The sequence below is a fragment of the Oncorhynchus keta genome, chromosome 27 (genome assembly GCF_023373465.1).
Source record: "Oncorhynchus keta strain PuntledgeMale-10-30-2019 chromosome 27, Oket_V2, whole genome shotgun sequence".
Lineage (NCBI taxonomy): Eukaryota > Metazoa > Chordata > Actinopteri > Salmoniformes > Salmonidae > Oncorhynchus > Oncorhynchus keta.
The window spans coordinates 16,618,562-16,762,740 of record NC_068447.1 but is presented as its reverse complement, the minus strand read 5'-3'; the positions used below and the strand labels follow the sequence as shown (position 1 = coordinate 16,762,740).

Below are 144,179 nucleotides of genomic sequence, written 5' to 3'. Positions count from 1 at the left end.
GTCGTTCCCGTGGGAAACGCTGGTGACTGACTGAGAACGTGTTGCACATTCCTTAAGCTCAGGATTTATGGGTATTGTAGTTTTGTGGATTTGGTGTCAGGTAGTCTTGTTCCCTAGAAGCCAGGAACATGAGGTTAGCTAGGTTATAAGGGAAAGGAAGTGCAGCCTAAATGTTCCCCTTGTAGAGTTTAACATAGGACAAGCCTGTCTAGGAGGGCCTCTTGGAAAATGGCCCACTATGCTCTGTGCTCAGACAAGATGTATGGATGACTTTATCATCTACACGATCAATCAGTCAACAGATCAATCATGGATGTGTCTCCCTCCTCTAGTTAGTCTGGGGGGTGGGTTAAAGTGCTGTTTAAAGAGTAACCTCAGAATAATAATACCTAACCATTCCCTTTACTTCACTCCTCCCTTTAGAAGCTAAAGCATGTTTGTATGGATATATCATGAGATATGTCTCATGTCTGTATGGGTATATCATGGGATATGTCTCATGTCTGTATGGATATATCATGGGATATGTCTCATGTCTGTATGGATATATCATGGGATATGTCTCATGTCTGTATGGATATATCATGGGATATGTCTCATGTCTGTATGGATATATCATGGGATATGTCTCATGTCTGTATGGGTATATCATGGGATATGTCTCATGTCTGTATGGATATATCATGGGATATGTCTCATGTCTGTATGGATATATCATGGGATATGTCTCATGTCTGTATGGATATATCATGGGATATGTCTCATGTCTGTATGGATATATCATGGGATATGTCTCATGTCTGTATGGATATATCATGGGATATGTCTCATGTCTGTATGGGTATATCATGGGATATGTCTCATGTCTGTATGGATATATCATGGGATATGTCTCATGTCTGTATGGATATATCATGGGATATGTCTCATGTCTGTATGGATATATCATGGGATATGTCTCATGTCTGTATGGATATATCATGGGATATGTCTCATGTCTGTATGGATATATCATGGGATATGTCTCATGTCTGTATGGGTATATCATGGGATATGTCTCATGTCTGTATGGGTATATCATGGGATATGTCTCATGTCTGTATGGATATATCATGGGATATGTCTCATGTCTGTATGGATATATCATGGGATATGTCTCATGTCTGTATGGATATATCATGGGATATGTCTCATGTCTGTATGGATATATCATGGGATATGTCTCATGTCTGTATGGATATATCATGGGATATTTCGATGTCTCATGTTTGTGAAATGGCTGCAGTTTGAGCAGACAGGAAAGGGCAGAGTCACATAGTATTTACTGATCAGTGATTGGGAGAACATAGGAAGTGACCTCATTGACTACCTTCTTGCAACCTATCAGCTACTTTTATCAGTTAGTTTTAACCCCAGTTTTAGAGCATTTACTCTCTGTTGTCTGCTTTGTTGTGAAGGCACCAGATGAACTAAGACCACTGGACCAAAACACACTGAGGCTGGAATTGAACTTAGATTGAATTCCCCCCCGAGGGTGCAAACACGACTGTTTCGTATGCAAGTGGTCAGGTTGTGTACCGGTCAGTGAGTTTGTGAGTGGGAGAGTGTGAGCAGGATGAAGTTGTTCCTATACTCTGATCTAGGATCAGTACTATGTTATGCCTTCCCCCCTAATGATTAAAGTCTGGATTTGGAGCTGATAAGCTGATCCTAGATCTGTACCTTAGTGGCAACTTCTACTCAGAGTGTGAGAGTATGTAGCATGTACATAGATGATCCGTCAGTCTGTATATAGGCAGTGTACAGGTTTGATACGGCAGCAGACTCAGTCAGGTAACCTTATTTTGAAAACCAGAGCAATATTTCTGTATTGATAATCGGGCCAATGCTGTATGATAATATAGTACATGTATCTATCAGGAGGGAATTAGAGGTCTGCTAAAAAAAAACACAGATCAATGAGTTCCGGAGAGATTCATCCCTTTTTCAGTGATATAAATAAAGTTAGGAGAGTAAATGTTTTCTGTTTCGATTTGAGAGGTTTGATGGAGTATAACGCCATAGCCTCCCTATCACTGTCTTACTGTGCTTTGGTGACACCTAGTGGTCACACAACATCGTCACAGTTTCCCCACACAGTTTAACGGGAGTGGAGTGCGTGTGATGTGACGGGAGTGTGTGAGCTTACGAAGAGGTTCGGTGTGTGTGCATCACAGAGCTCGTGCAATGATGGGTGAAATAATTGTGAACACTAAATAAAAATCCTTAGTTTGATGGAGTGTTTTTCTCATGAAATACTTTAAATATTTTGTCTTCCTTTGAAGCCTTCATGCAGTAAGTGTGTGTGGTTTATTACAACCTCCCAGCCTGTCTTTGTGGAGGAGTACAGGACAGGATCACACTCCTGTACCAATACTACTGACAGCATCACCGTGAAACACAAGGATTTCCAACATCACCCATGGAGTCCAGTGGAGGCTAATGAGGGGAGGACGGCTCATAGTAATGTCTGGAATGGAATCAATGGAATGACACCAAACACATCAAAGACATGGTTTCTATGTGTTTGTTACCATTCCATTGACTCCATTCCAGCCATATTTATGAGCTGTCCTCCCCTCAGCAGCCTCCACTGATGGAGTCCTTGTTTGATGTAATTCTGCCTGCCAATGTCGCTGAACAGAAGGACATGGGGAGGTCACCAAGCGCCTGCTTCAGACTTGAGGTAAAAAAAGACTTAACATGGACTTAAGTCAATATATTGTTTTACTTAAGTGCATGTTCATTTAACTTACATTATCTTATAGGGCATTGTAAATGAGCCAGGGATACTTTTTTCAAATACTATTTTCAAATACCCGGCTTAAATGCATGGGAGTATATTTGACTATTGTCAACTACTTTCCAAATGTATTTCCAAATACATTAAAATATTCAACTACATGTCAAATAAACAATATCTTAATACTTACTTCAAATGTATGTGAGAGTAACTGAGATATTTGAACTGGTATTTGTACCCAGGTCTGCAGGTATCCATAGTGATGCTGAACTGTACTATGTAATGCCTGTTGGACCAGTTACCCATTCGTGTTTGTTACCCCTTGACACTGATCTAAGGTCAGTTTTCCAGTTTCCCCCGATGGTTAACGTTTTGGGGCTCAGGAAGCTACGCTTGCTGATCCTAGATCTGTGCATAAGGGGATCTGCTAGTCAACGCAATGTGTTACTCTTGACCTTACAGTGAAAAATAAAACCTGTTCTCTGAAGGAGTCTGAGTATTGGGACACTTCCCTGGTCTTTTCTTCTGAGTCTGTATATAAGGCCACAGCACTGGTCTGCCTGGACAGAATACACATCCTCATTCATATCCCATCTATTTTCCTCCATTACTTTACTCATCAACGGTGTCTGGAGCTAGTCCTCTGGACATCAACACCTGGCCACTACACCCGCCTGCACGCTTTGGTCACTGTATGATAGGACTGAATACGCAATAGTGGCTTAGATCCTAGCAACAGGCTCAATGAAATCCATTCAGGTCGTCATAGGGTCACACACAGAAGGTTGCGGAGGGGAGAACGGCTCATACTAATGTCCAGAATGGTGTGGCCCAGGGTCAGAGACAAAACATTACATGTGATCCTCTTTTCAAATCAAAGTTTATTTGTCACGTGCGCCGAAAACAACAATGAAATGCTTACTTCCAGGCTCTAACCAACAGTGCAAAAAAGGTATTAGGTGAACAATAGGTAAGTAAAGAAGAAAAAACAACAGTAAAAAGACAGTGAAAAATAACAGTAGCGTGGCTATATACAGGCTATAACAGTAGTGAGGCTATATACAGGCTAAAACAGTAGTGAGGCTATATACAGGCTATAACAGTAGTGAGGCTATATACAGGCTATAACAGTAGTGAGGCTATATACAGGCTATAACAGTAGCGTGGCTATATACAGGCTATAACAGTAGTGAGGCTATATACAGGCTAAAACAGTAGTGAGGCTATATACAGGCTATAACAGTAGTGAGGCTATATACAGGCTATAACAGTAGTGAGGCTATATACAGGCTATAACAGTAGCGTGGCTATATACAGGCTATAACAGTAGTGAGGCTATATACAGGCTAAAACAGTAGTGAGGCTATATACAGGCTAAAACAGTAGTGAGGCTATATACAGGCTATAACAGTAGCGTGGCTATATACAGGCTATAACAGTAGTGAGGCTATATACAGGCTAAAACAGTAGTGAGGCTATATACAGGCTATAACAGTAGTGAGGCTATATACAGGCTATAACAGTAGTGAGGCTATATACAGGCTATAACAGTAGTGAGGCTATATACAGGCTATAACAGTAGTGAGGCTATATACAGGCTATAACAGTAGCGAGGCTATATACAGGCTAAAACAGTAGCGAGGCTATATACAGGCTAAAACAGTAGTGAGGCTATATACAGGCTAAAACAGTAGCGAGGCTATATACAGGCTAAAACAGTAGTGAGGCTATATACAGGCTAAAACAGTAGTGAGGCTATATACAGGCTAAAACAGTAGTGAGGCTATATACAGGCTAAAACAGTAGTGAGGCTATATACAGGCTAAAACAGTAGCGAGGCTATATACAGGCTAAAACAGTAGTGAGGCTATATACAGGCTAAAACAGTAGTGAGGCTATATACAGGCTAAAACAGTAGCGAGGCTATATACAGGCTAAAACAGTAGTGAGGCTATATACAGGCTAAAACAGTAGCGAGGCTATATACAGGCTAAAACAGTAGTGAGGCTATATACAGGCTATAACAGTAGTGAGGCTATATACAGGCTAAAACAGTAGTGAGGCTATATACAGGCTAAAACAGTAGTGAAGCTATATACAGGCTATAACAGTAGCGAGGCTATATACAGGCTATAACAGTAGCGAGGCTATATACAGGCTAAAACAGTAGTGAGGCTATATACAGGCTAAAACAGTAGCGAGGCTATATACAGGCTATAACAGTAGCGAGGCTATATACAGGCTAAAACAGTAGTGAGGCTATATACAGGCTAAAACAGTAGCGAGGCTATATACAGGCTATAACAGTAGCGAGGCTATATACAGGCTAAAACAGTAGCGAGGCTATATACAGGCTATAACAGTAGCGAGGCTATATACAGGCTAAAACAGTAGTGAGGCTATATACAGGCTAAAACAGTAGTGAGGCTATATACAGGCTAAAACAGTAGTGAAGCTATATACAGGCTAAAACAGTAGTGAGGCTATATACAGGCTAAAACAGTAGTGAGGCTATATACAGGCTAAAACAGTAGTGAGGCTATATACAGGCCATAACAGTAGTGAGGCTATATACAGGCTAAAACAGTAGCGAGGCTATATGCAGGCTAAAACAGTAGTGAGGCTATATACAGGCTAAAACAGTAGTGAGGCTATATACAGGCTATAACAGTAGTGAGGCTATATACAGGCTATAACAGTAGTGAGGCTATATACAGGCTATAACAGTAGTGAGGCTATATACAGGCTAAAACAGTAGTGAGGCTATATACAGGCTATAACAGTAGTGAGGCTATATACAGGCTAAAACAGTAGTGAGGCTATATACAGGCTATAACAGTAGTGAGGCTATATACAGGCTAAAACAGTAGTGAGGCTATATACAGGCTATAACAGTAGTGAGGCTATATACAGGCTATAACAGTAGTGAAGCTATATACAGGCTATAACAGTAGTGAAGCTATATACAGGCTATAACAGTAGTGAGGCTATATACAGGCTAAAACAGTAGTGAGGCTATATACAGGCTATAACAGTAGTGAGGCTATATACAGGCTATAACAGTAGTGAAGCTATATACAGGCTATAACAGTAGTGAAGCTATATACAGGCTAAAACAGTAGTGAGGCTATATACAGGCTATAACAGTAGTGAGGCTATATACAGGCTAAAACAGTAGTGAGGCTATATACAGGCTATAACAGTAGTGAAGCTATATACAGGCTATAACAGTAGTGAGGCTATATACAGGCTAAAACAGTAGTGAGGCTATATACAGGCTATAACAGTAGTGAGGCTATATACAGGCTATAACAGTAGTGAAGCTATATACAGGCTATAACAGTAGTGAGGCTATATACAGGCTATAACAGTAGCGTGGCTATATACAGGCTAAAACAGTAGTGAGGCTATATACAGGCTATAACAGTAGCGAGGCTATATACAGGCTAAAACAGTAGCGAGGCTATATACAGGCTAAAACAGTAGCGAGGCTATATACAGGCTAAAACAGTAGCGAGGCTATATACAGGCTAAAACAGTAGCGAGGCTATATACAGGCTAAAACAGTAGCGAGGCTATATACAGGCTAAAACAGTAGCGAGGCTATATACAGGCTATAACAGTAGCGAGGCTATATACAGGCTATAGCAGTAGTGAGGCTATATACAGGCTAAAACAGTAGTGAGGCTATATACAGGCTAAAACAGTAGTGAGGCTATATACAGGCTATAACAGTAGTGAGGCTATATACAGGCTATAACAGTAGTGAGGCTATATACAGGCTATAACAGTAGTGAGGCTATATACAGGCTAAAACAGTAGCGAGGCTATATACAGGCTAAAACAGTAGTGAGGCTATATACAGGCTATAACAGTAGTGAGGCTATATACAGGCTATAACAGTAGTGAGGCTATATACAGGCTATAACAGTAGTGAGGCTATATACAGGCTAAAACAGTAGCGAGGCTATATACAGGCTAAAACAGTAGTGAGGCTATATACAGGCTATAACAGTAGTGAGGCTATATACAGGCTATAACAGTAGTGAGGCTATATACAGGCTATAACAGTAGCGTGGCTATATACAGGCTAAAACAGTAGTGAGGCTATATACAGGCTATAACAGTAGTGAGGCTATATACAGGCTATAACAGTAGTGAGGCTATATACAGGCTATAACAGTAGTGAGGCTATATACAGGCTAAAACAGTAGCGAGGCTATATACAGGCTAAAACAGTAGTGAGGCTATATACAGGCTATAACAGTAGTGAGGCTATATACATGCTATAACAGTAGTGAGGCTATATACAGGCTATAACAGTAGCGTGGCTATATACAGGCTATAACAGTAGTGAGGCTATATACAGGCTAAAACTGTAGCGAGGCTATATACAGGCTATAACAATAGCGAGGCTATATACAGGCTATAACAGTAGTGAGGCTATATACAGGCTAAAACAGTAGCGAGGCTATATACAGGCTAAAACAGTAGTGAGGCTATATACAGGCTATAACAGTAGTGAGGCTATATACAGGCTATAACAGTAGTGAGGCTATATACAGGCTATAACAGTAGCGTGGCTATATACAGGCTATAACAGTAGTGAGGCTATATACAGGCTATAACAGTAGCGAGGCTATATACAGGCTAAAACAGTAGCGAGGCTATATACAGGCTAAAACAGTAGCGAGGCTATATACAGGCTAAAACAGTAGCGAGGCTATATACAGGCTATAACAGTAGCGAGGCTATATACAGGCTATAGCAGTAGTGAGGCTATATACAAGCTAAAACAGTAGCGAGGCTATATACAGACTATAACAGTAGTGAGGCTATATACAGGCTATAACAGTAGCGAGGCTATATACAGGCTATAACAGTAGCGAGGCTATATACAGGCTATAACAGTAGCGAGGCTATATTCAGGCTATAACATAAAACAGTAGCGAGGCTATATGCAGGCTAAAACAGTAGCGAGGCTACATACAGGCTATAACAGTAGCGAGGCTATATACAGGCTAAAACAGTAGCGGGGCTACATACAGGCTATAACAGTAGTGAAGCTATATGCAGGCTAAAACAGTAGCGAGGCTATATGCAGGCTAAAACAGTAGCGAGGCTATATACAGGCTATAACAGTAGTGAGGCTCTATACAGGCTATAACAGTAGCGAGGCTATATACAGGCTAAAACAGTAGCGAGGCTATATACAGGCTAAAACAGTAGTGAGGCTATATACAGGCTATAACAGTAGTGAGGCTATATACAGGCTATAACAGTAGTGAAGCTATATACAGGCTATAACAGTAGTGAGGCTATATACAGGCTATAACAGTAGCGTGGCTATATACAGGCTAAAACAGTAGTGAGGCTATATACAGGCTATAACAGTAGCGAGGCTATATACAGGCTAAAACAGTAGCGAGGCTATATACAGGCTAAAACAGTAGCGAGGCTATATACAGGCTAAAACAGTAGCGAGGCTATATACAGGCTAAAACAGTAGCGAGGCTATATACAGGCTAAAACAGTAGCGAGGCTATATACAGGCTAAAACAGTAGCGAGGCTATATACAGGCTATAACAGTAGCGAGGCTATATACAGGCTATAGCAGTAGTGAGGCTATATACAGGCTAAAACAGTATGAGGCTATATACAGGCTAAAACAGTAGTGAGGCTATATACAGGCTATAACAGTAGTGAGGCTATATACAGGCTATAACAGTAGTGAGGCTATATACAGGCTATAACAGTAGTGAGGCTATATACAGGCTAAAACAGTAGCGAGGCTATATACAGGCTAAAACAGTAGTGAGGCTATATACAGGCTATAACAGTAGTGAGGCTATATACAGGCTATAACAGTAGTGAGGCTATATACAGGCTATAACAGTAGTGAGGCTATATACAGGCTAAAACAGTAGCGAGGCTATATACAGGCTAAAACAGTAGTGAGGCTATATACAGGCTATAACAGTAGTGAGGCTATATACAGGCTATAACAGTAGTGAGGCTATATACAGGCTATAACAGTAGCGTGGCTATATACAGGCTAAAACAGTAGTGAGGCTATATACAGGCTATAACAGTAGTGAGGCTATATACAGGCTATAACAGTAGTGAGGCTATATACAGGCTATAACAGTAGTGAGGCTATATACAGGCTAAAACAGTAGTGAGGCTATATACAGGCTAAAACAGTAGTGAGGCTATATACAGGCTATAACAGTAGTGAGGCTATATACAGGCTATAACAGTAGTGAGGCTATATACAGGCTATAACAGTAGCGTGGCTATATACAGGCTATAACAGTAGTGAGGCTATATACAGGCTAAAACAGTAGCGAGGCTATATACAGGCTATAACAATAGCGAGGCTATATACAGGCTATAACAGTAGTGAGGCTATATACAGGCTAAAACAGTAGCGAGGCTATATACAGGCTAAAACAGTAGTGAGGCTATATACATATAACAGTAGTGAGGCTATATACAGGCTATAACAGTAGTGAGGCTATATACAGGCTATAACAGTAGCGTGGCTATATACAGGCTATAACAGTAGTGAGGCTATATACAGGCTATAACAGTAGCGAGGCTATATACAGGCTAAAACAGTAGCGAGGCTATATACAGGCTATAACAGTAGCTAAAACAGTATAGGCTATACAGGCTAAAACAGTAGTGAGGCTATATACAGGCTATAACAGTAGTGAGGCTATATACAGGCTATAACAGTAGTGAGGCTATATACAGTAGCTATAACAGTAGCGAGGCTATATACAGGCTATAACAGTAGTGAGGCTATATACAGGCTATAACAGTAGCGAGGCTATATACAGGCTAAAAAACAGTAGCGAGGCTATATACAGGCTAAAACAGTAGCGAGGCTATATACAGGCTAAAACAGTAGCGAGGCTATATACAGGCTATAACAGTAGCGAGGCTATATACAGGCTATAGCAGTAGTGAGGCTATATACAGGCTAAAACAGTAGCGAGGCTATATACAGACTATAACAGTAGTGAGGCTTATATACAGGCTATAACAGTAGCGAGGCTATATACAGGCTATAACAGTAACAGCGAGGCTATATACAGGCTATAACAGTAGCGAGGCTATATTCAGGCTATAACATAAAACAGTAGCGAGGCTATATGCAGGCTAAAACAGGAGGCTATAACAGTAGCGAGGCTACATACAGGCTATAACAGTAGCGAGGCTATAACAGGCTAAAACAGTAGCGGGCTACATACAGGCTATAACAGTAGTGAAGCTATATGCAGGCTAAAACAGTAGCGAGGCTATATGCAGGCTAAAACAGTAGCGAGGCTATATACAGGCTATATACAGTAGGAGGCTCTATATATAACAGTAGCTATATACAGGCTATATGCGAGGCTAAAACAGTAGTGAAGCTATATGCTGGCTAAAACAGTAGCGATACAGGCTATATGCAGGCTAAAACAGTAGCGAGGCTATATACAGGCTATAACAGTAGTGAGGCTCTATACAGGCTATAACAGTAGCGAGGCTATATGCAGGCTCAAACAGTAGTGAGGCTATATACAGGCTATAACAGTAGCGAGGCTATATACAGGCTATAACAGTCGCGAGGCTATATACAGGCTAAAACAGTAGTGAAGCTATATGCAGGCTAAAACAGTAGCGAGGCTACATACAGACTATAACAGTAGCGATGGCTATATACAGGCTATAACAGTAGCGAGGCTATATACAGGCTATAACAGTAGCGAGGCTATATGCAGGCTAAAACAGTAGCGGGGCTATATACAGGCTATAACAGTAGTGAAGCTATATGCAGGCTAAAACAGTAGCGAGGCTATATGCAGGCTAAAACAGTAGCGAGGCTATATACAGGCTATAACAGTAGCGAGGCTATATACAGGCTATAACAGTAGCGAGGCTATATACAGGCTAAAACAGTAGCGAGGCTATATACAGGCTATAACAGTAGTGAGGCTATATACAGGCTATAACAGTAGCGAGGCTATATGCAGGCTCAAACAGTAGTGAGGCTATATACAGGCTATAACAGTAGTGAGGCTATATACAGGCTAAAACAGTAGCTATAAAACAGTAGTGAGGCTATACATACAGGCTATAACAGTAGTGAGGCTATATACAGGCTATAACAGTAGTGAGGCTATATACAGGCTATAACAGTAAAACAGTAGTGGCTATAAAACAGCTATAACAGTAGTGAGCTATATACAGGCTATAACAGTAGCGAGGCTATATACAGGCTAAAACAGTAGCGAGGCTATATACAGGCTAAAACAGTAACAGTAGGCGAGGCTATATACAGGCTAAAACAGTAGCGAGGCTATATACAGGCTATAACAGTAGCGAGGCTATATACAGGCTATAGCAGTAGTGAGGCTATATACAGGCTAAAACAGTAGCGAGGCTATATACAGACTATAACAGTAGTGAGGCTATATACAGGCTATAACAGTAGCGAGGCTATATACAGGCTATAACAGTAGCGAGGCTATATACAGGCTATAACAGTAGCGAGGCTATATTCAGGCTATAACATAAAACAGTAGCGGGGCTACATACAGGCTATAACAGTAGTGAAGCTATATGCAGGCTAAAACAGTAGCGAGGCTATATACAGGCTAAAACAGTAGCGAGGCTACATACAGGCTATAACAGTAGTGAAGCCATATGCAGGCTAAAACAGTAGCGATATATATATGCAGGCTAAAACAGTAGCTAGAGGCCACTATACACAGGCCATAACAGTAGTGAGGCCTATACAGGCTATAACAGTAGCGAGGCTATATACAGGCTAAAACAGTAGCGAGGCTGTGAGGCTGTAACATTAACAGTAGTGCTATATACAGGCTATAACAGTAGTGAGGCTATATACAGGCTATAACAGTAGTGAGGCTATATACAGGCTAAAACAGTAGCGAGGCTATATACAGGCTAAAACAGTAGTGAGGCTATATACAGGCTATAACAGTAGTGAGGCTATATACAGGCTAAAACAGTAGCGAGGCTATATACAGGCTAAAACAGTAGCGAGGCTATATACAGGCTATAACAGTAGCGGGCTATATATACAGGCTATAACAGTAGCGGGCTATATACAGGCTAAAACAGTAGCGAGGCTATATACAGGCTATAACAGTAGCGAGGCTATATACAGTAGCGAGGCTATATAGCAGTAGTGAGGCTATATACGAGGCTAAACAGTAGTGAGGCTATATACAGGCTAAAACAGTAGTGAGGCTATAAGGCTACAGTAGTGAGGCTATATACAGGCTATAACAGTAGCGAGGCTATATACAGGCTATAACAGTAGTGAGGCTATATACAGGCTATAACAGTAGTGAGGCTGTATATACAGGCTAACAGTAATACAGTAGTAGTGAGGCTATATACTATATAACAGTAGTGAGGCTATATACAGGCTATAACAGTAGTGAGGCTATATACAGGCTAATAACAGTAGTGAGGCTATATACAGGCTAAAACAGTAGCGAGGGCTAAAACAGTAGTGACATATACAGGCTATAACAGTAGTGAGGCTATATACAGTAGCAGGCTATAACAGTAGTGAGGCTATATACAGGCTATAACAGTAGTGAGGCTATATAGTAGGAGGCTAAAACAGTAGTGAGGCTATATACAGGCTATAACAGTAGTGAGGCTATATACAGGCTATAACAGTAGTGAGGCTATAACAGTACGAGGCTATAACAGTAGTGAGGCTATATACAGGCTAAGCGAGCTACAGTAAAACAGTAGTGAGGCTATATACAGGCTAAAACAGTAGTGAGGCTATATACAGGCTATAACAGTAGTGAGGCTATATACAGGCTATAACAGTAGCGAGGCTATATACAGGCTATAACAGTAGTGAGGCTATATACAGGCTATAACAGTAGTGAGGCTATATAACAGTAGTGAGGCTATAACAGTAGTGAGGCTATATACAGGCTATAACAGTAGCGAGCTATAACAGTATACAGGCTATAACAGTAGCTATATACAGGCTATAACAGTAGCGAGGCTATATACAGGCTATAACAGTAGCGAGGCTAGGCTATATACAGGCTAAAACAGTAGCGAGGCTAGGCTATATACAGGCTATAACAGTAGTGAGGCTATATACAGGCTATAACAGTAGTGAGGCTATATACAGGCTAAAACAGTAGCTGGCTATATACAGGCTATAACAGTAGTGAGGCTATATACAGGCTATAACAGTAGTGAGGCTATATACAGGCTATAACAGTAGCGAGGCTATATACAGGCTATAACAGTAGTGAGGCTATATACAGGCTATAACAGGCTATAACAGTAGCGAGGCTATATACAGGCTAAAACAGTAGCGAGGCTATATACAGGCTATAACAGTAGTGAGGCTATATACAGGCTATAACAGTAGTGAGGCTATATACAGGCTAAAACAGTAGTGAGGCTGTATAGTGAGGCTATACAGGCTATAACAGTAGTGAGGCTATATACAGGCTATAACAGTAGCGAGGCTATATACAGGCTATAACAGTAGCGAGTAGCTATATACAGGCTAAAACAGTAGCGAGGCTATATACAGGCTAAAACAGTAGCGAGGCTATATACAGGCTAAAACAGTAGTGAGGCTATATACAGTAGCGAGCTATAACAGTAGTGAGGCTATATACAGGCTATAACAGTAGTGAGGCTATATACAGGCTATAACAGTAGCGAGGCTATATACAGGCTATAACAGTAGTGAGGCTATATACAGGCTATAACAGTAGTGAGGCTATATACAGGCTAAAACAGTAGCGAGGCTATATACAGGCTATAACAGTAGTGAGGCTATATACAGGCTATAACAGTAGCGAGGCTATAACAGTAGCGAGGCTATATACAGTAGCAATGTAGAGGCTATATACAGGCTAAAACAGTAGTGAGGCTATACATATAACAGTAGTGAGGCTATATACAGGCTATAACAGTAGCGAGGCTATATACAGGCTATAACAGTAGCGAGGCTATATACAGGCAGTAGCGAAGGCTATATACAGGCTATAACATAAAACAGTAGCGAGGCTATATGCAGGCTAAAACAGTAGCGAGGCTACATACAGGCTATAACAGTAGCGAGGCTATATACAGGCTAAAACAGTAGCGGGGCTACATACAGGCTATAACAGTACTGAAGCTATATGCAGGCTAAAACAGTAGCGAGGCTATATGCAGGCTAAAACAGTAGCGAGGCTATATACAGGCTATAACAGTAGTGAGGCTCTATACAGGCTATAACAGTAGCGAGGCTATATGTAGGCTAAAACAGTAGTGAAGCTATATGCTGGCTAAAACAGTAGCGAGGCTATATGCAGGCTAAAACAGTAGCGAGGCTATATACAGGCTATAACAGTAGTGAGGCTCTATACAGGCTATAACAGTAGCGAGGCTATATGCAGGCTCAAACAGTAGTGAGGCTATATACAGGCTATAACAGTAGCGAGGCTATATACAGGCTATAACAGTCGCGAGGCTATATACAGGCTAAAACAGTAGTGAAGCTATATGCAGGCTAAAACAGTAGCGAGGCTACATACAGACTATAACAGTAGCGAGGCTATATACAGGCTATAACAGTAGCGAGGCTATATACAGGCTATAACAGTAGCGAGGCTATATGCAGGCTAAAACAGTAGCGAGGCTACATACAGGCTATAACAGTAGTGAAGCTATATGCAGGCTAAAACAGTAGCGAGGCTATATGCAGGCTAAAACAGTAGCGAGGCTATATACAGGCTATAACAGTAGCGAGGCTATATACAGGCTATAACAGTAGCGAGGCTATATACAGGCTAAAACAGTAGCGAGGCTATATACAGGCTATAACAGTAGTGAGGCTCTATACAGGCTATAACAGTAGCGAGGCTATATGCAGGCTCAAACAGTAGTGAGGCTATATACAGGCTATAACAGTAGTGAGGCTATATACAGGCTAAAACAGTAGCGAGGCTATATACAGGCTAAAACAGTAGTGAGGCTATATACAGGCTATAACAGTAGTGAGGCTATATACAGGCTATAACAGTAGTGAGGCTATATACAGGCTATAACAGTAGCGTGGCTATATACAGGCTATAACAGTAGTGAGGCTATATACAGGCTATAACAGTAGCGAGGCTATATACAGGCTAAAACAGTAGCGAGGCTATATACAGGCTAAAACAGTAGCGAGGCTATATACAGGCTAAAACAGTAGCGAGGCTATATACAGGCTATAACAGTAGCGAGGCTATATACAGGCTATAGCAGTAGTGAGGCTATATACAAGCTAAAACAGTAGCGAGGCTATAACAGACTATAACAGTAGTGAGGCTATATACAGGCTATAACAGTAGCGAGGCTATAACAGGCTATAACAGTAGCGAGGCTATATACAGGCTATAACAGTAGCGAGGCTATATTCAGGCTATAACAGTAGCGAGGCTATATGCAGGCTAAAACAGTAGCGAGGCTACATACAGGCTATAACAGTAGCGAGGCTATATACAGGCTAAAACAGTAGCGGGGCTACATACAGGCTATAACAGTAGTGAAGCTATATACAGGCTATAACAGTAGCGAGGCTATATGCAGCTAAAACAGTAGCGAGGCTATATACAGGCTATAACAGTAGTGAGGCTCTATACAGGCTATAACAGTAGCGATATACAGGCTAAAACAGTAGCGAGGCTATAAGGCTAAAACAGTAGTGAGGCTATATACAGGCTATAACAGTAGTGAGGCTATATACAGGCTATAACAGTAAAACAGGCTATAACAGTAGTGAGGCTATATACAGGCTATAACAGTAGCGTGGCTATATACAGGCTAAAACAGTAGTGAGGCTATATACAGGCTATAACAGTAGCGAGGCTATATACAGGCTAAAACAGTAGCGAGCTATATACAGGCTAAAACAGTAGCGAGGCTATATACAGGCTAAAACAGTAGCGAGGCTATATACAGGCTAAAACAGTAGCGAGGCTATATACAGGCTAAAACAGTAGCGAGGCTATATACAGGCTAAAACAGTAGCGAGGCTATATACAGGCTATAACAGTAGCGAGGCTATATACAGGCTATAGCAGTAGTGAGGCTATATACAGGCTAAAACAGTAGTGAGGCTATATACAGGCTAAAACAGTAGTGAGGCTATAATAACAGTAGTGAGGCTATATACAGGCTATAAACAGTAGTGAGGCTATATACAGGCTATAACAGTAGTGAGGCTATATACAGGCTAAAACAGTAGCGAGGCTATATACAGGCTAAAACAGTAGTGAGGCTATATACAGGCTATAACAGTAGTGAGGCTATATACAGGCTATAACAGTAGTGAGGCTATATACAGGCTATAACAGTAGTGAGGCTATATACAGGCTAAAACAGTAGCGAGGCTATATACAGGCTAAAACAGTAGTGAGGCTATATACAGGCTATATGAGGCTATATACAGGCTATAACAGTAGTGAGGCTATATACAGGCTATAACAGTAGCGTGGCTATATACAGGCTAAAACAGTAGTGAGGCTATATACAGGCTATAACAGTAGTGAGGCTATATACAGGCTATAACAGTAGTGAGGCTATATACAGGCTATAACAGTAGTGAGGCTATATACAGGCTAAAACAGTAGCGAGGCTATATACAGGCTAAAACAGTAGTGAGGCTATATACAGGCTATAACAGTAGTGAGGCTATATACAGGCTATAACAGTAGTGAGGCTATATACAGGCTATAACAGTAGCGAGGCTATATACAGGCTATAACAGTAGTGAGGCTATATACAGGCTAAAACAGTAGCGAGGCTATATACAGGCTATAACAATAGCGAGGCTATATACAGGCTATAACAGTAGTGAGGCTATATACAGGCTAAAACAGTAGCGAGGCTATATACAGGCTAAAACAGTAGTGAGGCTATATACAGGCTATAACAGTAGTGAGGCTATATACAGGCTATAACAGTAGTGAGGCTATATACAGGCTATAACAGTAGCGTGGCTATATACAGGCTATAACAGTAGTGAGGCTATATACAGGCTATAACAGTAGCGAGGCTATATACAGGCTAAAACAGTAGCGAGGCTATATACAGGCTAAAACAGTAGCGAGGCTATATACAGGCTAAAACAGTAGTGAGGCTATATACAGGCTATAACAGTAGTGAGGCTATATACAGGCTATAACAGTAGTGAGGCTATATACAGGCTATAACAGTAGCGTGGCTATATACAGGCTATAACAGTAGTGAGGCTATATACAGGCTATAACAGTAGCGAGGCTATATACAGGCTAAAACAGTAGCGAGGCTATATACAGGCTAAAACAGTAGCGAGGCTATATACAGGCTAAAACAGTAGCGAGGCTATATACAGGCTATAACAGTAGCGAGGCTATATACAGGCTATAGCAGTAGTGAGGCTATATACAGGCTAAAACAGTAGCGAGGCTATATACAGACTATAACAGTAGTGAGGCTATATACAGGCTATAACAGTAGCGAGGCTATATACAGGCTATAACAGTAGCGAGGCTATATACAGGCTATAACAGTAGCGAGGCTATATTCAGGCTAGTAGCGAGGCTATAAGGCTAAAACAGTAGCGAGGCTACATACAGGCTATAACAGTAGCGAAGGCTATATACAGGCTAAAACAGGCTATAACAGTACTGAAGCTATATGCAGGCTAAAACAGTAGCGAGGCTATATGCAGGCTAAAACAGTAGCGAGGCTATATACAGGCTATAACAGTAGTGAGGCTCTATACAGGCTATAACAGTAGCGAGGCTATATGTAGGCTAAAACAGTAGTGAAGCTATATGCAGGCTAAAACAGTAGCGAGGCTATATGCAGGCTAAAACAGTAGCGATATACAGGCTATAACAGTAGTGAGGCTCTATACAGGCTATAACAGTAGCGAGGCTATATGCAGGCTCAAACAGTAGTGAGGCTATATACAGGCTATAACAGTAGCGAGGCTATATACAGGCTATAACAGTAGCGAGGCTATATACAGGCTAAAACAGTAGTGAAGCTATATGCAGGCTAAAACAGTAGCGAGGCTACATACAGACTATAACAGTAGCGAGGCTATACAGGCTATCTGTGGCTCAGTTGGTAGAGCAGGCTAGTGGGTTCGATTCCGGGACCACCCATACGTAACAGTAGCGAGGCTATATACAGGCTATAACAGTAGCGAGGCTATAACAGGCTATAAACAGTAGGCAGTAGTGAGGCTATATACAGGCTATAACAGTAGCGAGGCTATATACAGGCTATAACAGTAGCGAGGCTATATACAGGCTATAACAGTAGCGAGGCTATATACAGGCTATAACAGTAGCGAGGCTATATACAGGCTATAACAGTAGCGAGGCTATATACAGGCTATAACAGTAGCGAGGCTATATACAGGCTATAACAGTAGCGAGGCTATATACAGGCTAAAACAGTAGCGAGGCTATATACAGGCTAAAACAGTAGCGAGGCTATATACAGGCTATAACAGTAGTGAGGCTATATACAGGCTATAACAGTACGAGGCTATATACAGGCTAAAACAGTAGTGAGGCTATATACAGGCTAAAACAGTAGCGGGGCTACATACAGGCTATAACAGTAGTGAAGCTATATACAGGCTATAACAGTAGTGAAGCTATATGCAGGCTAAAACAGTAGCGAGGCTATATGCAGGCTAAAACAGTAGCGAGGCTATATACAGGCTATAACAGTAGCGAGGCTATATACAGGCTATAACAGTAGCGAGGCTATATACAGGCTAAAACAGTAGCGAGGCTATATGCAGGCTAAAACAGTAGCGAGGCTATATACAGGCTAAAACAGTAGCGGGGCTATATACAGGCTATAACAGTAGTGAAGCTATATGCAGGCTAAAACAGTAGCGAGGCTATATACAGGCTAAAACAGTAGTGAGGCTATATACAGGCTATAACAGTAGCGAGGCTATATGCAGGCTAAAACAGTAGCGAGGCTATATACAGGCTAAAACAGTAGCGAGGCTATATACAGGCTAAAACAGTAGCGAAGCTATATGCAGGCTAAAACAGTAGCGAGGCTATATACAGGCTATAACAGTAGTGAGGCTAAAACAGGCTAAAACAGTAGCGAGGCTATATACAGGCTAAAACAGTAGTGAGGCTACATACAGGCTATAACAGTAGCGAGGCTATATACAGGCTATAACAGTAGCGAGGCTATATACAGGCTATAACAGTAGCGAGGCTATATACAGGCTATAACAGTAGCGAGGCTCTATGCAGGCTAAAACAGTAGCGGGCTATATACAGGCTAAAACAGTAGTGAAGCTATAAAACAGTAGCGAGGCTATAAAACAGTAGCGAGGCTATAAGGCTATAACAGTAGTGAGGCTATATACAGGCTAAAACAGTAGCGAGGCTATATGCAGGCTAAACAGTAGCGAGGCTATATACAGGCTATAACAGTAGCGAGGCTATATACAGGCTAAAACAGTAGCGAGGCTATATACAGGCTAAAACAGTAGTGAAGGCTATATACAGGCTAAAACAGTAGCGAGGCTATATACAGGCTAAAACAGTAGCGAGGCTATATACAGGCTATAACAGTAGTGAGGCTATATACAGGCTATAACAGTAGCGAGGCTATATACAGGCTAAAACAGTAGTGAGGCTATATACAGGCTAAAACAGTAGCGAGGCTATATGCAGGCTAGTGAGGCTATATACAGGCTATAACAGTAGCGAGGCTATATACAGGCTATAACAGTAGTGAGGCTACATACAGGCTAAAACAGTAGCGAGGCTACATACAGGCTAAAACAGTAGTGGCTATATACAGCTATAACAGTAGTGAGGCTATATACAGGCTATAACAGTAGCGAGGCTATATACAGGCTAAAACAGTAGCGAGGCTATATACAGGCTATAACAGTAGCGAGGCTATATACAGGCTATAACAGTAGCGAGGCTATATACAGGCTAAAACAGTAGCGAGGCTATATACAGTCTATAACAGTAGCGAGGCTATATACAGGCTATAACAGTAGCGAGGCTATATACAGGCTATAACAGTAGCGAGGGCTAAAACAGTAGCGAGGCTATATACAGGCTATAACAGTAGTGAGGCTATATACAGGCTAAAACAGTAACAGTAGTGAGGCTATATACAGGCTATAACAGTAGTGAGGCTATATACAGGCTATAACAGTAGCGAGGCTATATACAGGCTAAAACAGTAGTGAGGCTATATACAGGCTATAACAGTAGTGAGGCTATATACAGGCTATAACAGTAGCGAGGCTATATACAGGCTATAACAGTAGCGAGGCTATAACAGTAGTGAGGCTATATACAGGCTATAACAGTAGCGAGGCTATATACAGGCTATAACAGTAGTGAGGCTATATACAGGCTATAACAGTAGCTCTATAACAGGCTATAACAGTAGCGAGGCTATATACAGGCTATAACAGTAGTGAGGCTATATACAGGCTATAACAGTAGTGAAGCTATATGCAGGCTAAAACAGTAGCGAGGCTATACAGGCTAAAACAGTAGCGAGGCTATATACAGGCTATAACAGTAGTGAGCTATATACAGGCTATAACAGTAGTGAGGCTATATACAGGCTATAACAGTAGCGAGGCTATATACAGGCTATAACAGTAGCGAGGCTATATACAGGCTATAACAGTAGCGAGGCTATATACAGGCTATAACAGTAGCGAGGCTATATACAGGCTATAAACAGTAGTGAGGCTATATACAGGCTAAAACAGTAGCGAGGCTATATACAGGCTATAACAGTAGTGAGCTATATACAGGCTATAACAGTAGTGAAGCTATATGCAGGCTAAAACAGTAGCGAGGCTATATGCAGGCTATAACAGTAGCGAGGCTATATACAGGCTATAACAGTAGCGAGGCTATATACAGGCTATAACAGTAGCGAGGCTATATGCAGGCTAAAACAGTAGCTATAACAGGCTAAAAAACAGTAGCGAGGCTATATACAGGCTATAACAGTAGTGAGGCTATATACAGGCTATAACAGTAGCGAGGCTATATACAGGCTAAAACAGTAGCGAGGCTATATACAGGCTAAAACAGTAGCAGGCTAGGCTATAACAGTAGCGAGGCTATATACAGGCTATAACAGTAGTGAGGCTCTAGGCTAAAACAGTAGCGAGGCTATATACAGGCTAAACAGTAGTGAGGCTCTATACAGGCTATAACAGTAGCGAGGCTATATACAGGCTAAAACAGTAGCGAGGCTATATACAGGCTAAAACAGTAGCGAGGCTATATACAGGCTAAAACAGTAGCGAGGCTATATACAGGCTAAAACAGTAGTGAGGCTATATACAGGCTAAAACAGTAGCGAGGCTATATACAGGCTAAAACAGTAGCGAGGCTATATACAGGCTATAACAGTAGCGAGGCTATATACAGGCTATAACAGTAGCGAGGCTATATGCAGGCTAAAACAGTAGCGAGGCTATATACAGGCTAAAACAGTAGTGAGGCTATATACAGGCTATAACAGTAGCGAGGCTATATACAGGCTAAAACAGTAGCGAGGCTATATACAGGCTAAAACAGTAGCGAAGCTAGGCTAGCGAGGCTATATGCAGGCTAAAACAGTAGCGAGGCTATATACAGGCTAAAACAGTAGCGAGGCTATATACAGGCTAAAACAGTAGCGAGGCTATATGCAGGCTAAAACAGTAGCGAGGCTATATACAGGCTAAAACATTAGCGGGGCTACATACAGGCTATAACAGTAGTGAAGCTATATGCAGGCTAAAACAGTAGCGAGGCTATATACAGGCTAAAACAGTAGTGAGGCTATATACAGGCTATAACAGTAGCGAGGCTATATGCAGGCTAAAACAGTAGCGAGGCTATATACAGGCTAAAACAGTAGCGAGGCTATATACAGGCTAAAACAGTAGCGAGGCTATATGCAGGCTAAAACAGTAGCGAGGCTACATACAGGCTATAACAGTAGCGAGGCTATATACAGGCTAAAACAGTAGCGAGGCTATATACAGGCTATAACAGTAGTGAAGCTATATACAGGCTATAACAGTAGCGAGGCTATATGCAGGCTAAAACAGTAGCGAGGCTATATACAGGCTATAACAGTAGCGAGGCTATATACAGGCTATAACAGTAGCGAGGCTATATACAGGCTATAACAGTAGTGAGGCTATATACAGGCTAAAACAGTAGCGAGGCTATATACAGGCTAAAACAGTAGCGAGGCTATATACAGGCTATAACAGTAGTGAGGCTCTATACAGGCTATAACAGTAGCGAGGCTATATACAGGCTATAACAGTAGCGAGGCTATATACAGGCTAAAACAGTAGCGAGGCTATATACAGGCTATAACAGTAGCGAGGCTATATACAGGCTATAACAGTAGCGAGGCTATATACAGGCTATAACAGTAGCGAGGCTATATACAGGCTATAACAGTAGCGAGGCTATATACAGGCTAAAACAGTAGTGAGGCTATATACAGGCTAAAACAGTAGCGAGGCTATATACAGGCTAAAACAGTAGCGAGGCTATATACAGGCTATAACAGTAGTGAGGCTACATACAGGCTAAAACAGTAGCGAGGCTACATACAGGCTATAACAGTAGCGAGGCTATATACAGGCTATAACAGTAGCGAGGCTATATACAGGCTATAACAGTAGTGAGGCTATATACAGACTATAACAGTAGCGAGGCTATATGCAGGCTAAAACAGTAGCGAGGCTATATACAGGCTATAACAGTAGCGAGGCTATATACAGGCTAAAACAGTAGTGAGGCTATATACAGACTATAACAGTAGCGAGGCTATATGCAGGCTAAAACAGTAGCGAGGCTATATACAGGCTATAACAGTAGTGAGGCTATATACAGGCTAAAACAGGCTAAAACAGTAGTGAGGCTGTATACAGGCTACATACGAGGCTATAACAGTAGCGAGGCTATATACAGGCTACATACAGGCTATAACAGGCTAAAACAGTAGCGAGGCTATATACAGGCTATAACAGTAGTGAGGCTATATACAGGCTAAAACAGTAGCGAGGCTGTATACAGGCTATAACAGTAGTGAGGCTATAACAGGCTAAAACAGTAGCGCTATATACAGGCTACATACAGGCTATAACAGTTGCATACAGGCTATATACATATATACATGCTACATACAGGCTATAACAGTAGCGAGGCTATATACAGGCTATAACAGTAGTGAGGCTACATGCAGGCACCGGTTCGTCGGGCTGATTGAGGTAGTATGTACATGTAGATATGGTTAAAGTGACTGTGCATATATGATAAACAGAGGGTAGCAGTCGAGTGAAAAGAGGGGTTTTCCTTTCATGTTCTCCTTACATTTGTACATTGCTGATACTAGATAACTGGATAATTGACAGAACTGTGATGAAATAGAAGTAATGGTTTGTGGTTGATGAAGCTGGAAATGGTGATCATGAGGGTGAGATGAAAAGGAGGATGAAGATGAGGGTGAGATGTAAAGGAGGATGAAGATGGTGCTGAGATGTAAAGGAGGATGAAGATGATGGTGAGATGTAAAGGAGGATGAAGATGGTGCTGAGATGTAAAGGAGGATGAAGATGATGGTGAGATGTAAAGGAGGATGAAGATGATGGTGAGATGTAAAGGAGGATGAAGATGGTGCTGAGATGTAAAGGAGGATGAAGATGATGGTGAGATGTAAAGGAGGATGAAGATGATGGTGAGATGTAAAGGAGGATGAAGATGATGGTGAGATGTAAAGGAGGATGAAGATGAGGGTGAGATGTAAAGGAGGATGAAGATGATGGTGAGATGTAAAGGAGGATGAAGATGAGGGTGAGATGTAAAGGAGGATGAAGATGGTGGTGAGATGTAAAGGAGGATGAAGATGATGGTGAGATGTAAAGGAGGATGAAGATGATGGTGAGATGTAAAGGAGGATGAAGATGAGATGTAAAGGAGGATGAAGATGAGGGTGAGATGTAAAGGAGGATGAAGATGATGGTGAGATGTAAAGGAGGATGAAGATGAGATGTAAAGGAGGATGAAGATGATGGTGAGATGTAAAGGAGGATGAAGATGAGATGTAAAGGAGGATGAAGATGATGGTGAGATGTAAAGGAGGATGAAGATGAGATGTAAAGGAGGATGAAGATGAGGGTGAGATGTAAAGGAGGATGAAGATGATGGTGAGATCTAAAGGAGGATGAAGATGAGGGTGAGATGTAAAGGAGGATGAAGATAGTGGTGAGATGTAAAGGAGGATGAAGATAGTGGTGAGATGTAAAGGAGGATGAAGATGAGGGTGAGATGTAAATGAGGATGAAGATGACGGTGAGATCTAAAGGAGGATGAAGATGAGGGTGAGATATAAAGAAGGATGAAGATGATGGTGAGATGTAAAGGAGGATGAAGATGAGGGTGAGATGTAAAGGAGGATGAAGATCATGGTGAGATGTAAAGGAGGATGAAGATGATGGTGAGATCTAAAGGAGGATGAAGATGATGGTGAGATGAAAAGGAGGATGAAGATGAGGGTGAGATGTAAAGGAGGATGAAGATGATGGTGAGATGTAAAGGAGGATGAAGATGATGGTGAGATCTAAAGGAGGATGAAGATGATGGTGAGATGTAAAGGAGGATGAAGATGATGGTGAGATGTAAAGGAGGATGAAGATGAGATGTAAAGGAGGATGAAGATGATGGTGAGATGTAAAGGAGGATGAAGATGAGATGTAAAGGAGGATGAAGATGAGGGTGAGATGTAAAGGAGGATGAAGATGAGATGTAAAGGAGGATGAAGATGAGGGTGAGATGTAAAGGAGGATGAAGATGATGGTGAGATCTAAAGGAGGATGAAGATGAGGGTGAGATGTAAAGGAGGATGAAGATGGTGGTGAGATGTAAAGGAGGATGAAGATGTGGTGAGATGTAAAGGAGGATGAAGATGAGGGTGAGATGTAAATGAGGATGAAGATGATGGTGAGATCTAAAGGAGGATGAAGATGAGGGTGAGATGTAAAGAAGGATGAAGATGATGGTGAGATGTAAAGGAGGATGAAGATGAGGGTGAGATGTAAAGGAGGATGAAGATCATGGTGAGATGTAAAGGAGGATGAAGATGATGGTGAGATCTAAAGGAGGATGAAGATGATGGTGAGATGAAAGGAGGATGAAGATGAGGAGATGAAGATGAAGATGATGGTGAGATGTAAAGGAGGATGAAGATGATGGTGAGATGTAAAGGAGGATGAAGATGAGGTGAGATGTAAAGGAGGATGAAGATGATGGTGAGATGTAAAGGAGGATGAAGATGATGGTGAGATGTAAAGGAGGATGAAGATGATGGTGAGATGTAAAGGAGGATGAAGATGATAAAGGAGGATGAAGATGATGGTGAGATGTAAAGGAGGATGAAGATGATGAGATGTAAAGGAGGATGAAGATGAAAGATGTAAAGGAGGATGAAGATGAGGGTGAGATGTAAAGGAGGATGAAGATGATGGTGAGATGTAAAGGAGGATGAAGATGATGGTGAGATGTAAAGGAGGATGAAGATGAAGATGAAAAGGAGGATGAAGATGTAAAGGAGGATGAAGATGATGGTGAGATGTAAAGGAGGATGAAGATGATGGTGAGATGTAAAGGAGGATGAAGATGATGGTGAGATGTAAAGGAGGATGAAGATGAGGGTGAGATGTAAAGGAGGAGGATGAGATGAAGATGATGGTGAGATGTAAAGGAGGATGAAGATGAGGGTGAGATGTAAAGGAGGATGAAGATGATGGTGAGATGTAAAGGAGGATGAAGATGAGATGTAAAGGAGGATGAAGATGAGGGTGAGATGTAAATGAGGATGAAGATGATGGTGAGATCTAAAGGAGGATGAAGATGAGGGTGAGATGTAAAGGGATGAAGATGAAGAAAGGAGGATGAAGATGGGGTGAGATGTAAAGGAGGATGAAGATGAAGATGTAAAGGAGGATGAAGATGATGGTGAGATGTAAAGGAGGATGAAGATGAGGGTGAGATGTAAAGGAGGATGAAGATGATGGTGAGATGTAAAGGAGGATGAAGATGGTGGTGAGATGTAAAGGAGGATGAAGATGATGGTGAGATGTAAAGGAGGATGAAGATGATGGTGAGATGTAAAGGAGGATGAAGATGATGGTGAGATGTAAAGGAGGATGAAGATGAGGGTGAGATGTAAAGGAGGATGAAGATGATGGTGAGATGTAAAGGAGGATGAAGATGAGGGTGAGATGTAAAGGAGGATGAAGATGGTGGTGAGATGATGAAGATGATGGTGAGATGTAAAGGAGGATGAAGATGATGGTGAGATGTAAGATGAGATGTAGGATGAAGATGAGGGTGAGATGTAAAGGATGAAGATGAAGATGAAAGGAGGATGAAGATGAGATGTAAAGGAGGATGAAGATGATGGTGAGATGTAAAGGAGGATGGATGAAGATGATGATGGTGAGATGTAAAGGAGATGTAAAGGAGGATGAAGATGATGGTGAGATGTAAAGGAGGATGAAGATGAGGGTGAGATGTAAAGGAGGATGAAGATGATGGTGAGATGTAAAGGAGGATGAAGATGAGGGTGAGATGATGTAAAGGAGGATGAAGATGGTGGGAGATGTAAAGGAGGATGAAGATGATGGTGAGATGTAAAGGAGGATGAAGATGAAATGTAAAGGAGGATGAAGATGATGGTGAGATGTAAAGGAGGATGAAGATGAGGGTGAGATGTAAAGGAGGATGAAGATGATGGTGAGATGTAAAGGAGGATGAAGATGAGGGTGAGATGTAAAGGAGGATGAAGATGGTGGTGAGATGTAAAGGAGGATGAAGATGATGGTGAGATGTAAAGGAGGATGAAGATGATGGTGAGATGTAAAAAGGAGGATGAAGATGAGGGTGAGATGTAAAGAGGATGAAGATGAAGATGTAAAGGAGGATGAAGATGATGGTGAGATGTAAAGGAGGATGAAGATGAGGTGAGATGGTGAGATGTAAAGGAGGATGAAGATGATGGTGAGATGTAAAGGAGGATGAAGATGGGGTGAGATGTAAAGGAGGATGAAGATGAGGGTGAGATGTAAAGGAGGATGAAGATGATGGTGAGATGTAAAGGAGGATGAAGATGAGAGATGTAAAGGAGGATGAAGATGAAAAGAGGATGAAGATGAGATGTAAAGGAGGATGAAGATGAGATGTAAAGGAGGATGAAGATGAGGGTGAGATGTAAAGGAGGATGAAGATGAGGTGAGATGTAAAGGAGGATGAGAGATGTAAAGGAGGATGAAGATGATGGTGAGATGTAAAGGAGGATGAAGATGATGGTGAGATGTAAAGGAGGATGAAGATGATGGTGAGATGTAAAGGAGGATGAAGATGAGATGTAAAGGAGGATGAAGATGAGGGTGAGATGTAAGGAGAGGATGATGGTGAGATGTGGAGGATGAAGATGAGATGTAAAGGAGGATGAAGATGATGGTGAGATGTAAAGGAGGATGAAGATGAGATGTAAAGGAGGATGAAGATGATGGTGAGATGTAAAGGAGGATGAAGAGGATGAGGATGATGAGGGTGAGATGTAAAGGAGGATGAAGATGATGAGATGTAAAGGAGGATGAAGATGGTGGTGAGATGTAAAGGAGGATGAAGATGAGGGTGAGATGTAAAGGAGGATGAAGATGATGGTGAGATGTAAAGGAGGATGAAGATGGTGCTGAGATGTAAAGAGGATGAAGATGATGGTGAGATGTAAAGGAGGATGAAGATGATGGTGAGATGTAAAGGAGGATGAAGATGATGGTGAGATGTAAAGGAGGATGAAGATGAGGGTGAGATGTAAAGGAGGATGAAGATGATGGTGAGATGTAAAGGAGGATGAAGATGAGGGTGAGATGTAAAGGAGGATGAAGATGGTGGTGAGATGTAAAGGAGGATGAAGATGATGGTGAGATGTAAAGGAGGATGAAGATGATGGTGAGATGTAAAGGAGGATGATGAGATGAAAGGAGGATGAAGATGAGGGTGAAAGGAGGATGAAGATGATGGTGAGATGTAAAGGAGGATGAAGATGAGATGTAAAGGAGGATGAAGATGATGGTGAGATGTAAAGAGGATGAAGATGAGATGTAAAGGAGGATGAAGATGATGGTGAGATGTAAAGGAGGTTGAAGATGAGATGAAGGAGGATGAAGATGAGGGTGAGATGTAAAGGAGGATGAAGATGATGGTGAGATCTAAAGAGGATGAAGATGAGGGTGAGATGAAGGAGGATGAAGATAGTGGTGAGATGTAAAGGAGGATGAAGATAGTGAGATGTGAGATGAAAAGGGTGAGATGAAATGAGGAAGATGATGGTGAGATCTAAAGGAGGATGAAGATGAGGGTGAGATGTAAAGAAGGATGAAGATGATGGTGAGATGTAAAGGAGGATGAAGATGAGGGTGAGATGTAAAGGAGGATGAAGATCATGGTGAGATGTAAAGGAGGATGAAGATGATGGTGAGATCTAAAGGAGGATGAAGATGATGGTGAGATGAAAAGGAGGATGAAGATGAGGGTGAGATGTAAAGGAGGATGAAGATGATGGTGAGATGTAAAGGAGGATGAAGATGATGGTGAGATCTAAAGGAGGATGAAGATGATGGTGAGATGTAAAGGAGGATGAAGATGAGGGTGAGATGTAAAGGAGGATGAAGATAGTGGTGAGATGTAAAGGAGGATGAAGATGAGGGTGAGATGTAAAGGAGGATGAAGATGATGGTGAGATGTAAAGGAGGATGAAGATGATGGTGAGATCTAAAGGAGGATGAAGATGATGGTGAGATGTAAAGGAGGATGAAGATGATGGTGAGATGTAAAGGAGGATGAAGATGGTGGTGACTTCTGCTATCTGTCTCACCACGAATCCATCCTGGTTACAGACACTTTCCTCAAGAGAGAGCACCATCCTAAGCTATAGTACATCTGTAATGTTCATATTCAAGCGTTATTTGCACAAGGAAGTGTAGGTGAATATTCATGACTAGGGTTGATTTCCAGCAACCTGTACTGTTCTCTTTGAAGTAGAAAGAAGAATCAATAAAAGTTTAAATATTATACATGTGTAAACTGAATGAAGGCTAAACCCATGTGGGTCCAAGCTAGATCAACATCAAATTGACCATTGGACATGTAAAAATCAGAACGTAAGCAGAATCTGTGTTGATGAGGCAAGACAAACCAACAAGACATGTTTGGTCTGGGCCACATCTGATCTTGTGAAGGCTACTGTACACACACATGGGTTAATCATACATAGACAACAATGCTCTAAACTTCAGAAGATCTTTGGACAGGAAAATGAGCTAATCAGTAGGCACCAGTGGGAGTATGCATGTCACGCTGCCAATAGAATCTATGCCCCAATGTCTGAGCCAATAAGAGAATGGAAACTAAGTAAGACAACATGATTCGTAAAGTGGGGTGATGACGTTATGGAAGGGTAAAACTGTATAAAATCCAAGCAGTAAGAATGAGGAGGCTGTTTCTTTCCACAGAAAGGCTCCACTTCTGTTACTTTTGTAATAAAGTCTAATTGAATTTACAAGCTCCGGTGTCAAAGAAGAATTTGATTTAATATTTTCTACAACAGAAGTAGCTTTTTATACAAATCCTCCATTCCAAGGAAAACCTCCTTAGATAAAGAAATATTTGACTTTATAGTAGGTTCATTCTCATCCAATGTTCTCACATTGTTTAACATTAACACCCTTATCATACTTACACACCATTGTAAATATTGGTACAAGCCTTAGTACTCTGACACATGGACATAGGTCCAGATAAACCGTTTTTTGAAGGAAATAAAATACAGACAACTAAATCAAATCAAATGTATTTGTCACATACACATGGTTAGCAGATGTTAATGCGAGTGTAGCGAAAAGCTTGTGCTTCTAGTTCCGACAATGAAGTAAAACCAACAAGTAATCTAACCTAACAATTCCAAAACTACAAGTGTAAAGGGATAAAGAATATGTACATAAAGATATATGAATGAGTGATGGTACAGAACGGCATAGGCAGATACAGTAGATGGTATCGAGTACAGTATATACATATGAGATGAGTAATGTAGGGTATGTAAACAAAGTGGCATAGTTTAAAGGGGCTAGTGATACATGTATTACATAAAGATGCAGTAGATGATATAGAATACAATATTTACGTATACATATGAGCTAAATAATGTAGGGTATGTTAACATTATATTAAGTAGCATTGTTTAAAGTGGCTAGTGATATATTTTCCATCAATTTCCATCAATTCCCATTATTAAAGTGGCTGGAGTTGAGTCAGTGTGTTGGCAGCAGCCACTCAATGTTAGTGGTGGCTGTTTAACAGTATGATGGCCTTGAGATAGAAGCTGTTTTTCAGTCTCTCGGTCCCTGCTTTGATGCACCTGTACTGACCTTGCCTTCTGGATGATAGTGGGGTGAACAGGCAGTAGCTCGGGTGGTTGTTGTCCTTGATGATCTTTATGGCCTTCCTGTGACATCGGGTGGTGTAGGTGTCCTGGAGGGCAGGTAGTTTGCCTCCGGTGATGCGTTGTGCAGACCTCACTACCCTCTGGAGAGCCTTACGGTTGTGGGCGGAGCAGTTGCCGTACCAGGCGGTGATACAGCCCGACAGGATGCTCTCGATTGTGCATCTGTAGAGGTTTGTGAGTGCTTTTGGTGACAAGCCGAATTTCTTCAGCCTCCTGAGGTTGAAGAGGCGCTGCTGCGCCTTCTTCACGACGCTGAGTGTGTGGGTGGACCAATTCAGTTTGTCCGTGATGTGTACGCCGAGGAACTTAAAACTTACTACCCTCTCCACTACTGTCCCATCGATGTGGAACGGGGGGTGCTCACTCTGCTGTTTCCTGAAGTCCACAATCATCTCCTTTGTTTTGTTGACGTTGAGTGTGAGGTTATTTTCCTGACAACACACTCCGAGGGCCCTCACCTCCTCCCTGTAGACCGTTTCGTCATTGTTGGTAATCAAGCCTACCACTGTAGTGTCGTCCGCAAACTTGATGATTGAGTTAGAGGCGTGCATGGCCATGCAGCCGTGGGTGAACAGGGAGTACAGGAGAGGGCTCAGAACGCACCCTTGTGGGGCCCCAGTGTTGAGGATCAGCGGGGTGGAGATGTTGTTACCTACCCTCACCACCTGGAGGCGGTCCAGTACCCAGTTGCACAGGGTGGGGTACGAGTTTGGAGGGTACTATGGTGTTAAATGCTGAGCTGTAGTCGATGAACAGCATTCTCACATAGGTATTCCTCTTGTCCAGATGGGTTAGGGCAGTGTGCAGTGTGGTTGCGATTGTGTCGTCTGTGGACCTATTTGGGCGGTAAGCAAATTGGAGTGGGTCTAGGGTGTCAGGTAGGGTGGAGGTGATATGGTCCTTGACTAGTCTCTCAAAGCACTTCATGATAACGAAAGTGAGTGCTACGGGGCGGGGCGGTAGTCGTTTAGCTCAGTTACCTTAGCTTTCTTGGGAACAGGGACAATGGTGGCCCTCTTGAAGCATGTGGGAACAGCAGACTGGGATAAGGATTGATTGAATATGTCTGTAAACACACCAGCCAAATGGTCTGCGCATGCTCTGAGGGCGCGGCTGGGGATGCCGTCTGGGCCTGGAGCCTTGCGAGGGTTAACACGTTTAAATGTTTTACTCACATCGGCTGCAGTGAAGGAGAGTCCGCAGGTTTGGTTGCGGGCCGTGTCAGTGGCACTGTATTGTCCTCAAAGCGGGTAAAAAAGCTATTTAGTCTGTCTGGGATCAAGACATCCTGGTCCGCGACGGGGCTGGTTTTCTTTTTGTAATCCGTGATTGACTGTAGACCCTGCCACATACCTCTTGTGTCTGAGTCGTTGAATTGCGACTCTACTTTGTCTCTATACTGACGCTTAGCTTGTTTGATTGCTTTACGGAGGGAATAGCTACACTGTCTGTATTCGGTCATGTTTCCGGTCACCTTACCCTGGTTAAAAGCAGTGGTTCACTTTCATTTTCACGCGAATGCTGCCATCAATCCACGGTTTCTGGTTTGGGAATGTTTTAATCGTTGCTATGGGTACGACATCGTCAATGCACTTTTTAATGAACTCGCTCACCGAATCAGTGTTGTTGTTGGAAGCAACGCGGAACATATCCCAATCCACGTGATCGAAGCAGTCTTGAAGCGTGAAATCAGATTGGTCGGACCAGCGTTGAACAGACCTGAGCGCGGGAGCTTCTTGTTTTAGCTTCTGTCTGTAGGCAGGGAGCAACAAAATGGAGTCGTGGTCAGCTTTTCCGAAAGGAGGGCCGGGGAGGGCCTTATATGCGTCGCGGAAGTTAGTATAGCAATGATCCAGGGTTTTACCAGCCCTGGTTGCACAATCGATATGCTGATACAATTTAGGGAGTCTTGTTTTCAGATTAGCCTTGTTAAAATCCCCAGCTAAAATGAATGCAGCCTCAGGATATGTGGTTTCCAGTTTGCATAGAGTCAAATAAAATTTGTTCAGGGCCATCGATGTGTCTGCTTGGGGGGGAATATATACGGCTGTGATTATAATCAAAGAGAATTCTCTTGGTAGACATTCGATTGTGAGGAATTCTAAGTCAGGTGAACAGAAGGACTTGAGTTCCTGTATGTTGTTATGATCACACCACATCTCGTTAATCATAAGGCATACACCCCCGCCCCTCTTCTTACCAGAAAGATGCTTGTTTCTGTCGGCGTGATGCGTGAAGAAACCAGCTGGCTGCACCGACTCCGTTAGCGTGTCTCGAGTGAGCCATGTTTCCGTGAAGCAAAGAACGTTACAGTCTCTGGAATGCTACCCTTTCTCGGATTTCATCAACCTTGTTGTCAAGAGACTGGACATTGGCGAGTAGTATGCTAGGGAGTGGTGCACGATGTGCCCGTCTCCGGAGCATGACCAGAAGACCGCTTCGTTTTCCTCTTTTACGACGTCATTGTTTTGGGTTGCCGGCTGAGATCCGACCTGTTGTCCTAGGTGGAAGGTAGAACACAGAATCCGCTTCGCGAAAGTCATATTCCTGGTCGTAAATGATGGTGAGTTGACGTTGCTCTTATATTCAGTAGTTCCTCCCGACTGTATGTAATGAAACCTAAGATTACCTGGGGTACCAATGTAAGAAATAACACGTAAAAAAACTAAATACTGCATAGTTTCCTAGGAACGCGAAGCGAGGCGGCCATCTCTGTCGGCGCCGGAAGATCTAAAAACCGATCTAAAAAGCTGGCTGATATCAGACCAAGTGGCACAACGGGAGCAGAGTGAGAGGGGTCAAAGATAAGATGTTGCTTCAGGATGCTCTAGACATACGGTATATTGTAAGCTGGGTGGTTCCAGCCCTGAATGCTGATTGGCTGACCGACGTGGTATATCAGACCTTATACCATGAGTATGACAAACATTTATGTTTACTGCTCAAATTACTTTGGTAATCAGTTTATAATAGCAATAAGGCCCGAGGGGGTGTGTTATCTGGCCAATATAAGGGCAGTTGTCTGGTACTCCGTATTGCATTATGCTAAGAACAGCACTTAGATGTGGTATATTGGCCATATACCACACCCCCTTGGGCCTTACTGATTAATTATACCCTGTAGTTCTCAGTATCAACTCTCTAATGCCTGACATACTGAGACGTGGTGAGACAAGAAGTAGCATGCATAGTCACAGGGTGTGTCCCAATAATATCTTCTTCCTCCTGAAATGTCCACTCGTTCACTTACTTTGGCCTTTGTATTCTTTGAGGTAAACAGGCCATCGATGAATCGCCTCCATCCCTTTTGGTCTTGTGCTTTCTGCTCCAGGCGTTGCCATGTCAGACCCTTTGCCTTCATCTCCTGCCCTGTGCTGTCTCCAGGTGGGTCTTCCTCTTTTGTGTTTGCCATGTGGGTTCCATGTTAGGGCTTTGTGACTGATATATTGTTTGTTCTGAGTGTGTGATCTGTATGTCCACTACTTCCAACAAAATGTAAAAGCTGTGGATTGGTGTAGGTACGGGATAGAGTTGTGTTTCCATGTTTCTTATAACAGTAATTTTCTGTTAAGTTGGTGAAGGGAAGCCCTACACCCAAACAAGGGCACTGCGTTCATCCACCTCTGGCCTGCTCGCCTCCCTACCACTGAGGAAGTACAGTTCCCGCTCAGCCCAGTCAAAACTGTTCGCTGCTCTGGCCCCCCAATGGTGGAACAAACTCCCTCACGACGCCAGGACAGCGGAGTCAATCACCACCTTCCGGAGACACCTGAAACCCCACCTCTTCAAGGAATACCTAGGATAGGGTAAGTAAGGGTAAGTAATCCTTCTCACCCCCCTTCTCCCCCCCCCCCCAACAAGATTTAGATGCAAGTGGCTGTTCCACTGGTTGTCATAAGGTGTATGCACCAATTTGTAAGTCGCTCTGGATAAGAGCGTCTGCTAAATGACTTAAATGTAAATGTAAATGTAGTGCACACTTTGGGAGGAAGGAGAGATAATTGGGATGTGGCCACGGTCTTGATACCTGAGAACTAGAGGCAGTTGTGTCACCTTCAGACTTGTAGCTAGATTCTCAGTCCAATGCAATGTGGTGGACTGACGAAAAGACTGAATATCATTGACTGCATGATACTATATTTACAAATCAATAGAAGATAAAAATGAAGCAATAATTGACAGAAGTTTTCCTGTATTTGAACAGTTGAAAAGATTTTCGGGAAATGAGGTTGAAGTTTGCTCTTGCAGATACTTATGTGTTATTTGGCCCAGGCCCAACAAATGTGTTTGTACAGAGGGCAGGAATAGTCCCAGTTAAAAAATATGTGTTCTAATTTCTACACTCAACATGTAATTCCTAAGTCCTTTACTATGGTCACATGACCTCACCCTTTATAAACAAGTCCTTGGAACTACCCAACTCCACAGACTCTTGCAGGTCCAGATGAAGACAATGATGAAGAAGACGATGCTTCCTCTCCAGCTGATTGTGATCGTTTGTCTGTCTTATGGACAGGCAGAAGATTCCACCAACAAGCAACCCATCTCTGATAACACCCGTGACCCTTTCATTACCCTTTTCTCTGGCCTGTCTGCCGAGGTGGGGAACCTGAGGAGGGAGGTTGAGGACTTGAGAAAGTCACGCAACTGTAAGTCTCTTGGATTTTTATATATTGTTTTCTTAATATAATAGTAACTAGATGCACCAGATATAAATTATATACATGCACAGAAAATGAACAATGACAGAACAATGGCCAATAATTCATTATCTGATATGACTGAATAAGTTGATTTGAATTTAAAGCGGAAGATAAGTATTTTAAAAAATCATGTAAAATGGTTATTCAACTTTAAAGTTGTCTATCAATGGGCCAAGATAAACCTTGATACGGTTAGGTTAGGGTTAGGGTTAGGTTTAGAATAAGGGTAAAGGTTAAGTTTAGGGTTAGGTTTAGAATAAGGGTAATGTAACGAAGTTCGTCTGTTGTTTGAAGAGAGTCAGACCGAAATGCAGCGTGTAGGTTACTCATGACTTTTAATGAAGATAATGCGGTACATGAAATAACTGAAAATACAAAAACAACAAACGAGTGAAACTAAGTACAGCCTATCTGGTGACTAACACAGAGACAGGTACAATCACCCACGAAATACAACGCGCACTCAGGCTACCTAAATACGGTTCCCAATCCGAGACAACGAGAATCAGCTGACTCCAATTAGGAATCGCCTCAGGCAGCCAAGCCTAACTAGACACACCCCTAATAATACACACTCCCAATTAATACAAACCCCAATACGAAATACAACATATAAACCCATGTCCCACCCTGGCCTACCCAAACATATAACAAAAACACAAGATACAATGACCAAGGCGTGACAGAACCCCCCTAAGGTGCGGACTCCGGGACGCACCTCAAGAGCATAGGGAGGGTCCGGGTGGGCGTCTGTCCATGGTGGCGGTTCTGGCTCGGGACGTGGACCCCACTCCATAAATGTCCTAGTTCCTCCCCTTCGCGTCCTAGGATAATCCACCTTCTCCGCCGACCATGGCCTAATAGTCCTCACCCTGATCCCCACATAACTGAGGGGCAGCTCCGGACCGAGGGGCAGCTCGGGACCGAGGGGCAGCTCGGGACCGAGTGGCAGCTCGGGACCGAGGGGCAGCTCGGGACAGAGGGGCAGCTCGGGACAGAGGGGCAGCTCGGGACAGAGGGGCAACTCAGGACAGAGGGGCAACTCAGGACAGAGGGGCAACTCAGGACAGAGGGGCAACTCAGGACAGAGGGGCAACTCAGGACAGAGGGGCAACTCAGGACAGAGGGGCAACTCAGGACAGAGGGGCAACTCAGGATAGAGGGGCATCTCAGGACAGAGGGGCATCTCAGGACAGAGGGGCAGCCCGGGACCGAAGCAGCCCGGTACTGAGGGGAAGCCCGGTACTGAGAGGGAGCCCAGTACAGAGAGGAAGCTCAGTACTGAGAGGAAGCTCAGGGAGGTAGTAGGCTCCGGTAAATCCTGGCTGGCTGGCGGAACTGGAAGATTCAGGTTGACGGGCAGATCTGGAAGATTCAGGTTGACGGGCAGATCTGGAAGAGACTGGTTGTCGGGCAGATCTGGAAGAGACTGGTTGTCGGGCAGATCTGGAAGAGACTGGTTGTCGGGCAGATCTGGAAGAGACTGGTTGTCTGGCAGATCTGGAAGAGACTGGTTGTCTGGCAGATCTGGAAGAGACTGGTTGTCTGGCAGATCTGGAAGAGACTGGTTGTCTGGCAGATCTGGAAGAGACTGGTTGTCTGGCAGATCTGGAAGAGACTGGTTGTCTGGCAGATCTGGAAGAGACTGGTTGTCTGGCAGATCTGGAAGAGACTGGTTGTCTGGCAGATCTGGAAGAGACTGGTTGTCTGGCAGATCTGGAAGAGACTGGTTGTCTGGCGGCGCTGGGCTGACTGGCGGCACTGGCGGCGCTGGGCAGACTGGCGGCGCTGGGCAGACTGGCGGTACTGGCGGCGCTGGGCAGACTGGCGGTACTGGCGGCGCTGGGCAGACTGGCGGTGCTGGGCAGACTGGCGGTACTGGCGGCGCTGGGCAGATTGGCGGTACTGGCGGCGCTGGGCAGACTGGCGGTACTGGCGGTGCTGGGCAGACTGGGAGCACTGGCGGCGCTGGGCAGACTGGGAGCACTAGCGGCGCTGGGCAGACTGGGAGCACTAGCGGCGCTGGGCAGACTGGGAGCACTAGCGGCGCTGGGCAGACTGGGAGCTCTGGCGGCGCTGGGCAGACTGGGAGCTCTGGCGGCGCTGGGCAGGCGAGGCGCACTGGAGGCCTGGTGCGTGGTGCTGGAACTGGTGGTACTGGCGCGAGGACACGCCCAGGAAGCCTGGTGCGGGGAGCTGATACCGGAGGACTGGTGTGTGGAGGTGGCACAGGATGGGCTAGACCGTGAAGACGTACTGGAGATCTTGAGAGCAGTGTAGGCACAGGACGTGCAAGGCTAGGGATGTGCACAGGAGGCCTGGTGCGTGAGGCTGGCACCAACTTCACCAGCTGACTAACACGCACCTCAGGTTGAGTATAGAGCGCTAACTCAGGTGCTATTAAATCCCCGACACGATCCGTCGGACGAATATTATATCTATAGCACCAAGCTAGCAACTCCCTCATTACTCTCCACTCCACTTTCCCCATTAACTCCTTCACAGTCTCTGCTTCGTTCACCTCTAACACTGGCTCTGGTTCAGGTCTCCTACTTGGCTCCTCACGATGAACAAGGAGAGTTGGCTCAGGTTTATCTCCTGACTCAGCCATACTCTCCCTAAGCCCCCCCCCAATAATTTTTTTGGGGTGACTTTCCGGTTTCCAACCGTGTCGTGCTGCCTCCTCATACATGTGCCTCTCCGCTTTAGCTGCTTCTATTTCCTCCTTGGGAAGGCGATATTCTCCCGGCTGCGCCCAGGGTCCTTTACCATCTAATATCATCTCCCAAGACCAGAAGTCCTCATATTGCTGCTCCTCACAATTAACAGGGAGAGTAGGCTCAGGTCTGACTCCTGACTCTGCCACTCTCTCTCTGCGCTTTCCCGTTACCTACGGTTCTCGCTCTGTAAAGCCGTGCTTTCCTTTTCGATTCCATACGTGTATAGCCCTCTTCGCATTGCTGTAGGGAAACCCAGGCGGGCTCCTGCACTCGCTCTGGGTCAGCCGCCCACCTGTCGATTTCTTCCCACATCATATAATCCCTGCTTCTGCCGTCCATAACGTCCTCCTTTAGATCCTGCCAGTTCACACGCTGCTCGGTCTGTGAATGGAGGTGGGTGATTCTGTAACGAAGTTCGTCTGTTGTTTGAAGAGAGTCAGACCGAAATGCAGCGTGTAGGTTACTCATGACTTTTAATGAAGATAATGCGGTACATGAAATAACTGAAAATACAAAAACAACAAACGAGTGAAACTAAGTACAGCCTATCTGGTGACTAACACAGAGACAGGTACAATCACCCACGAAATACAACGCGCACTCAGGCTACCTAAATACGGTTCCCAATCCGAGACAAGGAGAATCAGCTGACTCCAATTAGGAATCGCCTCAGGCAGCCAAGCCTAACTAGACACACCCCTAATAATACACACTCCCAATTAATACAAACCCCAATACGAAATACAACATATAAACCCATGTCCCACCCTGGCCTACCCAAACATATAACAAAAACACAAGATACAATGACCAAGGCGTGACAGGTAAAGGTTAAGTTTAGGGTTAGGGTTAGAATAGGGGTAAAGGTTAGGGTTAGGGTAGGGGTTAAGGTTAGAGCTAGGGTTAGGGTTACGGTTAGCAGATAGTTTGTTGAAATGCTACTGATAGTTCTGTAAAGCATGGACTATCCAAATAAAGTGTTACTCTTTAGCCACTGCTCGTTAAACATGTCTGTGGGGCGATGGGCGCAAAAACATGTAAATGTCAAATCTACTGAAATCAACTAATTTATTTGTTTTGTTATACTCAGCTGTAGGTGTGGCCTTCTCAGCTGCCCTGAGACCTCCTATCCAGGACAATGAGGGCTACGGCAACACCGGGCCCTTCCAGGGAGACACCAAACTGGTCCACAGTCACATCATCACCAACGTTGGCAACGCGTTCAGCCCTCAGACAGGTCAGTCATTGAAATATTATTACGATTTACATAGACAACTCCCACTGCATCCACATTTTCCCATATAATTATTGCTTTGTCTGGCTGAAACATTCCCAGATAACATATTGGCTTTATAAGAACTACATATCAATGGGTAACAAATCATGTATAACTGTATTTCATGCTCTATAAGGATTCATAAAGATACACTACTAATAAAGCAGGACCTTTAGAGTAGGATAACCTGCCGTTATAAATAGTTTAATAATGCTTTATAAATCAGAAATTCTCATGAATTTTTTCCTTGTCGACACATACAGGAGCATTCACAGCACCAGTACATGGAGTCTACTACTTCACTTTCACCTCCTATGCCTGGAAAAAGGAGGCCAACATCGGTGTGGCCCTTTACAAGAACCAAGAGCAGGTAGCTCTGGTCTATGAGTATCAGGACAAGGGGGACAATGAAGACTTTGCATCCAACGGGGCCACCCTGCAGCTGGCCAAAGGAGACATGGTTTCCCTGGTCCTACCGTCTGGTTTCCAGGTGACCAGTAATGCTTTCAAAAACCTCAGCACCTTCAGTGGCTTCCTTCTCTTCCAGGTTGAAGGAGAAAACGTCTGAGAGACTAAGGGGGTCAGGGTGTAGGTTGGGAGGGTTCTGCACTTAACTTCCACACATTATAATCTCTCTTGCTGTCATTTACATGTGTGTGAGGCAATAAAAGCAATGTTAAAAACAGCAATTGTTTCTTTCGTGAATTCATGGGTTGCAGCAATTACTTTTGTATTGCTCCCTTTGATCATGTTATCAATTTAGATGAATTTAATTTAGATTAGATTAAACCGGGATATGGCAGTAGGTGATTTAAATATATTTGTAGTAAATCAGATTAAGATTAGGAACCCGGATCCACCTAAAGCCCTTGTGACACTAATGATCTCCAATACACTTGGAGATGTCTCTGTCCATATATCATGGACTATACTTTTATTAGTATTCTTGAAACAGTTACAACCAAATATTGCACATCAAACTATATTTTATAACAGCAACTTTACATTGTACAAAAAAATAGAAAGTTGCTGTCATTGGGGTGATACTCGTGGGTTCTTGCTGACGGAGGACAGGGCGGTATCAGCTTCAGAGCCCACTGGTTCTGAGGCCCAGGGGTTCAGACCACACAGCAAGAAAGGAACAGCACAGTCCCGGAACTGGAGAGAGACAGATACACAACACACTCATGGACGCAGTGATGGAAAAAGTACCGTATTGTCATACTTGAGTAAAAGTAAAAAATACCTTAATAGAAAATGACTCAAGTAAAAGTGAAAGTCACCCAGTAAAAAAATATTTGGTTTTGAATATAGATAGTATCAAAAGTAAAGTATAAATAATTTTAAAATCCTTAAGCAAACCAGGCACCACTATTTACTTGTTTTTATAATTACTTTTTACAAATGAAGCATGTGTGTTTAGTAAATCCACCAGATCAGAGGCAGTAAGGATGACCAGGGATGTTTTCTTAATAAATGCATTAATTGGACCAATGTCCTGTCCTGCTAAGCATTCAAAATGTAACGAGTACTTTTGGGTGTCATGGAAAATGTATGGAGTAAAGAGTACCTTTTGTTCTTCAGGAATGTAGTGAAGTAAAAGTAAAAGTAGTAAAAAAAAAAATTTAATTGTAAAATAAAGTACAGATACCCCAAAAACCTACTTAAGTAGTACTTTAAAGTATTTTTTACTTAAGTACTTTACACCACTGAATGTACTACACTAGCTATATAATACTCTCAGAAAACACAGTAACAACATGGACTACACCAGCTAGATAACACTCTCAGAAAACACAGTAACAACATGGACTACACCAGCTAGATAACACTCTCAGAAAACACAGTAACAACATGGACTACACCAGCTAGATAACACTCTCAGAAAACACAGTAACAACATGGACTACACCAGCTAGATAACACTCTCAGAAAACACAGTAACAACATGGACTACACCAGCTAGATAACACTCTCAGAAAACACAGTAACAACATGGACTACACCAGCTAGATAACACTCTCAGAAAACACAGTAACAACATGGACTACACCAGCTAGATAACACTCTCAGAAAACACAGTAACAACATGTACTACACCAGCTAGATAACACTCTCAGAAAACACAGTAACAACATGTACTACACCAGCTAGATAACACTCTCAGAAAACACAGTAACAACATGGACTACACCAGCTAGATAACACTCTCAGAAAACACAGTAACAACATGTACTACCCTAGCTATATAATACTCTCAGAAAACACAGTAACAACATGTACTACACCAGCTAGATAACACTCAGAAAACACAGTAACAACATGTACTACACTAGCTATATAATACTCTCAGAAAACACAGTAACAACATGGACTCCACCAGCTAGATGTAACGGCGTTCTTCGTTTGTCGAAAGAGAGTCGGACCGAAATGCAGCGTGGTGGTTACTCATGTCTTTAATGAAACAAATGACGATACATGAAATAACTTAATAAATACAAAAACAACAAACGGAACGTGAAAACCCAATTACAGCCCATGTGGTGAACACAACACAGAGACAGGAACAATCACCCACGAAATACACAGTGAAACCCCGGCTACCTAAATACGGTTCCCAATCAGAGATAACGAGAATCACCTGACTCTGATTGAGAACCGCCTCAGGCAGCCAACCTAAGCTACACCCCTACTCAGCCGCAATCCCAATGCCTACAAAACCCCAATACGAAACACAACATATAAACCCATGTCACACCCTGGCCTGACCAACTATATAACGAAACACAAAACACTATGACCAAGGCGTGACAGAACCCCCCTAAGGTGCGGACTCCCGGATGCACCTCACAACCATGGGGAGGGTCCGGGTGGGCATCTGTCCATGGTGGCGGTTCCGGCTCAGGACGTGGACCCCACTCCATTAATGTCATAGTTCCTCCCCTTCGCGTCCTGGGATAATCCACCCTCGCCGCCGACCATGGCCTAATAGTCCTCACCCAGAACCCCACTGGACTGAGGGGCAGCTCGTGACTGAGGGGCAGCTCGGGACTGAGGCAGCTCGGGACTGAGGGGAAGCTCGGGACTGAGGGGAAGCTCGGGACTGAGGGGCAGCTCGGGACTGAGGGGAAGCCCAGTACTGAGAGGAAGCCCAGTACTGAGAGGAAGCCCAGTACTGAGAGGAAGCCCAGTACTGAGATGAAGCTCAGGCAGGTAGTAGGCTCCGGTAGATCCTGGCTGGCTGGCGGATCTGGAAGATTCTGGTTGACTGGCAGATCTGGAAGAGACTGGTTGACTGGCAGATCTGGAAGAATCTGGTTGACTGGCAGATCTAGAAGATCATGGCTGACTGGCGGATCTAGCTGCTCTATGCAGACTGACAGCTCTGGCTGCTCCATGCAGACTGGCAGCTCTGGCTGCATCATGCAGACTGACAGCTCTGGCTGCTCCATGCAGGCTGGCAGCACCTTGCAGACTGGCAGCTCCCTGCAGACTGGCAGCTCCTTGCAGACTGACAGCTCTCGCTGCTCCATGCAGGCTGACAGCTCCTTGCAGACTGACAGCTCCTTGCAGACTGGCAGCTCCTTGCAGACTGGCAGCTCCTTGCAGACTGACAGCTCTTTGCAGACTGGCAGCTCTGGCTGCTTCATGCAGACTGACATCTCTGGCTGCTTCATGCAGACTGACAGCTCTGGCTGCTTCATGCAGACTGACAGTTCTGGCTGCTTCATGCAGACTGACAGCTCTCGCTGCTCCATGCAGGCTGACAGCTCCTTGCAGACTGACAGCTCCTTGCAGACTGGCAGCTCCTTGCAGACTGGCAGCTCCTTGCAGACTGACAGCTCTTTGCAGACTGGCAGCTCTGGCTGCTTCATGCAGACTGACAGCTCTGGCTGCTTCATACAGACTGACAGCTCTGGCTGCTTCATGCAGACTGACAGTTCTGGCTGCTTCATGCAGACTGACAGCTCTGACTGCTTCATACAGACTGACAGCTCTGGCTGCTTCATGCAGACTGACAGCTCTGACTGCTCCATGCAGGCTGACAGCTCTGACTGCTCCATGCAGGCTGGCAGCACCTTGCAGACTGGCAGCTCCTTGCAGACTGACAGCTCTGGCTGCTTCAAGCAGACTGACATCTCTGGCTGCTTCATGCAGACTGACAGCTCCTTGCAGACTGGCAGCTCCTTGCAGACTGGCAGCTCCTTGCAGACTGGCAGCTCCTTGCAGACTGACAGCTCTGGCTGCTTCATGCAGACTGACAGCTCAGGCTGCTCCACACAAGCAGGAGGCTCCAGCAGCGCTGTAGAGGAGGAAGGCTCTAGAAGCGCTGAACAGGCGGGAGACTCCGGTAGCGCAGGAGAGGAGAAAGGCTTTGATAGCGCTGAACAGACAGGAGACTCCAGCAGCGCTGTAGAGGAGGAAGGCTCTGATAGCGCTGAACAGACAACAGACAGTGCTTGTTATACACAACTCTCAGCCTAGCGGTTACGAGTGTTGGGCCTGTAACCAAGAGGGTGCTGGTTCAAATCCCAGAGCCGGTAAGGTGGGCAACATTTTTTTTGCCCTTGAACAAGCCAATGAAACAACAACTGCTCTCTGGGCGCTGACGTGGATCTCCATAGGCAGCCTCCCTGATTCAGAGGGGTTAAATACGAAAGACACTTTTCGGTTGAATCCATTCAGTTGTGCAACTGACTAGGTCTCCTCTTTCCTTGTGTACTGTATGTGTTGGCCCTCACCTGTCTGTTCATGAACACGTATATGATGAGGTTGTAGACAGTGCTGCTCTTGGCCAGGTACATGGGCACCGTGGCAATGAGAGGGTTGATGTGGAGGCTGGGGTCAAGGATCACAGAGAGGGCGAAGGCCGCGTAGGGCAACCAGCTGAGCAGGAAGGCCATCACCATGACTACCACCATACGCACAACCTGTACCTCCACACGGGTGGTGCTGTTGCCCTCCAACACCTTCAGCTTGGACACCTGGGACAAACACACACATGAGTACACAAACACACACACACACACACACACACACACACACACACACACACACACACACACACACACACACACACACACACACACACACACACACACACACACACACACACACACACACACACACACACACACACACACACACACACACATCCCATGCCCACCTGGTGCAGTGTGAAGAGGATGCGAGCGTAGGAGACCATGATGATGGAGAAAGGAATGGCAAAGCAGAGCAGGAAGTAAAGGATGATGTAAGACATGTTTCCTGGTTCTCTGCTGTACCAGTTTGGGGAGCAGGAGGTCCTAACCCCCTCCAGTTCAAAGCTGCCCCAGCCAAACAGAGGCGGGGTGTTCCATAAAAACGACCACACCCAGGACAGGACCACCCCTCCGACTGCGTGCCTATGTTACAGTACGAATACATTACAATTAACTTCATCACACATGTATCCTTACTTCTACGCAACTGCTATCTTTCCCTCTGTATATGCACAGTTACCAGAGTTAAATGGAATACTTGACCTGGTCTGGAACATGACCGCCCCCATTGGTCGACACACCACCACATAACGGTCCACAGCTATCACGGCCACTGAACACAGACCTGCAATACCTGGGAAGGACAACATCAAACATGTACACTACATGTCAAATCAAATCAAATCAAATTGTATTTGTCACATACACATGGTTAGCAGATGTTAATGCGAGCGTAGCGAAATGCTTGTGCTTCTAGTTCCGACAATGCAGTAATAACCAACAAGTAATCTAGCTAACAATTCCAAAACTACTACCTTATAGACACAAGTGTAAGGGGATAAAGAATATGTACATAAAAATATATGAATGAGTAATGGTACAGAGCGGCATAGGCAAGATACAGTAGATGGTATTGAGTACAGTATATACATATGAGATGAGTATGTAAACAAAGTGGCATAGTTAAAGTGGCTAGTGATACATGTATTATATAAAGATGCAGTAGATGATATAGAGTACAGTATATACATATACATATGAGATGAATAATGTAGGGTATGTAAACATTATATTAGGTAGCATTTTTTAAAGTGGCTAGTGATATATTTTACATAATTTCCCATCAATTCCCATTATTAAAGTGGCTGGAGTTGAGTCAGTGTGTTGGCAGCAGCCACTCAATGTTAGTGGTGGCTGTTTAACAGTCTGATGGCCTTGAGATAGAAGCTGTTTTTCAGTCTCTCGGTCCCAGCTTTGATGCACCTGTACTGACCTTGCCTTCTGGATGATAGTGGGGTGAACAGGCAGTAGCTCGGGTGGTTGTTGTCCGTAATGATCTTTATGGCCTTCCTGTGACATCGGGTGGTGTAGGTGTCCTGGAGGGCAGGTAGTTTGCTCCCGGTGATGCGTTGTGCAGACCTCACTACCCTCTGGAGAGCCTTACGGTTGTGGGCGGAGCAGTTGCCGTACCAGGCGGTGATACAGCCCGACAGGATGCTCTCGATTGTGCATCTGTAGAAGTTTGTGAGTGCTTTTGGTGACAAGCCTAATTTCTTCAGCCTCCTGAGGTTGAAGAGGCGCTGCTGCGCCTTCTTCACGACACTGTCTGTGTGGGTGGACCAATTCAGTTTGTTTGTGATGTGTACACCGAGGAACTTAAAACTTGCTACCCTCTCCACTACTGTTCCATCGATGTGGATAGGGGGTGTTCCCTCTGCTGTTTCCTGAAGTCCACAATATATAGCGAGGCTATATACAGGCTATAACAGTAGCGAGGCTATATACAGGCTAAAACAGTAGCGAGGCTATATACAGGCTATAACAGTAGTGAAGCTATATACAGGCTAAAACAGTAGCGAGGCTATATACAGGCTATAACAGTAGCGAGGCTATATACCGGCTATAACAGTAGCGAGGCTATCTATAGGCTATAACAGTAGCAAGGCTTCATACAGGCTATAACAGTAGCGAGGCTATATACAGGCTATAACAGTAGCGAGGCTATATACAGGCTATAACAGTAGCGAGGCTACATACAGGCTAAAACAGTAGCGAGGCTATATACAGGCTAAAACAGCAGCGAGGCTATATACAGGCTATAACAGTAGCGAGGCTATATACAGGCTATAACAGTAGCGAGGCTATATACAGGCTATAACAGTATCAAATCAAATCAAATCCAATTTTATTTGTCACATACACATGGTTAGCAGATGTTAATGTGAGTGTAGCGAAATGCTTGTGCTTCTAGTTCCGACAATGCAGTGATAACCAACAAGTAATCTAACTAACAATTCCAAAACTACTGTCTTATACACAGTGTAAGGAGATAAAGAATATGTACATAAGGATATATGAATGAGTGATGGTACAGAGCAGCATACAGTAGATGGTATCTAGTACAGTATATACATATGAGATGAGTATGTAGACAAAGTAAACAAAGTGGCATAGTTAAAGTGGCTAGTGATACATGTATTACATAAGGATGCAGTCGATGATGTAGAGTACAGTATATACGTATGCATATGAGATGAATAATGTAGGGTAAGTAACATTATATAAGGTAGCATTGTTGAAAGTGGCTAGTGATATATTTACATAATTTCCCATCAATTCCCATTATTAAAGTGGCTGGAGTTGGGTCAGTGTCAATGACAGTGTGTTGGCAGCAGCCACTCAATGTTAGTGGTGGCTGTTTAACAGTCTGATGGCCTTGAGATAGAAGCTGTTTTTCAGTCTCTCGGTCCCAGCTTTGATGCACCTGTACTGACCTCGCCTTCTGGATGATAGCGGGGTGAACAGGCAGTGGTTCGAGTGGTTGATGTCCTTGATGAACTTTATGGCCTTCCTGTAACATCGGGTGGTGTAGGTGTCCTGGAGGGCAGGTAGTTTGCTCCCGGTGATGCGTTGTGCAGACCTCACAACCCTCTGGAGAGCCTTACGGTTGAGGGCGGAGCAGTTGCCGTACCAGGCGGTGATACAGCCCGCCAGGATGCTCTCGATTGTGCATCTGTAGAAGTTTGTGAGTGCTTTTGGTGACAAGCCGAATTTCTTCAGCCTCCTGAGGTTGAAGAGGCGCTGCTGCGCCTTCTTCACGACACTGTCAGTGTGAGTGGACCAATTCAGTTTGTCTGTGATGTGTATGCCGAGGAACTTAAAACTTGCTACCCTCTCCACTACTGTTCCATTGATGTGGATAGGGGTGTTCCCTCTGCTGTTTCCTGAAGTCCACAATATATAGCGAGGCTATATACAGGCTATAACAGTAGCGAGGCTATATACAGGCTAAAACAGTAGCGAGGCTATATACAGGCTATAACAGTAGTGAAGCTATATACAGGCTAAAACAGTAGCGAGGCTATATACAGGCTATAACAGTAGCGAGGCTATATACCGGCTATAACAGTAGCGAGGCTATCTACAGGCTATAACAGTAGCAAGGCTTCATACAGGCTATAACAGTAGCGAGGCTATATACAGGCTATAACAGTAGCGAGGCTATATACAGGCTATAACAGTAGCGAGGCTATATACAGGCTATAACAGTAGCGAGGCTCTATACAGGCTATAACAGTAGCGAGGCTATATGCAGGCTCAAACAGTAGCGAGGCTATATACAGGCTATAACAGTAGCGAGGCTATATACAGGCTATAACAGTAGCGAGGCTATATACAGGCTAAAACAGTAGTGAAGCTATATGCAGGCTAAAACAGTAGCGAGGCTACATACAGACTATAACAGTAGCGAGGCTATATTCAGGCTAAAACAGTAGCGAGGCTATATACACGCTATAACAGTAGCGAGGCTACATACAGGCTATAACAGTAGCGAGGCTACATACAGGCTATAACAGTAGCGAGGCTATATGCAGGCTAAAACAGTAGCGAGGCTACATACAGGCTATAACAGTAGCGAGGCTATATACAGGCTATAACAGTAGTGAGGCTACATACAGGCTAAAACAGTAGCGAGGCTACATACAGGCTACATACAGGCTATAACAGTAGCGAGGCTATATACAGGCTATAACAGTAGCGAGGCTATATACAGGCTATAACAGTAGTGAGGCTATATGCAGGCTAAAACAGTAGCGAGGCTATATACAGGCTATAACAGTAGCGAGGCTATATACAGGCGAAAACAGTAGTGAGGCTATATACAGACTATAACAGTAGCGAGGCTATATGCAGGCTAAAACAGTAGCGAGGCTATATACAGGCTATAACAGTAGTGAGGCTATATACAGGCTAAAACAGTAGCGAGGCTGTATACAGGCTACATACAGGCTATAACAGTAGCGAGGCTATATACAGGCTACATACAGGCTATAACAGTTGCGAGGCTATATACAGGCTATATACAGGCTATAACAGTAGTGAGGCTACATGCAGGCACCGGTTCGTCGGGCTGATTGAGGTAGTATGTACATGTAGATATGGTTAAAGTGACTGTGCATATTTGATAAACAGAGGGTAGCAGTCGAGTGAAAAGAGGGGTTTTCCTTTCATGTTCTCCTTACATTTGTACATTGCTGATACTAGATAACTGGATAATTGACAGAACTGTGATGAAATAGAAGTAATGTTTTGTGGTTGATGAAGCTGGAAATGGTGATCATGAGGGTGAGATGAAAAGGAGGATGAAGATGAGGGTGAGATGTAAAGGAGGATGAAGATGGTGGTGAGATGTAAAGGAGGATGAAGATGAGGGTGAGATGTAAAGGAGGATGAAGATGGTGGTGAGATGTAAAGGAGGATGAAGATGAGGGTGAGATGTAAAGGAGGATGAAGATGAGGGTGAGATGTAAAGGAGGATGAAGATGGTGGTGAGATGAAAAGGAGGATGAAGAAGGTGGTGAGATGTAAAGGAGGATGAAGGTGATGGTGAGATGTAAAGGAGGATGAAGATGATGGTGAGATGTAAAGGAGGATGAAGATGGTGGTGAGATGTAAAGGAGGATGAAGGTGATGGTGAGATGTAAAGGAGGATGAAGATGAGGGTGAGATGTAAAGGAGGATGAAGATGAGGGTGAGATGTAAAGGAGGATGAAGATGAGGGTGAGATGTAAAGGAGGATGAAGATGAGGGTGAGATGTAAAGGAATATGAAGATGGTGCTGAGATGTAAAGGAGGATGAAGATGATGGTGAGATGTAAAGGAGGATGAAGATGATGGTGAGATGTAAAGGAGGATGAAGATAGTGGTGAGATGTAAAGGAGGATGAAGATGAGGGTGAGATCTAAAGGAGGATGAAGATGAGGGTGAGATGTAAAGGAGGATGAAGATGAGGGTGAGATGTAAAGGAGGATGAAGATGATGGTGAGATGTAAAGGAGGATGAAGATGATGGTGAGATCTAAAGGAGGATGAAGATGATGGTGAGATGTAAAGGAGGATGAAGATGAGGGTGAGATCTAAAGGAGGATGAAGATAGTGGTGAGATGTAAAGGAGGATGAAGATGAGGGTGAGATGTAAAGGAGGATGAAGATGATGGTGAGATGTAAAGGAGGATGAAGATGATGGTGAGATCTAAAGGAGGATGAAGATGATGGTGAGATGTAAAGGAGGATGAAGATGATGGTGAGATGTAAAGGAGGATGAAGATGGTGGTGACTTCTGCTATCTGTCTCACCACGGATCCATCCTGGTTACAGACACTTTCCTCAAGAGAGAGCACCATCCTAAGCTATAGTACTTCTGTAATGTTCATATTCAAGCGTTATTTGCACAAGGAAGTGTAGGTGAATATTCATGACTAGGGTTGATTTCCAGCAACCTGTACTGTTCTCTTTGAAGTAGAAAGAAGAATCAATAAAAGTTTAAATATTATACATGTGTAAACTGAATGAAGGCTAAACCCATGTGGGTCCAAGCTAGATCAACATCAAATTGACCATTGGACATGTAAAAATCAGAACGTAAGCAGAATCTGTGTTGATGAGGCAAGACAAACCAACAAGACATGTTTGGTCTGGGCCACATCTGATCTTGTGAAGGCTACTGTACACACACATGGGTTAATCATACATAGACAACAATGCTCTAAACTTCAGAAGATCTTTGGACAGGAAAATGAGCTAATCAGTAGGCACCAGTGGGAGTATGCATGTCACGCTGCCAATAGAATCTATGCCCCAATGTCTGAGCCAATAAGAGAATGGAAACTAAATAAGACAACATGATTCGTAAAGTGGGGTGATGACGTTATGGAAGGGTAAAACTGTATAAAATCCAAGCAGTAAGAATGAGGAGGCTGTTTTTTTCCACAGAAAGGCTCCACTTCTGTTACTTTTGTAATAAAGTCTAATTGAATTTACAAGCTCCGGTGTCAAAGAAGAATTTGATTTAATATTTTCTACAACAGAAGTAGCTTTTTATACAAATCCTCCATTCCAAGGAAAACCTCCATAGATAAAGAAATATTTGACTTTATAGTAGGTTAATTCTCATCCAATGTTCTCGCATTGTTTAACATTAACACCCTTATCATACTTACACACCATTGTAAATATTGGTACAAGCCTTAGTACTCTGACACATGGACATAGGTCCAGATAAACCGTTTTTTGAAGGAAATAAAATACAGACAACTAAATCAAATCAAATGTATTTGTCACATACACATGGTTAGCAGATGTTAATGCGAGTGTAGCGAAAAGCATGTGCTTCTAGTTCCGACAATGAAGTAAAACCAACAAGTAATCTAACCTAACAATTCCAAAACTACTATCTTATACACACAAGTGTAAAGGGATAAAGAATATGTACATAAAGATATATGAATGAGTGATGGTACAGAACGGCATAGGCAGATACAGTAGATGGTATCGAGTACAGTATATACATATGAGATGAGTAATGTAGGGTATGTAAACAAAGTGGCATAGTTTAAAGGGGCTAGTGATACATGTATTACATAAAGATGCAGTAGATGATATAGAATACAATATTTACGTATACATATGAGCTAAATAATGTAGGGTATGTTAACATTATATTAAGTAGCATTGTTTAAAGTGGCTAGTGATATATTTTCCATCAATTTCCATCAATTCCCATTATTAAAGTGGCTGGAGTTGAGTCAGTGTGTTGGCAGCAGCCACTCAATGTTAGTGGTGGCTGTTTAACAGTATGATGGCCTTGAGATAGAAGCTGTTTTTCAGTCTCTCGGTCCCAGCTTTGATGCACCTGTACTGACCTTGCCTTCTGGATGATAGTGGGGTGAACAGGCAGTAGCTCGGGTGGTTGTTGTCCTTGATGATCTTTATGGCCTTCCTGTGACATCGGGTGGTGTAGGTGTCCTGGAGGGCAGGTAGTTTGCTCCCGGTGATGCGTTGTGCAGACCTCACAACCCTCTGGAGAGCCTTACGGTTGAGGGCGGAGCAGTTGCCGTACCAGGCGGTGATACAGCCCGCCAGGATGCTCTCGATTGTGCATCTGTAGAAGTTTGTGAGTGCTTTTGGTGACAAGCCGAATTTCTTCAGCCTCCTGAGGTTGAAGAGGCGCTGCTGCGCCTTCTTCACGACACTGTCAGTGTGAGTGGACCAATTCAGTTTGTCTGTGATGTGTATGCCGAGGAACTTAAAACTTGCTACCCTCTCCACTACTGTTCCATTGATGTGGATAGGGGGGTGTTCCCTCTGCTGTTTCCTGAAGTCCACAATATATAGCGAGGCTATATACAGGCTATAACAGTAGCGAGGCTATATACAGGCTAAAACAGTAGCGAGGCTATATACAGGCTATAACAGTAGTGAAGCTATATACAGGCTAAAACAGTAGCGAGGCTATATACAGGCTATAACAGTAGCGAGGCTATATACCGGCTATAACAGTAGCGAGGCTATCTACAGGCTATAACAGTAGCAAGGCTTCATACAGGCTATAACAGTAGCGAGGCTATATACAGGCTATAACAGTAGCGAGGCTATATACAGGCTATAACAGTAGCGAGGCTATATACAGGCTATAACAGTAGCGAGGCTCTATACAGGCTATAACAGTAGCGAGGCTATATGCAGGCTCAAACAGTAGCGAGGCTATATACAGGCTATAACAGTAGCGAGGCTATATACAGGCTATAACAGTAGCGAGGCTATATACAGGCTAAAACAGTAGTGAAGCTATATGCAGGCTAAAACAGTAGCGAGGCTACATACAGACTATAACAGTAGCGAGGCTATATTCAGGCTAAAACAGTAGCGAGGCTATATACACGCTATAACAGTAGCGAGGCTACATACAGGCTATAACAGTAGCGAGGCTACATACAGGCTATAACAGTAGCGAGGCTATATGCAGGCTAAAACAGTAGCGAGGCTACATACAGGCTATAACAGTAGCGAGGCTATATACAGGCTATAACAGTAGTGAGGCTACATACAGGCTAAAACAGTAGCGAGGCTACATACAGGCTACATACAGGCTATAACAGTAGCGAGGCTATATACAGGCTATAACAGTAGCGAGGCTATATACAGGCTATAACAGTAGTGAGGCTATATGCAGGCTAAAACAGTAGCGAGGCTATATACAGGCTATAACAGTAGCGAGGCTATATACAGGCGAAAACAGTAGTGAGGCTATATACAGACTATAACAGTAGCGAGGCTATATGCAGGCTAAAACAGTAGCGAGGCTATATACAGGCTATAACAGTAGTGAGGCTATATACAGGCTAAAACAGTAGCGAGGCTGTATACAGGCTACATACAGGCTATAACAGTAGCGAGGCTATATACAGGCTACATACAGGCTATAACAGTTGCGAGGCTATATACAGGCTACATACAGGCTATAACAGTAGCGAGGCTATATACAGGCTATAACAGTAGTGAGGCTACATGCAGGCACCGGTTCGTCGGGCTGATTGAGGTAGTATGTACATGTAGATATGGTTAAAGTGACTGTGCATATTTGATAAACAGAGGGTAGCAGTCGAGTGAAAAGAGGGGTTTTCCTTTCATGTTCTCCTTACATTTGTACATTGCTGATACTAGATAACTGGATAATTGACAGAACTGTGATGAAATAGAAGTAATGTTTTGTGGTTGATGAAGCTGGAAATGGTGATCATGAGGGTGAGATGAAAAGGAGGATGAAGATGAGGGTGAGATGTAAAGGAGGATGAAGATGGTGGTGAGATGTAAAGGAGGATGAAGATGAGGGTGAGATGTAAAGGAGGATGAAGATGGTGGTGAGATGTAAAGGAGGATGAAGATGAGGGTGAGATGTAAAGGAGGATGAAGATGAGGGTGAGATGTAAAGGAGGATGAAGATGGTGGTGAGATGAAAAGGAGGATGAAGAAGGTGGTGAGATGTAAAGGAGGATGAAGGTGATGGTGAGATGTAAAGGAGGATGAAGATGATGGTGAGATGTAAAGGAGGATGAAGATGGTGGTGAGATGTAAAGGAGGATGAAGGTGATGGTGAGATGTAAAGGAGGATGAAGATGAGGGTGAGATGTAAAGGAGGATGAAGATGAGGGTGAGATGTAAAGGAGGATGAAGATGAGGGTGAGATGTAAAGGAGGATGAAGATGAGGGTGAGATGTAAAGGAATATGAAGATGGTGCTGAGATGTAAAGGAGGATGAAGATGATGGTGAGATGTAAAGGAGGATGAAGATGATGGTGAGATGTAAAGGAGGATGAAGATAGTGGTGAGATGTAAAGGAGGATGAAGATGAGGGTGAGATCTAAAGGAGGATGAAGATGAGGGTGAGATGTAAAGGAGGATGAAGATGAGGGTGAGATGTAAAGGAGGATGAAGATGATGGTGAGATGTAAAGGAGGATGAAGATGATGGTGAGATCTAAAGGAGGATGAAGATGATGGTGAGATGTAAAGGAGGATGAAGATGATGGTGAGATGTAAAGGAGGATGAAGATGGTGGTGACTTCTGCTATCTGTCTCACCACGGATCCATCCTGGTTACAGACACTTTCCTCAAGAGAGAGCACCATCCTAAGCTATAGTACTTCTGTAATGTTCATATTCAAGCGTTATTTGCACAAGGAAGTGTAGGTGAATATTCATGACTAGGGTTGATTTCCAGCAACCTGTACTGTTCTCTTTGAAGTAGAAAGAAGAATCAATAAAAGTTTAAATATTATACATGTGTAAACTGAATGAAGGCTAAACCCATGTGGGTCCAAGCTAGATCAACATCAAATTGACCATTGGACATGTAAAAATCAGAACGTAAGCAGAATCTGTGTTGATGAGGCAAGACAAACCAACAAGACATGTTTGGTCTGGGCCACATCTGATCTTGTGAAGGCTACTGTACACACACATGGGTTAATCATACATAGACAACAATGCTCTAAACTTCAGAAGATCTTTGGACAGGAAAATGAGCTAATCAGTAGGCACCAGTGGGAGTATGTATGTCACGCTGCCAATAGAATCTATGCCCCAATGTCTGAGCCAATAAGAGAATGGAAACTAAATAAGACAACATGATTCGTAAAGTGGGGTGATGACGTTATGGAAGGGTAAAACTGTATAAAATCCAAGCAGTAAGAATGAGGAGGCTGTTTTTTTCCACAGAAAGGCTCCACTTCTGTTACTTTTGTAATAAAGTCTAATTGAATTTACAAGCTCCGGTGTCAAAGAAGAATTTGATTTAATATTTTCTACAACAGAAGTAGCTTTTTATACAAATCCTCCATTCCAAGGAAAACCTCCATAGATAAAGAAATATTTGACTTTATAGTAGGTTCATTCTCATCCAATGTTCTCGCATTGTTTAACATTAACACCCTTATCATACTTACACACCATTGTAAATATTGGTACAAGCCTTAGTACTCTGACACATGGACATAGGTCCAGATAAACCGTTTTTTGAAGGAAATAAAATACAGACAACTAAATCAAATCAAATGTATTTGTCACATACACATGGTTAGCAGATGTTAATGCGAGAGTAGCGAAAAGCATGTGCTTCTAGTTCCGACAATGAAGTAAAACCAACAAGTAATCTAACCTAACAATTCCAAAACTACTATCTTATACACACAAGTGTAAAGGGATAAAGAATATGTACATAAAGATATATGAATGAGTGATGGTACAGAACGGCATAGGCAGATACAGTAGATGGTATCGAGTACAGTATATACATATGAGATGAGTAATGTAGGGTATGTAAACAAAGTGGCATAGTTTAAAGGGGCTAGTGATACATGTATTACATAAAGATGCAGTAGATGATATAGAATACAATATTTACGTATACATATGAGCTAAATAATGTAGGGTATGTTAACATTATATTAAGTAGCATTGTTTAAAGTGGCTAGTGATATATTTTCCATCAATTTCCATCAATTCCCATTATTAAAGTGGCTGGAGTTGAGTCAGTGTGTTGGCAGCAGCCACTCAATGTTAGTGGTGGCTGTTTAACAGTATGATGGCCTTGAGATAGAAGCTGTTTTTCAGTCTCTCGGTCCCAGCTTTGATGCACCTGTACTGACCTTGCCTTCTGGATGATAGTGGGGTGAACAGGCAGTAGCTCGGGTGGTTGTTGTCCTTGATGATCTTTATGGCCTTCCTGTGACATCGGGTGGTGTAGGTGTCCTGGAGGGCAGGTAGTTTGCCTCCGGTGATGCGTTGTGCAGACCTCACTACCCTCTGGAGAGCCTTACGGTTGTGGGCGGAGCAGTTGCCGTACCAGGCGGTGATACAGCCCGACAGGATGCTCTCGATTGTGCATCTGTAGAGGTTTGTGAGTGCTTTTGGTGACAAGCCGAATTTCTTCAGCCTCCTGAGGTTGAAGAGGCGCTGCTGCGCCTTCTTCACGACGCTGAGTGTGTGGGTGGACCAATTCAGTTTGTCCGTGATGTGTACGCCGAGGAACTTAAAACTTACTACCCTCTCCACTACTGTCCCATCGATGTGGAACGGGGGTTGCTCACTCTGCTGTTTCCTGAAGTCCACAATCATCTCCTTTGTTTTGTTGACGTTGAGTGTGAGGTTATTTTCCTGACAACACACTCCGAGGGCCCTCACCTCCTCCCTGTAGACCGTTTTGTCATTGTTGGTAATCAAGCCTACCACTGTAGTGTCGTCCGCAAACTTGATGATTGAGTTAGAGGCGTGCATGGCCACGCAGCCGTGGGTGAACAGGGAGTACAGGAGAGGGCTCAGAACGCACCCTTGTGGGGCCCCAGTGTTGAGGATCAGCGGGGTGGAGATGTTGTTACCTACCCTCACCACCTGGAGGCGGTCCAGTACCCAGTTGCACAGGGTGGGGTCGAGACCCAGGGTCTCGAGCTTGATGACGAGTTTGGAGGGTACTATGGTGTTAAATGCTGAGCTGTAGTCGATGAACAGCATTCTCACATAGGTATTCCTCTTGTCCAGATGGGTTAGGGCAGTGTGCAGTGTGGTTGCGATTGTGTCGTCTGTGGACCTATTTGGGCGGTAAGCAAATTGGAGTGGGTCTAGGGTGTCAGGTAGGGTGGAGGTGATATGGTCCTTGACTAGTCTCTCAAAGCACTTCATGATAACGAAAGTGAGTGCTACGGGGCGGGGCGGTAGTCGTTTAGCTCAGTTACCTTAGCTTTCTTGGGAACAGGGACAATGGTGGCCCTCTTGAAGCATGTGGGAACAGCAGACTGGGATAAGGATTGATTGAATATGTCCGTAAACACACCAGCCAAATGGTCTGCGCATGCTCTGAGGGCGCGGCTGGGGATGCCGTCTGGGCCTGGAGCCTTGCGAGGGTTAACACGTTTAAATGTTTTACTCACATCGGCTTCAGTGAAGGAGAGTCCGCAGGTTTGGTTGCGGGCCGTGTCAGTGGCACTGTATTGTCCTCAAAGCGGGTAAAAAAGCTATTTAGTCTGTCTGGGATCAAGACATCCTGGTCCGCGACGGGGCTGGTTTTCTTTTTGTAATCCGTGATTGACTGTAGACCCTGCCACATACCTCTTGTGTCTGAGTCGTTGAATTGCGACTCTACTTTGTCTCTATACTGACGCTTAGCTTGTTTGATTGCTTTACGGAGGGAATAGCTACACTGTCTGTATTCGGTCATGTTTCCGGTCACCTTACCCTGGTTAAAAGCAGTGGTTCACTTTCATTTTCACGCGAATGCTGCCATCAATCCACGGTTTCTGGTTTGGGAATGTTTTAATCGTTGCTATGGGTACGACATCGTCAATGCACTTTTTAATGAACTCGCTCACCGAATCAGTGTTGTTGTTGGAAGCAACGCGGAACATATCCCAATCCACGTGATCGAAGCAGTCTTGAAGCGTGAAATCAGATTGGTCGGACCAGCGTTGAACAGACCTGAGCGCGGGAGCTTCTTGTTTTAGCTTCTGTCTGTAGGCAGGGAGCAACAAAATGGAGTCGTGGTCAGCTTTTCCGAAAGGAGGGCCGGGGAGGGCCTTATATGCGTCGCGGAAGTTAGTATAGCAATGATCCAGGGTTTTACCAGCCCTGGTTGCACAATCGATATGCTGATACAATTTAGGGAGTCTTGTTTTCAGATTAGCCTTGTTAAAATCCCCAGCTAAAATGAATGCAGCCTCAGGATATGTGGTTTCCAGTTTGCATAGAGTCAAATAAAATTTGTTCAGGGCCATCGATGTGTCTGCTTGGGGGGGAATATATACGGCTGTGATTATAATCAAAGAGAATTCTCTTGGTAGACATTCGATTGTGAGGAATTCTAAGTCAGGTGAACAGAAGGACTTGAGTTCCTGTATGTTGTTATGATCACACCACATCTCGTTAATCATAAGGCATACACCCCCGCCCCTCTTCTTACCAGAAAGATGCTTGTTTCTGTCGGCGCGATGCGTGAAGAAACCAGCTGGCTGCACCGACTCCGTTAGCGTGTCTCGAGTGAGCCATGTTTCCGTGAAGCAAAGAACGTTACAGTCTCTGGAATGCTACCCTTTCTCGGATTTCATCAACCTTGTTGTCAAGAGACTGGACATTGGCGAGTAGTATGCTAGGGAGTGGTGCACGATGTGCCCGTCTCCGGAGCATGACCAGAAGACCGCTTCGTTTTCCTCTTTTACGACGTCATTGTTTTGGGTTGCCGGCTGAGATCCGACCTGTTGTCCTAGGTGGAAGGTAGAACACAGAATCCGCTTCGCGAAAGTCATATTCCTGGTCGTAAATGATGGTGAGTTGACGTTGCTCTTATATTCAGTAGTTCCTCCCGACTGTATGTAATGAAACCTAAGATTACCTGGGGTACCAATGTAAGAAATAACACGTAAAAAAACAAAATACTGCATAGTTTCCTAGGAACGCGAAGCGAGGCGGCCATCTCTGTCGGCGCCGGAAGATGTAAAAACCGATCTAAAAAGCTGGCTGATATCAGACCAAGTGGCACAACGGGAGCAGAGTGAGAGGGGTCAAAGATAAGATGTTGCTTCAGGATGCTCTAGACATACGGTATATTGTAAGCTGGGTGGTTCCAGCCCTGAATGCTGATTGGCTGACCGACGTGGTATATCAGACCTTATACCATGAGTATGACAAACATTTATGTTTACTGCTCAAATTACTTTGGTAATCAGTTTATAATAGCAATAAGGCCCGAGGGGGTGTGTTATCTGACCAATATAAGGGCAGTTGTCTGGTACTCCGTATTGCATTATGCTAAGAACAGCACTTAGATGTGGTATATTGGCCATATACCACACCCCTTGGGCCTTACTGATTAATTATACCCTGTAGTTCTCAGTATCAACTCTCTAATGCCTGACATACTGAGACGTGGTGAGACAAGAAGTAGCATGCATAGTCACAGGGTGTGTCCCAATAATATCTTCTTCCTCCTGAAATGTCCACTCGTTCACTTACTTTGGCCTTTGTATTCTTTGAGGTAAACAGGCCATCGATGAATCGCCTCCATCCCTTTTGGTCTTGTGCTTTCTGCTCCAGGCGTTGCCATGTCAGACCCTTTGCCTTCATCTCCTGCCCTGTGCTGTCTCCAGGTGGGTCTTCCTCTTTTGTGTTTGCCATGTGGGTTCCATGTTAGGGCTTTGTGACTGATGTATTGTTTGTTCTGAGTGTGTGATCTGTATGTCCACTACTTCCAACAAAATGTAAACGCTGTGGATTGGTGTAGGTACGGGATAGAGTTGTGTTTCCATGTTTCTTATAACAGTCATTTTCTGTTAAGTTGGTGAAGGGAAGTGAACTAGTGCACACTTTGGGAGGAAGGAGAGATAATTGGGATGTGGCCACGGTCTTGATACCTGAGAACTAGAGGCAGTTGTGTCACCTTCAGACTTGTAGCTAGATTCTCAGTCCAATGCAATGTGGTGGACTGACGAAAAGACTGAATATCATTGACTGCATGATACTATATTTACAAATCAATAGAAGATAAAAATGAAGCAATAATTGACAGAAGTTTTCCTGTATTTGAACAGTTGAAAAGATTTTCGGGAAATGAGGTTGAAGTTTGCTCTTGCAGATACTTATGTGTTATTTGGCCCAGGCCCAACAAACGTGTTTGTACAGAGGGCAGGAATAGTCCCAGTTAAAATGTATGTGTTCTAATTTCTACACTCAACATGTAATTCCTAAGTCCTTTACTATGGTCACATGACCTCACCCTTTATAAACAAGTCCTTGGAACTACCCAACTCCACAGACTCTTGCAGGTCCAGATGAAGACAATGATGAAGAAGACGATGCTTCCTCTCCAGCTGATTGTGATCGTTTGTCTGTCTTATGGACAGGCAGAAGATTCCACCAACAAGCAACCCATCTCTGATAACACCCGTGACCCTTTCATTACCCTTTTCTCTGGCCTGTCTGCCGAGGTGGGGAACCTGAGGAGGGAGGTTGAGGACTTGAGAAAGTCACGCAACTGTAAGTCTCTTGGATTTTTATATATTGTTTTCTTAATATAATAGTAACTAGATGCACCAGATATAAATTATATACATGCACAGAAAATGAAAAATGACAGAACAATATACAAAAAATACGAAATACAACGCGCACTCAGGCTACCTAAATACGGTTCCCAATCCGAGACAACGAGAATCAGCTGACTCCAATTAGGAATCGCCTCAGGCAGCCAAGCCTAACTAGACACACCCCTAATAATACACACTCCCAATTAATACAAACCCCAATACGAAATACAACATATAAACCCATGTCCCACCCTGGCCTACCCAAACATATAACAAAAACACAAGATACAATGACCAAGGCGTGACAGGTAAAGGTTAAGTTTAGGGTTAGGGTTAGAATAGGGGTAAAGGTTAGGGTTAGGGTAGGGGTTAAGGTTAGAGCTAGGGTTAGGGTTACGGTTAGCAGATAGTTTGTTGAAATGCTACTGATAGTTCTGTAAAGCATGGACTATCCAAATAACTATCCAAATAAAGTGTTACTCTTTAGCCACTGCTCGTTAAACATGTCTGTGGGGTGGTGGGCGCAAAAACATGTAAATGTCAAATCTACTGAAATCAACTAATTTATTTGTTTTGTTATACTCAGCTGTAGGTGTGGCCTTCTCAGCTGCCCTGAGACCTCCTATCCAGGACAATGAGGGCTACGGCAACACCGGGCCCTTCCAGGGAGACACCAAACTGGTCCACAATCACATCATCACCAACGTTGGCAACGCGTTCAGCCCTCAGACAGGTCAGTCATTGAAATATTATTACGATTTACATAGACAACTCCCACTGCATCCACATTTTCCCATATAATTATTGCTTTGTCTGGCTGAAACATTCCCAGATAACATATTGGCTTTATAAGAACTACATATCAATGGGTAACACATCATGTATAACTGTATTTCATGCTCTATAAGGATTCATAAAGATACACTACTAATAAAGCAGGACCTTTAGAGTAGGATAACCTGCCGTTATAAATAGTTTAATAATGCTTTATAAATCAGAAATTCTCATGAATTTTTTCCTTGTCGACACATACAGGAGCATTCACAGCACCAGTACATGGAGTCTACTACTTCACTTTCACCTCCTATGCCTGGAAAAAGGAGGCCAACATCGGTGTGGCCCTTTACAAGAACCAAGAGCAGGTAGCTCTGGTCTATGAGTATCAGGACGAGGGGGACAATGAAGACTTTGCATCCAACGGGGCCACCCTGCAGCTGGCCAAAGGAGACATGGTTTCCCTGGTCCTACCGTCTGGTTTCCAGGTGACCAGTAATGCTTTCAAAAACCTCAGCACCTTCAGTGGCTTCCTTCTCTTCCAGGTTGAAGGAGAAAACGTCTGAGAGACTAAGGGGGTCAGGGTGTAGGTTGGGAGGGTTCTGCACTTAACTTCCACACATTATAATCTCTCTTGCTGTCATTTACATGTGTGTGAGGCAATAAAAGCAATGTTAAAAACAGCAATTGTTTCTTTCGTGAATTCATGGGTTGCAGCAATTACTTTTGTATTGCTCCCTTTGATCATGTTATCAATTTAGATGAATTTAATTTAGATTAGATTAAACCGGGATATGGCAGCAGGTGATTTAAATATATTTGTAGTAAATCAGATTAAGATTAGGAACCCGGATCCACCTAAAGCCCTTGTGACACTAATGATCTCCAATACACTTGGAGATGTCTCTGTCCATATATCATGGACTATACTTTTATTAGTATTCTTGAAACAGTTACAACCAAATATTGCACATCAAACTATATTTTATAACAGCAACTTTACATTGTACAAAAAAAAACAGAAAGTTGCTGTCATTGGGGTGAGACTCGTGGGTTCTTGCTGACGGAGGACAGGGCGGTATCAGCTTCAGAGCCCACTGGTTCTGAGGCCCAGGGGTTCAGACCACACAGCAAGAAAGGAACAGCACAGTCCCGGAACTGGAGAGAGACAGATACACAACACACTCATGGACGCAGTGATGGAAAAAGTACCGTATTGTCATACTTGAGTAAAAGTAAAAAATACCTTAATAGAAAATGACTCAAGTAAAAGTGAAAGTCACCCAGTAAAAAAATATTTGGTTTTGAATATACTTAAGTATCTAAAGTAAAGTATAAATAATTTTAAAATCCTTATATTAAGCAAACCAGGCGCCACTATTTACTTGTTTTTATAATTATTTTTTACAAATGAAGCATGTGTGTTTAGTAAATCCACCAGATCAGAGGCAGTAAGGATGACCAGGGATGTTTTCTTAATAAATGCATTAATTGGACCAATGTCCTGTCCTGCTAAGCATTCAAAATGTAACGAGTACTTTTGGGTGTCATGGAAAATGTATGGAGTAAAGAGTACCTTTTGTTCTTCAGGAATGTAGTGAAGTAAAAGTAAAAGTAGTCAAAAAAATAAATAATGTAAAATAAAGTACAGATACCCCAAAAACCTACTTAAGTAGTACTTTAAAGTATTTTTACTTAAGTACTTTACACCACTGAATGTACTACACTAGCTATATAATACTCTCAGAAAACACAGTAACAACATGTACTACACTAGCTAGATAATACTCTCAGAAAAAACATTAACAACATGGACTACACCAGCTAGATAACACTCTCAGACAACACAGTAACAACATGGACTCCACCAGCTAGATAACACTCTCAGACAACACAGTAACAACATGGACTCCACCAGCTAGATAATACTCATTATCAAACAGTACATAACAAAATGCATATTCCATCTTTCAAATTATGAATCTCAGATTTTTTATAGAGTACACAATCATACCTAAGCTCATGAATATGAAGACCACAGTGTTGTGTGTTTGTATGTACAATTGAAGTCGGAAGTTTACATACACCTTAGCCAAATACATTTAAACTCAGTTTTTCAGTTTTGACATTTAATCCTAGTAAAAATTCTCTGTCTTAGGTCAGTTAGTGTTACGCTCGTTGATGGAAGGATCGGACCAAGGTGCAGCGTGGTAGGTGTATATTTTAATTTATTAAATGAACACCGAAAAAACAACAAATATGAAACGTAACGTCTAGTAGGGCTAAACAGCACAGTACGAAAACAAGATCCCACAAACAACAGGTGGAAAAAGGCTGGAAAAAGGCTGCCTAAGTATGATCCCCAATCAGAGACAATGATAGACAGCTGCCTCAGATTGGGAACTTGCCCACCCTAGTCATACCCTGACCTAACCAAATAGATCATTAAAAGGATCTCTAAGGTCAGGGAACCGTCGCTGGAGGATCCGGACTGGGAACCGTCGCTGGAGGATCCGGACTGGGAACCGTCGCTGGAGGATCCGGACTGGGAACCATCGCTGGAGGATCCGGACTGGGAACCGTCGCTGGAGGATCCGGACTGGGAACCGTTGCTGGAGGCTCTGGACTGCAGACCGTCACTGGAGGCTCCGGGCCATGGATCATCACAGGAGGCTCGGGACCATGGATCATCACTGGAGGTTCTGGGCCATGGATCATCACAGGAGGCTCCGGGTCATGGATCATCACTGGATGCTTTGGGCCATGGATCATCACTGGAGGCTTCGTGCGTGGAGCAGGCACAGCACGTACCAGGCTGGAGACACGCACTGGAGGCCGGGTGCATGGAGCTGGCACAAGATATACTGGACTGTGGAGGCGCACTGGAGGTCTGGAGCGTAGAGCTGGCACAACGCGTCCTGGACAAAAGACCACCTTCGCACGGCATGTGCGGGAAGCTGGCACAGGACGCACTGGGCTGTGAAGGCGCACCGGATATACAGTGCGTAGAGCCGGCACAGGATATCCTGGACCAAGGAGGTGCACTGGAGACCAGGCACGCTGAGCCAGCACCACCCGTCCTGGACAGATGCCCACTTTTGCACGGCAAGTGCGGGGAGCTGGCACAGCACGCACCAGGCTGTGAATGCGCACTGGAGACAGTGCGTATCACCGTAAAACATGGTGCCTGCCCGGTCACACGCTCCCCACGGTGAGTACGGGGAGTTGGCTCTGGTTTAAACCCTGGCTCCGCCAACCACCCCATGTGCTACCCCCCATTTTTTGAGGCAGCCCCCAAAACCATACCCGGCCAACAAAGAAATAGAAAACATAGATTGCCCACCCGAGTCACACCCTAACCTAACCAAATAGAGAATTAAAAGGATCTCTAAGGTCATACACCTTAGCCAAATACATTTAAACTCAGTTTTTCACAATTCCTGACATTTAATCGTAGTAAAAATTCCCTGTCTTAGGTAAGTTAGGATCACCACTTTATTTCAAGTATGTGAAATGTCAGAATAATAGTACAGAGAATGATTTATTTCAGCTTTTATTTCTTTCATCGCATTCACAGTGGGTCAGAAGTTCAATTAGTATTTGGTAGCATTGTCTTTGAATTGTTTAACTTGGGTCAAACATTTCAGGTTGCCTTCCACAAGCTTCCCACAATAAGTTGGGTGAATTTTGACCCATTTCTCGTGACGGAGCTGGTGTAACTGAGTCAGGTTTGTAGGCCTCCTCGCTCGCATATGCTTTTTCAGTTCTTTCCACACATGTTCTATGGGATTGAGGTCAGGGCTTGATGATGATGGCCACTAAAATACCTTGACTTTGTTGTCCTTAAGCCCTTTTGCCACAACTTTAGAAGAATGCTTGGGGTCATTGTTCATTTGGAAGACCCATTTGCAACCAAGCTTTAACTTCCTGACTGATGTCTTGAGATGTTCAATATATCCACATCACTTTGTGAAGTGCACCAGTCCCTCCTTCAGCAATGCACCCCCGCAACATGATGCTGCCACCCCGGTGTCTCACGGTTGGGATGGTATTCTTCGACTTGCAAGCCTCCCCCTTTTTCCTCCAAACATAACGATGGTAATTGTGGCCAAACAGTTCTATTTTTGTTTAATCAGACCGGAGGACATTCCAAAAAGTACGATCTTTGTCCTCATGTGCAGTTGCAAACCGTAGTCTGGCATTTTTTATGGAGGTTTTGGAGCAGTGGCTTCCTCCTTGCTGAGCGGCCTTTCAGGTTATGTCAATATAGGACTCATTTAACTGTGGATATAGATACTTTTGTACCTGTTTCCTCCAGCATCTTCACAAGGTCTTTTGCTGTTGTGGGCTATACTCAGCCTTGTCTCAGGATGGTAAGTTGGTGGTTGAAGATATCCCTCTAGTGGTGTGGGGGCTGTGCTTTGGCAAAGTGGGTGGGGTTATATCCTTCCTGTTTGGCCCTGTCCGGGGGTGTCCTCGGATGGGGCCACAGTGTCTCCTGTCCCCCTCCTGTCTCAGCCTCCAGTATTTATGCTGCAGTAGTTTGTGTCGGGGGGCTAGGGTCAGTTTGTTATATCTGGAGTACTTCTCCTGTCCTATTCGGTGTCCTGTGTGAATCTAAGTGTGCGTTCTCTAATTCTCTCCTTCTTTCTTTCTCTCTCTCGGAGGACCTGAGCCCTAGGACCATGCCCCAGGACTACCTGACATGATGACTCCTTGCTGTCCCCAGTCCACCTGGCCATGCTGCTGCTCCAGTTTCAACTGACCTGAGCCCTAGGACCATGCCCTAGGACTTCCTGACATGATGACTCCTTGCTGTCCCCAGTCCACCTGGCCATGCTGCTGCTCCAGTTTCAACTGTTCTGCCTTACTATTATTCGACCATGCTGGTCATTTATGAACATTTGAACATCTTGGCCATGTTCTGTTATAATCTCCACCCGGCACAGCCAGAAGAGGACTGGCCACCCCACATATGCTCTCTCTAATTCTCTCTTTCTTTCTCTCTCTCTGAGGACCTGAGCCCTAGGACCGTGCCCCAGGACTACCTGACATGATGACTCCTTGCTGTCCCCGGTCCACCTGACTGTGCTGCTGCTCCAGTTTCAACTGTTCTGCCTGTTATTATTCGACCATGCTGGTCATTTATGAACATTTGAACATCTTGGCCATGTTCTGTTATAATCTCCACCCGGCACAGCCAGAAGAGGACTGGCCACCCCACATAGCCTGGTTCCTCTCTAGGTTTCTTCCTAGGTTTTGGCCTTTCTAGGGAGTTTTTCCTAGCCACCGTGCTTCTACACCTGCATTGCTTGCTGTTTGGGGTTTTAGGCTGGGTTTCTGTACAGCACTTTGAGATATCAGCTGATGTACGAAGGGCTATATAAATAAATTTGATTTGGTTTGATGTGATTTGATTTGTTCTGGGATTGATTTGCGCTTTTCGCACCAAAGTACGTTCATCTCGAGGAGACAGAACGCATCTCCTTCCTGAGCGGTATGATGGCTGCGTGTACACATGGTGTTTATACTTGCGTACTATTGTTTGTATAGATGAATGTGGTACCCTCAGGCGTTTTGAAATTACTCCCAAGGATGAACCAGACTTGTGGAGGTCTACAAAATATTTTCCGGGGTCTTGGCTGATTTATTTAGATTTTTCCATGATGTCAAGCAAAGAGGCACTGAGTTTGAAGGTAGACATTGAAATACATCCACAGATACACCTTCAATTGACTCAGATGATGTCAATTAGCCTATCAGAAGCTTCTAAAGCCATGACATCATTTTCTGGATTTTTCCAAGCTATTTAAAGGCACAGTCAACTTAGTGCATGTAAACTTCTGACCCACTGGAATTATGATACAGTGATAAGTGAAATAATATGTCTATAAACAATTGCTGGATAAATTACTTGTGTCATGCACAAAGTAGATGTCCTAACCGACTTGCTAAAACTATAGTTTTTTAACAAGAAATTTGTGGAGTGGTTGAAAAACGAGTTTTAATGACTCCAACCTAAGTGTATGCAAACTTCCGACTTCAACTGGATGTGTGTCTGTGCTTGTTATACACAACTCTCAGCCTAGCGGTTACTAGTGTTGGGCCTGTAACCAAGAGGTTGCTGGTTCAAATCCCAGAGCCGGGAAGGTGGGCAACATTCTTTTTTGCCCTTGAACAAGCCAATGAAACAACAACTGCTCTCTGGGCGCTGACGTAGATCTCTATAGGCAGCCTCCCTGATTCAAAGGGGTTAAATACGAAAGACACTTTTCGGTTGAATCCATTCAGTTGTGCAACTGACTAGGTCTCCTCTTTCCTTGTGTACTGTATGTGTTGGCCCTCACCTGTCTGTTCATGAACACGTATATGATGGGGTTGTAGACAGTGCTGCTCTTGGCCAGGTACATGGGCACCGTGGCAATGAGAGGGTTGATGTGGAGCCTGGGGTCAAGGATCACAGAGAGGGCGAAGGCCGCGTAGGGCAACCAGCTGAGCAGGAAGGCCATCACCATGACTACCACCATACGCACAACCTGTATCTCCACACGGGTGGTGCTGTTGCCCTCCAACACCTTCAGCTTGGACACCTGGGACAAACACACACATGAGTACACAAACACACACACACACACACACACACACACACACACACACACACACACACACACACACACACACACACACACACACACACACACACACACACACACACACACACATCCCATGCCCACCTGGTGCAGTGTGAAGAGGATGCGAGCGTAGGAGACCATGATGATGGAGAAAGGAATGGCAAAGCAGAGCAGGAAGTAAAGGATGATGTAAGACATGTTTCCTGGTTCCCTGCTGTACCAGTTTGGGGAGCAGGAGGTCCTAACCCCCTCCAGTTCAAAGCTGCCCCAGCCAAACAGAGGCGGGGTGTTCCATAAAAACGACCACACCCAGGACAGGACCACCCCTCCGACTGCGTGCCTATGTTACAGTATGAATACATTACAATTAACTTCATCACACATGTATCCTTACTTCTACGCAACTGCTATCTTTCCCTCTGTATATGCACAGTTACCAGAGTTAAATGGAATACTTGACCTGGTCTGGAACATGACCGCCCCCATTGGTCGACACACCACCACATAACGGTCCACAGCTATCACGGCCACTGAACACAGACCTGCAATACCTGGGAAGGACAACATCAAACATGTACACTACATGTCAAATCAAATCAAATGTTATTTGTCACATACACATGGTTAGCAGATGTTAATGCGAGCGTAGCGAAATGCTTGTGCTTCTAGTTCCGACAATGCAGTAATAACCAACAAGTAATCTAGCTAACAATTCCAAAACTACTACCTTATAGACACAAGTGTAAGGGGATAAAGAATATGTACATAAAGATATATGAATGAGTGATGGTACAGAGCGGCATAGGCAAGATACAGTAGATGGTAATGAGTACAGTATATACATATGAGATGAGTATGTAAACAAAGTGGCATAGTTAAAGTGGCTAGTGATACATGTATTACATAAAGATGCAGTAGATGATATAGAGTACAGTATATACGTATACATATGAGATGAATAATGTAGGGTATGTAAACATTATATTAGGTAGCATTGTTTAAAGTGGCTAGTGATATATTTTACATAATTTCCCATCAATTCCCATTATTAAAGTGGCTGGAGTTGAGTCAGTGTGTTGGCAGCAGCCACTCAATGTTAGTGGTGGCTGTTTAACAGTCTGATGGCCTTGAGATAGAAGCTGTTTTTCAGTCTCTCGGTCCCAGCTTTGATGCACCTGTACTGACCTCGCCTTCTGGATGATAGCGGGGTGAACAGGCAGTGGCTCGGGTGGTTGTTGTCCTTAATGATCTTTATGGCCTTCCTGTGACATCGGGTGGTGTAGGTGTCCTGGAGGGCAGGTAGTTTGCTCCCGGTGATGCGTTGTGCAAACCTCACTACCCTCTGGAGAGCCTTACGGTTGAGGGCGGAGCAGTTGCCGTACCAGGCGGTGATACAGCCCGACAGGATGCCCTCGATTGTGCATCTGTAGAAGTTTGTGAGTGCTTTTGGTGACAAGCCTAATTTCTTCAGCCTCCTGAGGTTGAAGAGGCGCTGCTGCGCCTTCTTCACGATGCTGTCTGTGTGGGTGGACCAATTCAGTTTGTTTGTGATGTGTACACCGAGGAACTTAAAACTTACTACACTCTCCACTACTGTTCCATCGATGTGGATAGGGGGGTGTTCCCTCTGCTGTTTCCTGAAGTCCACAATCATCTTCTTAGTTTTGTTGACGTTGAGTGTGAGGTTATTTTCCCGACACCACACTCCGAGGGCCCTCACCTCCTCCCTGTAGGCCGTTTCGTTGTTGTTGGTAATCAAGCCTACCACTGTAGTGTCGTCCTTAAACTTGATGATTGAGTTAGAGGCGTGCATGGCCACGCAGCCGTGGGTGAACAGGGAGTACAGGAGAGGGCTCAGAATGCACCCTTGTGGGGCCCCAGTGTTGAGGATCAGTGGGGTGGAGATGTTGTTGCCTACCCTCACCACCTGGGGGCGGTCCGTCAGGAAGTCCAGTACCCAGTTGCACAGGGCGGGGTCGAGACCCAGCTTGATGACGAGCTTGGAGGGCACTATGGTGTAAAATGCCGAGCTGTAGTCGATGAACAGCATTCTCACATAGGTATTCCTCTTGTCCAGATGGGTTAGGGCAGTGTGCAGTGTGGTTGAGATTGCATCGTCTGTGGACCTATTTGGGCGGTAAGCAAATTGGAGTGGGTCTAGGGTGTCAGGTAGGGTGGAGGTGATATGGTTCTTGACTAGTCTCTCAAAGCACTTCATAATGACGGAAGTGAGTGCTACAGGGCGGTAGTCGTTTAGCTCAGTTACCTTAGCTTTCTTGGGAACAGGAACAATGGTGGCTCTCTTGAAGCATGTGGGAACAACAGACTGGGATAGGGATTGATTGAATATGTCCGTAAACACACCAGCCAGCTGGTCTGCGCATGCTCTGAGGGCGCGGCTGGGGATGCCGTCTGGGCCTGCAGCATTGTGAGGGTTAACACGTTTAAATGTTTTCCTCATGTCGGCTGCAGTGAAGGAGAGTCCGCATGTTTTGGTTGCGGGCCGTGTCAGTGGCACTGTATTGTCCTCAAAGCGGGCAAATAAGTTATTTAATCTGCCTGGGACGAAGACATCCTGGTCCGTGACTGGGCTGGTTTTCTTTTTGTAATCCGTGATTGACTGTAGACCCTGCCACATGCCTCTTGTGTCTGAGCCGTTGAATTGAGATTCTACTTTGTCTCTATACTGACGCTTAGCTTGTTTGATTGCTTTACGGAGGGAATAGCTACACTGTTTGTATTCGGTCATGTTTCCGGTCACCTTGCCCTGAATAAAACCATACAATAAGGCAGCAAACACATCCATTCAACTGACATCAATAGGCCTAGTAGATTTGACAAATCTAACTCTCTCTGCATAGTCAGACACATCCATTTACTACCCCTAAACTGTTGTATTGAATTAAATGTAATTTATTCGGGTGAAAACAAATATACAACTAGATGCACAATGTATTCCCAGAGGATAGGATTTTAAAGTATTTATTAAAACACTTGTTTACAAAGTGGTCCTCGATGGTAACTCACCAAAGAAAGCCACAGCGAAACCCTCCAGCACGCAGCCTAGCCGCCCCATGCTGAAGTAGCCCATAGCGTTGGTGACCATAGTGGGCAGTCCCCCGAACAAAGCACAGCCCAGGTCAGCCACTGCCAGGTTGACTAGGGCGTAGTTCAGAGGCTGGCGCAGCTTCCGGTGTCTCATCGTCACCACGATGACCAGGACGTTCATACAGACTCCGGACACCGAGAACACACCAATGATCACCGCCAGGATGGTGAAGCCCGTCCTGGAGAGCAGCGCTTCACTGACCGAGCCCGGGGAGGAGGAGATGTTTCCATGGAGATTGGGGAGAAGCTGTCGGTGGTCCATTCTGTTCTTTTTGGGGCAGTGGAGTTGAGTGGTGAGCACTACCCACCTGCACTACCCACCTGGCCAGACACCTGTGTTATAATATCTAAGAAACACACTGGAAGGGCGTAGAGTCGGCTTTTAGTCCGATGGTATTCCTCATCTATAAAAGCACAAAAGAAGTCCAATATCAGATCTATAATAGATAAAGCAGTCCAGTATCTGATCTATAATAGATAAAGCAGTCCAGAATCTGATCTATAATAGATAAAGCAGTCTAGTAGCAGATCTATAATATATAAAGCAGTCCAATAGCAGATCTATAATAGATAAAGCAGTCCAACAGCAGATCTATAATAGATAAAGCAGTCTAGTAGCAGATCTATAATATATAAAGCAGTCCAGTAGCTGATCTATAATATATAAAGCAGTCCAATTGCAGATCTATAATAGATAAAGCAGTCTAGTAGCAGATCTATAATATGTAAAACAGTCCAGTAGCTGATCTATAATATATAAAGCAGTCCAATTGCAGATCTATAATAGATAAAGCAGTCCCGTAGCTGATCTATAATAGATAAAGCAGTCTAGTTGCAGATCTATAATATATAAAGCAGTCCCGTAGCTGATCTATAATAGATAAAGCAGTCCAACAGCAGATCTATAATAGATAAAGCAGTCTAGTTGCAGATCTATAATATATAAAGCAGTCCCGTAGCTGATCTATAATAGATAAAGCAGTCCAGTAGCTGATCTATAATAGATAAAGCAGTCCAATAGCAGATCTATAATAGATAAAGCAGTCCAGTAGCTGATCTATAGTAGATAAAGCAGTCTAGTAGCAGATTAATAATATATCCAGCAGTCTAATCGAGGCCCTATAGCTGTGTAGTGTAGTAGCCTGGTAATGGCTCTACAGATTCAGATACTCAGAATCTGGACCACTCTGTCCTTATAAAGCTACTCAGTAGAGAGAGGCTGTAGATTATAAGAGATAATACCAACTAAATCCCTAGATCCGGATTGAGGGGTCAATAATTCAGGGGGGCTCAATTCCTGAGGGATCTCTGATTGCACTTTCCTTGATAGCTTTGCTACATGATCCACTGCTAACTAGAGGAGTTGGAGAGGGTCTGCTGTTCCCAGGGACCACCTGTCAGTCAAACTGGCTTTGTGTAACACACTGTCCTTATGTGACATAAGAGGAACTTTAGATAACAATGGGACGTTGGTATTGACTAGATATCCTGGGGTAATCTATAGTCCTTTCTATTGACTGAACAATGTTATGTCCCTTCATGGGTGAGCGAGGTTTTATCAAGGGCTTTATGATGTCACAGTAACTGAAACAATGATAGATTATAGACTTTTCCTAATGTTAACCTGTGGTTCCCAGAAAGAGGCAAAAGGGTTGCAGGAATTGAGTCTGTCTGTCTGTCTGTCTGTCTGTCTGTCTGTCTGTCTGTCTGTCTGTCTGTCTGTCTGTCTGTCTGTCTGTCTGTCTGTGTACACAGTATATGTGTACAGCTGACCTTTAACCCCATAATCCTAACACAGATGGAAGCAGCTCCAGGTAATTCAAACATGTTTATTGGTTGAAAATGTGTTGCACTCTACAGACATACATTAACGGTGTCATTGTCTACAAGCTAGCTAACAGAGGCATGGTCCAAGGCCACAACACTATACGCCAAATGCCTTTCAGGCAGCCCAAGTTTATTGGGATACATACTGCAGGGGTTAAAACAACTAGACAAAATGTAAATGTGGTAAAAAATAAAACCAACAAAGAACAGATTACATATTAATTCTATATTAGTAACAGGTGAGTCAGATAATGATAATCTCCATCACAGTGTGTACTCCCTCTGTGGAATCTTAATGAAGGACATCAAGGGGTGTTACTGACTCATTTACATCCTGTTAGTCCCTGATTCAGACAGAGACAGTATCCACTGATCCAGACACCTTCCCTGGTAACACTCTCAGAGGGTGGAGAAAACAGAGATTCTTGATGTATGGAAAGACTCTCTCAGTGAAAGTGTGTGTGAATGTGTGTAGATGTGTGTTACTGACAGGGTCAGAGAATGACAGCTTTCCTCCTTCCCAGTCTAGCTGCACTCTGATCCTCTGGGGATTCTGTCTCACTATGAGGGGAGTGAGTAGCTTATTTGGTACATGTGTGTTATAATCACCACCACCAAACAACACACCCCAGGATCTATGCCAATAACCATTGTATCCCTTCCTCTGGACAGACTCTGTGATCACACCCAGGTCCCAGCCTTTATTCTTCCTAACATCAATGTCCCAGCTGTGTGTTCCTGAGTTAAAACCCTTAGAGCCCAGGACCATTCTATGGCTATCAAACCTCTCTGGGTTGTCAGGAAGCTGCTGTTTCTCATCACTGTATCTCACACTGGTCAGATCATCAGACAGGATGAGATCTGGGTGGGCCGTGTTGAGTTCCAGAGTAACTGGAGCTGGACAGAGAGAACACAAACACACTGGATTAATTCAAATGAAGGGGGAATATATTACTGCATATGATATATAATGCTATGTGTTGTATGTTTTGTGTTACATACACCACCGTTCAAAAGATCGGGGTCATTTAGAAATGTCCTTGTTTTTGTAAAGAAAAGCACATTTCTTTTACCATTAAAATAAAATCTATTGATCAGAAATACAGTGTAGACATTGTTAATGTTGTAAATGACTATTGTAACAAGAAACAGCTGATTTCTAATGGAAGATCTACATAGGCGTACAGAGACCCATTGTCAGCAACCATCACTCCTGTGTTCCAATGGTTTATCATTTTTAAAGGCTAATTGATCATTTGAAAACCCTTTTGCAATTATATTAGCACAGCTGAAAACGGTGGTGCTGATTAAAGGAAAGCCGTATCTCAGACTGGCCAATAAAAAGAAAAGAGTAAGATGAGCAAAAGAACACAGACACTGGACAGAGGAACTCTGCCTACAAGGCCAGCATCCCGGAGTCGCCTCTTCACTGTTGACGTTTAGACTGGACAGAGGAACTCTGCCTAGAAGGCCAGCATCCTGGAGTCGCCTCTTCACTGTTGACGTTTAGACCGGACAGAGGAACTCTGCCTAGAAGGCCAGCATCCCGGAGTCGCCTCTTCACTGTTGACGTTTAGACTGGACAGAGGAACTCTGCCTAGAAGGCCAGCATCCCGGAGTCGCCTCTTCACTGTTGACGTTTAGACTGGACAGAGGAACTCTGCCTAGAAGGCCAGCATCCTGGAGTCGCCTCTTCACTGTTGACGTTTAGACCGGACAGAGGAACTCTGCCTAGAAGGCCAGCATCCTGGAGTCGCCTCTTCACTGTTGACGTTTAGACCGGACAGAGGAACTCTGCCTAGAAGGCCAGCATCCTGGAGTCGCCTCTTCACTGTTGACGTTTAGACCGGACAGAGGAACTCTGCCTAGAAGGCCAGCATCCTGGAGTCGCCTCTTCACTGTTGACGTTTAGACCGGACAGAGGAAGTCTGCCTAGAGGGCCAGCATCCTGGAGTCGCCTCTTCACTGTTGACGTTTAGACCGGACAGAGGAACTCTGCCTAGAAGGCCAGCATCCCGGAGTCGCCTCTTCACTGTTGACGTTTAGACCGGACAGAGGAACTCTGCCTAGAAGGCCAGCATCCCGGAGTCGCCTCTTCACTGTTGACGTTTAGACCGGACAGAGGAACTCTGCCTAGAAGGCCAGCATCCTGGAGTCGCCTCTTCACTGTTGACGTTTAGACCGGACAGAGGAACTCTGCCTAGAAGGCCAGCATCCCGGAGTCGCCTCTTCACTGTTGACGTTTAGACTGGACAGAGGAACTCTGCCTAGAAGGCCAGCATCCTGGAGTCGCCTCTTCACTGTTGACGTTTAGACCGGACAGAGGAACTCTGCCTAGAAGGCCAGCATCCTGGAGTCGCCTCTTCACTGTTGACGTTTAGACCGGACAGAGGAACTCTGCCTAGAAGGCCAGCATCCCGGAGTCGCCTCTTCACTGTTGACGTTTAGACCGGACAGAGGAACTCTGCCTAGAAGGCCAGCATCCCGGAGTCGCCTCTTCACTGTTGATGTTGTTTCTCAAACTAGACACTCTAATGTACTTGTCCTCTTGCTCAGTTGTGCACCGAGGTCTCCCACTCCTCTTTCTATTCTGGTTAGAGACAGTTGGCGCCAGAAGAAATGGCAGCAGTTTTACGAGGGTCCAATCAATTGTGCTATTATGTGTTTTTTTGCGTTATTTGTAACTTATTTTGTACATAATGTTTCTGCCACCACATTTTACAGCAAAAATGAGCTTCTGGATATCAGGACAGCGATCACTCACCTCGGATCAGACTAAGATTTTTTTCTACAACAAAGACGACGCACAAGATATTCTCCAAACACCCAACAGGACCGACATCCCGGTTATTTGCAAGAGTAAGCGACGCAGGTACATAGCACAAAGAGCCGGATGCCTGGTCAGGCCCTGGCGAAGGCGACTGTGAAAGCTGCCATTACCGTCAATACTACTCGCCAACGTACAATCATTGGACAATAAATTAGACGAAGTACGATCACGAATATCCTACCAACGGGACATCAAAAACTGTAATATCCTATGTTTCATGGAATCGTGGCTGAATGACGACATGGATATTCAGCTAGCAGGATATACGCTGCACCGGCAAGATAGAACAGCACACTCTGGTAAGCCGGGGTGGGGGTGAGAATATTTGTAAACAACAGCTGGTGCACAAAATCTAAGGAAGTCTCTAGATTTTGCTCGCCTGAAGTAGAGTACATTGTGATAAATTGTAGGCCACCCTACAGGCCTAGAGAGTTTTCAGCTATACTTTTCATGGCTGTTTATTTACCACCACAGACAGATGCTGGAACTAAGACCACACTCAGTCAGCTGTATAAGGAAATAAGCAAACAGGAAACCACTCACCCAGAGGTCGCGCTCCTAGTGGCCAAAGACCTTAACCTCTCTTGGGTAGGGGGCAGTATTTTCACGCCCGGATGAAAAGCGTGCCCAAAGCAAACTGCCTGTTACTCAGGCCCAAGCTAGGATATGCATATAATTGGTGGATGTGGATAGAAAACACTCTAAACGTTCTAAAACTGTTAAAATTAGGTCTGTGAGTATAACAGAACTGATATGGAAGGCAAAACCCAGAGGACAAACCATCCAAAAAAAAACAATATTTCAGTCTACCACTGTTTTCAATGGCTGTCATGTTTGTTATAAGGCAAAATCATCTCCCAGATTGCAGTTCCTATGGCTTCCACTAGATGTCAGTCTTTAGAAAGAGTTTCATGCTGGTTTTTGGAAAAATGAGCCAGAAAGTTTTTCTAGGTGGCTCCCATTTTGGCTGTAGTGTTTCCAAGCGCATGGAAGAGAGCGTGTTCTTTTGTATTTTTCTCCGGGTAAAGACAATAACGATTCTCCGTCTTAAATTTGTTAGTTTATTTACGTATTAGGGCATCTAAGGTTTGATTATAAACGTTGTTTGACTTGTTTGGAAAAGTTTATTAGTAACGTTTGGGATTAATTTTTGTATGCCTTTTGATGGAGGGAAACCGGTGGATTATTGACTGAAGCACGCCAGCTAAACTGAGTTTTTATGGATACAATTTTTTTTTTTATAAAGGACAAATTCAAACAAAAGGACCATTTGTGATGTATCTGGGACCTTTTGGAGTGCCAACAGAAGAAGATCAAAGGTAAGGCATTTATTATATCGCTATTTCTGACTTTCGTGGCGCACCTGCCTGGTTGAAATATGTTTTTCATACTTTTGTATGCGGGGCGCTGTCCTCAGATAATCGCATGGTGTGATTTCGCCGTAAAGCCTTTTTGAAATCTGACACAGCGGCTGGATTAACAAGAAGTTAAGCTTTATTTTGATGTATTACACTTGTGATTTTATGAAAGTTAATTCATTATAATTCTGTAGTTTGAATTTCGGACACATTTCACTAGATAAGTGAAATAAGAAGTTAATGCAGGGAAACTTAAATCAGTTCTACCAAATCTCTATCAACATGTTAAATGTGCAACCAGAGGGAAAAAAATTCTAGATCAACTGTACTCCACACACAGAGACGCGTACAAAGCTCTCCCTCCATTTGGTAAATCCGACCCCAACTCTATCCTCCTGATTCCTGCTTACAAGCTAAAATTAAAGCAGGAAGCACCAGTGACTCGGTCTATAAAAAAGTGGTCGGATGAAGCAGATGCTAAACTACAGGACTGTTTTGCTAGCACAGACTGGAACATGTTCCGGGATTCTTCTGATGGCATTGAGGAGTACACCATATCAGTCACTGGCTTTATCAATAAGTGCATCAAGGATGTCGTCCCCACAGTGACAGTACGTACATACCCCAACCAGAAGCCATGGATTACAGGCAACATTCGCACTGAGCTAAAGGGCAGAGCTGCCGCTTTCAAGGTGCGGGACTCTAATCCGGACACTTACAAGAAATCCAGCTATGCCCTGCGACGATCCATCAAACAGGCAAAGCGTCAATACAGGGCTAAGATTGAATCATACTACACCGGCTCCGATGCTCGTCTCATGTGGCAGGGCTTGTAAACTATTACAGACTACAAAGGGAAGCACAGCTGCCAGCTGCCCAGTGACACGAGCCTACCAGAATAGCTAAATCACTTCGAGGCAAGCAACACTGTTGTAGTATAGCTGAAAACTCTCTAGGCCTGTAGGGTGGCCTACAATTTATCACAATGTACTCTACTTCAGGCGAGCAAAATCTAGAGACTTCCTTAGATTTTGTGCACCAGCTGTTGTTTACAAATATTCTCACCCCCACCCCGGCTTACCAGAGTGTGCTGTTCTATCTTGCCGGTGCAGCGTATATCCTGCTAGCTGAATATCCATGTCGTCATTCAGCCACGATTCCATGAAACATAGGATATTACAGTTTTTGATGTCCCGTTGGTAGGATATTCGTGATCGTACTTCGTCTAATTTATTGTCCAATGATTGTACGTTGGCGAGTAGTATTGACGGTAATGGCAGCTTTCACAGTCGCCTTCGCCAGGGCCTGACCAGGCATCCGGCTCTTTGTGCTATGTACCTGCGTCGCTTACTCTTGCAAATAACCGGGATGTCGGTCCTGTTGGGTGTTTGGAGAATATCTTGTGCGTCGTCTTTGTTGTAGAAAAAAATCTTAGTCTGATCCGAGGTGAGTGATCGCTGTCCTGATATCCAGAAGCTCATTTTTGCTGTAAAATGTGGTGGCAGAAACATTATGTACAAAATAAGTTACAAATAACGCAAAAAAAACACATAATAGCACAATTGATTGGACCCTCGTAAAACTGCTGCCATTTCTTCTGGCGCCAACTGTCTCTAACCAGAATAGAAAGAGGAGTGGGAGACCTCGGTGCACAACTGAGCAAGAGGACAAGTACATTAGAGTGTCTAGTTTGAGAAACAACATCAACAGTGAAGAGGCGACTCCGGGATGCTGGCCTTCTAGGCAGAGTTCCTCTGTCCGGTCTAAACGTCAACAGTGAAGAGGCGACTCCGGGATGCTGGCCTTCTAGGCAGAGTTCCTCTGTCCGGTCTAAACGTCAACAGTGAAGAGGCGACTCCAGGATGCTGGCCTTCTAGGCAGAGTTCCTCTGTCCAGTCTAAACGTCAACAGTGAAGAGGCGACTCCGGGATGCTGGCCTTCTAGGCAGAGTTCCTCTGTCCGGTCTAAACGTCAACAGTGAAGAGGCGACTCCAGGATGCTGGCCTTCTAGGCAGAGTTCCTCTGTCCGGTCTAAACGTCAACAGTGAAGAGGCGACTCCAGGATGCTGGCCTTCTAGGCAGAGTTCCTCTGTCCGGTCTAAACGTCAACAGTGAAGAGGCGACTCCGGGATGCTGGCCTTCTAGGCAGAGTTCCTCTGTCCGGTCTAAACGTCAACAGTGAAGAGGCGACTCCGGGATGCTGGCCTTCTAGGCAGAGTTCCTCTGTCCGGTCTAAACGTCAACAGTGAAGAGGCGACTCCAGGATGCTGGCCTTCTAGGCAGACTTCCTCTGTCCGGTCTAAACGTCAACAGTGAAGAGGCGACTCCAGGATGCTGGCCTTCTAGGCAGACTTCCTCTGTCCGGTCTAAACGTCAACAGTGAAGAGGCGACTCCAGGATGCTGGCCTTCTAGGCAGAGTTCCTCTGTCCGGTCTAAACGTCAACAGTGAAGAGGCGACTCCAGGATGCTGGCCTTCTAGGCAGAGTTCCTCTGTCCGGTCTAAACGTCAACAGTGAAGAGGCGACTCCAGGATGCTGGCCTTCTAGGCAGAGTTCCTCTGTCCGGTCTAAACGTCAACAGGATAAGAGCGTCTGCTAAATGACTTAAATGTAAATGTAAACACTGAGGCATGCATGAGAGCATCAGCTGTTCCGGACGACTGTGTGATCACACTCTCCGTAGCCGATGTGAGTAAGACCTTTAAACAGGTCAACATACACAAGGCTGCGGGGCCAGATGGATTACCAGGACGTGTGATCCGGCCATGTGCTGACCAACTGGCAGGTGTCTTCACTGACATTTTCAACATGTCCCTGATTGAGCCTGTAATACCAACATGTTTCAAGCAGACCACCATAGTCCCTGTGCCCAAGAACACTAAGGCCACCTGCCTAAATCACTACAGACCTGTTGCACTCACGTCCGTAACCATGAAGTGCTTTGAAAGGTTGGTAATGGCTCACATCAACACCATTATCCCAGAAACCCTAGACTCACTCCAATTTGCATACCGCCCAAACAGATCCACAGATGATGCAATATCTATTGCACTCCACACTGCCCTTTTCCACCTGGACAAAAGGAACACTTATGTGAGAATGCTATTCATTGACTACAGCTCAGCGTTCAACACCATAGTACCCTCAAAGCTCACCACTAAGGATCCTGGGACTAAACACCTCCCTCTGCACCTGGATCCTGGACTTCCTGACGGGCCGCCCCCAGGTGGTGAGGGTAGGTAGCAACACATCTGCCACACTGATCCTCAACACTGGAGCTCCTCAGGGTGGCATGCTCAGACTGTACTCCCTGTTCACCCTCGACTGCATGGCCAGGCACGACTCCAACACCATCATTAAGTTTGCAGATGACACAACAGTGGTAGGCCTGATCACAGACAAACGACAAGACAGCCTATAGGGAGGAGGTCAGAGACCTGGCCGTGTGGTGCCAGAATAACAACCTATCCCTCAACGTAGCCAAGACTAAGGAGATGATTGTGGACTACAGGAAAAGGAGGACCGAGCATGCCCCCATTCTCATCGACGGGGCTGTAGTGGAGCAGGGTGAGAGCTTCAAGTTCCTCGGTGTCCACATCAACAACAAACTAGAATGGTCCAAACACACCAAGACAGTCGTGAAGAGGGCACAACAAAGCCTATCCCCCTCAGGAAACTAAAAAGATTTGGCATAGGTCCTGAGATCCTCAAAAGGTTCTACAGCTGCACTATCGAGAGCATCCTGACTGGTTGCATCACTGCCTGGTACGGCAATTGCTCGGCCGCAAGGCACTACAGAGGGTAGTGTGTACAGCCCAGTACATCACTGGGGCTAAGCTGCCTGCCATTCAGGACTTCTACACTAGGCGGTGTCAGAGGAAGGCCCTAAAAATTGTTAAAGACCCCAGCCACCCCAGTCATAGACTATTCTCTCTACTACCGCATGGCAAGCGGTACCGGAGTGCCAAGTCTAGGACAAAAAGGCTTCTCAACAGTTTCTACCCCCAAGCCATAAGACTCCTGAACAGTTAATCAAATGGCTACCCAGACTATTTGCATTGTGTGCCTCCCCCAACCCCCGCCAACCCCTCTTTTACGCTACTGCTACTCTCTGTTCATCATATATGCATAGTCACTTTAACCATATCTACATGTACATACTACCTCAATCAGCCCGACTAACCAGTCTGTATATAGCCTCCCTACTTTTATAGCCTCCCTACTTTTATAGGCTCGCTACTTTTATAGCCTCGCTACTTTTATAGCCTCGCTACTTTTATAGCCTCGCTACTTTTATAGTCTCGCTACTTTTATAGCCTCGCTACTTTTATAGCCTCGCTACTTTTATAGCCTCGCTACTTTTATAGCCTCTACTTTTATAGCCTCACTACTTTTATAGCCTCACTACTTTTATAGCCTCACTACTTTTATAGCCTCCCTACTTTTATAGCCTCCCTACTTTTATAGCCTCGCTACTTTTGTAGTCTCGGTACTTTTGTAGTCTCGGTACTTTTGTAGTCTCGCTACTTTTGTAGTCTCGCTACTTTTGTAGTCTCGCTACTTTTGTAGTCTCGCTACTGTAGATAGCATGTCTTTTTACTGTTGCTTTATTTCTCTACTTACCTATTGTTCACCTAACACCTTTTTTGCTCTATTGGTTAGAGCCTGTAAGTAAGCACTGTAAGATATACACTTGTTGTATTCGGTGCCCGTGACAAAAACTTTGATTTGATTTGAGTAGTACACACTATTGTACGAGATCTTCAGTTTCTTGCCAATTTCTCTCATGGCATAGCCTTAATTACTCAGAACAAGAATAGACTTACGAGTTTCAGAATGAAGTTCGTTGTTTCTGGCCATTTTGAGCCTTTAATCGAACCCACAAATGCTGATGCTCCAGATACTCAACTAGTCTAAAGAAGGACAGTTTTATTGCTTCTTTAGCGCAATAGTTTTCAGCTGTGCTAACATGTTTGCAAAAGGGTTTTCTAATGATCAATTAGCCTTTTAAAATGATAAACTTGGAATAGCTAACACAATGTGCCATTGGAACACAGGAGTGATGGTTGCTGATAATGGGCCTCAGTACGACTATGTAGATATTACATTAAAAGTCTGCCGTTTCCAGCTACAATAGTAATTTACAACATTAACAATGTCTACACTGTATTTCTGATCAATTTGATGTTATTTTAATGGGAAGTTTCTAAGTGACCCCAAACTTTTGAACAGTAGTGTATGTGCACATTTCGCTACAGTCACAATAACATCCGCTAACCATGTGTATGTGACCAATAACATCCGCTAACCATGTGTATGTGACCAATAACATCCGCTAACCATGTGTATGTGACCAATAACATCCGCTAACCATGTGTATGTGACCAATAACATCCGCTAACCATGTGTATGTGACCAATAACATCCGCTAACTATGTGTATGTGACCAATAACATCCGCTAACCATGTGTATGTGACCAATAACATTTGAATCGATTACTTATTGGAAGATCCTCTGTAAATGTACAAAATAAATGTACAGTATGTAAGTAATTCTAAATATCATTCACTGTCTATTTTTTCAGTATTGGAGAGCAATAGTGGTGGTCCAATATACAGTGTGTACAAAACAATTAATAACACCTTCCTAATATTTTCTGCAATCAGAACAGGCTCAATTCGTCAGGAAAGGACTCTAGAATGTGTCGGAAGCATTCCACAGGGATACTAGCCCATCCAATCCAATCCTGACTCCAATGCTTCAAACAGTTCTTTCAAGATGGCTGGATGTCCTTTGGGTGGTGGCTCATACTTGATACTCACAGGCAACTGTTGAGCATGAAATCCCCATCCGTGTTGCAGCAGATTTGGACTAAAACTGGTGTGCCTGGCACCAACTACCACACCAAGTTCAAAGGCAATTAAATATCTTGTCTTGCCTATTCACCCTCTGAATGGCACAAAAAACGTTTCAACTGTCTCAAGGATTTAAAATCTTTCTTAAACTTGTCTCCTCCCCTTTACCTACACTGATTGAAGTGGATTTAACAAGTGACATCAATAACGAATCATGGCTTCACCTGGTCAGTCTAAATCATTGAAAGAGCTGGTGTTCTTAATGTTTTGTACACACAGTGTTTAATACCCATTATATCTCAAAGACCTACTTACTGTAGTGGACTATTCCCTGCATCTTCTTCCAGACTATGAACTGCAGGTTTCCCAGGTGCTTTGCCACATCGATCAGCGCTCCTGAAACCCTCTCTGGATCTGGCAGTGTACACTGGGCTCTGGAAGAACATTCAGGAGTCAGTGTTCCTGTGGGGTTTGATACAGAACCACAGAGAAGAGAGAGACATAATAAAGTCCCATTACCTTTTCACTGTATCCTTGTAGTTCTGTAGGGGAAAAAAATAACACATTTAAAGATGCATTGATCTTAGAAAATCAATTACTACAATATTTATTTCATAATTGATATGGCAGTTGATTTATCAGAGGTAGATTAGTCCTTACCTGCAGGAATGAGATGTCCTCAGCTCCCAGCTCTTCTTCTATGGTTCTGATTGTGTCTGAAAGTGATGATATCTCTCTGCTCATCTTCTCAATCTTCTTCTTCATCATCTGACTCTTCTGCTCCTCTTCCTCCTTCAGTTCAGCTATCCTGGCTCTCTCTTCATGATATAGAAACTGATGCAACTTCTTAAACCCCATCTTAATCAGCCTCTCTGTGTGCTGGGCCTGGCTCTGGAGACAGTAGAGAGGAATGTCAAAGAAATCATCAATATCAATATTCCACAGGGTTATGATGAATCTTCACAGTATCATTGTATCTCAGCTTCACTCTGTATTCTTACCTTGATGTGGTTGGCTGTTTGATCACAGCTCAGTTTAACTTCTCTGAAGACCTTCATCTTCTCCTGTAAGGGCTCCAGTGCAGTCTTGAGTTCCTCCTGGAATGAAACAGCATTATAAAGAGGTACTGCGTGTAAAAGGAGTGGATTGGCACACAGATCTTAATTCACATTGACTGTATGCACGTACAAAAACACAATTAGGTGGGAGCTTATATTGTAACATATACAAGTGTGTATTAATACACATGTGAATTGGAAGGGTGGTTTCTGTATATCCCAACTCCACCTGAGACACCCTTGGAGAGGATGGTAAAGGTCTGCTATTATCAAGAGCGACCCGTGGGTGGCTACCTGCTACCTACATACTGTAAGTCAAATCAAATCCAACAAGTGTAGACTTTACCATGAAATGCTAACTTAACTGACAAGCCCTTAACCAACAGAAGAAATATGAAAATATTTACCAAGTACACTAAAATAAAAAGTAATAATAAAAGTAACACAATAAGAATAACAATAACGAGGCTTTATACAGGGGGCACCGGTACTGAGTCAGTGTGGAGGCTATATACAGGGGGCACCGGTACGAAGTCAGTGTGGAAGCTATATACAGGGGGCACCGGTACCGAGTCAGTGTGGACGCTATATACAGGGGGTACCGGTACCGAGTCAATGTGGAAGCTATATACAGGGGGCACCGGTACCGATTTTGTTAATTGTAGTGATAAATACATCTCCTACCTTATGATCCAGTACAGCTTCATCTATTGGGCAGCAGTCATGGCTTTTATGCTTTTTGGAAGTTTGACACAAAAACAGATGGGCTGTTTATCCTCCAGACAGAAGAGCTTGAGTTTCTCACTGTGTCGACTGCAGAGCACCTCAGGCCCTGCTGAAGCTCTCTGGCTTCTATCGTGTAAGTAGGCCTCACACAGGTTCTTTAAAACCAGGTTACTGGGGGGGAATTCCATTGATGATTTCTTTCTGCAGACTGGACATTCCCGAGATGTCTTCTGTTTCCAGTATTCCTCCAGACAGGCCTTACAGAAGCTGTGGCTACACAACAGGACCACAGGATCCTTGAAGATGTCACAGCATACTGGACAGGAGAAATCAACCTCGGAGAGAGAAGCTTTAGAGGCCATTTCTCACTGCTTATCTCTGTTATGAAGGTTTACTTTCACTTCTGACTTCTGAACTCCTTTGACGAAGGTTCACTTTTGAAAACTCATCTGAACTTAGAAATCTGTTTTCCTGACGGTGTTCCTTAGTCTTCAATTGTTGTTTTGATTCTTGGTTGCTTACAAAGTTTTTTGGTCAGCCCTTAATGACAGTTCACTGAATATTTAATAGCTGCATGTTACAGCGCTGTTCTGTTGTGAGCTTTTCTCCTTCCTGTTAAGCAGGAGTAGGGTGGACCTCTCTGCTGAGTTGTCTTTATATCAGTTTGAGTCTGTGCAGGACACTTCCGCTAGATGTCAGTGTTTACTTAAATATAACTGGATTTTATTGCTTCAAAAGGCCAGGTTTATGAAATTGACCAAATAAACTGATCTAAGGTTTCTCCTCATCTGACTTGACTGTTAGCTGAATTCTGAATATCTATGTCTCTGGTCAATTCAGCACCATAGACAGCAACTGTATGGAAGTGCAAAGCAGTCAACTTCAGCAGCTGAAACTCCTACATTGGACTGGAGTTTACATTCAGTCTGCCAAGAGCAAGATGGTGACTCCACACAACAAACCAACTCCCCAAACAAGAGCCTGGAGTTGTGTTTGTGAATGTGTGCTTGTGTATGTACGTGTGTGTGCATGTATGTGTACACAGTATTTGTGTGCAGCCGATCTTAATTTAACCCCATGATCCAACACAGATGGAAGACAGTTGAGATAATTTAACATGTTAATTTGATGAAAATGTGTTACAATCCATAGACATGTGTTACATGTGTTGGTGTTAAATAAGCTAGTTAACGGAGTCTTGGTCCAAGAACCCAACACTGTACAGCAAATGTTTTTCAGGAAGCCCAAGTGTATTGGGATACATGCCAGTGTTAACATAACCAGTGACAACATCTAAATGTGGTAAAAAGAAAACCCAACAACCAACAGGTGACATTTATATTCTATAACAGTGATGACTACCACTGTTTGACCAATCTCTGTTAACACACAACTAAAATGTTGGGAAACTTGGTCAGATGTTAGAGATTACTGTCTGACAGGTGAAAGTGTTAGATAAATAGTATTAATATGGATTATTGTATAGTAACAGTGATTATTGTAATATTAATAATGGTTATTGTAATATTAATAGTGATTATTGTAATATTAATAGTGGTTATTGTAATATTAATAGTGGTTATTGTAATATGAATAGTGCTTATTGTAATATTAATAGTGGTTATTGTAATATTAGTAGTGATTATTGTAATATGAATAGTGATTATTGTAATATGAATAATGGTTATTCTAATATTAATAGTGATTATTGTAATATTAATAGTGATTATAGTAATATGAATAATGATTATTGTAATATGAATAATGACTATTGTAATATTAATAGTGATTATTGTAATATGAATAATGATTATTGTGATATTAACAGTGATTATTGTAATATTAACAGTGATTATTGTAATATTAACAGTGATTATTGTAATATTAATAGTGATTATAGTAATATAAATAATGATTATTGTAATATTAACAGTGATTATTGTAATATGAATAATGACTATTGTAATATTAATAGTGATTATTGTAATATTAACAGTGATTATTGTGATATTAACAGTGATTATTGTGATATTAATAGTGATTATTGTAATATTAACAGTGATTATAGTAATATGAATAATGATTATTGTAATATGAATAATGACTATTGTAATATTAATAATGATTATTGTAATATGAATAATGATTATTGTGATATTAACAGTGATTATTGTAATATTAACAGTGATTATTGTAATATTAACAGTGATTATTGTAATATTAATAGTGATTATAGTAATATAAATAATGATTATTGTAATATTAACAGTGATTATTGTAATATGAATAATGACTATTGTAATATTAATAGTGATTATTGTAATATTAACAGTGATTATTGTGATATTAACAGTGATTATTGTGATATTAATAGTGATTATTGTAATATTAACAGTGATTATAGTAATATGAATAATGATTATTGTAATATGAATAATGACTATTGTAATATTAATAGTGATTATTGTAATATTAACAGTGATTATTGTGATATTAATAGTGATTATAGTAATATGAATAATGATTATTGTAATATGAATAATGACTATTGTAATATTAATAGTGATTATTGTAATATTAATAGTGATTATTGTAATATTAACAGTGATTATTGTAATATGAATAATGACTATTGTAATATTAACAGTGATTATTGTAATATTAACAGTGATTATTGTAATATGAATAATGACTATTGTAATATTAACAGTGATTATTGTAATATTAACAGTGATTATTGTGATATTAACAGTGACTATTGTAATATTAATAGTGATTATTGTAATATTAACAGTGATTATTGTGATAGCGTATTATAATAGTGATGATTTTCTGACAGGTGCAAGTGTTTCAGCAGGAGTGTTCTTAATGAAGGAAGATCCAGACAGACTCTGGGGTCACACCCAGGCACCAGAATGTATTCTCCCCAACATCAATGTCCCAGCTGTGGTCCCCTCTACTACATCACAGTGTGTCCTCCCTCTGTCAGAATCTTAATGAAGGACATCAGTGAGTGTTACTGACTCATTTACATCCTGTTAGTCCCTGATTCAGACAGAGACAGTATCCACTGATACAGTCACCTTCCCTGGTAAAACCCTGAGAGGGAGGGGACAAAAGCCAGTGCAGATGAATGGAAGGACTCTCTCAGTGAAAGTGTGTGTGAATGTGTGTAGATGTGTGTTACTGACAGGGTCAGAGAATGACAGCTTTCCTCCTTCCCAGTCTAGCTGCACTCTGATCCTCTGGGGATTCTGTCTCACTGTGAGGGGAGTGAGTGGCTGCTTTGGTACATGCGTTTTATAATCACCACCACCAAACAACATACCCCAGGATCCATCCCAAAGTCCACTGTCTCCCTTCCTCTGGACAGACTCTGTGATCACACCCAGGTACCAGTACATATTCTCCCCAACATCAATGTCCCAGCTGTGTGTTCCTGAGTTAAAACCCTCAAAACCCAGGACAGTTTCTTCCTCATCAAACCTCTCTGGGTTGTCAGGAAGCTGATGTTCCTCATCACTGTATCTCACACTGGTCAGATCATCAGACAGGATGAGATGTGGGTGGGAAGTGTTGGGGTCCAGAGTCAATGGAGCTGGACAGAGAGAACACAAACACACTATGTTAATTAAAATGAAGGGGGAATACATTACTGTATATGATATATAATGCTATGTATTGTATGTTTTGTGTTATATTGTAACGTTCGTCGTTGGGAGAAAGAGAGGAGGACCAAGGTGTAGTGCCGTAAGTATTCATTATGCCTTTTACGAATACTCCCCAAAAAATAAACATGATAAACAAAACAGTCCTGAACGGTGAACTAAAACACAGAACAGAAAATAAGCACCACAACTCAAAAGGTGAAACCAGGCTACCTAAGTATGCTTCTCAATCGGGGACAACCCTCCTCTCCTCCCTTTCTGCATCCTTTGAATCTCTATGCCCCCTATCCTCCAGGCCGGCTCGGTCCTCCCCTCCCGCTCCGTGGCTCGATGACTCATTGCGAGCTCACAGAACAGGACTCCGGGCAGCCGAGCGGAAATGGAGGAAAACTCGCCTCCCTGCGGACCTGGCATCCTTTCGCTCCCTCCTCTCTACATTTTCCTCTTCTGTCTCTGCTGCTAAAGCCACTTTCTACCACTCTAAATTCCAAGCTTCTGCCTCTAACCGTAGGAAGCTCTTTGCCACCTTCTCCTCCCTCCTGAATCCTCCTCCCCCTCCCCCCCCTCCTCCCTCTCTGCAGATGACTTTGTCAACCATTTTGAAAAGAAGGTCGACGACATCCGATCCTCGTTTGCTAAGTCAAACGACACCGCTGGTTCTGCTCACACTGCCCTATCCTGTGCCCGGACCTCTTTCTCCCCTCTCTCTCCAGATGAAATCTCGCGTCTTGTGACGGCCGGCCGCCCAACAACCTGCCCGCTTGACCCTATCCCCTCCTCTCTTCTCCAGACCATTTCCGGAGACCTTCTCCCTTACCTCACCTCGCTCATCAACTCATCCCTGACCGCTGGCTACGTCCCTTCCGTCTTCAAGAGAGCGAGAGTTGCACCCCTTCTGAAAAAACCTACACTCGATCCCTCCGATGTCAACAACTACAGACCAGTATCCCTTCTTTCTTTTCTCTCCAAAACTCTTGAACGTGCCGTCCTTGGCCAGCTCTCCCGCTATCTCTCTCAGAATGACCTTCTTGATCCAAATCAGTCAGGTTTCAAGACTAGTCATTCAACTGAGACTGCTCTTCTATGTATCACGGAGGCACTCCGCTCCGCACTGCTAAAGCTAACTCTCTCTCCTCTGCTCTCATCCTTCTAGACCTATCGGCTGCCTTCGATACTGTGAACCATCAGATCCTCCTCTCCACCCTCTCCGAGTTGGGCATCTCCGGCGCGGCCCACGCTTGGATTGCGTCCTACCTGACAGGTCGCTCCTACCAGGTGGCGTGGCGAGAATCTGTCTCCTCACCACGCGCTCTCACCACTGGTGTCCCCCAGGGCTCTGTTCTAGGCCCTCTCCTATTCTCGCTATACACCAAGTCACTTGGCTCTGTCATAACCTCACATGGTCTCTCCTATCATTGCTATGCAGATGACACACAATTAACCTTCTCCTTTCCCCCTTCTGATGACCAGGTGGCGAATCGCATCTCTGCATGTCTGGCAGACATATCAGTGTGGATGACGGATCACCACCTCAAGCTGAACCTCGGCAAGACGGAGCTGCTCTTCCTCCCGGGGAAGGACTGCCCGTTCCATGATCTCGCCATCACGGTTGACAACTCCATTGTGTCCTCCTCCCAGAGCGCTAAGAACCTTGGCGTGATCCTGGACAACACCCTGTCGTTCTAAACTAACATCAAGGCGGTGGCCCGTTCCTGTAGGTTCATGCTCTACAACATCCGCAGAGTACGACCCTGCCTCACATAGGAAGCGGCGCAGGTCCTAATCCAGGCACTTGTCATCTCCCGTCTGGATTACTGCAACTCGCTGTTGGCTGGGCTCCCTGCCTGTGCCATTAAACCCCTACAACTCATCCAGAACGCCGCAGCCCGTCTGGTGTTCAACCTTCCCAAGTTCTCTCACGTCACCCCGCTCCTCCGCTCTCTCCACTGGCTTCCAGTTGAAGCTCTCATCCGCTACAAGACCATGGTGCTTGCCTACGGAGCTGTGAGGGGAACGGCACCTCAGTACCTCCAGGCTCTGATCAGGCCCTACACCCAAACAAGGGCACTGCGTTCATCCACCTCTGGCCTGCTCGCCTCCCTACCACTGAGGAAGTACAGTTCCCGCTCAGCCCAGTCAAAACTGTTCGCTGCCCTGGCCCCCCAATGGTGGAACAAACTCCCTCACGACGCCAGGACAGCGGAATCAATCACCACCTTCCGGAGACACCTGAAACCCCACCTCTTTAAGGAATACCTAGGATAGGATAAGTAATCCTTCTCACCCCCCCCCCCTTTTAAGATTTAGATGCACTATTGTAAAGTGACTGTTCCACTGGATGTCATAAGGTGAATGCACCAATTTGTAAGTCGCTCTGGATAAGAGCGTCTGCTAAATGACTTAAATGTAAAATGTTAAATGATTGACAGCTGCCTCTGATTGAGAACCATACCAGGCCAAACACAGAAATCCCAAATCATAGAAAAAAGAACATAGACAACCCACCCAACTCACACCCTGACCATACTAAAACAAAGACAAAAGAACTAAGGTCAGAACGTGACATATATACATTATACATTACATAGACATATATTTATTAAAACTTGTTTTTCAACCACTCCACAAATGTCTTGTTAACAAACTATAGTTTTGGCAAGTCGGTTAGGACTGTAATGAATTTCCTCCTCTTCTTCCGAAGAGGAGAGGCGAAACGGATCAGAGGACCAATACGCGGCGTGGTAATTGTCCATGGTTCTTTTTAATACGTTAAGGTACACATGAACAACTGACTACAAAAAACAAGAAATGTGAAAACTCAAAACAGTCCTATCTGGTGCAAAGACAGAGACAGGAACAATCACCCACAAACACACAGTGAAACCCAGGCTACCTAAGTATGATTCTCAATCAGAGACAACTAATGACACCTGCCTCTGATTGAGAACCATACTAGGCCGAAACATAGAAATTCCCAAAACCTAGAAAAACAAACATAGACTGCCCACCCAACTCACGCCCTGACCATACTAACTAAATACAAAACACAGGAAATAAAGGTCAGAACGTGACAAGGACATCTATGTTGTGCATGACACAAGGCATTTTTCCAACAATAGTTTACAGACAGATTATTTCACTTATAATTCACTGTATCACAATTCCAGTGGGTCAGAAGTTTACATACACTAAGTTGACTGTGCCTTTAAACAGCTTGGAACATTCCAGAAAATGTCATGGCTTTATAATCTTCTGCTCGGCTAATTGACATCATTTGAGTCAATTGGAGGTGTACCTGTGGATGTATTTCAAGGCCTACCTTCAAACTCAGGGCCTCTTTGCTTGACATCATTGGAAAATCAAAAGAAATCAGCCAAGACCTCAGAAAAAAAATTGTAGACCTCCACAAGTCTGGTTCATCCTTGGGAGCAATTGCCAAACGCCTGAAGGTACCACGTTCATCTGTACAAACAATAGTACTCAAATATAAACACCATGGGACCACGCAGCCGTCATACCTCTCAGGAAGGAGACAAGTTCTGTCTCCTAGAGATGAAAGTACTTTGGTGTGAATAGTGCAAATCAATCCCAGAACAACAGCAAAGGACCTTGTGAAGATGCTGGAGGAAACAGGCACAAAAGTATCTATATCCAGAGTAAAACAAGTCCTATATCAAATCAAAGTGTATTTGTCATGTGCGCCGAATACAACAGGTGTTGGTAGACCTTACAGTGAAATGCTTACTTACAGGCTCTAACCAATAGTGCAGAGATAAAAAAAATTAAAAAGTTTATGTGTGTGTGTGTGTGTGTGTGTGTGTGTGTGTGTGTGTGTGTGTGTGTGTGTGTGTGTGTGTGTGTGTGTGTGTGTGTGTGTGTAGGTAAGTAAAGAATTAAAACAACAGTAAAAAGACATTTGAAAATAAGACTAGCAAGGCTATAGACAGACACCGGTTAGTCAGGCTTATTGAGGTGGTATGTACATGTGGGTATGGTTAAAGTGACTATGCTGCTTGACCCTTATGCTATGGGGCGTTGGACTAGTAACCGAAAGGTTGCAAGTTCAAATCCCCGAGCTGACAAGGTACAAATCTGTCGTTCTGCCCCTGAACAGGCAGTTAACCCACTGTTCCTAGGCCGTCATTGAAAATAAGAATTTGTTCTTAACTGACTTGCCTAGTAAAATAAAGGTAAAATATATATATATATATATATATATATATATATATATATATATATATATATATATATATATATATATGATGAACAGAGAGTAGCAGTAACGTAAAAAGAGGGGTTGGCGGGTGGTGGGACACAAATGGGTCTTCAAAATGAACAATGACCCCAAGCATACTTCCAAAGTTGTGTCGAAATGGCTTAAGGACAACAAAGTCAAGGTATTGGAGTGGCCACCTCAATCCTATAGAAAATGTGTGGGCAGAACTGAAAAGCGTGTGCCAGCAAGGAGGCCTGCAAACCTGACTTAGTTACACCAGCTCTGTCAGGAGGAATGGGCCTAAATTCACCCACCTTATTGTGGGAAGCTTGTGGAAGGCTACCCGAAACATTTGCCTTTAAATTGTTTAACTTGTCAATGTTACCAAATATCAATTGAGTGTATGTAAACTTCTGACCCACTGGGAATGTGATGAAAGAAATAAAAGCTGAAATAAATAATTCTCTCTACTAATTATTCTGACATTTCACATTCTTAATATAAAGATCCTAACTGACCTAAAACAGGGAATTTTTACTAGGATTAAATGTCAGGAATTGTGAAAAACTGAGTTTAAATGTATTTGGCTAAGGTGCATATAAACTTCTGACTTCAACTCTATGTGCACATTACTTATTGGAAGATCCTCAGAAAATGTACAAAGCAAATGTATGTTTTTTTTAAATGTAGGTTGTGCTGCCATCCTCCTAGAAGGTAACCTATTATTTTATGGTTTCAATGGATTTAAATGGATTTTCATTGTGTTCCATTGTGTTTTTCGCCCCCTATTGGAGCTTTCTGGTACTTAGACTGTAATGAAAACAGGAAGAGACATGCAGAAGGAAACAAGACGCCGAGAAGCAGCTGAAAACAACGCAACGGTGCAGGTCTTTCAGTGTGGATCTCTTGTCACGCTTCAGCCTCGTAAAATATTTGTTTGTAAATTCGATTCAAGCATATTGCTAGTGATGATAATCTTGTTATTGATATAATTTCTTACATATCAATGTTGGTTACATTTACTCACACAAATTGCCTTGCCTTTCATGCGTCAAATATACAACTTTGTATTTTTGTTACTGTTTCTAGTGTAATATGCATTGTTATTCTACAGAGATGGTTGTATATTATTAGAGTAATGAAAGGAGTTAGCCAATTACCATATGAGTAACAATTAGCTATATGCTTTGGTATCATGCCAGAGTCATGGTACTGTAACAACCCGGGGTTTATAATCGCGGAAATCGCGGTTTGAACATGCTTTTGCGGCACGGTCGATAGCACGCTGGACTTCGGGTCGAGGGTTCGAGGTCTGTTTCATTACAGGACCTTAGCACGTGCTTTGTATGTATGCAACTTCAAATGTATAATGTACAGCTACAGTATGTCGACGTGAATTGAATACTAAAGTATATTCTTTTCTGTATTTTGCAGTTTCACAACAAACATTTTCAATATATTCATTCAAGAAAATTCAGGCCTTGGAAGTTTTATTGAAGACTTATTTGTTAGATATCTGTCTAGTTTTGCATGGGAACGCAACTCAAGGGCAGAATATAGGTCATTCTAAATATCATTCACTCTCAATTTTTTTCAGTATTGGAGAGTTACAGTATTGGTCCAATATACACTGTGTACAAAACATTTAAGAACACATTCCTAATATTCAGTTTGCTGGCCCATGTTGAATCCAATGCTTCCCATAGTGGACTATTGTAGATATTCACGGGAAAATGTTGTGTGAAAAGCCCAGCAGTGTTGCAGTTCTTGACACAAACCAGTGTCCCTGGCACCAACTACCATACCCATTCAAAGGCACTTACATATTTCGTCTTGCCTATTCCCCCTGTGAATGCCACACATACACAATCCATTTCTCAACTGTCTCAAGGACTAAAAATAATTCTTAAACCTGTCTCCTCCCCTTTATCTACACTGATTGAAGTGGATTTAACAAGTGACATCAATAAGGGATCATAGCTTTATCTTTGAAAGAGCTGGTGTTCTTAATGTTTTGTACACACAGTGTTTAATACCCATTATATCTCAAAGACCTACTTACTGTAGTGGACTATTCCCTGCATCTTCTCCCAGACTCTGAACGGCAGGTTTCCCAGGTGCTTTGCCACATCGATCAGCGCTCCTGAAACCCTCTCTGGATCTGGCAGTGTACACTGGGCTCTGGAAGAACATTCAGGAGTCAGTGTTGCTGTGGGGTTTGATACAGAACCACAGAGAAGAGAGAGACATAATAAAGTCCCATTACCTTTTCACTGTATCCTTGTAGTTCTGTAGGGGAAAAAAATAACACATTTAAAGATGCATTGATCTTAGAAAATCAATTACTACAATATTTATTTCATAATTGATATGGCAGTTGATTTATCAGAGGTAGATTAGTCCTTACCTGCAGGAATGAGATGTCCTCAGCTCCCAGCTCTTCTTCTATGGTTCTGATTGTGTCTGAAAGTGATGATATCTCTCTGCTCATCTTCTCAATCTTCTTCTTCATCATCTGACTCTTCTGCTCCTCTTCCTCCTTCAGTTCAGCTATCCTGGCTCTCTCTTCATGATATAGAAACTGATGCAACTTCTTAAACCCCATCTTAATCAGCCTCTCTGTGTGCTGGGCCTGGCTCTGGAGACAGTAGAGAGGAATGTCAAAGAAATCATCAATATCAATATTCCACAGGGTTATGATGAATCTTCACAGTATCATTGTATCTCAGCTTCACTCTGTATTCTTACCTTGATGTGGTTGGCTGTTTGATCACAGCTCAGTTTAACTTCTCTGAAGACCTTCATCTTCTCCTGTAAGGGCTCCAGTGCAGTCTTGAGTTCCTCCTGGAATGAAACAGCATTATAAAGAGGTACTGCGTGTAAAAGGAGTGGATTGGCACACAGATCTTAATTCACATTGACTGTATGCACATACAAAAACACAACTAGGTGGGAGCTTATATTCTAACATATACAAGTGTGTATTAATACACATGTGAATTGGAAGGGTGGTTTCTGTATATCCCAACTCCACCTGAGACACCCTTGGAGAGGATGGTAAAGGTCTGCTATTATCAAGAGCGACCCGTGGGTGGCTACCTGCTACCTACATACTGTAAGTCAAATCAAATCCAACAAGTGTAGACTTTACCATGAAATGCTAACTTAACTGACAAGCCCTTAACCAACAGAAGAAATATGAAAATATTTACCAAGTACACTAAAATAAAAAGTAATAATAAAAGTAACACAATAAGAATAACAATAACGAGGCTTTATACAGGGGGCACCGGTACTGAGTCAGTGTGGAGGCTATATACAGGGGGCACCGGTACGAAGTCAGTGTGGAAGCTATATACAGGGGGCACCGGTACCGAGTCAGTGTGGACGCTATATACAGGGGGTACCGGTACCGAGTCAATGTGGAAGCTATATACAGGGGGCACCGGTACCGATTTTGTTAATTGTAGTGATAAATACATCTCCTACCTTATGATCCAGTACAGCTTCATCTATTGGGCAGCAGTCATGGCTTTTATGCTTTTTGGAAGTTTGACACACAAAACAGATGGGCTGTTTATCCTCCAGACAGAAGAGCTTGAGTTTCTCACTGTGTCGACTGCAGAGCACCTCAGGCCCTGCTGAAGCTCTCTGGCTTCTATCGTGTAAGTAGGCCTCACACAGGTTCTTTAAAACCAGGTTACTGGGGAGGAATTCCATTGATGATTTCTTTCTGCAGACTGGACATTCCCGAGATGTCTTCTGTTTCCAGTATTCCTCCAGACAGGCCTTACAGAAGCTGTGGCTACACAACAGGACCACAGGATCCTTGAAGATGTCACAGCATACTGGACAGGAGAAATCATCCTCGGAGAGAGAAGCTTTAGAGGCCATTTCTCACTGCTTATCTCTGTTATGGCTTTTTGAATTGAAGGTTTAGTTTCACTTTTGATGAATGTTTACTCTTGAAAAGTCAACTGAACTCAGAAATCTGTTTTACCTGCCATTGTTTCTTAGTCTTGAATCTTTGTTTTGATTGTTTACAAATATTATTGGTCATCCTATATGTCATATCAGTTTAGCTGAATGTTACAGCGCTGTTCTGTTGTGAGCTTTGCTCCTTCCTGCTAAACAGGTTAGTCAGCGTTGGAGCTCTCTGCTGAGTTGTCATTTATATTAGCTTGAGTCTGTGCAGGACACTTCCACTAGATGTCAGTGTTTGGTTAAATATAACCTGATTTTTATGGTCCAATGTAACCGCTTTTGTATCAATTTCAAATAATTTCTGTGTAATTTAAAAAATATATAAAATAGCTTCTTAGCAAAGAGCAATTTCTCATGTATTCGTTTTGCTTGGACTGTCTGGGAGTGGTCTTAGTGGGAAAGGGAAACATGAAAACTAGCTATTATTGGAAGAGTGGATTTGGTCTTATTGTCACCAGGAAGGCCAAAACTCCATTCCCCCAAAACAGACTGAAGTTTCAGGCGGTCTTTTCAAGCAGCTCTTACTCTAAAAGGGCATTGTCATCATTTTCATAATTTTACAGTGTTATTCCAATCACATAGTGTGGAAACATATACAATGCAGGAAATCATATTTTTGACTGTACTGGGCCTTTAATGCAGCAAAACGCTAAGTGTATATTTTCTAATTTAAATTCTATCTATTCAATTCAGCACCATGGACAGCAACTGTATGAAGTGAAAAGCAGTTGAAACTCCGACATTGGACAAGCTTTTACATTCAGTCTGCCTAGAGCAAGATGTTGACTCCACCCCAATGTACTAATTCTTTGAATAATGTGGATAAACAGGTATACTTTATACTGACATTTCAGACCTATTTCCAATATTCAACTTCTCGCTGGCAGCTGGAAATGAAAAGGTGGGAATGGAGAATATCTAACAAACGTAATTCTGAGCGGTTAAAGATGTCCCTGGACAATATTTCATGGGAAAATGTTTATATTCATCCCAATGAGGAGTGTGCTTACCAGACTTTTCTCAAATCCTTCAATTCTGTACTAATCCTTAAATCTCCAGTTAAAAAAAAACTAACTGTATAAAAATGTGCTCACCAATCCTACCCCCCTGTATTCTGCTTATTATAAAAAGTTCAAATACAAATTTACCCATCTACTCAGGATAAAAATCATTTTACTAGCAAATTCCTCAAACAATATAAAGTAAACTTGGCTTCGACAGTTATCCCATCTCAATGTAATGTTGAGAATAAGACCTATAATGATCCTGATGTTATCTCATTTGAATGGAACTTTTTTTCGTGAATGTGGGTTCCCCTCTGTAAACGAAAATATGGGAAATGTATGCAAATCCCTTAGATAACGTGACGGGACATTTCCCTTTTGTGCTTCAGTTTGATCCACCTGATGACGGCAGGCCATCATTGTAAATAAGAATTTGTTCCTAACTGACTTGCGTAGTTAAAAACTTCTTCAGGATCTGTGTGTCCCCCACGAGACAGTTGAGCTAACTTAGGCTAATGCGTTTAGCATGAGGTTGTAAGTAACAAGAAATCTTCCCAGGACATAAACATATCTGATATTGGCAGAAAGATTAAACTTTTGTTAATCTAACTGTACTGTCCAAGTTACTATTACAGCTATTACAGTGAAAGAATACCATGCTATTGTTTGAGGAGAGCGCACAGCTATGAACTTGAAAAGTTATTAATAAACCAATTAGGCAAGTTTAGGCAGTCTTGATACCACACTTTTAACAGAAATGAAATGGTTCATTGGATCAGTCTTTATACATACACTGCTGCCATCTGGTGGCCAAAATCTAAATTGTGCCTGGGCTGGAATAATACATTACAGCCGTTCTCTTGCATTTCAAAGATGATGGTCCAAAAAAATAAAATGTTGCTTTTTTTCTTTGCATTATCTTTTACCAGATCGAATGTGTTATATTCTCCTACATTAATTTCACATTTACACAAACTTCAAAGAGTTTCCTTTCAAATGGTATCAAGAATATGCATATCTTTGCTTCAATGCCTGAGCTACAGGCAGTGAGATTTGTGTTTGTCATCTTAAGCAAAACATTAAAAAAGGGGCGGCTCCTTAATTAAATTAAGGTTAAAAACATTTTTAAAAATGTAATGGAGGTGATGGAGGTCATTGGTAACTTTAAGCCATCATCGGCTGGTAATGATGAGGTGCCTTTTTGGAGAAATCTGTGTCTTCCTTGATGATTGAGCCTCTAACATGCTGTATATATTCACCAAATCAATGCAAACTGGTATTGTTCCTAAAGATTTGAAAATTGCCAAAGTTATCCCCATCTCTAAATCTCGGGATACAAGATATTTTACACATTATCACCCAATATCTGTACTATCATGCTGTTCTAAAATACTAGAGAAACTGGTGTATCAAAATATTTTTTACCATTTAAACCACTTTATTTTATATGAGCACCAATATGTTTTTAGTAAAAACTACTCCACAGATATGACTCTTTTACAACTTGTATGTAAAATATTTACAGCCCTGAACAGTAATGAATATGCTCTTGGCATCTTTCTACATTTATCAAAAGCTTTTGACACGGTTGATCATGAAATATTGATTAAATTGCATTATTATGATTTTAATGGCTTTATAATTATGTTTAGGATAGAGAACAGTTGTTCGGTTGTTTATCTACCAGGGCCAAGATGTCTCGTGATGTTCCACAGGGATCAATCCTGGGACCGTTGTTATTTCTAATCTATATCAATGACCTTGCTGCTGTGTCTTCTACCATACTTCCTAGAATTTGTGTTGATGATACAAATTTGATTTTACCACATCTGAATGTTTCCAGATAAACAAATAATCTTTAAATGTTAAAAAATCCAACTACATTGTATTTACACAAAAAGAGCCAGAATCTCAATTGGTGGGAATTAAATGGACCAGGTTTAATCAATTTTTAAAAATCTAATACATTTGTATTTTTTTTATTTGATATTCTGTAGCTAAAGGTAATGTGTCAGCCTATTAATTATATATATATATATTTTTAAATGCCCTATTAATATTCTATTCAAAATCAAATTCATTATTATGTAGGCTAACTCAGATTTTTTTTAATGTAGTCAAGACAAGTTATATACCAAAGATATCTTAAATCAGAATATTTCTTTGTTTTTCTGCCTCGTGTAATAAGTGGTAGGCTATGTATTGTATAACGGCACAACCATTATTATAATTAAGGTTGGTTTTTTTCGGGCTTTTATAGTATATAGGCAAATGTGTATGCAAAGCTCCAGTATGTAAACTCAGCAAAGAAATATCTCTTTTTCAGGACCCTGTCTTTCAAAAGATAAATTGTAAAAATCCAAATAACTTCACAGATCTTCATTGTAAAGGGTTTAAACACTGTTTCCCATGCTTGTTCAATGAACCATAAACATTTAATGAACATGCACATGTGGAACGGTCGTTAAGACACTGACAGCTTACAGATGGTAGGCAATTAAGTGCACAGTTATGAAAACACCTAAGACAGCGCTACAGTTAGACAGGACGGACAGCTGATCGTCCTCGCAGTGGCAGACCACGTGTAACAACACCAGCACAAGATCAGTACATCCAAACATCACACCTGCAGGACAGGTACAGGATGGCAACAACAACTGCCCAAGTTACACCAGGGACGCACAATCCCTCCAGTGGTGTTCAGACTGTCTGCAATAGGCTGAGAGAGGCTGGACTGAGAGCTTGTAGGCCTGTTGTGAGGCAGGTCCTCACCAGACATCACCGGCAACAACGTCGCCTATGGGCACAAATCCACCGTCGCTGGACCAGACAGGACTGGCAAAAAGTGCTCTTCACTGATGAGTCAGGGTTTTGTCTCACCAGGGGTGATGGTCAGATTCACGTTTATCGTCGAGGGAATGAACGTTACACCGATGCCTGTACTCTGGAGCGGGATCGATTTGGAGGTGGAGGGTCCGTCATGGTCTGGGGCGGTGTGTCACAGCATCATCAGACTGAGCTTATTGTCATTGCAGGCAATCTCAACGCTGTGCGTTACAGGGAAGACATCCTCCTCCCTCATGTGGTACCCTTCCTGCAGTCTCATCCTGACATGACCCTCCAGCATGACAATGCCATGTCTGTGGAACTTGTTCAGTTTATGTCTCAGTTGTTGAAACTTATGTTCATACAAATATTTACACATGTTAAAGTTTAAATGGATCTTTGGAATTAATCATCACCTAAAAAAGCACTGTCCATTTAGTTGTGTAAGGCTTTGAAACAACATCCACAATGTCCATGTTTTCCACTGTTTCAACTTGATGTTCTTTCTTCAAATTGATCAATGACTGTGAGGAGAGTTTTAAAAGCACATGCTGTTTTTATGATGTGTTTGATGTGAGTTTTGATAGCATTTGCATTGATGTCAGAGTGGTTAGAGGGACAATAGAGCCCTGAGTACCAGACCATTAGCAACCTGATGATCGTTAATGGGTTGAGTACTACTAACACATGTCCAGAGTGCAGTCAGGGATTACCACGACTCAACAATCACATAGAATTGTTTTACTGTGGTTACGACTGTGTGTAATGTGGTCACTGCAACAGCTTTAGTCGAGAGCGGTGCATTTGCCATACCAAGCGACTGACTATACAGCCAGTCAAGATGCTCTCGGTGGTGCAGCTGTAGAACTTTTTGATAATCCGAGGGCCCATGCCAGAGTACAGGAAGGGAGTACAGGAAGGGAGTACAGGAAAGGAGTACAGGAAGGGAGTACAGGAAAGGAGTACAGGAAGGGAGTACAGGAAGGGAGTACAGGAAGGGAGTACAGGAAGGGAGTACAGGAAGGGAGTACAGGAAGGGAGTACAGGAAAGGAGTACAGGAAAGGAGTACAGGAAGGGAGTACAGGAAAGGAGTACAGGAAGGGAGTACAGGAAGGGAGTACAGGAAGGGAGTACACACTACTGATGGACATTCGTCTGGAGGGTGGAGCTGTGTTGTTGCCTACCATCACCACCTGGGGCCCGCCAGTCAGGAAGTCTAGGATCCAGTTGCAGAGGGAGGTGTTCAGTTACAGGATCTCCAGCATGGTGATGAGGTTGGAGGGCACTATGACGTTGAATGCTGAGCTGTAGTCTATGAACAACATTCTCACATAGTTATCTCCCCTCCTGCCTAGGTGGGAGAGGGCAGTGTGGAGTGCAATTGAGATTACAGCATCTGTGGATCTGTTGGGGTAGAATGCGAATTGTAGTAGGTCTAGGATGTATGGGGTGATATGACCATTCTTTCAAAGCACTTCATAATTACAGATGTGAATGCTATAGGGCGATAGTCATTTAGGCAGGTAACTTTGGAGGTCTTGGGAACAGGGACAATGCTGGTCAGTTTAAAACATGTTTGGATTACAGATTGGGACAAGTTCAGACTGAAAAGGTCTGTGAAGACACTTTCCAGCTGCATTGCTCATGCTTTGAGAACACGCCCTGGTATTCCATCTGGCCCGGCGACCTTTTGAGTGTTAACCTGTTTAAACGTTTTGCTCACTGAGGCAAGATCACACAGTCTTCTGGAAAAACCAGGGCTTTCACGCAAGGTACAGTTTCCCTTTGTAGTCTAAGCCCTGCCACATACGATGAGCATCGGAGCCGGTGTACTAGGATTGTACCTTCCTCCAAAATTGTCCTTTTGCATATTTGATGTCTCGTCGGAGGTCGTAGCATGCTTTCTTGTATGTGTCAATGCCTGTGTCTTGTTACTTATAAGCCCTAGCTGTAGCCTTTAGCCCAGTGGGGATATTGCCTGTAATCCATGGTTTTTGGTTTGGATACGTTCTTATAGTTATTGTGGGGACAACATTGTCTAAGCACTTGTGACTGTTGTGGTAAACTCAATGTTATCAGATTAATCCCGGGAACATATCAGTCTGTGCTAGTAAAACAGTCTTGAAGCCTTGTGTCTATTTCATTCGTCCATTTCGTATTGAGTGCATCACTGGTACTTCCTATTTGAGCTTTTGTTAGTAAACAGGAAGCAGGGGAATAGACTCATGGTCCGATTTGCCAAAGGGAGGATGAGGGAGGGCCTTGTATGCGTTTCTGTGGGTAGAATTAAAGTAGTCTAGAGTGACTCAGGACACGTGTTGGTATTAGTGAGGTAGGATGGTTTTAAGTCTCCCCGTGTTAAAGTCTCCATCCACTATAAGCGCTGCCTCTGGGTGAGTGGTTTCTTGTTTGTTTATGACCCCATACCATTCATTGAGAGCCAAAATGGTGTTGGCTTGTGGAGGGATGTAGACAGCCATGATAATTACGGATGAGAAATTTCTTGGTAGATAAAAGGCTCTGCAGCTTAGAATGAGGTATTCTATATCAGGGGAGCAAAAGCTAGATATTTTACTTCACACATGAATCAGCACACCAGTTGTTATCCTGTTAGTCCTATAGGGGCAGTATTACATTTTTGGATAAAAACACGTGCCCGTTTTAAGCGCAATATTTTGTCACGAAAAGATGCTCGACTATGCTTGGAATTGATAGCTTTGGAAAGAAGACACTCTGACGTTTCCAGAACTGCAAAGATTTTCACTGTGAGTGCCTTAGAACAAAAGCTTCAGACAAAACCAAGATGTTTGAGCGACCAGGAAATCAGCAGGATTTCTGAAGGTACGTTTTCCATGATCGCCTTATATGGCTGTGAATGCGACAGGAATGAACGGACACTTTCTAGCGTTTTCCCAAGGTGTCTGCAGCATTGTGACGTATTTGTAGGCATATCATTGGAAGATTGACCACAAGAGACTACAATTGCCAAGTGTCCCGCACGGTGTCTGCGTGGAAATTGGTGCGCAAAAGTCAGCTACCAGTATTTTTCCATCCGAATCAGAGAAGAATGCAGGCTTCTAGGACTGCCATTTCAATGAAGAGATATATGACAAAACACCTTGAGGATTGATTCAAACAACGTTTTCCATGTTTCAGTCGATATTATGGAGTTAATTCGGAAAAAAGTTTGACGTGTAGGTGACTGAATTTTCGGTTAGTTTCGGTAGCCAAATGCATAGTAACAAAACGGAACGATGTGTCCTACACAAGAATCTTTCAGGAAAAACTGGACATCTGCTATGTAGCTGAGAGTCTCCTCATTGAAACATCTGAAGTTCTTCAAAGGTAAATTATTTTATTTGATCCCTTTGCTGGTTTTTGTGAATATGTTGCGTGCTAAATGCTAACGCTAAATGCTAAGCTAGCTATCACCACTCTTACACAAATTATTGATTTTCTCTGGTTCTAAAGCATATTTTGAAAATCTGAGACGACAGGATTGTTAAGAAAAGGATAAACTTGAGAGCAGGCATATTTATTTCATTTCATTTGCGATTTTTAGAAATCGCTAACGTTGCGTTATGGTAATGAGCTTGAGGCTGTAGTCACGATCCCGCATGCGGGATGGGGCGGACTAAGAGGTTATTTATGAAAAACACACTCCACCTCTTTTCAACTTCCCGGAAGTCCGATCCTGCCGCTGCACCGAGTACTATGTGCATAGCATCATCATCCAGCCACGTTTCAGTAAGACATAATATTGCAGATTTTCAAGTCTCTGACTCTCGAACAAAGCTTATCCATCTCATTCTCGAGTGACTAGACATTTTCCAATAGAACAAAGGGGAGCACCGTTCGCTTTTCTCTTCAATTTCACCAGGACTCCACCTTGTCTCCCCCGTCCACACCTGCAGTGTTTTGGTAGCCCATGGAACAAAGGAATAGGGTCCGGTATGAACAGTGGAACAGCTTAGTCAGAGTTGAAGTCGTATTTGAAGGCTAAATCGAGGTTAACACAATGCCCCATAATGACAAAGCAAAAACAGTTTTTTAGAAATCTTTGCATTTAAAAAAATAAATAAAATGAAATATGATTGATCAATTATGAGACTCATAATTGACCTCAGTGCATCCTGTTTCCATTGATCATCTTTGAGATGTTTCTTCAACTTGATTGAAGTCCACCTGTGGTAAATTCAATTGATTAGACATGATTTGGAAAGGCACACACCTGTATATATAAGGTCCAAACGTTGACAGTGCATGTCAGAGCAAAAACCAAGCCATGAGGTCGAATGAATTGTCCTTAGAGTTCCGAGACAGGATTGTGTCGAGGCACAGATCTGAGGAAGGGTACCAAAAAAATTCTGCAGCATTAAAGTTCCCCAAGAACACAGTGGCCTCCATCATTCTGAAATGAAAGGAGTTTGGAACCACCACTCTTCCTAGAGCTGGCTGCCAGGCCAAACTGAGCAATCGGGCTCCAGAGTGGCGCAGCTGTCTAAAGCACTGCATCTCAGTGCTAGAGGCGTCACTACAAACCCTGGTTCGATTCCAGGCTGTATCAAATCAAATCAAATGTATTTATATAGCCCTTCGTACATCAGCTGATATCTCAAAGTGCTGTACAGAAACCCAGCCTAAAACCCCAAACAGCAAGCAATGCAGGTGTAGAAGCACGGTGGCTAGGAAAACCTCCCTAGAAAGGCCAAAACCTAGGAAGAAACCTAGAGAGGAACCAGGTTATGTGGGGTGGCCAGTCCTCGTCTGACTGTGCTGGGTGGAGATTATAACAGAACATGGCCAAGATGTTCAAATGTTCATAAATGACCAGCATGGTCGAATAATAATAAGGCAGAACAGTTGAACCTGGAGCAGCAGCACGGCCAGGTGGACTGGGGACAGCAAGGAGTCATCATGTCAGGTAGTCCTGAGGCATGGTCCTAGGGCTCAGGTCTTCCGAGAGAGAGAATTAGAGAGAGCACACTTAAATTAACACAGGACACCGAATAGGACAGGAAAAGTACTCCAGATATAATAATAATATAATAATATATGCCATTTAGCGGACGCTTTTATCCAAAGCGACTTACAGTCATGTGTGCATACATTCTACGTATAGGTAGTCCCGGGGATCGAACCCACTACCCTGGCGTTACAAGCGCCATGCTCTACCAACTGAGCTACAGAAGGACCACTATAACAAACTGACCCTAGCCCCCCGACACATAAACTACTGCAGCATAAATACTAGAGGCTGAGACAGGAGGGGTCAGAAGACACTGTGGCCCCATCCGAGGACACCCCGGGCAGGGCCAAACAGGAAGGATATAACCCCACCCACTTTGCCAAAGCACAGCCCCCACACCACTAGAGGGATATCTTCAACCACCAACTTACCATCCTGAGACAAGGCTGAGTATAGCCCACAAAGATTTCCGCCACGGCACAACCCAAGGGGGTGGCGCCAACCCAGACAGGATGATCACATCAGTGACTCAACCCACTCAGGTAACGCACCCCTCCCAGGGACGGTATGAGAGAGCCCCAGTAAGCCAGTGACTCAGCCCCTGTAATAGGGTTAGAGGCAGAGAATCCCAGTGGAAAGAGGGGAACCGGCCAGGCAGAGACAGCAAGGGCGGTTCACAACCGGCCGTGATTGAGAGTCCCATAGCGCGGCACACAATTCGACCAGCGTCGTCCGGGTTAGGGTTTGGCTGGGGTAGGCCGTCATTGTAAATTATAATTTGTTCTTAACTGACTTGCCTAGTTAAATAAAGGTAAAATAAAAAATATAAGATTGGGGGAGAAGGGCCTTGGTCTGGGAGGTTACTCTGACAGAGCTCCAGATTTCCTATGTGGAGATGGGAAAACCTTCCAGAAGGACAACCATCTTTGCAGCACTTCACCAATCAGGCCTTTATGCTAGAATGGCCAGACAGAAGCCACTCCTCAGTAGAAGGCACATGACAGCCTGCTTGGAGTTTGTCAAAAGGCACCTAAAGGACTCTCCGATCATGAGAAACAAGATTCTCTGGTCTGATGAAACCAAGATTGAACTCTTGTCTTGAATGCCAAGCGTCACATCCAGAGGAAACCTGGGACCATCCCTACGTTGAAACATGGTTGTGGCAGCATCATGCTGTGGGGATGTTTTTCAGCGGCAAGGACGAGGAGACTAGTCAGGCTTGAAGGAAAGATGAACTTAGCAAAGTACAGAGAGATCCTTGATGAAACCCTGCTACAGAGCGCTCAGGACCTCAGACTGGGGTGAAGGTTCACCTTCCAACAGGACAATGACCCTAAGCACACAGCCAAGAAAATGCAGGAGTGACTTATAATATAATAATATATGCCATTTAGCAGACGCTTTTATCCAAAGCGACTTACAGTCATGTGTGCATACATTCTACGTATGGGTGGTCCCGGGAATCGAACCCACTACCCTGGCGTTACAAGCGCCATGCTCTACCAACTGAGCTACAGAAGGACCAGTCTCTGAATGTCCTTGAGTGGCCCAACCAGAGCCCGGACTTGAACCCGATCAAACATCTCTTGAGACACCTGAAAATAGCTGTGCATCGACACTCCCCATCCAACCTGACAGAGTTTCGGAGGATCTGCAGGGAAGTGGAGAACAGGGAAGGGGAGAACCTCCCCAAATAAAGGTGTGCTGAGCTTGTAGCGTCATACCCAAGAAGACTCGAGGCTGTAACTGCTGCCAAATGTGTTTCAACTGAGTAAAGGGTCTGAATGGTTAGGTAAATGTGACATATATATATTTTTTTACATTTGCAACATTTTCGAAATAAAATGTTTTTTACTTTGTCATTATGGGGAATTGTGCGTAGATTGATGAAGGGGGAAAAACGATGTAATCAATTTTAGAATGAGGCTGTAATGTAACACACTGTTAAAATAGTAAAGGGGTTTGAATACTTTCCGAATGCACTGTATGTGTGCAGCTTATCTTAATTTAACCCCATTATCCCAACACAGATGGAAGACCCTCAAAATAATTCATCATGTTTATTGGGTGAAAATGTGTTACATTCCATAGACATGCGTTGCATGTGTTGGTGTAACAGGCTAGTTATCTGAGTCACGGTCCAAGAACCCAACACTGTACAGCAAATGTTTTTCAGGAAGCCCAAGTGTATTGGGATACATGCCAGTGTTAACATAACCAGTGACAACATCTAAATGTGGTAAAAAGAAAACCCAACAACCAACAGGTGACATTTATATTCTATAACAGTGATGACTACCACTGTTTGACCAATCTCTGTTAACACACAACTAAAATGTTGGGAAACTTGGTCAGATGTTAGAGATTACTGTCTGACAGGTGAAAGTGTTAGATAAATAGTATTAATATGGATTATTGTATAGTAACAGTGATTATTGTAATAGTAATAGTGATTATTATAATATGAATAGTGGTTATTGTAATATTAGTAGCAGTTATTGTAATATTATTAGTGGTTATTGTAATAGAGCATTATAATAGTGATGATTATCAGACAGGTGAAAGTGTGACAACACTTGGAGGAAGTGGAGGAAGTGGAGATGGAGGAAGATCCAGACAGACTCTGGGGTCACACTGATAGAGGAAATTATGGTTGAAATGACTAATTATGTATACATTCCAATCAGAACTGACTAGTCCAAATGCTATAATGTACTGTACATGTGAATTTTCTCTCTTGCTCCCTTTCCCAATTGTATATAATGTAGTCAGGAGTTTAGTAACAATGAAGGTCTGTTCCTTAGTTCATTCAGTTGTACAAATCTCCAGGTGGTGGGAACGGGCCATCTCCAGATTGTCTAGAATGTTGATTTATACTGACTGGCCTTGACTTCGTGCTGATAACGCAAAGGCTCAAGAGCTAGAGGGCCCCTCTGCTTGTGAAATAGAACGTTTGGAAAACGCTGACGTCATTTTCAGTTTATAACCTGTGGAAATGCGTTTAGTACTCTCTGGAATTAAACGCTCTTACCTGACTTTTAAGACTGGTCTCGATCTACTTCATGCATAATTAATGAACTTACACCTCATTAATGAATTACAAACGAGTGCGAATTTGGTTTTGGCAACAAAATACATAGGAATTATAGAAATTCCACTATCAATTGGTCCTTCGAGCCGGATCTAATACCTCTCCCTGTTGTCTGGGGGTAGTACGCTGGAAATCGTGCACGGACGAGTTTTTGACTCGTTTTACTAAAGACCTGACCTCTGAATTGAGGTCAAAATTAAAACAGGCCTGCGTATTATCACAGAGGACAGAGAGGGTGACAGATTCAAACGAACACTGCTTCTCCCAGTCGGCAGCAGGTATGTCGTTTTAATTCTCGATTCTGGGGGGATTTGAGTTCTTTGATTGATGTTCTAAAAATGTTAGAATTCATCAATAAGGGGAGCTTTGCCATTCCCACAGGGTTTGTAGGACCATCATACACTGGGTTTTGTATAACCGATATACAATGAAGCAGGTTCGAAAATAACCTGTGGTAATGTGCACTACCGTAAATAAACTAAAACTTAATCATGAGAGGCATTCCCGCCCGAGATTAAGACGGGATATTAAATAGGTACTGGGGGATAGGACGGTGAACTTGTACAAATACTCGGCGTAGGGAGACGGCAAGAATGCGCAAGATAACTGGATTGGTCATTTGAATAGTGGTCCTTCTGTGGCTCAGTTGGTAGAGCATGGCGCTTGTAACGCCAGGGTAGTGGGTTCGATTCCCGGGACCACCCATACGTAGAATGTATGCACACATGACTGTAAGTCGCTTTGGATAAAAGCGTCAGCTAAATGGCATATATTATTATATTATATTATAATAGTGGCAGTATTGATCACCGTTCCGATTCAACTAATACTACGGAAATATCCAAATAAGGAATCTAAAGAAATGAGATAAAAGCCATATCTATAGACATGATAGTTCCATGCGAGAGGGGAGTCTAACAATTAGTGGCGTGAGATAACGATTATTAGCGTTCTTTAAAAGCCCTCTGACACAACCGGAAAATAAGATTTTAACTAGGGCTTTACAAACCCTGGGCTTATGGTTGTAAGGTTAGATCTAAAAATCTGATTCAAAAGTCAAAACTATTGGTAAGATTTCCATAAAAGAGCTAAACTTAATCATGAGAGATTAAGACAGAAAAGGAAGGATTGTTTAGCCGAATAAGGAGGAGAGGGAAACTTAAATCTAAAGAAATGAGATAAAAGCCATATCTATAGACATGATAGTTCCATGCGAGAGGGGAGTCTGACAATTAGTGGCGTGAGATAACGATTATTAGAGTTCTTTACTGACACAACCGGAAAATACGATTTTAACTAGGGCCTTACAAACCCTGGGCTTATAGTTGTTAGGTTAGACCTAAAAATCTGATTCAAAAGTCAAAACTATTGGTAAGATTTCCATAAAAGAGCTAAACTTAATCATGAGAGATTAAGACAGAAGAATAACTAGAAGTAACTAAGTAACGGTAAATTACAAATTTTATAGAACTGCACGCACATAGAATTGCTAAATGACTTAAATGTAAATGTAAATATAGAAAGGAATAGATAAGAATAAACAGGGGTTATACACAGCCGGAGTTTGGCTTTCGGAAGCAAAAAAAAGAGAGACGCGCAGAAAACGAGAATTCTAACTGAGGGAAAACTTTGGGCGTTAAATTGGGGCTATTTTCTGTTTGTCTAGATGTCGGAGTAACAAATACAGATAACTGTAAAAATGGGTATATTTGCGGAGAGTCTCAGTCAAATTCATAGCGCTGGTAGTATAGTGGCGAGCGCAACAGTCTCGCCAACGGTAATCCACGGTTCGGTTCCCGGCCGAGGCATTTAACTAAAATTGATTTTTAGATCGTATTTGGCCTATTTGCACGTTTTGCCTGAAAAATACGGTCGCCAGTGTTTGCAAAAGATCTAACTGAATGGATATTATGTGTTCTAGATAGAATTGAAAAAAAGCTGATGATTAGAATTTAAAACTGAACTCAATCTGAATAGGGAATATATATTTTACAAAGGCAGGCAGATTTGTGGCTATAGCCAGCAACGGAATTGCTAGACACTCAATGGGGCTATATAGTGCAACGCCTTGGACTATAAATTAGGTAAGAATAGTTTAATCGTAAAAAGTTGTGATTGTTTTTCCGAGTATTGATTTTTGGTTAAGGTAACGCCAGTGCATTTGAACAAAAAGTAACGTATTCTAAAAATTATCTGTTTTCCGTTCTCATTGCGGGGAACAAATAAAATGTCTTATCTTAAAAGGGAAAGTGCACGTCAATCACAGTGGTTTGAGTGTATGACAGTGGAAAAAATATTGTGAGACGACAATTCGAAGATAGAAAAATAAGTTACATGATACATCAAGAGATTTAAAACGAACGATGTGAAGGGATCATCAGAATTATTGGGTGTCGTTGTAGGAGTAAAAGTTTGGGTTAAGGGGATTTCCCTGTTCCCAGAGACAAGGCATTTTTAAGGCGTACACTCACTAATGCTAGTCTGAGTTTGTAATTAGACAAGTGAATAGCGTATTGGGAATAGAGTTGTAATTAAAATACTAAGTCAAAGACAAGACAGGTACTTAGAGCAAAATGGATTCTAAATGATAACAAAGAGACAATTATGATTTATGCCCATCGAAAAGCTTTTATAAGATTGGCGCATTTAGAGATGTTAGTTGGGGTGGTAAATTATAATTCAGGATTTGAACAGATGTGATAAATAAGGTTTGGTTAATCGAACAAGAATTATTTACAATTCATTTGAAGTCGCTACGAATTGGCAGGTTGAGTGCTTGATGATGACGTCACTAGCGAGGCACTTTTGTCACTGGGGATAACGGAACAAATCGTATGGCTGTTAGTGTGTGTATCGAGGTTTCGAGTAACTTTTCAGAAGTTGATATAAAGTGTTTTGTTTATTTGTTTACTGGTTATGGTCAATTTTAGGGGTTTGATTTGACTTAGTTGAACAGTGCGTTCTGGCGGGTTTAGGTAGAACTCTTTGTTCCGGGCAGGATGAGAGTTACCCAAAATAAGTAAATTAAAGGAGCCATGAGAGAATGCGAATGCATATTTATTAAATATCGGGGATTAAATTACGGATTCCTCACACTGTGAAATGTACGACATTTGCGACAGAGAGAAAAAGTAATGCATTGAATAATAATGTTATCGGGTTAATTGTATCTAAAGGTAGCATGTTCATTTAAGTAAACATATCCGTAGACGATGTTTAAAACTTATGATTAATGATTTGAGTCAAAGGGGAATTATCATTAGGTTTTAGTTATAGTTCACTTATTGAGTTTCTGATTCGAGGTAGCATTAGTGAATGATAGTTAGGTGTGTGGTGTCTCACTTTTAGAGGCCTCCTGGGATTATAATTTTGGGGAGAGTGGGGGAGAGAGCAGCTTTAAACGACCAAATTGAAAAAGGTCTGCAAATTATACACATAAAACAACTGTTAGAACTATTTGTTTTAGTGAAAGGGTATTTTAAAGAGGCACGCTCACATATGGAAGCTTATGAGATGTTATTTTATGGGTTTTAATTACACAGGTGACTATTTCTATTGTAAGGATAAAGGGTTCTTTATGTCTAATATGGTATGACCTTTTGACCTTATCATGACTGGCTTCTGAGGTCTGATCAGCCTCAGGGGAGAGTCATTTGTATAATGAATGGGGTCATATTGAGTTACTAGTTTTAAGGTAAATTCATTAGAAATGAAGCAGTTTTGGTTGAGGGGTTAGAATTACTGTTTGAACCGCAAATGAGAAAGTGGTTCAGGATTCTGTCTTATAACATTAGCTGTGAAGTTGTTGAATGGGCTATTAGTGATTTGGTATTGTAACAAAGAGAAAGTCATATTCATCATTGAGAATAAATAGGGGAAGATAACATATTTTGAGCCAACAGGGCAGGGAAGAAATTGAGATATTTTTGTTTGGTTTTAACACCCGTGTACAGGAGTGTCAAAAGACGGGGGACATTACCTGTGTAATGGGGGAGGGTGTCCGTATGGGGATTACATGATAACCAACTTGGGACAGTTCTGGGAATGGAGAAGATGATATCCTTATAGCATAGGGGATCCCACAAAGGTGGATAGGTTTTCCACGACATGGGGGAAACCTGGGAGCACTGTTGAACTTTGTAAAGGTGATGAACCGAACCTGCCACCACTGTGTTAAAAATCCCATTCAGGTAATTAATGTTAGACTATTCAGCTATTGATCAATTAGGCACGGAGACTGGTTTTGATGGTAGGGACAATTTGTGGCTGTCTTATACAGAATGGACTTGCTTTGGATATGCTTCTTGCCAGTCAGGGGGGCGTCTGCAAGATGTTCGGTGAACAATGTTGCACGTATATTCCTAATAACACCAGTCCAGATGGTAGTATATCTAAGGGCCTTAATGGGCTTGATGCACTATCTGCTGAGATGAGGACCATGGCGGGGGTGGAGGAGTCTGACTGTTCTCTTAGTTGGGAGCCTGGTTAGGTAAGTACTGGATTTCTGACCCTAATTCTTGTATTTTTGTTATTGATGTGTTGTGCTGCTTGCATCATACCGTGTTTTAAGAAGTCTGTTACAGATGTGGTGAAGGCTTCAGGCATGATGCCTTTGCTTGATGCTCCAGTTGGAGATACTGAAGCATGCTTTCAGGGGAGGATGAGACTGACTGAGGATGACCCATGTATGTTTGTTCTCCCTGTCGTGAAGGGTGGCATGGTGCCCACCTGGTGCAGGATACGAGTAGCTGAGAGGACCAGATGGGTTATAAGAATGCTTTGTTCTGCTTTACTCTGTTTTCCATGACCAAAGTTTTATTCCACACTTTGCAACACATATTAAATCCATGTTATAGTCAGATAGAATACTGAGGGTCCCCAAGGAGAGGGCTTGTTAGTATAGGAAGGAGTTTTAATATGGTTAGCATTTATTAGACCTTGATTGATTATTATACGTTTTTAAATAGTATTACATTTAACAGGAATATAGGACATCTATGATGATTTAGGATTATTGTTAGGATTAAGATAGATTGATTAAGGAAATGTAAGGACTTTAGAGAAAAGCCGCTCATAGACATGTTTTTTCTAAAAGAAAATCCATGAGTTTAGATAAAGCCAAACAGTGAGGCATGTAGTTCAAATTTGGGAACGTGAAAAACAGAGCCACAGGCAGACAGAAGAGCCCTCCCCCGCACTGCAGAGACCTTGAAGGTTGGAGAGCAGAGAGAAGTTTTAGAAGGGGAGCAAGGACGAGCAAAGATAACATAGTGTGTAGATAACAGTTACTGAGTGGAGACAAAAGCGAGAATTGGACATGTGGAAAATGAAAGGGACACTCCTAAATGATAATGTCATACATAAGGATAATATACTAAATCTCACCTAAGTCATTGTTTAAAAATAAGGCAAGGTTGTTACCTGGGCAGAACCAGGTAACAAAGGGGGGATGGATAAATAGTGTTCTAGAATAGGATGTGACCTACGGGATAATTAACTAATAGAATTATTATTATTTTTTTAGCTAATAAACAGAACGAATAAGAAACTGTTTTATTAACCAAACATGTATGTCCAAGATTTTATACACTACAGGTGAACTACAGGTGAAGTCACTCAATCCAGTCCCATACCATACCAAGGCCTCCTGGTGACAGCTAGCTGAAAGAGCTACCCGGATTCATATCGCACTGCGGGAGGGTAAGGCACACTCACTTTTCGAACAATAACAGAGTTCGAGAGGAGAACTAGAATTAACAGAATTCTGGGGGCCATCTCTCGAATGAAAAATACCTTACCTGTCCTTTCCTCACTGTTGTTGTTCATAGAAGTGGAGATGTGTCTGGCTCTTGCTAAGCGATGTGTTCTAGGGGAGAGGGTGGGGCTTCACATGGAAGCTGTTCGTCTGAAGCTGCCTTATCGTGGGTGACATATTCCCGATACAGCATGTCCTACTCGAGTATGCGGAGAGTGGTAATTTGACCCATGGTTTAGACGGTGAGGATTTTGTTCCAAAATAGAAGAGATACCGGTGCAGGTTCCCCTATTGATCGTGGACACAGGTCATAGCTCATGGGGAGAGAGGGCTAATATGAATCCACTCACCCAGTAGAGTAGAGTAGCATAAAGAGATGCTAGATGCTTAACCCTTTAAATAGAAATGAAGGCGGATCAAGGGTTGTGGTAGGGAGATGACCAGGTCTTGGTCGACACCCTAGTACGGTTCTGGGTAGAGGAGTGTGGGTCGGTATGGTAAAGCTGTTCATGAAAGCAGGAATGCCAGATACATTTACATTTACATTTAAGTCATTTAGCAGACGCTCTAGATAATGACAGTTGTATTGATTTGCACTATTTATATCCCCAGGAACCAAGTTAGTACTTGCAATAGGACAGAGAATATGACCACTGACGAGACCATGTCTGAATTGACAGGCTGGTTGAAATCTGGGGATTTCAATAAAATAAAATGGGCCAGTGTTGACACCTAGTGGTTGTGTGGGTCATGTGCGCAGACAACAGGACATTAAGTTATCTAAAAGGGAAAAGAGAAGCACTCCATCTGGGTCATTTGATGACAAGGTATACATTGATAACATTGGGGTTCCAGGAGAGGTGCCAGATGAGTCAAAGCAAGAAATCAGATCCTAGCAGGATTAGAGTTAAGGATTTCAGGGGGTTCTACTCTCACAAGAAAAGGGGGAAGTGGGCGTGATAATCAGGACCATGTCTTACATCCCAGGTAGCACAGCTCCGGATGAATCAGCGCCCGAAGCCTCAGCTGTTTTGACCACCCTGGCTCACGGGTTGGCAGAAACTCTGGGGTGGATACTTCTCTGAACTAAATTGGGTTGACAGTATTTATGGAAAAATGTGGTGTTATGGGCTTTTTTCACCTGTGTGACTGTGTTAGTTTTGTACGTACGTGGTTGATTGCGTGTATGTATGATATTGTTTCCAGGACTATGGAGAGATCAATGACACTACAGATGGGGGCGTTATGGGCCGATTCCAGGTTCTGACCCGTGGAGGACTGAAGGCATGTCTACAGAGGAAGTGGATGAATCTGGATCTGTCATTTGTGGGGAATTTATGTTTGATGAGAATAGTGTTGAGATGAAGGGGAATTAGATTGTAATTTGTTTCAATTATTAAACTGTTTTTTAATAAAAATTGTAACAAAATTCCTGAAAGAGGAGTTATGATTCTGGTGTAGGTTTAAAAACAGTTGGAGTTAAGGTTAGATTTGATTAATGATGGGTGAAGAGTCGGGTAAATATTTATAATAATATTTTTATTTTGTAGATTTGAATGTATAATATTTGATCAAAGGGAAGATTGATAGAGGAATTTATGGTTGAAATGACTAATTATGTATACATTCCAATCAGAACTGACTAGTCCAAATGCTATAATGTACTGTACATGTGAATTTTCTCTCTTGCTCCCTTTCCCAATTGTATATAATGTAGTCAGGAGTTTAGTAACAATGAAGGTCTGTTCCTTAGTTCATTCATTTGTACAAATCTCCAGGTGGTGGGAACGGGCCATCTCCAGATTGTCTAGAATGTTGATTTATACTGACTGGCCTTGACTTCGTGCTGATAACGCGAAGGCTCAAGAGCTAGAGGGCCCCTCTTCTTGTGAAATAGAACGTTTGGAAAATGCTGACGTCATTTTCAGTTTATAACCTGTGGAAATGTGTGTATGCGTTTAGTACTCTCTGGAATTAAATGCTCTTACCTGACCTTTAAGACTGGTCTCGATCTACTTCATGCATAATTAATGAACTTACACCTCATTAATGAATTACAAACGAGTGCGAATTTGGTTTTGGCAACAAAATACATAGGAATTATAGAAATTCCACTATCACACACCCAGGCACCAGAATGTATTCTCCCCAACATCAATGTCCCAGCTGTGTGCTCCTGAGTTCCTGGACGAAGGTCCCCTCTACTCTGTCAGAATCTTAATGAAGGACATCAAGGGGTGTTACTGACTCATTTACATCCTGTTAGTCCCTGATTCAGACAGAGACAGTATCCACTGATACAGTCAGCTTACCTGGTAACACTCTCAGAGGTGTAAAAGTACAGAATAATGGAAGGACTCTCTCAGTGAAAGTGTGTGTGAATGTGTGTAGATGTGTGTTACTGACAGGGTCAGAGAATGACAGCTTTCCTCCTTCCCAGTCTAGCTGCACTCTGATCCTCTGGGGATTCTGTCTCACTGTGAGGGGAGTGAATGGCTTATTTGGATCATGTGTTTTATAATCACCACTATAAAACAACACACCCCAGAACGCATCCCAATAACTACTGTCTCCTTTCCTCTGGACAGACTCTGTGATCACACCCAGGTACCAGAATGTATTCTCCCCAACATCAATGTCCCAGCTGTGTGTTCCTGAGTTAAAACCCTCAGAGCCCAGGACTACTCCAACCTCATCAAACCTCTCTGGGTTGTCAGGAAACTGCTGTTTATTGTTAGTGTATTTCACACTGGTCAGATCATCAGACAGGGTGAGTTGTGGTTTGGCAGTGTTGGGGTCCAGAGTCACTGGAGCTGGACAGAGAGAACACAAACACACTATGTTAATTAAAATGAAGGGGGAATACATTACTGTATATGATATATAATGCTATATGTTGTATGTTTTGTGTTCTATATGTGAACATTACTTATTGGGAAATCCTCTTAAAACTTCACATCTTCACAAATGTACCATCTGCTTTTTGATAAATACACTGAAACAGATTTGATGTTGTAAAGAAAATCGATGTTATTTATTTTAAAGACACTCTTCAGCTAGTCTTGTACTTTTCCTGTAAAAAAACAATGTCTCATGAAAAATACAGTAATGTTACCAGACTTAAAGGGGAAGAAATATTGTTTTTAGACACAACTGCAAACTTCAAGGAGTTGACCATTCAATGAGTTGGTCTGGTGGGTGCACTGTGATATCACCGGCCTCCCCCTTGCTTGAGGAACAATAGAGGAGTATTAGGAGTATTATGTCATGAGGATACCTGGACCACCTATTGAGATGAGCCTTTGTTCAGTAAATCAGATGATAAATGAGGCGAAAAGGAGACTGGAGTGCCACTTTAAATATAATTCACTGTCTCTTTTTCTGTATTGGAGAGTCATAGTGATCCAACATTGATGAATATGCTGATTCGGTGAGCGAGTTTATTAGCAAGTGCATCGGCGATGTCGTACCCACAGCAACTATTAAAACATTCCCAAACCAGAAACGGTGGATTGATGGCAGCATTCGTGCGAAACTGAAACAGCAAACCACTGCTTTTAACCAGGGCAAGGTGACCGGAAACATGACCGAATACAAACAGTGTAGCTATTCCCTCCGCAAGGCAATAAAACAAGCTAAGCGTCAGTATAGAGACAAAGTAGTCGCAATTCAATGGCTCAGACACAAGGGGTATGTGGCAGGGTCTACAGACAATCACGGATTACAAAAAGAAAACCAGCCCCGTAGCGGACCAGGATGTCTTGCTCCCAGACAGACTAAACAACTTCTTTGCTCGCTTTGAGGACAATACAGTGCCACTTACACGCCCCACTACCAAAACCTGTAGACTCTCCTTCACTGCAGCTGGTGTGAGTAAAACATTTAAACGTGTTAACCCTTGCAAGGCTGCAGGCCCAGATGGCATCCCCAGCCGCGTCCAAGGAGCATGCGCAGGCCAGCTGGCTGGTGTATTTACAGACATATTCAATCTCTCTGTCACGTTAGTCGTACGGAGGTGACCAAGGCGCAGCGTGAATTGAATACATGTTATATTTTAATGAAGACGGACACTAAACAAACTACAAAACAACAAAACCAACATGAAGCTATGCTACAAATGTACATGCAACTAGACATAGACATAGATAATAACCCACAAAATACCCAAAGAGGATGGCTGCCTAAATATGGTTGCCAATCAGAGACAACGATAAACACCTGCCTCTAATTGAGAACCAATCTAGGCAACCATAGACCTACATAAACACCTAGATGGTAAACAACCCCATAAATCTACAAAACCCCTAGACAGTACAAAACCCCTAGATGAGACAAAAACACACATACCCCCCTCGTCACACCCTGACCTAACCAAAATATATTAAGAAAACAAAGAATACTCAGGTCAGGGCGTGACACACTCCCTATCCCAGTCTGCTGTTCCCACGTGCTTCAAGAGGGCCACCACTGTTCCTGTTCCCAAGAAAGCTAAGGTAACTGAGCTAAACAACTACCGCTGCGTAGCACTCACTTCCGTCATCATGAAGTGCTTTGAGAGACTAGTCAAGGACCATATCACCTCCACCCTACCTGACACCCCAGACCCACTCCAATTTGCTTAGCGCCCCAATAGGTCCACAGACGAGGCAATCGCAACCACACTGCACACTCCCCTAACCCATCTGGACAAGAGGAATACCTATGTGAGAATGCTGTTCATTTAACACCATAGTACCCTACAAACTCGTCATCAAGCTCGAGACCCTGGGTTTCGACCCCGCACTGTGCAACTGGATACTGGACTTCCTGACGGGCCGCCTCCAGGTGGTGAGGGTAGGTAACAACATCTCCACCCCGCTGATCCTCAACACTGGGGCCCCACAAGGGTGCATTCTGAGCCCTCTCCTGTACTCCCTGTTCACTCACGACTGCGTGGCCATGCACCCCTCCAACTCAATCATCAAGTTTGTAGACGACACTACAGTGGTAGGCTTGATTACCAACAACGACGAGACGGCCTACAGGGAGGAGGTGAGGGCCCTCGGAGTGTGGTGTCAGGAAAATAACCTCTCACCCAACGTCAACAAAACAAAGGAGATGATTGGAAACAGCAGAGGGAGCACCCCTCTATCCACATCGATGGGACAGTAGTGGAGAGGGTAGTAAGTTTTAAGTTCCTCTGCGTACACATGACGGACAAACTGAATTGGTCCACCCACACAGACAGCGTGGTGAAGAAGGCGCGGCAGCGCCTCTTCAACCTCAGGACGCTGAAGAAATTCGGCTTGTCACCAAAAGCACTCACAAACTTTTACAGATGCACAATCGAGAGCATCCTGTCGGGCTGTATCACCGCCTGGTACGGCAACTGCTCCACCCATAACCGTAAGGCTCTCCAGAGGGTAGTGAGGTCTGCACAACGCATCACCAGGGGAAAACTACCTGCCCTCCAGGACACCTACACCACCCGATGTTACTGCCTGTTCACCCCGCTATCATCCAGAAGGCGAGGTCAGTACAGGGGCATCAAAGCAGGGACTGAGAGACTGAAAAACAACTTCTATCTCAAGGCCACCAGACTGTTAACATTGAGTGGCTGCTGCCAACATACTGACTCAACTCCAGCCACATTAATATTGGAAAAATGTATGTAATAAATGTATCACTAGCCACTTTAAACAATGCCACTTAATATAATGTTTACATACCCTATATTACTCATCTTATATGTATATACTGTACTCGATACCATCTACTGCATTTTGCCTATGCCGTTCTGTACCATCACTCATTCATATACTGTATCTTTACGTACATAATCTTCATCCCTTTACACTTGTGTGTAGAAGGTAGTTCTTGTGAAATTTTTAGGTTAGATTACTCGTTGGTTATTACTGCATTGTCGGAACTAGAAGCACAAGCATTTCGCTACGCTCACATTAACATGTGCTAACCATGTGTATGTGACAAATAAAATTTGATTTGATTTGATGTCACGGTCTACAGTATATAATACCTTGTTATACCCCTTAAATACTAACTGTAGTGAACTATTCCCTGCATCTTCTTCCAGACTCTGAACTGCAGGTTTCCCAGGTGCTTTGCCACATCGATCAGCGCTCCTGAAACCCTCTCTGGATCTGGCAGTGTACACTGGGCTCTGGAAGAACATTCAGGAGTCAGTGTTGCTGTGGGGTTTGATACAGAACCACAGAGAAGAGAGAGACATAATAAAGTCCCATTACCTTTTCACTGTATCCTTGTAGTTCTGTAGGGAAACAAAATAACACATTTAAAGATGCATTGAGCATAGCAAATCAATCTAAAACATATCAATTGATTACTACAATATTTATTTCATAATTGATACGGCTGTTGATTTACCAGAGGTCGATTAGACCTTACCTGCAGGAATGAGATGTGCTCAGCTCCCAGCTCTTCCTTTATGGTTCTGATTGTGTCTGGGAGTGATGATATCTCTCTGCTCATCTTCTCAATCTTCTTCTTCATCATCTGACTCTTCTGCTTCTATTCCTCCTTCAGTGCAGCTATCCTGGCTCTCTCTTCCTCATGTAGAAACTGATGAAACTTCTTAAACCCCATCTTAATCAGCCTCTCTGTGTGCTGGGCCTGGCTCTGGAGACAGTAGAGAGGAATGTCAAAGAAATCATCAATATCTATAATTCCACAGGGTTATGATAAATCTTCACAGTATCATTGTACCTCAGCTTCACTCTGTATTCCTACCTTGATGTGGTTGGCTGTTTGATCACAGCTCAGTTTAACTTCTCTGAAGACCTTCATCTTCTCCCGTAAGGGCTCCAGTGCAGTCTTGTGTTCCTCCTGGAATGAAACAACATTATTAAGATAGGCTGTGTGTTAAAGGAGTGGATTGGCACACAGGTCTTTATTTACGTGACTATATGTAGTGTTAAATACATCTCCTACCTTATGATCCAGTACAGCTTCATCTATTGGGCAGCAGTCATGGCTTTTATGCTTTTTGGAAGTTTGACACACAAAACAGATGGGCTGTTTATCCTCCAGACAGAAGAGCTTGAGTTCCTCACTGTGTCGACTGCAAAGCACCTCAGGCCCTGCTGAAGCTCTCTGGCTTCTATCGTGTAAGTAGGCCTCACACACGTTCTTTAAAACCAGGTTACTGGGGGGAATTCCATTGATGATTTCTTTCTGCAGACTGGACATTCCCGAGATGTCTTCTGTTTCCAGTATTCCTCCAGACAGGCCTTACAGAAGCTGTGGCTACACAACAGGACCACAGGATCCTTGAAGATGTTACGACATGTCTCACTGTTTATCTTTCTGTTATGGCTTTGGAAGTCTTTTGATGAAGGTTTACTTTAAAAAAGTCAAAATCTATATTTGGATGATGGTGTTCCTTAGCCGTTAATTGTTGTTTTGATTCTTGGTTGCTTACAAAGTTTTTTGGTCATCCCTTAATGACAGTTCACTGAATATTTAATTGCTGCATGTTACAGCGCTGTTCTGTTGTGAGCTTTTCTCCTTCCTGTTAAGCAGGAGTAGGGTGGAGCTCTCTGCTGAGTTGTCTTTATATCAGTTTGAGTCTGTGCAGGACACTTCCACTAGATGTCAGTGTTTACTTAAATATAACTGGATTTTATTGCTTCAAAATGCCTACGTGTATGAAAATGACCAAATAAACTGATCTAACGTTTCTCCTCATCTGGCTTGACTGTTAGCTGAATTCTGAATATCTATGTCTCTGGTTAATTCAGCACCATGGACAGCAACTGCATGGAAGTGCCAAGCAGTCAACTTCAGCAGCTGAAACTCCTACATTGGATTCACTTTTACATTCAGTCTGCCAAGAGCAAGATGGTGACTCCACACAACAAACCAACTCCCCGACCAAGGGCCAGGTATTCTGCTGCAGAACATGTGAAAGTAAGTCAGAGACATTCACGAGTATAAACTTTCCTCTGTAACACTATCCTCCAGCTTTTCCCCCCTCCCTCACCCATCAGTCAGGCAGGAGGATAGGAGCCGTGTTTGGTGGTGTTAATCTGTCTCTCCTCAGAACTCCGGAGTGAGGATCCTCAGAGTGCTCAAAGCTGGGATTCGGACTTTGTGGCCGCAGCCTGCGAGGAGACAGATAGGCCTGCCTGTTTTATATGTAAAGCTGCCAGCCATAAAGCACAGGCCCGCCGGGTATTTCACACAATTCTTTTGTCCCAGCCAAACTGTGGTGGGGTCCCAGCGTCTAAGAGGCTTTGCATTCTGGGAGCAAAGGAGAGGGACGGACGCTGAGGATTGTGGGTAAATTTGGACGGGCATCAGGCAGGCATTTGGCAGTCTTGCCTTTCTCCCACAGCGTTTGCTCTGATGTTGCCCATCCATATATTTATATATTCTTAATTCATTACATTTACATTTAAGTCATTTAGCAGACGCTCTTATCCAGAGCGACTTACAAATTGGTGCATTCACCTTATGACATCCAGTGGAACAGCCACTTTACAATAGTGCATCTAATTCCATTCCTTTACTTAGATTTGTGTGTATTAATCAAATGAAAATCAAATCAGATTTTATTGGTCACATACAGATGATTAGCAGATGTTAATGTGAGTGTAGTGTCGTGAAAATTTCCTCTATTTACCAAATCATGGGAGCAAACCACACACACACGTCAGAGTTAGTTATAAAAGTCCATCTTTAATTATATGAGCTCTATCACAATCCTGTGACTCTCAGATAAATTCAGTGTCTCCCAGTGAATTCTGTGAGAGCCCCCTTACAATGCAACTGAGTTCCTTTAATAGCAAAGCCACACATAGTCAGACTGCATAGACATAATTCATCGTTCAGCTTCGTCTCCTTTCCCAAACCCCAGAACCATAAACCGAATACTCCATATCAACAGGCATATATCAAATTGTCATTTAGATACAACCAACTCAAAATACAACCGAACCTGGACAAGCTCACAGAGAGGAGAGTGAGGCTATAGGTTTAGATAAAAGCAACATTAGAGGGAGCATAGAATGATTCCAGACACTGCCACCCTTCTTTCCCCACTAGAAAATGTAGGGAGTAAAAGATATGTTTACACATGATGACACCTTGACCTCTCCCCTCTCTGTGGCCCATGCAACTTAGTTTTGACATAGAACAGATAACTGCAACCTCGCCACAGTATTATACAAAAATACTATTCTGATGAGAAGTAACTTACACACATTTGATGAATATTAAACATCTTACAAATGTTACCAACAAATTCTGATCCTTCCACGACAGTAGCGAAATGCTTGTGCTTCAAGTTCCGACAATGCATTAATATCTAACAAGTAATCTAACAAATTCACAACAACTACTTCATACACACAAGTGTAAAAGGATGAATAAGAATATGTACAGATAAATATATGTATGAGCGATGGCCGTACGGCTTAGGCAAGATGCAGTAGATGGTATAGAATAGAGAATATACATATGAGATGAGTAATGTAGGATATGTAAACATTATTATAGTGGCGTTATTTAAAGTGACTAGTGATACCTTTATTAAGTCAATGTATTAAAGTGGCAAGAGATTTGAGTCTGTATGTGTTAGTGATGGCTTTTTAACAGTCTGATGACCTTGAAATAGAAGCTGTTTTTCAGTCTCTCGGTCCCAGCCTTGATGTACCTGTACTGACCTCGCCTTCTAGATGATAGTAGGGTGTGCGGTGATACAGCCTGACAGGACGCTCTCGATTGTGCATCTGTAAAAGTTTGTGAGGTATTATTGTTAGGTTTGTTGTGAAATGTTTTGAAATGACTTACAGTTGAAGTCGGTAGTTTACATATACTTAGGTTTGAGTCATTAAAACTCGTTTTTCAACCAATCCACACATTTCTTGTTAACAAACTATAGTTTTGGCAAGTCGGTTAGGACATCTACTTTGTGTATGATCAAATCAAATCCAATTTGATTTGTCACATACACATGGTTAGCAGATGTTAACTTAATGCGAGTGTAGCGAAATGCTTGTGCTTCTAGTTCCGACAATGCAGTAATAACCAACAAGTAATCTAGTTAACAATTCCAAAACTACTGTCTTATACACAGTGTAAGGGGATAAGAATATGTACATAAAGACATATGAGTGAGTGATGGTACAGAGCGGCATAGGCAAGATACAGTAGATGGTATTGAGTGCAGTATATACATATGAGATGAGTATATAATAATAATATATGCCATTTAGCAGACGCTTTTATCCAAAGCGACTTACAGTCATGTGTGCATACATTCTACGTATGGGTGGTCCCGGGAATCGAACCCACTACCCTGGCGTTACAAGCGCCATGCTCTACCAACTGAGCTACAGAAGGACCATACCTAATATAGTATGTAAACAAAGTGGCATAGTTAAAGTGGCTAGTGATACATGTATTACATAAAGATGCAGTAGATGATATAGAGTACAGTATATACATATACATATGAAATGAATAATGTAGGGTATGTAAATATTATATTAGGTAGCATTGTTTAAAGTGGCTAGTGATATATTTTACATCATTTCCCATCAATTCCCATTATTAAAGTGGCTGGAGTTGAGTCAGTGTGTTGGCAGCAGCCACTCAATGTTAGTGGTGGCTGTTTAACAGTCTGATGGCCTTGAGATAGAAGCTGTTTTTCAGTCTCTCGGTCCCAGCTTTGATGCACCTGTACTGACCTCGCCTTCTGGATGATAGTGGGGTGAACAGGCAGTGGCTCGGGTGGTTGTTGTCCTTGATGATCTTTATGGCCTTCCTGTGACATCGGGTGGTGTAGGTGTCCTGGAGGGCAGGTAGTTTGCCCCCGGTGATGCGTTGTGCAGACCTCACTACCCTCTGGAGAGCCTTACGGTTGAGGGCGGAGCAGTTGCCGTACAGCCCGCCAGGATGCTCTCGATTGTGCATCTGTAGAAGTTTGTGAGTGCTTTTGGTGACAAGCCGAAATTCTTCAGCCTCCTGAGGTTGAAGAGGCGCTGCTGCGCCTTCTTCACGATGCTGTCTGTGTGGGTGGACCAATTCAGTTTGTCTGTGATGTGTATGCCGAGGTACTTAATACTTACTACCCTCTCCACTACTGTCCCATCAATGTGGATAGGGGGGTGTTCCCTCTGCTGTTTCCTGAAGTCCACAATCATCTCCTTAGTTTTGTTGACGTTGAGTGTGAGGTTATTTTCCTGACACCACACTCCGAGGGCCCTCACCTCCTCCCTGTAGGCCGTCTCGTCGTTGTTGGTAATCAAGCCTACCACTGTTGTGTCGTCCGCAAACTTGATGATTGAGTTGGAGGCTAGCGTGGCCACGCAGTCGTGAGTGAACAGGGAGTACAGGAGAGGAGTCAGAACGCACCCTTGTGGGGCCCCAGTGTTGAGGATCAGCGGGGTGGAAATGTTGTTGCCTACCCTCACCACCTGGGGGCGGCCCGTCAGGAAGTCCAGTACCCAGTTGCACAGGGCGGGGTCGTAACCCAGGGTCTCGAGCTTGATGAAGAGCTTGGAGGGCACTATAGTGTTAATTGCTGAGCTGTAGTCGGTGAACAGCATTCTCACATAGGTATTCCTCTTGTCCAGATGGGTTAGGGCAGTGTGCAGTGTGGTTGAGATTGCATCGTCTGTGGACCTATTTGGGCGGTAAGCAAATTGGAGTGGGTCTAGGGTGTCAGGTAGGTTGGAGGTGATATGGTCCTTGACTAGTCTCTCAAAGCACTTCATGATGACGGAAGTGAGTGCTACGGGGCGGTAGTTGTTTAGCTCAGTTTCCTTAGCTTTCTTGGGAACAGGAACAATGGTGGCCCTCTTGAAGCATGTGGGAACAACAGACTGGGATAGGGATTGATTGAATATGTCCGTAAACACCCCAGCCAACTGGTCTGCTCATGCTCTGAGGGCGCGGCTGGGGATGCCATCTGGGCCTGCAGCCTTGCGAGGGTTGACACTTTAAATGTTTTCCTCACATCGGCTGCAGTGAAGGAGAGTCCGCATGTTTTAGTTGCGGGCCGTGTCAGTGGCACTGTATTGTCCTCAAAGCGGGCAAAAAAGTTATTTAGTCTGCCTGGGAGCAAGACATCCTGGTCCATGACTGGGCTGGTTTTCTTTTTGTAATCCGTGATGGACTGTAGACCCTGCCACATACCTCTTGTGTCTGAGCCGTTGAATTGAGATTCTACTTTGTCTCTATACTGACGCTTAGCTTGTTTGATTGCCTTGCGGAGCGAATAGTTACACTGTTTGTATTCGGTCATGTTTCCGGTCACCTTGCCCTGATTAAAAGCAGTGGTTCGGGCTTTCAGTTTCACGCGAATGCTGCCATCATTCCACGGTTTCTGGTTTGGGAATGTTTTAATCGTTGCTATGGGAACGACATCTTCAACGCACGTTCTAATGAACTCGCTCACCGAATCACACCACGTCACGTTAACCATGAAGCATACGCCCCCGCCCCTCTTCTTACCAGAAAGATGTTTGTTTCTGTCGGCGCGATGCGTGGAGAAACCCACTGGCTGCACCGATTCCGATAGCGTCTCTCCAGTGAGCCATGTTTCCGTGAAGCAAAGAACGTTACAGTCTCTGATGTCCCTCTGGAATGCTACCCTTGCTCGGATTTCATCAACCTTGTTGTCAATAGACTGGACATTGGCGAGAAGAATGCTAGGGAGTGGTGCACGATGTGCCCGTCTCCGGAGTCTGACCAGAAGACCGCTCCGTTTCCCCCTTTTACGAAGTAGGTTTTTTTGGGTCGCCGGCTGGGATCCTTTCCGTTGTCCTCGGTGAAAGGCAGTACACAGGATCCGCTTCGCGAAAGTCATATTCTTGGTTGTACTGATGGTGAGTTGACGCTGCTCTTATGTTCAGTAGTTCTTCTCGACTGTATGTAATGAAACCTAAGATGACCTGGGGTACTAATGTAAGAAATAACACGTAAAAAACAAAAAACTGCATAGTTTCCTAGGAACGCGAAGCGAGGCGGCCATCTCTGTCGGTGCCGGAAGCCATGACAAGTCATTTTTCCAACAATTGTTTACAGACAGATTATTTCACTTACATTTCACTTTATCACAATTCCAGTGGGTCAGAAGTTTACATACACTAAGTTGACTGTGCCTTGAAACAACTTGGAAAATTCCAGAAAATGATGTCATGGCTTTAGAAGCTTCTGATAGGCTAATTGACATCATTTGAGTCAATTGGAGGTGTACCTGTGGATATATTTCAAGGCCTACCTTCAAACGCGGTGCCTCTTTGCTGGAAATCAAAAGAAATCAGCCAAGACCTCAGAAAATAATTGTAGACCTCCACAAGTCTGGTTCATCCTTGGGAGAAATTTCAAAATGCCTGAAGATACCACGTTCATCTGTACAAACAATAGTACGCAAGTATAAACACCATGTGCACACGCAGCTGTCATACCGCTCAGGAAGGAGATGTGTTCTGTCACCTAGAGATGAACGTACTTTCTGGCGAAAAGTGCAATCACAAAACAACAGCAAAGGACCTTGTGAAGATGCTGGAGGAAAAGGGCACAAAAGTATTTATATCCTCAGTAAAACGAGTCCTATATCGACATGACCTAAAAGGACACTCAGCAAGGAGGAAGCCACTGCTCCAAAACCTCAATAAAAAAGCCAGACTATGGTTGGCAACTGCACATGGGGTCAAAGATTGTACTTTTTGTAGAAATTACCTCTGGTCTGATGAAAAAAAAATAGAACTGTTTGGCCATAATGACCATCATTATGTTTGGAGGAAAAAGGGGGAGACTTGCAAGGGACTGGTGCACTTCACAAAATAGATGGCATCATGAGGTAGGAAAATGATATGGATATATTGACGCAACATCTCAAGACATCAGTCAGGAAGTTAAAGCTTGGTCGCAAATGGGTCTTCCAAATGGACAATGACCCCAAGCATACTTCCAAAGTTGTGGCAAAATGGCTTAAGGACAACAAAGTCAAGTTAATGGAGTGGCCATCACAAAGCCCTGACCTCAATCCTATAGAACATTTGTGGGCGGAACTGAAAAAGCGTGTGCAAGCAAGGAGGCCTACAAACCTGACTCAGTTGCACCAGCTCTGTCAGGAGGAATGTGATTGTGGGAAGCTTGTGGAAGGCTACCCGAAACGTTTGACCCAAGTTAAGCAATTTGAAGGAAATGCTAACAGGTACTACTTGAGTGTATGTAAACTTCTGACCCACTGGGAATGTGATGAAAGAATATAAACTGAAGTAAATCATTCTCCGATTTATTCTGATATTTCACATTCTTAAATTAAAGCGGTGATCCTAATTGACCTAAAACAGGGAATTTTTACTAGGATTAATTAAATGTCAGTAATTGTGAAAAACTGAGTTTAAATGTATTTGGCAGTGTATGTAAACTTCCGACTTCAACTGTATATTGCTGTACTGTCGGAACTAGAAGCACAGGCATTTTACAACACCCACAATAACATCTGCTAAACACGTGTATGTGACCAACAAAATTAAATTAAATTTGATTTGATTGAACCTTTTAGGCCTCGGCGTCCTGCTAGTGCGACAACTTCTGTTGAAACTGGAGGGCGCGCAATTCAAGTAAATAATCATAGAAATTATGGATATTAAACATTTAGGTACACAGGGCTTATATCGGTTGAAAGCTTAAATTCTTGTTAGTCTATCTGCACTGTCCAATTTACAGTCGCTATTACAGCAAAATCATGCCATGCGATTGTTTGAGGACGGCGCCACACATCAAAATATTTTTACACCTGGACAGGTTTTATAAATTCATAAATAGTAATGAAATATTCACTTACTTTTTGAAAATCTTCCTCTGATTTGTAATCCAAAGGTATAACATGTAATGTCGTTTTGTTAGATAAAATCCTTCTTTATATCCCAAAAAGTCAGTTTAGTTGGTACCATTGATTTGAGTAATCCACTCGTACAACATGCAGAGAAAGGAATCCAAAAACTTTCTTTCAACAGGTCAAAATATGTTTCTTACGTAATATTTCTAAAGGAAAGAAGTATGTTCAATAGGAAACAGATTTTAGCAGGTGAGCCCTGTCTTCATGGTGCACGCAAACACACACATTTTATTTTTTGTTTTTGAAGTTACAAGCCTGAAACCTTGAACATATACTGCTGACACCCTGTGGAAGCAATGGGAATTGCATCCAGGGAGCTAATTTTCAATATGAGCGTGGTCTCTCCAAAAGAAGGATCGTCTCTCCAAAAGAAAAAGGTTTGGTTGGTTTTTTCTTTGGATTTTCTCCTACCATCTATATTATGTTATATTCTCCTACATTGTTTTAACATTTCCACAAACTTCAACGTGTTTCCTTTCCAATGGTACCAATTATGTTCATATCCTGGCTTCAGGGCCTGAGCAACAGGCAGTTTACTTTGGGTACGTCATTCAGGCGAAAATTGAAAAAAAGGGGCCTAGCCCTGCTTCTTGCTGCTGCTTCCTGCACTTTATTGATAGAAAGGTACTGGCAGAGGAGAGGACTGTTCTCTCTCCATCCCTCTTTCATTCTCTCTATTTCCCTTTTATAAGAAGGTCTGGGTTAGTTAGTGAGCAGGGATATGGCCGGTAGGAGACAATGTGCGGGGTTATCACCCATTTTAAAAGTTTGGTTTGATCCAATAGGAGCGTTTTGTTGTGCAGGTTAAAGAGCCTGCGTTGGGTTTGATAAATCAGTGGTTAATTAAACATTGCAGCCTGGGCCAATCACGTTGTGGGTGGCAGGTAGCCGAGTGGTTAGAGCTTTGGGCCAGTAACTGAATGGTCACTAGTTTGAATCCCTGAGCCAACAAGGTGAAAAAAAATCTGTTGCTGTGCCTTCTGCAAGGCACTTTAACACTAATTGCTCCAGAGTTGCCAGTGTGACCGCACTCTCTGAGGGTGTCTCAGGGGCTGCTGGGATATGAAAAAACACATTTCCAATTCATACATATAATACACACTTGTACATGTGTTAAATAGGACAAATGTAGAGAACAACAAAATTATTAGTCAATCAGCCAGATGCCTCTTTTCCCATACCAGTCATCATATCATCTTCTTGAGGATTTAGTGGATGGCCTTGTTTTCATCTCTTGGTCAATGTTTTGCAGTTGAAAAGTTAATGAAACAAGCAGTGAACACCTCTATGATTCACATACTCTGTAAGGATGGTGATTGTGAATGTTTTCAAAGAGATACAGTACCATCCCCAACCCTATCTTCGCAATTTACCCAAGGCAGCTGTTGTCAACACAAGATGTTCCCACACACCTGCACAAAGTTGCATGTTTTTATTCCATCCAGGCCTCAGTAAACTGTTAGAGATGGAGTCAGAGATATCTCTGCCGTGTTTTGTCAGCCAGGAGATACACGGCCGCCTCGCGTCACCACACTGATGCGCCGAATGCAGAATGCAACGGCAAAGACGGGATATCTCGTTTCACTCAGCCTTCTTTTAATTTCCTGTTACACGGAGCATTGGTTTGGCTCTCCGGGCTAACAGTTCCCCTTTGAAGAATGATTTGAAAATATACATTTTAATAAGGAGCACCGAAGCACAGTCAATGAGAGAGCAGAAGGAGCTAGAAGGAGATTGCATATCTGAAATTAGCTGATGGAGGGAAGGTGGGAGAATGAAAGAAAGAAGCAAAAATAATGGATTGATTTGTAACAGCAAGGTGGTTTTTGTTTAATTGAAGTGGCCGGAAAAAAAATTAAGAGGAATGTGATGCTTTGGGCAAAACAATTCAGTGTGTCCTCTGAATATAGAGCAGTCCAGGTTCTGTTTTAATCTTCTCACTATAATGCAACTCTCAGAAAACCTGGCTGTTTGATGCTTGTTATTTTTCCCCACATAATGAATCAGAGACAGACATGTTGCTGCCTCAGTAATTTCACAGAGTACGTTTTAAGAAGAAAAAGTTACACATATGCTTGGAATGAGTTCTCTTATGATAATAAGATCAGCACCGGGGTTCTCATGGTTTCTAACATGAACCAAGGCATAAATTAATGTGTGTGTGTGTGGTGTGTGTGTGTGTGTGTGTGTGTGTGTGTGTGTGTGTGTGTGAGTCTGTCTGCTCAAGGATTACTTACTATTCAAACATGAGAACTCAGCCAGTCTCTTGAAGTTACTGTGTATAATCTTAACATGGTTTACCAGCGCCAGTCTCTCTTCCTTAATCGCTGTGGAAGGAAGAATAAGCTCGGGAAGAGAGGAAAGGAAAAAAAATGTTTTTTCGTTCTGAAGATTGCCAGGAAAATGTAAAACGGCAACAGCATTGGGTAGGCTTACACGGAAACTTCCAGGACCATTTTCTGTCCAACTAAACCCAGTAGCCTCTTCTATAGCATTACCAGGCAGGATCCCTCTTTCTCTCTAATCTATCTTTCTCCCCACCATCCCTCTATCTACATCCCTCTTTCTCCCCACCATCCCTCTATCTACATCCCTCTTCTCTCTAATCTATCTTTCTCCCCACCATCCCTCTATCTACATCCCTCTTTCTCCCCACCATCCCTCTATCTACATCCCTCTTTCTCTCTAATCTATCTTTCTCCCCACCATCCCTCTATCTACATCCCTCTATCTACATCCCTCTTTCTCCCCACCATCCCTCTATCTACATCCCTCTTTCTCTCTAATCTATCTTTCTCCCCACCATCCCTCTATCTACATCCCTCTTTCTCTCTTTCTCTCATCCCTGTCTCTCATCCATCTTCCTCCCCTTTCTGTCCTCAGTACCATACTATAGGCTTCTATTACAGTCCCACTGTAGTGTTTTAAGACAGAGGACTCTGTAGTCTATTGAGTTGGTGTGGAGCAGTAAAAGAGTTGAGTATTTACAAAATGTCCACATGGCAAAATGTTATAAAAATAGTTGACAAAAATATATACCGTTATCTTGAAAAACAATAAACTTACTCAATAGTATTACATTTGATTAATTTACCAGAGGCTCTTATTCAGAGTGAGTTACAGTTAGTGTATTCATCCTAGCTAGGTTTGATAACCACATATCACAGTCATAGTTCCACAGTCTTTGTCATGTCCCGGTCTGCTTAAGGGGTTGGCTCTCTCACAGGTACCAGTGGAGGCTGGTGGTGGGAGGAGCTGTAAGAGGACAGGCTCATTGTAATGCTGGAATTGAATACATGGAACAGTATAAAACACATCAAACATGGAAACTACATGTTTGACTGCGTTCCGAACGTCCATTCCAGCCATAATAATGAGCCCATCCTCCTATAGCTCCTCCCACCAGCTTCCACTGACAGGCACCAATGTGATAGCAGCTGGGTCTGGTCTGCTTAGTTCATTGACTGTATATGAACCCGAAAAAATGTGGGAGTGGGATGTCTCGCTTCCTCTTCTGTCTCTGATAGTACCTACATTTCCCCCCAATAAAGTAGCTAGTGCCCTGCAACAACAGAGCTGAATATAACCTGGTAGTGCCCTGCAACAACAGAGCTGAATATAACCTGGTAGTGCCCTGCAACAACAGAGCTGAATATAACCTGGTAGTGCCCTGCAACAACAGAGCTCGATATAACCTGGTAGTGCCCTGCAACAACAGAGCTGAATATAACTTGGTAGTGCCCTGCAACAACATAGTGAACCTCTCCTATCTAAATATAACATGGTAGTGCCCTGCAACAACAGAGCTGAATATAACCTGGTAGTGCCCTGCAACAACATAGTGAACCTCTCCTATCTGAATATAACCTGGTAGTGCCCTGCAACAACAGAGCTGAATATAACCTGGTAGTGCCCTGCAACAACAGAGCTGAATATAACCTGGTAGTGCCCTGCAACAACAGAGCTGAATATAACCTGGTAGTGCCCTGCAACAACAGAGCTGAATATAACCTGGTAGTGCCCTGCAACAACAGAGCTGTATATAACCTGGTAGTGCCTTGCAACAACAGAGCTCGATATAACCTGGTAGTGCCCTGCAACAACAGAGCTGAATATAACCTGGTAATGCAATTGCAACAACATAGTGAACCTCTCCTATCTAAATATAACATGGTAGTGTCCTGCAACAACAGAGCTGTATATAACCTGGTAGTGCCTTGCAACAACAGAGCTCGATATAACCTGGTAGTGCCCTGCAACAACAGAGCTGAATATAACCTGGTAGTGCCCTGCAACAACATAGTGAACCTCTCCTATCTAAATATAACATGGTAGTGCCCTGCAACAACAGAGCTGAATATAACCTGGTAGTGCCCTGCAACAACATAGTGAACCTCTCCTATCTGAATATAACCTGGTAGTGCCTTGCAACAACAGAGCTCGATATAACCTGGTAGTGCCCTGCAACAACAGAGCTGAATATAACCTGGTAATGCAATTGCAACAACATAGTGAACCTCTCCTATCTAAATATAACATGGTAGTGCCCTGCAACAACAGAGCTGAATATAACCTGGTAGTGCCCTGCAACAACATAGTGAACCTCTCCTATCTGAATATAACCTGGTAGTGCCCTGCAACAACAGAGCTGAATATAACCTGGTAGTGCCCTGCAACAACAGAGCTGAATATAACCTGGTAGTGCCCTGCAACAACAGAGCTGAATATAACCTGGTAGTGCCCTGCAACAACAGAGCTGAAAATAACCTGGTAGTGCCCTGCAACAACATAGTGAACCTCTCCTATCTGAATATAACCTGGTAGTGCCCTGCAACAACAGAGCTGAATATAACCTGGTAGTGCCCTGCAACAACAGAGCTGAATATAACCTGGTAGTGCCCTGCAACAACAGAGCTGAATATAACCAGGTAGTGCCCTAACAACAACAGAGCTGAATATAACCAGGTAGTGCCCTAACAACAACAGAGCTGAATATAACCTGGTAGTGCCCTAACAACAACAGAGCTGAATATAACCTGGTAGTGCCCGAACAACAACAGAGCTGAATATAACCTGGTAGTGCCCTGCAACAACAGAGCTGAATATAACCTGGTAGTGCCCTGCAACAACAGAGCTGAATATAACCTGGTAGTTCCCTGCAACAACATAGTGAACCTCTCCTAGCTGAATATAATATGGTAGTGCCCTGCAACAACAGAGCTGAATATAACCAGGTAGTGCCCTAACAACAACAGAGCTGAATATAACCTGGTAGTGCCCTAACAACAACAGAGCTGAATATAACCTGGTAGTGCCCTGCAACAACATAGTGAACCTCTCCTAGCTGAATATAATCTGGTAGTGCCCTAACAACAACATAGTGAACCTCTCCTATCTGAATATAACCTGGTAGTGCCCTGCAACAGCATAGTGAACCTCTCCTATCTGAATATAATCTGGTAGTGCCCTGCAACAACATAGTGAACCTCTCCTAGCTGAATATAATCTGGTAGTGCCCTAACAACAACATAGTGAACCTCTCCTATCTGAATATAATCTGGTAGTGCCCTGCAACAACAGAGCTGAATTGAACCTGGTAGTGCCCTGCAACAACAGAGCTGAATATAACCTGGTAGTGCCCTGCAACAACATAGTGAACCTCTCCTATCTGAATATAACCTGGTAGTGCCCTGCAACAACAGAGCTGAATATAACCTGGTAGTGCCCTGCAACAACAGAGCTGTATATAACCTGGTAGTGCCTTGCAACAACAGAGCTGAATATAACCTGGTAGTGCCCTGCAACAACAGAGCTGAATATAACCTGGTAGTGCCCTGCAACAACAGAGCTGTATATAACCTGGTAGTGTCCTAACAACAACAGAGCTGAATATAACCTGGTAGTGCCCTGCAACAACATAGTGAACCTCTCCTATCTGAATATAACCTGGTAGTGCCCTGCAACAACAGAGCTGAATATAACCTGGTAGAGCGCTGCAACAACAGAGCTGAATATAACCTGGTAGTGCCCTGCAACAACAGAGCTGAATATAACCTGGTAGTGCCCTGCAACAACAGAGCTGAATATAACCTGGTAGTGCCCTGCAACAACAGAGCTGAATATAACCTGGTAGTGCCCTGCAACAACATAGTGAACCTCTCCTATCTGAATATAACCTGGTCGTGCCCTGCAACAACAGAGCTGAATATAACCTGGTAGTGCGCTGCAACAACAGAGCTGAATATAACCTGGTAGTGCCCTGCAACAACAGAGCTGAATATAACCTGGTAGTGCCCTGCAACAACAGAGCTGAATATAACCTGGTAGTGCCCTGCAACAACAGAGCTGAATATAACCAGGTAGTGCCCTAACAACAACAGAGCTGAATATAACCTGGTAGTGCCCTAACAACAACAGAGCTGAATATAACCTGGTAGTGCCCTGCAACAACATAGTGAACGTCTCCTAGCTGAATATAACCTGGTAGTGCCCGAACAACAACAGAGCTGAATATAACCTGGTAGTTCCCTGCAACAACATAGTGAACCTCTCCTAGCTGAATATAATCTGGTAGTGCCCTGCAACAACAGAGCTGAATATAACCAGGTAGTGCCCTAACAACAACAGAGCTGAATATAACCTGGTAGTGCCCTAACAACAACAGAGCTGAATATAACCTGGTAGTGCCCTGCAACAACAGAGCTGAATATAACCTGGTAGTGCCCTGCAACAACAGAGCTGAATATAACCAGGTAGTGCCCTAACAACAACAGAGCTGAATATAACCAGGTAGTGCCCTAACAACAACAGAGCTGAATATAACCTGGTAGTGCCCTGCAACAACAGAGCTGAATATAACCTGGTAGTGCCCTGCAACAACAGAGCTGAATATAACCTGGTAGTTCCCTGCAACAACATAGTGAACCTATCCTAGCTGAATATAATCTGGTAGTGCCCTGCAACAACAGAGCTGAATATAACCTGGTAGTGCCCTGCAACAACATAGTGAACCTCTCCTATCTGAATATAACCTGGTAGTGCCCTGCAACAACAGAGCTGAATATAACCTGGTAGTGCCCTGCAATAACAGAGCTGTATATTACCTGGTAGTGCCCTGCAACAACATAGTGAACCTCTCCTATCTGAATATAACCTGGTAGTGCCCTGCAACAACAGAGCTGAATATAACCTGGTAGTGCCCTGCAACAACAGAGCTGAATATAACCTGGTAGTGCCCTGCAACAACAGAGCTGAATATAACCTGGTAGTGCCCTGCAACAATAGAGCTGAATATAACCTGGTAGTGCCCTGCAACAACAGAGCTGAATATAACCAGGTAGTGCCCTGCAACAACAGAGCTGAATATAACCTGGTAGTGCCCGAACAACAACAGAGCTGAATATAACCTGGTAGTGCCCTGCAACAACATAGTGAACCTCTCCTAGCTGAATATAATCTGGTAGTGCCCTAACAACAACATAGTGAACCTCTCCTATCTGAATATAACCTGGTAGTGCCCTGCAACAACATAGTGAACCTCTCCTAGCTGAATATAATCTGGTAGTGCCCTAACAACAACATAGTGAACCTCTCCTATCTGAATATAACCTGGTAGTGCCCTGCAACAACAGAGCTGAATATAACCTGGTAGTGCCATGCAACAACAGAGCTAATTTAACCTGGTAGTGCCCTGCAACAACAGAGCTGAATAAAACCTGGTAGTGCCCTAACAACAACAGAGCTGAATATAACCTGGTAGTGCCCTGCAACAACATAGTGAACCTCTCCTATCTGAATATAACCTGGTCGTGCCCTGCAACAACAGAGCTGAATATAACCTGGTAGTGCGCTGCAACAACAGAGCTGAATATAACCTGGTAGTGCCCTGCAACAACAGAGCTGAATATAACCTGGTAGTGCCCTGCAACAACAGAGCTGAATATAACCTGGTAGTGCCCTGCAACAACAGAGCTGAATATAACCAGGTAGTGCCCTAACAACAACAGAGCTGAATATAACCTGGTAGTGCCCTAACAACAACAGAGCTGAATATAACCTGGTAGTGCCCTGCAACAACATAGTGAACGTCTCCTAGCTGAATATAACCTGGTAGTGCCCGAACAACAACAGAGCTGAATATAACCTGGTAGTTCCCTGCAACAACATAGTGAACCTCTCCTAGCTGAATATAATCTGGTAGTGCCCTGCAACAACAGAGCTGAATATAACCAGGTAGTGCCCTAACAACAACAGAGCTGAATATAACCTGGTAGTGCCCTAACAACAACAGAGCTGAATATAACCTGGTAGTGCCCTGCAACAACAGAGCTGAATATAACCTGGTAGTGCCCTGCAACAACAGAGCTGAATATAACCAGGTAGTGCCCTAACAACAACAGAGCTGAATATAACCAGGTAGTGCCCTAACAACAACAGAGCTGAATATAACCTGGTAGTGCCCTGCAACAACAGAGCTGAATATAACCTGGTAGTGCCCTGCAACAACAGAGCTGAATATAACCTGGTAGTTCCCTGCAACAACATAGTGAACCTATCCTAGCTGAATATAATCTGGTAGTGCCCTGCAACAACAGAGCTGAATATAACCTGGTAGTGCCCTGCAACAACATAGTGAACCTCTCCTATCTGAATATAACCTGGTAGTGCCCTGCAACAACAGAGCTGAATATAACCTGGTAGTGCCCTGCAATAACAGAGCTGTATATTACCTGGTAGTGCCCTGCAACAACATAGTGAACCTCTCCTATCTGAATATAACCTGGTAGTGCCCTGCAACAACAGAGCTGAATATAACCTGGTAGTGCCCTGCAACAACAGAGCTGAATATAACCTGGTAGTGCCCTGCAACAACAGAGCTGAATATAACCTGGTAGTGCCCTGCAACAATAGAGCTGAATATAACCTGGTAGTGCCCTGCAACAACAGAGCTGAATATAACCAGGTAGTGCCCTGCAACAACAGAGCTGAATATAACCTGGTAGTGCCCGAACAACAACAGAGCTGAATATAACCTGGTAGTGCCCTGCAACAACATAGTGAACCTCTCCTAGCTGAATATAATCTGGTAGTGCCCTAACAACAACATAGTGAACCTCTCCTATCTGAATATAACCTGGTAGTGCCCTGCAACAACATAGTGAACCTCTCCTAGCTGAATATAATCTGGTAGTGCCCTAACAACAACATAGTGAACCTCTCCTATCTGAATATAACCTGGTAGTGCCCTGCAACAACAGAGCTGAATATAACCTGGTAGTGCCATGCAACAACAGAGCTAATTTAACCTGGTAGTGCCCTGCAACAACAGAGCTGAATAAAACCTGGTAGTGCCCTAACAACAACAGAGCTGAATATAACCTGGTAGTGCCCTAACAACAACATAGTGAACCTCTCCTAGCTGAATATAACCTGGTAGTGATCTGCAACAACAGAGGTGAATATAACCTGGTAGTGCCCTGCAACAACAGAGCTGAATATAACCTGGTATTGCCCTGCAACAACAGAGCTGAATTTAACCTGGTAGTGCCCTGCAACAACATAGTGAACCTCTCCTAGCTGAATATAATCTGGTAGTGATCTGCAACAACAGAGCTGAATATAACCTGGTAGTGCCCTGCAACAACAGAGCTGAATATAATCTGGTAGTGATCTGCAACAACATAGCTGAATATAATCTGGTAGTGCCCTGCAACAACATAGTGAACCTCTCCTATCTGAATATAATCTTGTAGTGCCCTGCAACAACATAGTGAACCTCTCCTATCTGAATATAATCTGGTAGTGCCCTAAAAACAACACAGTGAACCTCTCCTATCTGAATATAATCTGGTAGTGCCCTAACAACAACATAGTGAACCTATCCTATCTGAATATAACCTGGTCGTCCCCTAACAACAACATAGTGAACCTCTCCTATCTGAATATAATCTGGTAGTGCTCTGCAACAACATAGTGAACCTCTCCTACCTGAATATAATCTGGTCGTGCCCTAACAACAACATAGTGAACCTCTCCTATCTGAATATAATCTGGTAGTGATCTGCAACAACATAGCTGAATAGGGTTAGGGTTAGGGTAGCATAGTGGTTAGAGTGTTGGACTTGTAACTGGAAGGTTGCAAGTTCAAACCCCCGAGCTGACAAGGTACAAATCTGTCGTTCTGCTCCTGAACAGGAAGTTAACCCACTGTTCCTAGGCCGTCATTGAAAATAAGAATTTGTTCTTAACTGACTTGCCTGGTTAAATAAAGGTAAAAAAAAAAAATATATATATATATAATCTGGTAGTGCCCTAACAACATAGCTGAATATAATATGGTAGTCCTCTGCAACAACATAGCTGAATATAATCTGGTAGTCCTCTGCAACAACATAGCTGAATATAATCTAGTAGTGCTCTGCAACAAAATAGCTGAATATAATCTGGTAGTCCTCTGCAACAACATAGCTGAATGTAATCTGGTCGTGCTCTGCAACAACATAGCTGAATATAATCTGGTAGTGATTTGCAACAACATAGCCCACCTCTCCTAGAAGGATGAGCACAGGCATCCTCAAAGGAATTACCCTAATTTAGCATAAACCATTCACACCAGTAAACAGGTATATTCACTATATGAACATCTTTCAGACCCATCATCTCTCAGACCCATCATCTCTCAGACCCATCATCTCTCAGACCCATCATCTCTCAGGCACTTCATCTCTCAGCCCATCATCTCTCAGACCCATCATCTCTCAGGTCCTTCATCTCTCAGGCCCATCATCTCTCAGACCCATCATCTCTCAGACCCATCATCTCTCAGACCCATCATCTCTCAGGTCCATCATCTCTCTTTTCTCTCCGACTCCACCTCTTTTCTTTCATACTCCACCTCTTTTCTCTCCGCCTCCACCTCTTTTCTTTCATACTCCACCTCTTTTCTCTCATACTCCACCTCTTTTCTCTCATACTCCACCTCTTTTCTCTCCTACTCCACCTCTTTTCTCTCATACTTCACCTCTTTTCTCTCATACTCCACCTCTTTTCTCTCATAATCTGCCTATTTTCTCTCATACTCCACCTCATTTTCTCATACTCCACCTCTTTTCCCTCCTACTCCACCTATTTTCTCTCCTACTCCACCTCTTTTCTCTCATACTCCACCTCTTTTCTCTCATACTCCACCTATTTTCTCTCATACTCCACCTCTTTTCTCTCCTACTCCACCTATTTTCTCTCATACTCCACCTCTTTTCTCTCCTACTCCACCTCTTTTCTCTCATACTCCACCTCTTTTCTCTCCCACTCCACCTCTTTTTTCCCATACTCCACCTCTTTTCTCTCCTACTCCACCTTTTTTCTCTCCTACTCCACCTCTTTTCTCTCCTACTCCACCTCTTTTCTCTCCTACACCTCTTTTCTCTCCTACTCCACCTCTTTTTTCCCATACTCCACCTCTTTTCTCTCCTACTCCACCTTTTTTCTCTCCTACTCCACCTCTTTTCTCTCCTACTCCACCTCTTTTCTCTCCTACTCCACCTATTTTCTCTCCTACTCCACCTCTTTTGTCTCATACTCCACCTCTTTTCTCTCCTACTCCACCTCTTTTTCTCATACTCGACCTCTTTTTTCTCCTACTCCACCTATTTTCTCTCCCTCAATCTCCTTTCTCTTCTGCCCTACCTCTCCTCCTTCCTTCCACCCTTTTATTTCCCAGTCTTCACTCTGTTCTCTTACTTCTCTTTGTCTTTCTCTCCCTTGATCTTCTTCCTCCATCTCTCCCCCTGTCTCTCCCTCTCCCATCCTCTCATTTCCAGACTCCTCCCATCCTCTCTGTCATCCAGCTATTTTTGGGTAGGGCAGCTTTAATTATGCATGTTGTCATAGTGCTTTTAGTATTACTGCCTGTTTGAGAGGGCATGGGGTGTGTGTGTGTGTGTTTCTGGATGTATATGTGTGTGTGTTTGTGTACAGTCCATGGTCCTGTCTGCATGTCTAGGTGAGATTGCTCTGTGTCAGGGCAGAAACCCATCATGATGATGGGGAAATGGAGAAGCCCAGGCAGGGTGCCTGGTGTACTGTGGTCTTCAGGGCAGAAACCCATCATGATGATGGGGAAATGGAGAAGCCCAGGCAGGGTGCCTGGTGTACTGTGGTCTTCAGGGCAGAAACCCATCATGATGATGGGGAAATGGAGAAGCCCAGGCAGGGTGCCTGGTGTACTGTGGTCTTCAGGGCAGAAACCCATCATGATGATGGGGAAATGGAGAAGCCCAGGCAGGGTGCCTGGTGTACTGTGGTCTTCAGGGCAGCGAGCAGCATAAATAGTACAGTAGAGACAGGCACAAGAGACCATCAGAGAGATGTCACAAAGCTTCCTGTTCCTTCAGACAGTGTGACGTGTGATTGGAGGGGGTCCAGAGACCCATACGCTAGGCTAGGCTATATTTGTACTCCTTAATCAGGTTTTCGTTTTCTGTCTTGTGTTTTCTGTCTGGATTTTTCAGTGTTGTTTTCAACCTATCGACTTGTGTTTTTCTCTGTCCAGGGAAGAATAACTAGTGGTATTTGTCCAAAGTCTAGTTGTACAACACTAAGTAAATAGAGCTCCGTAGTGAGAGAGTGGTGATGTTTCACTGGTGGTCAATGATTTCCACCAGGATCCTTATCAACACATTATATGGCCCAAATAATCTCCCTCTTTTCCTCTCCCTCTCATCCACTCTTCCTGTCTTCTCTCATTTACTGGGCTGTCTATTTCCTCCACCCTCCCTACCTCTTTCTCTCATTTACTGGGCTGTCTATTTCCTCCACCCTCCCTCCCTCTTTCTCTCATTTACTGGGCTGTCTATTTCCTCCACCCTCCCTCCCTCTTTCTCTCATTTATTGGGCTGTCTATTTCCTACACCCTCCCTCCCTCCCTCCCTCCCTCCCTCCGTCTCCCCTTTTATTAGGTGTTTTTCTCTTCCATTCTCTTTCTCTCTCATTTTCTCCTTTTTCTCTCTGTCTCCTTCTCATTTTGTGTTCTCCCTTTATCTCCCTATAGCTGTCTCCAATTTCTCCCTCTCTTCTCTCCCCTCCACCCCCTCCTCTCACTCTGACCCTCTCGTTCCCTCTCTCCTCTCCCAGCCCCCTCTATTGTGTTGATATAAGACCTAATTTCTTGGCTAATCATAGTTTGTGTAGCTGTGACACAGTCTAGTGGCAGTGGGTTTTATCTGGCCTCTCACATGGATGGCATGATCATTCCTTATATTCCTTAGCACAGGAGCTTCTATTTAACAGGGGCTTCTGCAACAACATCAACACATCAACACATCAACACACACACACACACACACACACACACACACACACACACACACACACACACACACACACACACACACACACACACACACACACACACACACACACACACACACACACACAAATGCACACACACACACACACACACACACACACACACACACACACACACACACACACACACACACACACACACACACACACACACACACACACACAAATGCACACACACACACACACAAAATGCTACACACACACACACACACACACACACACACACACACACACACACACACACACACACACACACACACACACACACACACACACCACATTTTGCTGCATATGCACTGACTGAGAAGAAGGTCCACCAGTATTCACCAACTAAATATAACTCACTGTATAACTGCCATTGTCCAGAAATGCAACAGAAATGGTTTATTTCGTGTTGGTCTTTCAGAATGACTGTAGGTCAAAGATACCAGAGGACAATCCTCAGCCCTGTCGGAGCCCGGAGTCTTATACAATCTAATTCAGTTTCATAAATGGCTTTATGTTCCCATTCTTAACTGTGTGCAGAATAAATGATTGGTGTATAATTGCTTTAAATTGCAATTATGCTCAGTAATATGCATTCCACTGTGCAGATTCCTTTAATGACAAATTAATCTTTATGGTCCCATAAGAAAGCCTGCAGCACTGCTCTCTCTCTTTTGCTCTCTCTCTTTTGCTCTCTCTCTTTTGCTCTCTCTCTTTTGCTCTCTCTCTCTCTCTTTTGCTCTCTCTCTCTCTCTCTCTCTCTCTCTCTCTCTCTCTCTCTCTCTCTCTCTCTCTCTCTCTCTCTCTCTCCCTGCTCTCATTCTCTCTCATGCTGAACTTGCTGTTTTTCTCTGTATCGACTGAGTGATAGATACAGCATACAGGATCTCTGTTTCTCCCTTTGCCTGTCTGTCTTAGGCTGGAATTAAACCGTTTTCCAGGTGATAACAAATACTTCTGTGGTTCATGTGTGTGTGTGTGGAGTCAATCTTTTCACCATTTAATTTGTACACTGCGTACAGGGCACACTTTATGTTGGGTCATGGGTCACAGGTCATGTACAGTATATAGGCACACAGGTGACCAGGAAGTAGGGATGCACATGTATGGAAACCACACAGTTCTTACTTTTGTAGTAGCTAACCTAGTCAAAAGTTTCTGATAGCCACTGTTGCACAGGTGGAATTGTAAAGGTACGGGAAAAACCCGTTTTTTTAGATGATAACTCTGAAACCCCATATGGGTTTCATCTAGGCTTTGGATATCATATACTCAAGGTACTGTTGTCATGTTGAGGAAAGGGGGACAGCCATTTAAAGGGGAATTCCACTCAAAAACTATATTTTGGTAGTCCGCTGTTGATACAGTCCCGGAGTGTTTTGCATGTCAGCAACAAAGCAGAAACTTTGCTTCTTGAAAGTACAACTTCATTAAAGGAATTGAAATATGGCACTATCCTGTCTATCTTTTGTATATTGTTGCATTATGTATATTTTGATCCATGACGGCGTAACTTTTTATCAGGTAGTGCTGTTCTATCTCACCAAGGGCACAGGGCTGCTCTGTTCCCCTACAGGCTGAGGGCTGTTCTGTTCCCCTACAGGCTGAGGGCTGTTCTGTTCCCCTACAGGCTGAGGGCTGCTCTGTTCCCCTACTGGCTGAGGGCTGTTCTGTTCCCCTACAGGCTGAGGGCTGTTCTCTTCCCCTACAGGCTGAGGGCTGTTCTGTTCCCCTACAGGCTGAGGACTGCTCTGTTCCCCTACAGGTTGAGGGCTGTTCTCTTCCCCTACAGGCTGAGGGCTGTTCTGTTCCCCTACAGGCTGAGGGCTGTTCTCTTCCCCTACAGGGTGAGGGCTGCTCTGTTCCCCTACAGGGTGAGGGCTGTTCTCTTCCCCTACAGGCTGAGGGCTGTTCTGTCTCCCTACAGGCTGAGGGCTGTTCTCTTCCCCTACAGGGTGAGGGCTGCTCTGTTCCTCTACAGGCTGAGGGCAGTTCTGTTCCCCTACATGCTGAGAGCTGCTCGTTTCCCCTACTGGTTGAGTAGCTCTGCAGATAAAAGTTGTCATCTTGGAATCTCATCATTAATTAAATTAAGGGAGGTATTTCTGGGGCCAGGTGAGTTGGAAGACTGGGAAGCAGGAATTATTTATGGAAAGGTTTGGGCTTCCAGTGTACTATGGAATGGTCCTGTCATTGTTCATTTGGATCATAGGCATCCCAGACACACGAAGGCTGCGTTTACACAGGAAGCCCATTCTGGTCTTTTGA

The 144,179-nt window shown here is 43.3% G+C and overlaps 4 protein-coding genes and 2 pseudogenes across 7 annotated transcripts; 2 read left to right on the top strand and 4 right to left on the bottom strand.

Moving 5' to 3' along the window:
- Window positions 1-34,830: 34,830 nt before the first annotated feature.
- LOC127912466 (complement C1q tumor necrosis factor-related protein 3-like) lies at window positions 34,831-39,800 on the top strand. Its single transcript, XM_052481821.1, has 3 exons — window positions 34,831-35,065; window positions 38,930-39,076; window positions 39,379-39,800. The coding sequence occupies exons 1-3, from the start codon at window positions 34,861-34,863 to the stop codon at window positions 39,681-39,683; spliced, it is 657 nt and encodes a 218-aa protein (XP_052337781.1). The 5' UTR covers window positions 34,831-34,860; the 3' UTR covers window positions 39,684-39,800.
- Window positions 39,801-40,016: 216 nt separating this feature from the next.
- Window positions 40,017-70,920, bottom strand: LOC118359578 (parapinopsin). Of its 4 annotated transcripts, none has more exons than XM_052481818.1 (5): window positions 70,437-70,920; window positions 67,870-67,960; window positions 67,512-67,749; window positions 67,125-67,367; window positions 40,017-40,273 (listed from the first exon to the last, which is right to left on the bottom strand). In XM_052481818.1, exons 1-5 carry the CDS (start codon window positions 70,777-70,779, stop codon window positions 40,148-40,150), a joined length of 1,041 nt encoding a protein of 346 aa, XP_052337778.1. In that variant the 5' UTR covers window positions 70,780-70,920; the 3' UTR covers window positions 40,017-40,147. The 4 variants fall into 4 exon arrangements, with proteins under 4 accessions (XP_052337778.1, XP_052337780.1, XP_052337779.1 ...); XM_035738091.2 differs by lacking the exon at window positions 40,017-40,273 and adding an exon at window positions 61,677-61,935; XM_052481820.1 differs by lacking the exons at window positions 40,017-40,273; window positions 67,125-67,367; window positions 67,512-67,749 and adding exons at window positions 43,620-44,100; window positions 44,283-44,520.
- LOC118359579 (complement C1q tumor necrosis factor-related protein 3-like) lies at window positions 59,716-61,460 on the top strand. Its single transcript, XM_035738092.2, has 3 exons — window positions 59,716-59,953; window positions 60,590-60,736; window positions 61,039-61,460. Exons 1-3 carry the CDS (start codon window positions 59,749-59,751, stop codon window positions 61,341-61,343), a joined length of 657 nt encoding a protein of 218 aa, XP_035593985.2. The 5' UTR covers window positions 59,716-59,748; the 3' UTR covers window positions 61,344-61,460.
- A 1,412-nt stretch (window positions 70,921-72,332) lies between the features above and the next one.
- On the bottom strand, window positions 72,333-84,792 carry LOC118359576 (zinc-binding protein A33-like; annotated as a pseudogene).
- A 609-nt stretch (window positions 84,793-85,401) lies between these two features.
- Window positions 85,402-96,210, bottom strand: LOC118359577 (zinc-binding protein A33-like). Its single transcript, XM_052481817.1, has 6 exons — window positions 95,546-96,210; window positions 94,805-94,900; window positions 94,464-94,694; window positions 94,323-94,345; window positions 94,119-94,237; window positions 85,402-87,770 (listed from the first exon to the last, which is right to left on the bottom strand). The coding sequence occupies exons 1-6, from the start codon at window positions 95,948-95,950 to the stop codon at window positions 87,223-87,225; spliced, it is 1,422 nt and encodes a 473-aa protein (XP_052337777.1). The 5' UTR covers window positions 95,951-96,210; the 3' UTR covers window positions 85,402-87,222.
- A 19,032-nt stretch (window positions 96,211-115,242) lies between these two features.
- LOC118360267 (E3 ubiquitin-protein ligase TRIM39-like) lies at window positions 115,243-143,977 on the bottom strand (annotated as a pseudogene).
- Window positions 143,978-144,179: the final 202 nt, after the last annotated feature.

Bases quoted from the DNA above. Each gene is read 5' to 3' on its own strand.
- LOC127912466 (XM_052481821.1), top strand. From the start codon at position 34,861: ATGAAGACAATGATGAAGAAGACGATGCTTCCTCTCCAGCTGATTGTG. The intron at 35,066-38,929 runs GTAAGTCTCTTG...TGTTATACTCAG, and splicing joins CTTGAGAAAGTCACGCAACT to CTGTAGGTGTGGCCTTCTCA. The intron at 39,077-39,378 runs GTCAGTCATTGA...CGACACATACAG, and splicing joins CGCGTTCAGCCCTCAGACAG to GAGCATTCACAGCACCAGTA.
- LOC118359579 (XM_035738092.2), top strand. From the start codon at position 59,749: ATGAAGACAATGATGAAGAAGACGATGCTTCCTCTCCAGCTGATTGTG. The intron at 59,954-60,589 runs GTAAGTCTCTTG...TGTTATACTCAG, and splicing joins CTTGAGAAAGTCACGCAACT to CTGTAGGTGTGGCCTTCTCA. The intron at 60,737-61,038 runs GTCAGTCATTGA...CGACACATACAG, and splicing joins CGCGTTCAGCCCTCAGACAG to GAGCATTCACAGCACCAGTA.
- LOC118359578 (XM_052481818.1), bottom strand. From the start codon at position 70,779: ATGGACCACCGACAGCTTCTCCCCAATCTCCATGGAAACATCTCCTCC. The intron at 67,750-67,869 runs GTCAAGTATTCC...ACTGTAACATAG, and splicing joins GCGGTCATGTTCCAGACCAG to GCACGCAGTCGGAGGGGTGG. The intron at 67,368-67,511 runs GTGGGCATGGGA...TGTTTGTCCCAG, and splicing joins TCCTCTTCACACTGCACCAG to GTGTCCAAGCTGAAGGTGTT.
- LOC118359577 (XM_052481817.1), bottom strand. From the start codon at position 95,950: ATGGCCTCTAAAGCTTCTCTCTCCGAGGATGATTTCTCCTGTCCAGTA. The intron at 94,901-95,545 runs GTAGGAGATGTA...GTTTCATTCCAG, and splicing joins AAGCTGTACTGGATCATAAG to GAGGAACTCAAGACTGCACT. The intron at 94,695-94,804 runs GTAAGAATACAG...TACTGTCTCCAG, and splicing joins AAACAGCCAACCACATCAAG to AGCCAGGCCCAGCACACAGA.